Source organism: Helobdella robusta (genome assembly GCF_000326865.2).
Source record: "Helobdella robusta unplaced genomic scaffold HELROscaffold_28, whole genome shotgun sequence".
NCBI classification, from domain to species: domain Eukaryota; kingdom Metazoa; phylum Annelida; class Clitellata; order Rhynchobdellida; family Glossiphoniidae; genus Helobdella; species Helobdella robusta.
The window spans coordinates 1,108,510-1,235,954 of NW_008704435.1; the positions used below are offsets into that span (position 1 = coordinate 1,108,510).

The following is a 127,445-nucleotide window of genomic DNA, read 5'->3' on the forward strand; positions in this document are numbered from 1 at the left end:
CTGTTCATCTGCAATAAAACCAGTTCCCCACAGTGTTGAATATCCTGTTCCAACTCCTCCTACAGACACTGTTCTTTATAGCGAAGAAGAACAAAGTGGTGATGAAAAGGTTGATGTTGAATACAAACCAGATTACGACAAAGATAAACCTCACATGATCACGCAGGGAGAACTTAGTGATCTGGTAAGGGACCTTGGGTTAACTAAAAATAAAGCAGAACTCCTGGGGTCTAGATTACAGCAATGGAATTTACTGGACAGAGGAACTAAAATATCCCATTTTCGTGACCGGCACACCGAATTTGCAAAATTTTACAACAAAGAGGACAATATATGTTACTGTGTAGACATTGCTGGATTAATGACAAAATTGGATGATGAGTATGATCCTGTAGATTGGCGTCTGTTTATTGATTCTAGTAAAGTCAGTCTAAAAGCAGTTCTGCTACATAACGGAAATGTTAAACCATCCATTCCTGTAGCCCATGCAGTGGTTATGAAAGAAACATATGAATCTATGAAGACACTTCTTAAAGTTATAAAGTACACTGATCACAACTGGGATATCAGTGGGGATCTCAAAGTTGTTGCTCTTCTTCTTGGGATGCAATTGGGGTACACGAAACACATGGGCTTTTTGTGTCTGTGGAACAGTCGTGATGATGCAAATCACTATCTCGTCAAAGACTGGCCTGCGAGAATTGATCCGGTACCTGGACAATTTAACATTCTTCACGAATCGTTGGTGAATCCTGACAAAATCTTCCTTCCTCCTCTTCATATCAAATTAGGAATATTTAAAAACTTTGTCAAGGCGCTACCTACTGATTCGAAAGGATTTATTTATCTTAAAGATAAATTCAAAACCACTCTCACAAACGCAAAGATAGCTGCAGGAGTTTTTACTGGACCACAGATACGTGAAGTTATTCGTGACCCAAATTTCAAATTACAACTAGAGCCTGTGGAGTTGCTGGCTTGGAAAGCGTTTGTGGCACTGGTTCAGAATTTTTTAGGAAACCACAGATCAGAAGACTATGTGAACTTGGTAGAAAACTTCATAATGGTATACCAAAACATGGGTTGTAGAATGTCCCTAAAAATCCATTTCCTCCATTCCCACCTTAGCTTCTTTCCTGCCAATTTAGGAGCTGTCAGTGATGAACAGGGAGAAAGATTTCATCAAGAAATCTCTGTTATGGAACACCGGTATCAGGGTCGTTTTGATAGTAACACGATGGGGGATTTCTGTTGGTTTCTACAGCGTGAAAGTGAAAGTCAATATAAACGCAAAAGATCATTATCGACAAATTATTCTTATTAATTTAACTTTGAGACATTACCTATGTAATAATTTTGATTTAAATAAATAAAAAAACAATCAGATTATGAATATGTTTTGGTTTTGAGTATTCTTGAGCACAGCTGAAAATGGACTAATTTAGCACCTAAAATTCACAATCTTTTAGCTGTAACTTTATAACCTGACGTCCTATGACAAAAAGAATAGCAGATTTGTAATCAGCATACCCAAATTACCCTAGAACAACTAACAAAGTCTGAGTAGCAAAAAACTTGTTGCATAGTGTTATTAATGAACCGACTCACGAACTAGGTGGCATATTAGACCTGATTGCCTTTCCTTGTAATATTCTAGTCTCTGAAACTCAAGTTTTTCTAAGTGGAATTTATTCCGATCATGGCCTAGTTAAAGTTTGTCTGCCTTTCAAGTTTAAAAAACTTGTACGAATTAAGAAGATGGTTCGGTCGTGGAAGCGAGTGAGGAATGATGAATTCATTAGGCTTATTCACGATTCCCCTATAAGCACACCCTGTGATGGCATGGACGTTGATGAGATGTTTGAACTGTTCAATAGCACAGTCTGTAATATTGTCAATAAGGTTGCACCATTGCATATGGTTGAGAGTCAATGTGATTTGAATGTCCCATGGTTTGATGAAGAATGCAGGCACCTAAAGAGGAAGTGTCGAAAATTGGAAAGATGTTACAGGAGAACTTTATTAAATAGTAGCAGGTAAGAATGGGTCAATGCTATCAAGATGAAAAACCGTGTTTTTACTGAGAAAAAAAAATATGTTTTGGCAAACTCGTTTGGACAAAAATAAAAGTAATCCAAAGCGATTGTGAAATGACGTTAACAAAATGCTTTGCAAAAACCTTCACAACAGTTGCGATGATTACAACAGGAAATTTACAAGTGATGATTTTTCTCAATTCTTTAGAGATAAAATTAACAGGGTTCGACAGGCTACATCAGGTAGTGTTGATCCATTATTTCCAAGCAGGCAAACCAAGGGTGGTGAAACATTTTCGTCATTCGCATTATGTACTGAAGATGATGTTGTGAAGGTAATACGTGAATCTCCCACAAAAACGTGTATCTTAGACAGTCTCCCAACACATTTTCTTAAAAAGCATATACTTCTCTTTTCCAGATTTTTAACAAAACTTATTAATTTATGTCAAAGTACAGGAAAATTCCCTAAAATGGCCAAACATGGCATAGTCGTACCTATTCTTAAAAAAACAGATCTGGATGTGAGCGATTTAAATAATTATAGACCAATAACCAATCTTTCGTTTATTTCAAAGGTCATCGAACGAATCGTTGCTCGGGGGCTGTTGAAGTATCTGGCGCGTAACAACTTGTTGTCTGCTCATCAATCAGGCTACAGACAGTTCCACTCAACGGAAACTGCTCTGCTGCAGAAATCGTCGATGTTATACAAGGCTGTGGACGCACAGGATATTTCATTGCTAGCGTTCCTAGATATGAGTGCGGCTTTTGACTGCGTCGACTATGAGATACTGTTGAAACGAATCCACTTCAGTTTTGGGGTCACGGGTGTTGCTCATTCATGGTTCAACTCTTATCTCACGTCAAGAACACAGCAGGTTTTATTTAACGATGAGTTGTCAATAACAGATGTCGTCACATCTGGTGTACCACAAGGGTCGGTTTTGGGACCGATACTGTTTTTTTTATATACGTCCGACGTACTAGAAATAATAAATAAATCTGGGGTGTTTTGTCATGCCTACGCAGATGACATACAGATGATTGTCAGCTGTCCTGCTGATAAATTTCAAGATGCTGTTACTAGATTAGTGCATTGTTTGACTGAGGTGAGTGTGTGGATGTTATCAAATCGACTGAAACTCAATCAGGGTAAAACTAAACTGATGAAAGTAGGCACATGGCAGCAGCTGTCGCGAGTCAAGATTGATTTTGTTACTCTAGATGGACATAATATCGAGTGTAGCAGTAATGCCACAAATCTGGGAATAATCGTTGACTCAAAATTGACGTATATAAATTTGATCATGTATCTCCGATTCTTGCTCAGCTTCGTTGGTTGACTGTCAACAAGCGAATAATTTTTAAAGTTGCACAATAGTGTTCAAGAGTGTGAATAATTCCGCACCAGAGTATTTGAAGAACAAATGTCAGTCTTCATGTTGATCATGCCAGACTCCAAATTAGTTTCAAGTTTGTACAATCTTGAAGTTGGTTGATTTTGATCATTCATTTAATCGTAATGATAATGTGTTGATATTGGACTACCTTTCAGGTAGCGAAAAACGCTCATCTTCTCTCACACACTCTCACCAAGGTGGTTACAATTTTTAATTTATTATCATCATTTTCTTATTATCACTCCTTCCTAACTTTTGATGATCAATAATAAATTTAAAAAGTAGTTAATAATTTATAACAATTTGAATGTTGATGACATTGAAGGCGCAGGACAAGTGCAAAGCTTGTTAAAGAGCTTACTGCCAGTAAAGGATGATTCCTTCTGATTATCTTCATCGTTTAATTTCATACTTTAAATTTTCAAATTTTGAATGTCTCATAAAGTTACATTATTTAATTGGTGCTTTGAAGGTATAAAAACATGTTCAAAATAAACACGTGTTTAATTACCGTTTATATTTTTACAGAAATGAAGCCGAGATAGGAACTAGTGGTTAGAAATTGCGTGAAGCGCTTGCAAATTAAAACACTTACTAGCAGAAGGCGTAAACAATCAAAACGGTTGTAAGTGTCATGTAACACACTTACTAGCGGGATATTAAAGTGGATACAAATCAAATGCAGCAAATTACGAGAAAAATGACGTATCGTTTCACGCCTATCCATTAAAAATTCGGATTTGTGCGCTAGATTGCTACATGCTATTTCTTGTGAATCAATCAATCAGCTTGTAAAGCGCTATTTCCGCAATGCTCAACAGCGCTCCTCAATGAATTTTGCAAACAGATGGGTCTTAAGATCCGCTCTGAACTTTGTAAGTGTGGGAGAAGTAGTCAGAGAAATAGATAGAGAGTTCCAGAGAAAAGGGCCAGAAAAAACGAAAGCAGATTTAGCAAAAAAGTGTTTATCACGAGTTAAGAAGAAGCGAGAACAAAAAGACGATCGTAAACCACGGCGTTTAGGTTCAATTAATATATCTGATAAGTACTTAAAAAATAATTTAGATTGAGACTATGAATGTGCGAATTTAAAAAATTATTTTATAGTAGAATTATTGAGAACAACAGAAGAAAAACGATTTGAGATAAGAAGAAAACCAAGATAGACAAGAATCGGTAATATTAAAAGAAAGATCTAGCAGTCTTAAGAGAATAGTATGATTATTAGTTTCAAATGCAGACGAATAGTCAAGAGCAAGAAGAAGAGTAAGATTACTATTATCCCTAGAGAGAAGGATATCATTATGTATTTTGAGTAAAGAAGTTTCAGTACTGTGATCAGGTCTGAAACCAGATTGAGATGCAGGTAGCAAGGAGTTAGAGTTTAAATAAGATGACAATTGATTAAAAACTAATTGTCATATTATTTTAGAGATGAAAAAAATATTAGTAATAGGTCTATAATTAGATAAAGAGGTAGGATCTAAGGATGAGAGCCTATCAGTAAAAGATTCAAAAGAAATAAGCTTATCATGAAAAGAAGTGTGAAATTGTGACAATGGCGATGATAATGATTGCATGATTGAAATATGCCGCCTGTAAATTTTTTTGAAATTGTGACGATTGCGATGATAAAGATTGCGTCTTTGAGGCGTGCCGCCTGTATATATCTATATATTTTAATAGACATTCTATGTATGTATATCTTATTATTTGATATGCTATATATGCGACGCTGTTATGTGCTGTTTTAAATATAGGAGTATAGCAATATATGGGACGCATGCTACGCGCTGTTCTGAGTATATGAAAAGAGTATAGAAGGGAGTATAGAATTTTCTATGATCTAGAAAGCGTTATGTAGATAGGGCGGTAAAAACATATAAAAGGCAGCGAGTTGAGATATAGGGTGGTCGTTTGTTATTTTTATTTTAGGTTTTGTTTCTAGCTTAGTTTCACCTGTCTGATAGTTACATTATTAATAGATTGTTTATTTTGGATTTATCGCTTGCTAATAAAGACAGAGGTTTGATTTGTACTATTTTGTTTGTTTTGTTTTTTTTATTGAATAAAAGAAGTGTACACTTGAAATTTGGCTCGGCTTAATTATTTTACCTAAAATAATGTATGTTGAAGAAGACTTGCTGATAGTTGACGAGGTCGGCGTCTCTAGTCAACAAGCAGGGCGCGAACAAACTTCCGCCCAGCCCGTGTTTTCAGACCCTGAGAGGGTCTATTGTAGAGTGGCGGATCCCGGCCAGGAAAGACTCCGCCGAAGTGAAGGCTCGGGTGGATATTTGTATGCGGACGCGGTTCGGGACCGCGTGGTTGCGGAATTCGAATGTCGCCTGTCGAAAATCTACAGAAGTAATGTAGATATTAAAATCATAGACAAAATCATCAACTTCAGAAAATAAGGTAGTATCAAAAATAGTTTCAGTAAGAGATTGAAGAAGGTCTATACCAACATCTTTTAGAAATAGACATAGATGAATTAGAAGGAAGGAAATCTAAAAAAAATACAGATTCAATAAGGAGGTGATCAGAGTAAGGAACAAAGTAAAGATTATGTTCCAAACAAACATTCTAAAATTTGTTCACTCCTGTTTAATCAATCAGATTTCGTAACATGTTTTAGTGATTGGTATAAAAGAAAATTGAACGGAACTGAGATTGCCAAAACTGTTATGGGGAGGTAAAAGGAAAGTTAAAAGACGATGCAGTACCATCCAAATTTTAGAATGCGTCTGCATATTTGTTCACTCCAACGCAACAACTTCGATCGATAACAAAATCTTCATCAGCTACTCGTCGCGTGTTAGTTATTGTAAGGGCAGAAAAAGCAGCTAAAGAGTTTCAAAAAACTGATTTTCTAAATAATTGTGGATTGAATGATCTAAGGCAACGTTTATCACGTTTATCTGAAAAATGCATTTTTTTCTCAGAATTTGAATAAAAATTTATGAACAACTTTTTGATTATATGCAATAGACCATCATACTCAACAATCTATCTTTCTTTTATTTGATTCGGTTCTGTTGCGGTTGCGCTAATGCATGACAACACCAAAGCAGGAAGAGCAGTGAGCGGGAGTGAAAAGAAGAAAAGAATAGTATTCGTTTGGATAGGCTTGACACGTGTTTTGTCTCTACAGGGAACTCATCAGCAGCCGAATATCTATCAGAATAGTATCTCAGTTTTTTCCTTTATATAGCTCCCACGAATCATTTCGTTAGTTTGTGGTGTTTTATTTATTATTAAAGATTGTTAGTTTTAGTCGTTAGGATTTGCAATCCAACAATATTTTCCCACCAGATCTTCGCGTGTGTGTTGGCAAACGTGATGGGTGTGATTGAATTGTTAAGATCAATCCTGTTTTGTTGTGTCGAAGAATGATTCGCATTGGAGTGGGAACTCTCGTTGTTTGTTTCCTCGATCACGTCGGGATCACAAATATTTTGCGGTTGCGCTAATTTATGAGAACAACAAACCAGGAAAAACAATGAGCGGGAGTGAAAAGAAGAACAGAATAGTATTTGTTTGGATAGGCTGGACACGAGTTTCGTCCCTAACGGGGACTCATCGGCAACCCGAATACCTATCAGAATAGTATCGCAGTTTTTCCTTTATATAGCTCCTACGAATCACTTCGTTAGTTTGTGGTGTGACAAACAAGGGTTCAAGTTTTGAGATAATCCCTACAACATGCACCTGGAAAAAACTTGGTTCTCGTCTACTTTGATGATAGCATCAACGACAGCTTCATTGCTTATGAGAATGAAAATTGTATCGCTGCATCACTTGACAGGAAAGATGTCAGAAAATATTACAGCATGCAGCTAAAATCTTTTTCGCTTGGCCATTCAACACTTTGTAAAATCAATATAAAGATAGCTCTGGTTGTATAACCTACGGTGAAGAAAATTGGAAATATTGGAACATGATCATTAACAAGATTAATGACGTGATCTACAGGACCTGAAAAACAACGGGCAAAAATGAAGGTCGACCATTTGGATAGGTTGTCCCTTATTTATTGGAATAAAGAAGTAACGCCTATGCTAAGGAATAATAGGCTAAGGTGGAGGTAATGTTAAATCCGCCGGAATGGTGGAATTGCGCTATATAATTAGCCATTGTTATCCTTGCTGTATTTGTCAGAATCTCTTGTATAAAAGGGGCAAGAGTAGCAAAGTCAATGGCGAGGTTTGACGCGAAGTTATGATTGTGATTTATGTAGTTACCTGGATTAGTTTAGTGTCTCTATTACTGTTGGCATTCGAATAAACGTTCAACGAAGTTTGCGTTAGAAGTTGTGTTCATCTATCGAAAATCTTGAACCTACGGAATAACGATTTTTTTGACGATCGTTGGAAGCTGCAACACTAGTATTGGAAATATAGAGATCTTTGAAATTTTAACATTGGTGTAGGTAGTAAGGAGTGTCAAAGTCTACAACTATACAATTCTAAAAAACATTTTGATTTGTCCAAATTTGCAAATAAGAAAAATATATAAAACCAGCGAACTGATTAGGGATAGCAAGTTTCAAAAAGGACGAGAATCCAAGAATTTACTCAGATATATTTTTGAAAATTTTGAAAGAAATTTGAAAATTCTTTTGAGACAAGAGAGCAGGTAAAACTTGCTTCATTCCGACTAACACAGAGAATCATTTAATGAGTGTATCGTATTACAAGTTGATGGACTTTTAGATGGACATGACATGAATGAACCGTCGGGCGGAAACAATGACTAAGTTCCCTCAATCTCTACAGGAGCTGTGAACGCGGACAACCGAATAAAAACAAAGACTCAGCCGATATTTTTTAATCTTAACTTCATTTTCAGTCAGAATGCAAAGTTAAAAAACACTATACCTCAAATAAAAAAAATCAGCGTATTCAGAACGTTTCAATTAAATTTAAAATAATTTTTCAATCGACATTTTTTAAAATATTTGCTTCCTATTTTTATTTACTTCTAAACATCGTTGAAATAATATAGCCCATTCGACACATAAATTCACAGGCTGGAGAAATTAAAGAAACTAAATAATTAAAACAAAATAAAAATGCTTTTGACAATTTATATAATCCAACAATATTTTGTAAAAGATATTTTGATGAGAACAGTTTTAACGATGGTTGGCAGTGAGTGAGAACTCATCATCTCCTAATGAACCGTCTATCGTCATCATATCGATCGTCAGCGAAATCGTCCCTCGACCTCCTACCGCCCACGCAAGCTGGCCTACCTCTGTAGCCTCTCGGTCTTTCGTAATCTCTGTAATCATCACAGTAATCATAATCCCCACCAACATCATCATAATCATCATATCTTGACCTCATCCTTCTATCGTCGTCATCACGGTCGTCGTGTAGAGGCATGTAAACTATTCTAGATCTACTGAAATGCTCAGGATGGTGATGCTGGTGCTGTTCATAAACACGTGGGTGGTTTCGATAGTGACTAAACCGATATCCATCATCATCCATAAAGTCATCACGATGGTAATCTACGTAATCAGATCTTCTGCAGTCACGCTCTAAGACATCATATGATGATGTTCTCATGCTATCGAACCTTCGATGCGATGAAGATGATGACGATGGTGCTGGTGGTGATATTTTTCTCATCATTATCCTCTGCACCGGAGCCTCATCTGTTGTGTTTGCAGGAGAAGGCAATCTGCTAACCTTCCTCGTGTACTTTGCATCACGGTCGCCATGATCATGTCTCGATGAACTTTTCCGCTTCTTCACATCATTATCTTTCTTTCTGTGTGAACTCTCTCTGAGTTCAACATCTCTGGATTTAGAATGTGATTGTTTTTTATCAGCACTTTGTTTTTGCTTGTGTTGCATTTGTTCAAGCTCTTCCTGTGCTTTCAGCATGGCTTTGATGGCTCGAGCCCTCATCTCCAACTCCAGAATTTCCAGCTGAGTTTTGTCAATTTCAATTTTGTTGGTGTTGTTGGCGTTTGTTGTTGCTGATGATGAAGTTGAAATTGGAGGTGGTGAGGTAGTATCATGTTCTTTTGTTGTTGTAGTATTTGATGAAGATTGTTTTGAGTTAACAGGTGTGGAAGATGTTTTACAGAGAGATGAAGAGGAGGATGACGATTTGGTGACAACTTGTTTTGTAGCCACCGTATCTGATGTCCAAGTACCAGTTTTTGCATCTGAACTTTTGTCATTACACAATCCATTTGAAGTCTTAATATTAGAACTATTGGTTTGAATAATCTGACGATCATCCACCTTTTGCTCGACTGTTGATAGCTTCGCATCTTGGTTATCATTTTTGTCGGAAAAGTTTTTTTCTTTGTTCTGATGACTATCATCACTAACCTTGTCGTCAACATCGTCATTGAAGTCATCGTTGATGTTGTCTACGAACAATTCAGCAACGGTACTGTTATATTCAAAGTTTTGGGGCTTGAGAGCATTGCTTCTGGCATCTGTTTTCGCATCTTCCTGCACGACCTCCTCGTCATAGTCCAACTCATCTTCATCCATCACGTTCAGATCGTGTGATGTTTTCAATGTGATACTCTTGCGGCTGCTGCTGCTGTTGTTAGTGGTGGTGTCGCTGGTGTCAATAATGGTGTTATTGCCATTGGCGTTGTTCATTTTTGATGAATTAGGCACCGATGTTGATGGAGTTGAAGAGGCGTTGAACGCCATTGCAGTGGATGTTGATTTTATAAGCTGCTCTTTATCATTGATTGTATCACCAACTTTTTCAAGTGCATGTTGATTTTGTTGCTGAGACTGAACAGGCTGTTTGCCCCCATCACTTGAGGAACCTTTCATTTGTTGCTGAAGATTCTGAAGACTGCAAGGTGACATTCGTTTTTGATGCTGATGTAGTTGAGACAGTTCCTGAGACGTCCTCATGTCTGTAAGGCAGCATCAAAACGTTCATGTCAGTCTTAACATATACACAAGACATACTTATTAACCACCACATATAACCCTATTGATAAACCAATTTAAATTGATTAATAAGAAACATGCTTGCACTGACCAGCAGCTGGTTTCGTGGATGACTGATTGTTGTCATCTGCATTGCCAACAGATTCATCTTCATCTTCTGTTGATGATATTTCGGTCGGGTCCATGCCTATGTTCGTTGGTTCAATATGTTAAATAACAAAACAAAATGGCTGTTATACATCTTACAGTTCACTAGAACACTGAGGATCTTTATTCACAAAAACCTAACACGAGGAACGTTAAATATTCATACAAACAGTTATAAAATGTTAAAGTTAGGGGAAAAATTGAAAATTATTAAAACGATATTTCCATAGTTAACATGTTGTTTGGAGCAAATGAAATGGAACTGACCACGGAGTATGCTCAAGATCCTCTTGCATGACATCACATCCAACTGTTCATAACATAACGTCTTCAGTTCAGACAGTGGTGTCGACTGTTTCATATCAAATTATTTTCTCCATTCAACATTAATCAGGTGAACAAAACAAAGAGCATAGATCAATAACGTAACGCAGTAAAAATGTAGCAATAGATAAAATATATATGAACAAATATGACTTTTATGTACAGCAAAATGACATGATACTGAAATAAAAATAATAACAAACATAATGGAAAAAATGAAACATTAATAATACAAAATAAAACATATAGACATACAAATATCATTGTTCAAAGTCTCAACATAACTACATGAATTGTTTTGATTTCTGAGATTTTATGGATTGCTATCAAACAAATGTGAATTATTGAACAATGAAAGTTTCAGAAGTGAAGTAGATGGACTTTACACTGCTGAGGAAATCTCGTGGGGTAAGAAAATTTTGCTTACCGAAAGAGAAAATACGAACAAAGAAGAGCTGAAATTTTCTATTCATGAAAAAACCTAGTTAGATAAACTATGATTTAATCAATGAATTTCGATGAGGGGGAAAAAGGAAAATAATGTCGCTTTTTACTAGGTTAAACTTCTAGGAGTTATTTTTAAGAAATCATTTTTGGCTACCACTGAATGTTATATATCATTTTTAAATTTAATTATTCATATATGTCAGGGTTTTTCAACCGGTGGGGCCGGCCTCCCTTGGGGGGCCAAATGATGCTTTAAGACAGGCCAACTAAGATCTTTTATTTGCACGTATTTTATAAATTATTTCATAAGAAAATGTTTGGTAAAATGAAAGCTCTAAATTTAAATAATCGTCTAATTTGGTGCAAAAAATTGAAGGCAAAGAAAACAACGTCCTACCTCGGGAAACCGGGTCTCTGGACGCAAAACGAAGATTGATTGATTGATTGATTAGCTTTGCAAATATTGCCAAGTCTAACTTATTATCAAATATCAACAACACTGATGACAAAGACAACGGATTTCACTTTGTTCAATCTCGTAAAAAAATAAAATGCGCGAATAAAAAATGTGTTTCAAATGTAAACAAGACAATAGGTAAACTAAATGAATCAGCCTTCGGTAACTCAAAGTTAAAGGGGGTCGAAAAGCACACTGTAGTTGCCTTGGTAAAATAAACCCGAGCGCATTTTTCTTTGTTTACGTATTGTAATATAGCACGTAGAATTTTTCAAAAATATAAATGTTCTAGAAGAGGCCATAAATAGTCAAAATCATCAGTTTATCACTCTCAGCAAAAGTTTTGAAGAATTTTCTATAACTTCACTGAAGCAGTTAGAAGAGAATAAAAAATCAACAAGATTAAATGAGGAAAAGAGTGAATAAACAATGAGGCTGTTTCCTGACGTAGTTAAAGGAAAAGTACTGATTTTAAGGTGGCACAAATTTACTTTGCTGACACAACAAATAAACTCGAAACATTCAATGACAAGGAGAAAAGAAAAAATAATATCATTATCTATAATATGCCAGAGAGTGATAGCCACAAAATTGCAGTCAACAACATGTTAAAGGAAATTACTGGCTCAGATATGGATTCAGAAGTGATTGAGGTGTTCAGGATGGGTAGGAAGTCTGATGAGAACAAGTCAAGACCCATCTTGGTACAGTTTGTAAGTACTAACACTAAAAATCTGGTGCTTGCAAACTGTTATAAATTGAGTAAATCTGTTAATTTCAAAAAGGTCATAATTAATCATAATTTATCCAGGGAAGACAGAGTTAACAACAAAAAAATGTTGTAAGATAAAAAAAGGAGATTGGTGCCAACGATAATGTTGCTAATTGGTCTTTCAGATTAAAGAGTAAACCAGGAGATTTTAACGTTGTTGCTTTTAAAAAACAAAATTTAGTGTCAGAATAAATTCAAGCCTTGAAAGTAAAATTAATTTAAGTGTTTTTTGGTCTAATGTTGATTCTTTGTCAAACAAATTTGATGAATTAAAGCTTTATTTGGGAAGTCAGGTTGATTCACCTGATTTAATTGCATTGAATGAAGTCAATCCTAAGAATCTCAGTTCATTTAGAGTTTTGTCAGAAGTCAATCTAGATGGTTATTCAGTACTCACTTCTGATTTTGCTGAGGTTAATAGAAGAAGTTTATTATTATTCTACAAAAGTACACGAGGTTGTCACAAATTCAACTTTTAAAAAGTTTATGTTAGTCAAGCTTTGTTTTTCCAACAAGATTTTGAATATTTTGTTTATTTACAAACGAAACAAATCCCATCAATGTTAACTTTGACGCTCCACCCATCGAAGATCCGATTCCAGACATCACCGTAGAGGAGCTTACAGAAGCTCTGAAAGCTATGAAGGATGGAAAGGCAGCAGGGCCTTCTGGACTCACAAATGACATTATCAAAGCATCTGGTACTGCAGGTATCCAAACGTTACTACAACTTTGCCGTGAAATCTGGAGAAATTGCTCAATGCCGACTAAATGGAACTATAGCATGACAGTCCCGCTATACAAAGGCAAAGATGATCCATTGAACTGTTCATCATATCGGGGTATACGTCTGTTAGAACACTCCCTGAAAATTGTCGAAAAAGTCATTGAGAGAAGATTAACGTCGTGCATCACGATTGGAAATCATCAATTTGGTTTTCTAGCGGGGAAATCAACAATTGATGCAATTCACATCCTTCCGCAACTGCAAGAGAAGTACCTCGCAAAGCATCAACAACTATCACACATTTTTGTAGACCTTGAAAAAGCATTTGATCGAGTTCCCCGTGAAGCAATCAGGTGGAGTCTACGTCGACAACTCATTCCAGAATATCTTGTTCGACTTGTGATGGAAATGTATACGAATACTAAGACTCTTGTCAGCACAACGGTTGGAAACACAGATGCATTTGACATCGGCGTTGGAGTTCACCAAGGCTCGATTCTCAGTCCACTGTTATTTATAACTGTGATGGAAGAAATCACAAAACCGATACGCACTGGTGACATTTGGAATCTAGTATATGCTGATGATATCGTTTTAACTGCCACGTCTGAGCAGAATGCAGCACAGACGTTTGAAGATTGGAACACCAGACTCGCCGATCATGGATTCAAAGTCAATATCAGCAAAACCAAAGCAATGAACACTGGTGAACCCATCCAATCCACAGCTACTGGACGATGGCCCTGTTTAGTTTGTAAAGCTGGTGTAGGTAACAATTCAATCAAGTGTCAGCAGTGTAACCAGTGGTGTCACAAACGTTGATCAAAAATAATTGGTACTTTATCTAAAGTGTCCAATTTTGTTTGTCCTGCTTGCATCAATCCACAACAACAAATTCAAAATAGCACTGTTTTTGAAGCCATTAAAATAGAGAAAGTCACATCGTTTCAATATCTAGGGGATGTTCTGGATTGTACTGGAACAGCTGAAGCTGCCGTTCGAGCACGCATACGTGCAGCCTGGAATAAATGGCATCTCCTGCCTCTATATTGATGCGGCGTGACATCCCACTACCACTACGATCAAGACTTTATAAATCTGTGATACGTCCGGTGTTGTTATATGGTGCAGAAACATGGCCAATGACAACCAAACTGGAACAACTTCAACGAACCGACATGAAAATGCTCCGATGGATGCAACGAATTAGTCAAATCTACCAAAATCCTGCGTCGTGCTGGTTTAGATGATATAAAGGACGAATGCCGGCAACACCGTCTGCGGTGGTTTGGTCATGTCAAACGAAGTGGAAACAGTGCCATAACTTCTCTTGCAGATGTTGAAGTACCTGGCACACGTCCCAAAGGCCGTCCAAAGAAGTCCTGGTCGCAAACAATCGAGCAAGACATGAAAGCTCTAAATTTAAATGAAATGGATACAACTGATCGTCTAATTTGGCGCAAAAAGTTGATGGCAAAGAAAACAACGTTCTACCTCGGGAAACCGGGTCTCTGGACGCAAAACGAAGATTGATTGATTGATTGATTTACAAAAGCCCCTAATCTAATGATGAAAATAACAGCAAGCTGTTATCACTGAAAGCTGAAGGACTGGCAATGACTGGAGATTTTATGATGTTGGAGGGTTTCCTGAGATAAATTGGGATTCATTCAGCTGTAAAGGTAATAACGACAAAATTGAGAACAAATTTCTAAATATCTTGAAAGATAAGTTTTTATTACAATACATCAACAATCCTACAAGATTTAGAGGTGGTCAGTCAGCTAACATCTTATATCTGGTGATCTCAAATCAGGAATTTGTTAAAAATGTAATGATTTATCCACCTCTGGGAATCACTTGAACAACTACAATTTCGTCTATAAAAACAGAGCCAATAAACAAGGAGTTGGGATGTTCATCAAAACTGATCTCGATTTCACTGTTTGTAATGACTCTGTGTACGAAGATGAAGTGATTGACATGCTCTATATTAATATTAAAACTAAGCGTGTCATCTAATGAAATTGTAGCTCTCCATCGCCCAACAAGTTCAAACATTGATCCATCCAGTTTAAAATTTACTAGGCCAAAGAAGTATGGGACAAAATTACTCTCCCAGAAATTAAATCTATCAAGTTACTACATTTATTCAAAATTAAACTTGAAAATTTTTTAAGAGATAAATTAAAAAATATGAACAATATCTGATGTTTTGCTTCTTGCTTTTCTTTTTTTTTATTTGTTTTGGATAATGGACTAGAATAATGAACTTTTTAAAAATGTATTGCAATAATAGTAATTTTTTGTGGCTTCCATGTAATTTCATTTCAAGCATTCAATTTTTAAATTTTTGTCTGAAATGATTTGGCGAAATAAAAAAATACGAAATACATACATGTACACATACCCAAAAGCCATATACACACATATAATATTTTATAGTTGAACAGGCAACTGCATATTATAACAAAAAAATAACTGTATTTTTAATAAGCAACGTTAGTTATATCATGCAGAAAACCACTCTTTATAATATTTAATAATGTTTTGAACAGTCGATACCAGGAACGTTTTAAAAATTAATTAAAAATTAGTTCCAAATCTTGTTTGATCAACTGAAAATGTTTTCAGCAAAGAAACACAAGATTTCTGTTATATAAAATGTACCATCTCAAATCACCCGGAGATAAATGGCACTAAACTAATCAATCACTCTTCTCGATTGCATCTTTATTTGGCCGACAACAGATGAAGTTAATTTTTTACGCAGGTTCTGTTGGATTTTGAAACATCACCAGAATTTATCACTGATTCAATGAGTGTGAGAATATTTTTGTTAACATCGTACAAAACGAGGGTTGCAAATTTTGGTGCCGGCAAAACTACTCATCAGCAGAGTTCTTGCATACACTTTTGTAAAATCACTATGATTCCATGCAAGACATATGCAGATGTTTAACATGAGCATTCTTTACAATACCAGAAAAAAAAAGCCTGACTGGTTTCTTGAAGTCAATCACACAATGAGGTTAAATTTACCACCCAACAAAAATTGATAACAACAAATAAATTGATATCTAATTTAATCTATTAGAATTTGTAACATAACAATTTAACACTAGCCAATAAAAATTAATTAACTAAAATGGAACTCATAAAAATAGATTTTAAAAAGCATCTAATCAATGCCAAAACAACAAAAAAATTTAACAAAAAAAATAATTTAATAGCAAATGATAATAACAGTAGCAACCTTCAAAATCTCTGGCAACATTGTTCTGAGTTTGATGCTGCTGATGCTTTTAAACATGTTGTCCACCATCTGCTTCTTGTCATCCATGTAGCCAGCAATGGGCAGCAATTCTTTGTTCAGGTCGAGGTCAGATTCACACTCACTCTCACAGCTTGCCCGCTTCCTACCTTTAGAAGTTTTACTCTGCATTTAAAATTAAAAAATAAAGGATATTAATAATGATGAAATATTGATTCACAATATAATCGCTTCTAATTTAATGAGAAAGAATATATCATTCAAAGAATCCACCAAAATATGCGAGCAAGTTTTTGAAGCTAGATGAAATAAGTCAAGTCATTCACAATTTCTTTACATTTTCAGTCAAGAAATGCAAAAAACTTATCAAAAAAAGTGAGAAATGAAACTTTCAGCTAAGCCACATACCTTAATGAAGTTAGATAGAAACTCATCACAAGAGTAAAGGCTCAATTGTAAAGAGTGAAGAATAATAATAGAATAAAATTATTTAAAAGCTATGTAAAAATGAAGGTTATTTGATACTGTTAACCTATTTAATTTATATTAGCTAATTGATGCCCATAAGTTTACCAACTGTTTATATAATATTTCATTAGGCAATTGTTAATAAAATATTGTGTATATTGTGATTGTACGTATGATTTTTCATTTCTATTTTTGTGGTGTGTGCTTGTAGGTATATAATTTATAGTTGTAAGTGTGAATGTGTGTGTCGAAGAGCTAAAATTGACATTACTTTCTATTAAATTCATTACATTATTTTCACTCAACAACCAATTTAAAACTATTAAAGAACCATTTAAAGCAGTATTTATTCGAGCAGGCCTTTGGGAGGCCATTCTGATGCCTCTTCATTCAGTTGCCCATGACTCTATGCATAGAGTGCTTTCAGGAATAACATGATCGATGTTTGTTGGACTTTTATTTCAATCATTCTCAATTTCCATTCAATAAAATAGGTGATTTTGATTTGCTTTATGTCTATTTTCAATTTTGAAGCATTTTTTAAAAGTTTTACTAACTTTCATGTAATGTAATTTTAATGAAAAATTTTAAATCTTAAAAAATAACTTTTGTTAATTGACAGTGAGTATGTATTATGTACTATCAACATTAATATTGGCTGTTATGTTAATAAACAATTAATAAAATATTATTTATTTTAAATTTAGCTAGTGAATACTAATAAATTACGTGTGCATGATATGCCAATTCGGAACGCATCTTCTTATTTAGAATGCATCACACAGTGTTGATTTATTAATTTTATATTATTACAATTAAATACATAATATTAATAAATATTATGATGTAATAAATAAAAAATTTATGTCAAAAACTAATAAATAACTAAAACAATTAATTTTTTATCATTATTTAATTTAATCTATAAATCAGTAATGTTATATTATATAACAACCGATTTTTTCTTGGCATCTCTTTTTTGCCTCCCGCCGGAAGATGAACTGGGCGACGATAATGATGAGGAACCACTACTACTACAATCATTATCAGAAGCACTGGAGGAACTCTCCCCCCCACTACCACTGCCACTATCGCTGCTACTGTTACTGCTGCTTGAACTTGGTGGCGTGGAGTTGAACTTCTTTCGTTTCTTCTTCACGACTTTTTCGTTCGGTTTCGTCATTTTGCGAGAATAGTCACCGCATTGAGTTGAATCGGCAGCCATGGTCACACTCGACATAATGTGTTTGTTCAGAAAATTCTCTAACAAAACATCACTAAACTAAAAAACGTTGGTAATCAAGAACACTACACCGTAACTCAGCCCACTTTTTGTTTTGACAATGATATGCCTGCTGTTATATATCATTCGTATATGAATTAATAAACTGATTTATTTATAAATATCAATAACAAACAGATAAAAGTAAAATTAAGCAAAAATTGTGCAGTTAGGGTTTTAGTGACAATCAACAAAAGTGGGAGGAGCTTAACGGCTAATTATTCACGACTTACCCTGCCGAACGTTTACTTGAAATATGTTTCAATGTAATCGTTGATTCTTAATTACGATCATCTACTAATTCTCAACCTTTATCGATAAAATTGTCAAAACCGTCGAACCACTTAAAACCAAAATATGCAATCATAGATAGTTAAATAAAATAATTATGTAGAATTCATAAATATTAGTTATCTTTGCAATTGTCTAATGTCATATATATTTATAACATAAATATAAAAAAATTTTTTTAGCCTTTATTATTTCAGCTTTGATATACGCAGAACCACTAACAATTTTACAGATATATTATTATATATCTTTTATTATGTTCTTCATATCTTCATCCATTGGTTTGAAGCAGCCATCTTCGCCACAAAGGCTGTTTATCCTTTTCAAACGACGTACACATGTATTTTATGTGCACGCGCAAGCACCGCATCATATACGTTGAGTATATGATAGCCATTGAGATGTTTGACTCAGCGAGCATTTGAACCACTGAGCCATCTCGCCGGCCAACATGCGACAACTTACGTCGTATATGTAAAGAATGTTATATTCTATATATAAGGTTCTATTCTATATATATATATATATATATATATATATTATATGTGTGTGTGTGTGTGGTGTGTGTGTGTGTGTGTCTAATGTTTAAATTTTTTAAGATTTATTTAATTTAAACGAATGAAACATAATTTAAAACTCTGTGCCAATCAACCAGATAAGCAGGAAGATTAAATTTAAAATAACAAAATAAGGCTTTTGCAAATAGCCCCTTGCCCTAAAGAAAATAATGCATCAATAAACATTTAGAACGTGAAAAATACAATATAAAAAAAAATCAAGTTCATTTCATAAATTAAGAAATAGAGATGGAATTCTGAACATGTATTAAATGTGTATTAAATTTTCATAAGCATAAAAAGTTTCTAATTTAATTTTTAAAGTCTCAAGAACTAATGCCTCAACAATATTATCTGGTAAAGCCATGGATATATTTATTTATATTCATGGGTAAAGACTTCCAGGCCTGAACACGATTCAAATAGAAGATCTGACGGTTTAAAACTGGGCAAATCGTTAGGTTAAATATGTTGTGAACTATCCGATAAACTAGGATCATATCACCTCTATTCTTACGATACTAAAGAGATGGTATGTCAAGGATTTGTTGTCTGAATTTTTACATTTTATTGTAATTTTCGATGCTCTCCTTCGATGCTCTCCTTCGATGCTTTTTACAATTTCATTTATTAGTTATTTTTATATTTTATTCTTTCAAGTAAAATAATGCTAATGACAATTAAAAAAAAGAACCACGTTTCTGATATTTTCTGTATGTGCCCATACTTTGTTGACTCCTTGTTTGTTCAAAGTGAGTACTTAACCCTCATTTTATTAGTTTTACAATCGTCTAATTATTAGACGATTGTAAAACTCTAATATAACACTTTTGCATATTTTCATTATCGATAATTCCTCTGTTTCTAAATTTATTTTGTTCTATCATGCATAAAATAAACTAAAATTTTGGTTTTAAACTCAAGAAACTTGAAAATGATTTACGATCAACCGTTAGAAAAATCGAAAAGTTAAATTGGACGTTATCTAACGCTGAACATGCTGTGATTTTCATCAATAATATATATATATATATATATATATATATATATATATATATATATATATATAACTGACGACCAGAGAAAAAATCATTTCTACTGTCACAATCACAAGTCATTCCTTAATTTTCTAGTAAAATACTGAATATTTGAATTTCAGCTGATGGTAACCTTGCGCTTCACGCCTCTTGACAATATTATCATACAAATGTTAGGCTTTCAATTCGTCAAAGCAAGTCGAAGATCTGTTGATTATACCCAGGCTATTTCTTTGCTTAATGCTTATTCATTATGCTTTGTTACAGCACCAAATCTAGTTTCAGCCACGTAGGAGGAGGTGCTAATAACAATTCCCTCTATTTTTCTAAATACCCCCTTGGGGCATTTTTGCCCTGGTTGAATACCTATACCTATGAATACCTAATACATATATATATAAATGAATAAAAAAAAATGTCGGATTTTTTTTAATTATGCAAACCAAATATGTAAAAAAGTTAACGACCAAAAATTAAAAAATAAATATATATATAATTTTCTCCGGACTTACAAAACTTTTTTTGATCAAGATGAAAAAGAATATAAATCAAATGACTTCATCAGAACTAATTGTACTGTGAGTTGAGCATTCTGCCAACTTTGTAAAACTAACTACAATCATAGTTATGGAGAGTTAAAAAAATCATGTTCTGGAAGATTGAAGGTCCTCATAGGCTTTTTATTGAAGTCCAGTAAAACAAAACGTTTGAATCCAATTGACGAGAATGAACAAATCCTATACGTAAAATACTTTCTTTGGATCCAATCATCATCAATCAAAATAAATTTCTAGGATCCAATTATCCATTCACTTATCTATTAATTGGTTTAAATCACTCTCTTGTACTATCATTCGTTCCTTTATTCATATATTAATATTATTAATTTAATAATTTTTTTGTTCATTAATTCGTTTATTAAAAAGATTCGATCATTGAAAATTCATAGACATTATTCTTTTCATGCTCAGATATTTGAACCAATTGGCTTTCCTCTTTTGCCTCTTTCTGATGTGTCAGATAATCCTGGTCAAATGTAAAGATGGACTCTATGGACGATTTCAGTTCGGAGAATGTCGGTCTGCTTCGTGATTCTGAATGCCAGCAACTGCACATGACGGCATACCTGAATGTTAGATGAGCACACGTGTTCTAATTAGCTCCGGAACTTAGCTCCTTGTTTGTATGTTTGTGCTATGTAAGTGAACATTTATATAAATATTATATATATATATATATATATATATATATATATATATATATATTTACATGTGTGTGAAGCGATGAAAATCATGCTTGAATCGCTTGGACCAACTGATTGATGTAGCTATCTTATCTACGTTTAAATTACTACGTTTACAGGATCGAGAAATTGTATCCTATTGAAATTGCAAATGCATCAAATATTAATAAGCAGGTACCCAAACGTCCTATTTTTTTAAATTTACTTAATAAATCTCTATGCGCTGGATATACATGGCATGTTTCCACGTGGTTGAAGAAGTAAAATAAGCACAATATTAACATAGACAGCTTATTTAGAAGTTTTGTGAGCAAGCAGTTCAGTAATTAAAATTTTTAAAAAACATCTAGCGACAATATTCGGCTCTGGTTCCGGCCAGATATCTTTTTTTAACTATCCAACCCTATCCGAATTTGGCCGGATATCGAAAAGTTTTACACGATACGGTGCACCCCTGGTTCTATTCAATTGTTACATTTTATAATACTATTAGAGCTCAGTTTCAAAATAGACTACACTGGTTTAGAATAAAATAAAATTGATAAAACCAACAAATAATCAGGAACAATCTCTGGTTTCTCAAGTCTTTCGCCTCTCTTTAGAAAATGTTTGAGTTCTCGATGCTGCAGATCAAAGTATGGACTGCCTCCTCGCGTGAAAACCTCCCACATCAGGACTCCATACGACCACTTCAACGGTCATTCAGTTGACGTTTTCATAAATGTCAAATAAACATTTAACGCAAACTACTTTTATTTAAGGTTTATTAAAATTTAATGGTATGATGACAGCGAAATTAATAATCAGAAAAAATCTTCTGCATGATGGTGAAGTTATAAAATATTGCTTGCACAAATATTTGCAGTTTTATTAATCATAAATTGTCATGTTTTTTAAAAAGAATCATTTACTTATTTGTATAAAATCTCAAAACAGACCACGTCAGTTTTTTCCGAGAATTGAAGCTTTCCGCTTAGGCATTCAATGGGCATCCATTTGTAGGGCAGAGGAATGGATCTGTTCTCCGCGATATAGTAGTTTGTCTCGTACAGGTCTCTGGCCAGTCCAAAATCAGCGACTTTCACTGTTAGGCTGCTGTCAACCCTGCAAACAAGTTTAACGTTTTCTCTATAAATAAAAAATAATGTTAAAATTTTGCAACGCTCAATGATGATATCAATAAATTAACTACACGTTAATGTTTAAAATTTTTATCATTACTGACATGCAGTTTCTTGCAGCTAAATCCCTGTGAACAAATTTTTTAAGAGCCAGATACTCCATTCCTGATGCGACTTGAAGACAAAAGTTCAAAAGTTCGCCTAGAACAAATTTCTGCAAACGAATTAATATCATTAACAATGAAAATATAATTATTCCAAACATTTAAAATTATAAAACCTATTTAAGTTACGAAAAAAGTGGCTAAGTTATTTTTTAATAGTAATCAGCAAATGCAAGCCAAACGAACAATTACATTTTTTTCATCAAGCACGTAAGATCTCAAATCCCCATTCTCCATAAAAGGCAGGATGACGTTAGGAATGTTGTCTTCAATGGTGATGGCAAGCAGTGTGAGGACATTTGGATGACTGAAATCCACCATCATCACTGCTTCTTCTAGGAAGTTTGTCTTCTTCATCATGTTAAATCGCGCTTCTGTCGTGTTTAACATTTTTGTTTGAAATGATTTTTGTGACATTTAACGAGCCAGTCTACAGAATGATGCTCCAACCAGAACGAAATTGGCGAATTAAACGTTAACCAAACTTATATAGAACGAAATAATTTTTGATAATTTTTCCAAAGTACTGATACGTTGAATATCTTAAAATAGCAAAAATTTTGATAACGTCTGGCACTTACCCCCGTGTATTGTCTTTATAGCCACTGGTTTCTCATTGTATTGTCCGAAATAAACTTTTCCAAAAAAGCCTACAAATTTGAATATTCATGTTAATCCATCTTCAATAAACACATAAAAATATTTATTCAAAATCTTTCGACATAATTTACAAAAATTTGCCTTTTCCAATTTCCTGCTGTTTGATGACATGTGCCGCGTCGACCAGACATCTCTGCACCTTCAATCGCAGCGGCTCATCTATGTCGTCCAGTAAGCTGCGCGCACGCACTTCGTGTACTTCCTTGGGTATTACTTTTTCTACAAACAATATTTTAAAAAACGATTTTAAAACATTCTTTAATTCGAAATGAAAATTAGTTTTTTGCACTGGCATGGTGTGGTGTGATGTCACATTTTGAAGTAAAATATCACCTTTAAAGCATAACTTCTTCCTCTTAGCACAACAAACAATTGAAACAACAAGCACGATAAGCAGAATTCCCCCGACGGAGCCAAGAACAGCAGCCAGAATAATCGGTGTCCAGTTGCGATCGTACTGGATGAATCCGACCACCAGCTTCAAAGAGCCCACCAGCACCTGAGCAGTTGAGCATGTTAGAATATGTTATACATTGAACCATCATACTTTGTTTAACCATCCTAGCATGATAAATATAATAATACAATCAAAAAATAAGCTGTACATTTAAGAATCAGGCGCTACGTGAAATCGGTGGAGCCATTATTCAAAAAGTAAAAAAAACATTACATACTTATCCAAATTGTTTTGGTGGCAAAATCAGTTTAGATTGAACAATTGGTATAAGTACAATTGTTTGGTGATTAAAAATACAATTTTTATGATATTACATTTTTCATAAAATAAAAATCTTCAATAGAGTGGTAACAAAATTTAATTACTTTAATTTCACAAGCTTCATTCAAATAACAACCGGCTGGCTTCGTAGAAGGAGGTCTAAATAATATGGAATTGCTTTTCAAGTCAACCACTTCGGCATTAACGTTTTGGACCATCACTTGGTAATCAGCGAGTTCTAAACCAAATTCATCTTTAGTGCAACCCGTTAGCCCGTTCCCCTTTCAAATGTATGAAAATCAACTCTCATGTTTGAAATTATTGCAAGACTTATGTTTGTTCTGATATTTAAAATAAAAGAAATTAAAACGTACGCTGATCATAACCGTCGGATTGTCAGTGTCTCTCGGTAGCTCCCGGATGTAAGGATACAAAATGCTGATGTTCGGATCCGGACAAAGAGTGAATTTTATGAATCCAGGCTCGTTGATTAGATATATATTTTCATCACATGAAAATTTTGAATAAATCGAAAAAGCAAAAATGTAGGTAGCATAGTCTCTACTTATTGAACGGTCATTCAAATTAACGGTGTAACAGGTCATTAGCTTTTCTTCTGAGTTCACAGTGCAAACCTGGAAATATTTTTAGCGAACGTTTGAATAAAATTTTAAAATTAAATGCAAATCAAGCTCTACGCTAATAATGAAAGCTTGAACAAAAAATTGAACGAAGTGTTTCGCACCCGTTTAGTAATGTCAGTTAGATTAACAGATGATTCAAATATGTAACTAGATCCAGAGAATGCTTGAGTCAGCAAAGTTGGATTAGGTGCAAAGTTGAGATTTTGTCCTTCAAATACCACTTTGATACCCCCACTGTAAAAAAATAAAGTTATTTTCTTATTAATATTTTTCTAATTAATTGCCAGAGGTATCGGCAACGCACACAACGCTACATTCATTGCGTGTAAGGTGGGCATATCTTTGCGTGCGTGTGCAGTCACTCCAACAACAAGACCAGGTGCATTAACTATTACACCATCTCGCATTTCAAAGTTTTTGAACATAATTTGAAATTTGTTGTTAGAAATCAATTATTGTGCAAACTGCTGAAGAAACCTCTTTGTTGAAATGATGTTAAAAAATAGCAATTAGAAGCAATTAAGAAAGCAGTTTTTACTTTTTCAATTACCTTATCATGATCGATTTACGTTTCATTACATTAACTACGGGGTTAGCTTTCAAGAGATAGGCTATGTTGTCCAAAGCCACGCAGAAACTCTCCCAGCAGACTTTCACAGGGAGGTTCAATCCAACGGATGATTCGTTGTAACTACCAGTGCAACATTTGCTGGAGGCATCGTCTATGTAAGTCCCATTAGGATATCTGAAATGTCAAACACCTCTTAAATTCAAAAAAATTTTCATCGTTGGTAAAATCTTTGTCATACTAAATGATTAAAATTTATTAGTTATCTAAAACTAAACTGGATAACATCGTACATATTTCTAAAGCGAGTACAAATCTGAGCCTTTGTGATACATTTGGGGGCTAAATCACATGATTCTTCTCCTATGTAAACTTTGCTGGCCGCTGAAAAGTTCCAACACGATCCTTGGAAGAGACTGACATGTTGCCATCCTCCGATGGGTCCGTAGGTGGGGTATATGTAGGGGGAGTTGGGAGATTTGCACGTGGACTGAAATAATGTTAAATCAATATTTTGATTGTAGGTTAGGGCTGAGTTGCTTGGTTGTTTAATTTGAACACAATGTGCAGAACTACAAAAAAACTTGGAAAATACTTTATTTGGTTAGTGATCAATTCAAATAACAATTTCAACAAAATAAATTCTGTTAATAAATTTATATAAATTGAAGTTGAAATAGTAACACAATCTCTGGAGCCAACATCGTCCCTGCACAAACACCTGTCCTGCTGATCACACGGGGAGTTTGCGTTGATAACGCCAGGAAGGAAACAATTGCAGACGTTGCCGACTGCTGTGAATCTGTTTTGTCAGTCGGTTGCCAAATAATCAAAATAATCGTATGCTCAAGTTCAATGTTTTATGACGATCATTTAAAATTCATTTGGTATTTCGGAGTAGTTAGAATTAAGAATATTGAAATACTTTGGTTGAATTTGAAAAAAAAATGAAATTTATTTTCAAAATCTATTTATTTCCTTAAACATACAACACATTTTTTAAAGTCTCCCAAGTCTTTTAACACATCTGTTCAATAACCTTCCTAATGCCGATATATCCTTGATGACGATTGAAGCAGTGGAGTTTATCGTAATGTTGAAGGTGATTGCCAGCTTGTTAAAAACCGTCCACCAGGTCACATTGTTGTTGCCCGCCACATAAAAATCTTCAAGGTCAACTATTACGTTGCTCCCATAACTTTTAAAATAATAATAAAACATAAATTTGGTAATAATGCATATAGACTTGAATGATTAGTTATTAGCTAAGTTAGGCAAGTTAAGATTCAAACTGCTTGTATAAAAACATACATTAACATAAACATCATATACTTAAATTTAACGACAGATAAAAAATATATAAAGTTATTGATTAATTCAAATTGACAAAAAACATTAAAAAAAAATATTTAAAGTATTTTTTAATAAAAACATGAAAAAGTCTCAGATGGCAGATGTTACAATTCGTTTAAAGTGCACATAAAGACGACAAACAAGCCAACTCGTATTTTTCAATTCCCACCTCAGGCACTGGTAGTACACATTGTTGACCAGTCTGAGGTAAGATTCCCTGCAATCAGTCCCCACCCGGTGCAGCCAGGTGCGTTCATCGTTTTGTAGGGATACCGTGTAACTCGAGCTTGCAACACTTTCTGTTTGTATGCTTATCTTTTGGATCTGCATTCACATTTATATCATTTTCTCTGTGCAAATGTATATTTTTTTGTTTACAAATATTTCTAACATTACTCAAAAATTAAATTAAATATTTTTAAATAAACACAAAACCATAAATAAGAATGAAGTAACATCAAACCATCGCGGAAGGAAGGAAGATGTTGATCGTCATCGAATGCGAAATTCTGCCGGCTGCCACTTCAAAATGTGTCTCAGGGTTGTTGTCAAACATGTTGGCTGTTGAATCGCTACTAATCTGTGGTGGTAACGATTGATAATCCACGCCGTCAACTGAAAATGAAACATTTTGAAAATTCAGCAGGAGATTAGTGACTGTTACGGTGTTGGTCGTAGTGTAGAGAAAAAGTGCTTGTAATAATAGCCGTAAGATAACTGCCTGCGATTCTGATTTAAGCATGGTAACAAAACGAATGAAAGTTTCAAAAATATTCTTAGTTGTTTAGAGTTAAATGTGGTGTTCTTATTTAATATGTCTAATTTATAGTGTGAGTTTGTATTCAAATGCGTTTTCACATTCTCAAAATTTAATAACAGCTTGACAATGTAACAATGCACTAGGGCGAATTATTTCCAAACTTCCTGACACGCACACACACATACACGCACACACACACACGCACACACACACGCACACACACACACACGCACACACACACACACACACGGAAGTACATGTGAAGTGTTGCCTATGAATATAAATATCTAAACAAAGTTGGAAACTTTACACAAAAATATATAACCCCATTTTTTTATTTATAATTTCATTTATTAATTGCATAACGTCTAATTCGAAATAAACTTATAAACAATTAGTTATTAAAACAGTGAAGATTGTCCATAAATGTATTTTACAGTGATACTCCCCCTAACGACCTCTTCATTTTCGACTCTCTCTCATTCCCGACCGGATTGTTTTTTAAGCCTCACTCCCTAAACTTGCTTCAAAACTCGACCAACGACCTTAAAAACACAAAAAAATTATTAATAATACGTAAAATTTTTTCAAATGTTTCTTGAAGTGTGGATTTAAGATGCCAACAATTGAAAGGCCATTGAAAGTGATCATTTTCTGGCTTTTCATTCTTGTTTCAGCTATTGTTTTTAAATTTAATTGGGTAACGTGTTTATTATTTTTTAAACCCCATTCAATTTCCTAAGCAAAAAATATTGAATATGTAAACAATAACTTTCAGATTATGTAACACAACTTGAAATGGAAAAAGAGAACCCTGCAAATGAAGTCAAGTTCCTCAACGGCATGACATTAGAAGAGTTTGCTGCAGTAGATGACAAAGACTCAACCTGTGCTAACTTTTCCAAACTATATATTGTTTGAATATAATACAATGCAGTGTACATTTACATAATACAAAATAATGTATACATTTTGTGTACTCTTTTTTCAAGACCTCTCTCTTTTAAGACCTGATTTCTATGACATTTTCAAAGTCGCTAATTGGGAGTACCACTGTAATTAAAAAAAGTGAAATATTCTTACTGTCGGGTGGTCGTTTCTGAAACATTTCTATCTTTTTTTAGTCTTGTTCCTAATGAGCACTCCTTGTTTGTACACAGTACTCTAATCTAGTTAAGGTCGTACCAAAATCTTGTAGAAGTTTAGCATTATTGATTTGTCTCTGTTCCTGTTGGCTACCGTTCTTTTTATAATACCAAACATATTACTTGCCTTTTTTGCCGCTTCTGTGCATTGTTAAGAGGGATATCCAATTACTGTGTACAATTACTCCAAGGTCCCTTCTTCTGATGCGATTTTCAGGTGTCTTCCTCCAAACCTTAATATTTTTTTTTTGTTTTTGGTTCCTATATGCCTGATAAGGCATTTGTTGACTCCGAACTTCACCTGCCAGTCAACCGCCGGTGATGAATTCTTATCAGGTCCTCTTAACAATCGAACTTTTCTAAAATAATACAAGATTTGATACTAGGACATTTGAAGACATTTGTGATAAATACATCATCAGATATATTACGTTTTGCTGGTGAATTCACGGCACATTATTGGGAACAAACATCCGACTAAAAAACAACAATTTTTCTTTTTGATGGTAATTAAATTTCAATTTTTCTTCTTCTGGTTTCTATGTTAATTTGAATTTGTCTTATTTTCATGATTTGATGAATAAAATAAAGATACGCCATCTGTGAGAAAGGTATATACACAGTACAGGTGTACATTGCAATTAGCATGCTGGTTAATACTATTCCGCACTTTTAAACACATTGCTTTCTTTCACCTGGATTACTGTTTAAAAAATAACTTGCAGAGCATGCATATTTAATTAATGTACCACGATTGCTCAGTTTCTATGTGCAGAATCATAATGTACTTTTCCACTAAATAAAGTTAAATAAGTTTGGTTAGGTAAAACAAATTGTTTTTTATGTTGTTCGTTACGCATTATATTAAATTAGGACTTTAAGTCCGGTTTTCCAACTTGTCTCTTCAGTTTTTACATTTATTTATTAATTAAATAAATAAATAAATTTTATTTATTATTACTAAATTTTGTTATTTTTTTTTAAGTTTTAAATTATTATTATTCGTAAATTTTAATAATAAATAATTAATTAAAATAAATTCAATTTTATTAAGTTTAATATTAATAACATAACCACTAAATTTTAAATAAATTATAATTATAGAATATAGATAGATGAAATAAAAATTAACTAAACACTAAAAAGTGAATTAATTAATAATACAATAAATGTTGAATGATGAAACCCAGACAAGTAACCACATGTTGTTCCATTTCCAAATCAAGTAAGATTAAGATTTTATAAAAGTACTTCAATTTATTTTTATTTTTTCATTCATTGTTAATATCGTTATTCAGTCAATCATTGTTAATAGTATTCAAACATTCTTTGTTTTAACAAAATTAAATTTTATTCATTTATGTTTTACTATTTCAAATTTATAAAAATCACGCTAATTATAAATATGTGTGTATGTGTATGTGTGTGTGTGTGTATGTGTGTGTGTGTGTGTGTGCTATTGTTTTTATTTGAATTTTGTTAGTGGTGTCATTATTTGGTTTGATGTTCTCTCAAAATTTTACTTTTTTGGCTGTAATACTATTAGCTCTATGTGTTTATTGTTAAGAATTCAAATAACTTACTAACATTGTAAAAATGGATGTTATTCAGTATAAGATAAATAAATTTAAATTTGTAACTTTTCAGAAAAGACGTACATATTGATGCTGTTGATATTAGTTGTGTTTTGTTTCTTGTCTACAAACTACTTGTTGAACAAGAGGCACAAACAACCTTTCATTGTGCTGATGATCAACACTGAAGTGAAAGAAGTTAATATTGATGACCCACAAACTGCTGAAGAAATTGAACAAATGAGACAAAAATTAAATTTTTACCAAAGCACTAGAGCTCCTAAAAAACTTCTAAAATTAATAAATTCTAAAGAGAATGCACGTCAGATAAAAAGCAAACCATCTGCCACACTTGTCGATGGCTTGAAGAAACACAGCAGTCCAGTTGGAGACATCATACTTTCAGTAACAGATGCAGACTACGTCAGTTTCGCATTAAATTTTTATTACCTCTCAATTGTCAGAAACAAAATTCAAAACTTTTTGTTCGTTTGTTTGGACAAGCAATCATATGAAACATTAACAAAATTGGACATTCCTGCTTCGATGCATTCATTGTCTTTCATCTTGAAAAATGATTTTATGTCCAGCGACTTTGGTAAACTTGGTTACATTTACAAAACGAACCTAAAAACTGCTGTGATGGTTCAGGCTTTGAGTTTAGGCTACTCTGTTTTAATGTGTGACGTTGACGTTATTATGTTCAAAAACCCTTTTACATTTTTCACGTGTAGCAATTGCAGCATCCACATTCAGAAAGACAGACAAATGTACAACAGTGGTTTTGTTTACGCCAAACCAACCAAAACAAGTAAATATATTTATGAAAAATCATGGAATTTGTTCGTCAAATATCAAAAATCACACGATCAATCCTACCTTAACATGGCAATTCATCAGTTAGCAGAAAAGGAAAATGTTTTTGACGCTCTGAAAGTTCTTTCCAGGAGAGAATTCCCATGTGGTTTGTATTATTTTGAAGAAGTTCACAGGCCGTTCAAGAACGAACCTCCATGCGTGGAATGTGCCATCATGCACAACAACTATTTAGGCAGTGTCGCCGCCAAACTTTACAGATTAAAGGAAAACCATTTCTGGATTATTGATTCAAAAGGATATTACTCCGATCCTAATGCCAAGTACATCACATACGATAATCCAGTACATTTTGAAAAAATTCGAACAATGGACATTGAAATTTCTAGTCTTAAAAGTGCTCTTGCGATCGCGTCTGTTTTGAATAGAATATTGATTTTGCCGCCATTTCATTGTTGCAATTGCCATCCGGACAACAAATGCAGTCATCCGAAATATAGATGCTCACTCTTGTCCATGCTACGAATTTCTAAATTCGATCAATACTTCAAATTAAAATATCGAGAACATTCATTTTTGGATCATCCTCTGGTTCCAGACGCCGTGAAATCATCCGTCAGTCCTGAATTGCTCATCAACCATTCTACCTACAGGAAAAAATTTGGAATTTCCTCAGAACACTTTTTAAACCCGAAGAATGCAGAAAAGGGAGCTTCACTTGAAGAAGTCGAAACTTGGTTGACGAATTACTCCAACTACTCTGTAATAAAATTGCATTCACTTTACGGCGCGTCATCCTTCCAACATCACACGGACAACAGATATACCAGGCTAGAAAATATTTTTGCAGATGCTTTTGAATGCACAGAATATGAACAATGGGAGAAAAATTTTTTAGCCTTCAAGTGAAGTGAAGATTTAATTTTGTGTCTTATTACCGATCAGCGCTTCTTCAAGTATCTAAACAATTTAGTTGTTTATCTTTAATCCAAGACCCAAGCTCAACTTCAAATTAAAAGTTCAATTGAAAAGTACAACTTTTTTTATTATAATTGATATTGCATGCCGTTTATTCTAACGTTCAAACAAACAAACAAACAGCGTTTCATTGTACGCACGAACAAGATTATGAATCTTATTGACTAAAATACTTTTGATAAACATTGTTTTTTTTGTTTTAAACCCATTTCTATGAAATTTCAGTATAGGGATCAAATTATTAATTGTTAATATCGACCGGGAAGCATTTGCGTCATTATTCATATTTGCCTACAACCATATACTTAGCTAGTACCATATACAGTTTTTAATTCTAACGTAGAGTATTCGAACCAGGCCAACGTGGGAGAACAGCAGAAGACATGGCACTTTTAGTGACAGCTTACTCGCCGTCACCGACTACTACTCCTTGTATAAAATGTGAAAAGTATGTGGTGTCGGTGTGCTGAGCTTTTGCTTCCAAGTAAATTTTTTTTACTGAAAATACGATAAGGTAATTCCTGTTTTAAGTTCTATATGAACGACCTCCAAGCCGAAGTGAACTCACTTGGAGATTGTTATAATGGCTACGATCTTTCTTTTATATATATTTTAATCTTATGCAACAATTGAAGCATGGATGAAAAATTAAAGAAATTTAATGCAGTGTTTGTCTGTTGGGTCGTATGGTCTACTCGTGATCTGTCTAGAATGTACATAACGCAAAACCATCCAGGTCAATGTTCAAGTTTATATAGCCTAATATAGATAAATTTCTATACTAAATTATACAATGGCAATTTTTGTACTTTTTTTTATTTTTTATTAATCACTGAACTGTATATTTTAAAAAAACATGTCGTGACTAACTTGTTTCTACGCCCGCACAGGCACGACACACACACAAACACACACACAAACACACACACACTTGATACGCGCACGAACACACGCACAAACATTTACAAAATAATTGTACATTGTTAAAAATTGTAAATATTTAAGATAAAAAATAATATAAATAGAAAAAACAGCAAGGTACCACTGAAATGGTACCTTTTCAATGGTACCATTGAAAACCTTTACTTAAGAGACTGTTGTGACATAAGTATAGTTTAAGTTTGAGCTACTCGTAAAAACTTTCAAGCTTTTGCCTATGTTTTTTTATTTTAATTCGAAACTTGTACACAATCTGGCAAAGGGTACGTGTAATTTATTGCAAAAAGTGTTCAGTTTTTTAATTTGCTCTTGATGTCATTTCATTTTCATGCCCTCTATTCGTCCTTAGGACCCATCAACGTTGCCATCAATCAATCAATCAATCAATCAATCAATCTTCGTTTTGCGTCCAGAGACCCGGTTTCCCGAGGTAGGACGTTGTTTTCTTTGCCATGCTCAATTCATCTGCTCTAAATTCTTCTTGCATCTAAAATATTTAAAATATAAAACTGTATTACTCATACAATACATTTTTTTAAATTTTAACAACATTGATGAAGATTTTCACTAATTTAATTTTAAATTATTTTTATAATTTTTTAAGGTGCAACAAGAGTTACTAGTATGTAAAATGAATTTATATGGAATTGAGAAACAAAGTGTGTTTTAAATTTTAATTCTTATTGTGACCAACCATGGAAAACAAAACGACCGATTTTCGTAAACGAATGCTGGAAATAGAAAGCAGATGCGTGGACAAAGATGGAAAGCTAAGCTCAAACAAGATAGTGAACCTGAAAGAGGTTTTAGGTCATGGGTCAGTTGATTTGGATGAGGAGATTGATGAAACAATATCTAATACCAACTTCCTATCAGTAAGTGAAAAAATGCCAGAAGTTCCATCACTGATATTCACTGAAAATGATTTTGATATTGAAGAATGTGAAAGTGATTTGGAATCCAATGAGCCCCAGACTGAAGTTAACGTTACTAGAAAATCTTCCTTGAAAATAAAAAGAAAACTTGAAAATAAAGTAGATGAAGATGAGCAAAACAAGCATGTTGTATTTGCCGACACATGTGGTGTCACATTGGCCGATGTTAGAGAAATGCAGAATGCTGATGAACCACCAAAAATCCCTCGAACTGTTTTACGATATTTGCCAAATGCAAAAATAAAAAAACACAGATTATCTTGCGAAGCAGGAAGTTCTAACAATGCTAACAGATGTAAAATGACATTACTCTTCGAGCAACCAGGAATCAATTTCAGGTTCAAAGATATGATCTCAGACAACAATGTAAAATTGGAAAGTTGTGTGGATTGTGAAGATAAGTGGACAATTTCTGGCATCATAGCAATTTCTTTATTTACCAACATTAATAAAGTTTTTGTTCGAATGACATTTGACAGGTGGAAGTCATGGCAAGATTATGAGTGTGCAGCTATGGAGGAGTCTGAAGATATGGCCATAAACGTCCTTGGCTATCGTAGATTTGTTTTCTCTATAGTTCTCTCGCAAGATAACTTCACAACTTCTCAAACAAACCCTACCACAGATGAAATGGTGAAGTTTGAGTCTGATGATACTGAACCCTCTCAGGAGAGCAAGCATATTTTATTAGAGTTTGCTATTGCTTGTCTGTCTGATGTTGACACTTATTGGGATAACAATTTTGGAAAAAATTATTCAGTTTGTGTTGAATCATTTTCCTGATATTTTAGATGTTCTAAAGCAAATGAGGTCAATGTATATATGTTAAATATTATGAATAAATTATTATCTTTTTCTTCATTGTGTATATTTCTTCCTTTTAATTTTTTCATTGGAATTGTTGAAGAGCTTTGTAAAATTTTTAATGGTCTGAACATTCAATAATAAATTGCAATAGCTATGGTTTTTTTCTTCATTGACAGTTTGTTTTTTGATAAAGTTAGCATAATGTTGACGTGCAAATTAAAGCTGAATGTTGATATTTTTACTGTATTAAATAATTTTTTTACAAACCCTTCGTGGCCAGAATTTGTTAGTAATAATAATAGTAGTATCATTTATATAAAAGCGCCATGCAAGCGACTTAATTTAATAGACATGTTCATACATTAAGATCCTCTAATTTTTTTTAAAGATGGGATGAAAGCAGAAGATTTGGCATCTTTACTTAGAAATTCCGCCAACGTTACGTTACAACGCATGCACACGATAATATTCAAAAACTGATTTCCTAAATTTATGTGACTTGTCCCATCGTTGCTTGGTCATACAATTTTTAAGTTGATAACATACGTGGTGGCAAGATGGTGTAATGGTTAAGGCACCTGGTCTGATCGAGTCCGCCCATCTCGTGCAACGCGTGTAATGTATGACTTCACGCGTGCATACATCTGCTCTGTATTGTTTAATACCTTTGAAAATTAAGAGAAAGTTAACAAGTTGTTGGCGAATCTGTATTTCTGCAGCCGTCTTCCACAGATTACTTTCGATATCTGGATCCTCTATTTTTAAAATACTTCTCCAACACCTTATTCCCGTGCTACATACGATATTCCATAAAAATGTGAACAATGAAAATACCCATTTTCAATCAAGAGTAAGTTATATGTGCCCTTGCCTACCTTTTCTCATATCTTTTTATACCCAAAAGCTGCACAAATTATATTTTTCTAATCGCCCACAAATGTGACAAACTTAAATTCTTGTGTCAAATTGCAATTGACCCCACGGATAAACCCATTAACTCAATAAATAGTCCCACTAACTGAACAAACTGGCTGGTGTTCATAGCACTGCAAACAAAACTGTTATAAGCTCTGCATCAAGTTTGGTATTCTTATCAAGAGTAAAACACTTTTGGGGGGGAACGAAACAACGGTTAAGTACACTAACAAAGAAATCTGGTGAAAGAAATGCACAGAAGTTACCGGTGACTCCAATTGGCAATTCCAAACTTACGTATTTATATTCAATGTAACAATCCGCCTAACGGTGTCTGTGTATCTGGCTGTCCTCGAAAATACTGAAAAAATGATTCGCATGCTCGTTAGCGGTTGCACTGTGTACAATGTCGGAACTAAAAATATATAGTTGTATTTGTTTGGTTGTCAGGTTTTTGCCTCTTAACTCAGATGAAATAATCGCGGCTTACGTTCTTGCTCGGTTATATTTGTGTAAAAAATTACGATGAACATTCAGTAATTATAATTTATTTCTCATTAGATAAATAGAACAAATTAAGAATATTAAAAGAATTAATTTCAAGCTAGTAAAATTTTGAAATTAAAACTTTTGGGTTCAAAAAGCTCTCATAGTTACCAATTGCAATATATATAGCAATATATATATATAATATATATGTATATATTATGTGTATTTATATAAATTCATACATATATGTATTTATATAACATAATGTTTCCATATCTACAATATATACATTATGGAAAAACATCATGACATATACACAGAGATGAATATAAATGTATGTTACCTTAAATGAGTTTCACACTTTTAGGACAAAGCTTTACCAAACACTCACCCGCCGTTAAAACTTAAAAAATGTGTAAAACGTATAACGTGTAATTCACTTTGACATAATAGAAAAATTAAAATGGATGAATGATCAAACTATCGACAGAAAGATTTTTAAACTATTTTCCTAAATTAATCATGATGAAGACATTTTTCACATAGGGAGAACACTTTGGTCGCGAGAAAGAAACATCCATTTCATGTCTTTGATTAATTATTTATTTCATGTTTATTCGATATGTGAACAGACACGCACGTAAACCTGAACAAATAAACTAAGGCATATGTAATTAGCACATCACATGCATTCAAACTCCGAGTAGATATAAAAAAAGGAGAAACAATTGTAAGATAAAATCAATGAAAAATTTAAATAGCCAGCTAGTCTAAAGTAAATCGAATTTACATTTATGAAGTGTGGATGACGGTGAAGAAACTAATATGGAGATTTTATAAACTATGGAAAATTTCAATTACTGAAGAAAATAATAGAAAAACAATTCGGTGGTGAATTTAATTTGGAAGCTTTGTACAAGTCACGTGCGATTGTATTTACAACAACAGCGATGCTTAAATTTGATCAGTGAAGTATGTAGCAGACTTTAAAGGTTGCAGTTTCCTCTTCTTACCGAAACTGTTGACACCAACTTCAGATAAATCTATCGGAGGGTTTGAACCGCCAGTGGAGTCAAGTGGCTTGTTGTTCTCATTTTTGCTGCTACCTGTCTTTTTTCTTCTTTCGCCGACCTTTTTCTTCGGAGGCAGCGCGGTGGGAGCGACGCCATTGTCACTGGTGATGAATGTTCGATTGAATAGTGACGACGAAGATGACGATGAATCAACGGCTTGAGGAGCTTTGCTGGCTTGCTGTTGAAAGTTAAAATGAAATCAACACCTGATTCAATGATGCTACAAATTAAATTACTGTAAATGGTATTTAATAGTTTGGTGAATGTTGATTACTGGGTCATTACCAGTCAGCCAGCAATCACGTAATATCAAGCATTGGAAAGAACGGGAATGTTTACTGACCCTGCTTCTTTGTCTTGCAGGGGCAGGCGTGAGGCCGGACCGATAGGAAGGGTCCTTCGTGACGTCATCCTCGTCCTCAAACTCATCAGATGTCACCTCATTATCTTCCTCCTCGCTGGAGTTGCTTCTTCTTTTTGTCGGCCTCTTTCGAATCTTTATGAAGGAAAATAAAAAAAAAATTTAGAAATTCCTAGAGGGCTCTGTGCCTGGTCGCCTCCAGAACGTTTAGGACCCACATTGTAAATGCAAGTTATTAGTTAATAGTTCGAACAAGCAATAAGGTTGAAATTAAATTTAAAAAATTGCAAACAGCAAATATGAGCAGAATAAAAACAGGCAACAACCCAATACAAAGTATTTAAAACGAGACGAATGAATGCTAAAAAATAAAATTATTGATAGACCACTTAAAAAAACTAACTCTGTCAGTGAGCGTTGGAGGATTGAAGAACTCAGTCTTAATGTCAGCTTCAATGTTGGTGGGCAGCAATGTTCCTTCCCCTCTCATCATCGTCAAGTTGTACTGCTTCTTCGTCATTTCCTGGCCAGTCAGTAGAATTTAAAACGTTTGTAGTTGTTTTTCAAGGGCAACCATCGAGTATAGTTGTCATTTCATCATCATTACATCGTCATCATCACTCCATCATTTGACATTTTGTCATCAGCATTTGGAATTTCTCAAAACTCATTTCAAAAAAGAAAAACAAAATTTTTGTTATCAATTAATGTAACACATTAGCTAAAAGATAGGAGGCATCAAATGAAATTATCTCCAAAAATTCTATACTCCTTGCAACATTTGTATAACAAGACACCATAGGTGATCCAGATATGATGGATTGACTTATTACCCACAACCACAACAGCATCAACCACAAGAGCGGCCGCATTTACCACTACAACGACCACAGCAAAAAAATTTAAAGCAACAACTTACTCTTCGGAGATTGTTGATTACTTCGGTTTTGTTGTTGAGCTCTTCCTCCATAGCCCGAAATTTTTCTATCTCCTTCTCCTGTAGGACATTAATATAGACAACTCGACATGATCCAGAGTATGAAAAACACCACAGAGCACATCATTTATTAGACAACATTCAGATAATCAAATCATCAGCACACGACCAACTTGAAATTCGATCCTCTTCTTGAGTTCCTCAATTCGTTCAGATTCCTTCACCTCACTCCTGGATCCAAAATTTTTATTGTTTTTCATCTGAGAGAGTAGGTACAAGACCTGTTTTGGTGATTAGAGATGGCAAGAAAGTTTATTGTAAAGAAACAAATACGAAAAAAATTCAACAAGCAATATAAAATATGTTTTGAGTTTTCCTATGACGCCTCAAACAAAAGCAGACGAAATTAAAAACCAGCCACCAAGAGAGCCAGGCAGACTAACCTTGCTTTCATTTTCCTTCCTGAGGTCGCACATGTCTTGCTCGTACTTCAGCTTAAACCTGAATGTGCCTTCCTGCATCTTTTCATTCATTTGGGTCAACTCTTTGCACATCGCTTTCAGATCCTCCATCTCACCATTTTTCTTGTTGCCCTCAACTTTTAAACTGACTGCCTGCGAAGCAAAACGACCGATTTAGTGAGATTCAAACTGAATGATTAATTTAAATATACCCTATATTGAAAGTCAACCCTAGATAAGCATTTATTGCTAGGCTGATTCTTTCACTTTTTTGTGAATAAAATGGATTAAAAAAAGTCAAATCCAATTTATCAAATTAAATTCATAAAAAAAACAACAGTTACAGAAAACTAAATAACACTACAGCAGAAACAAAGACAACAAACAATAGCAACAAAACGACAAGCAACAAACAACAACGGCAACAGCAACAACAAACAACAACTAGAGACCATGTTGAGTAGGAACTTGATGGCAATTTTTGACTCCACTATTGTATGAATATTGTCCCAGCGAGATTTGCACTTTTCATCTGTGAGTAAATAATAATCAAGAAGATAATTTGTTAAGTAGAAAATTTGCACGCATTAGGAACTCAATTGGTTAAGATGGAGCTAAAATAACTATCTATAAACTGCTCCCATCTGCACGCACTCTCACAGTACAGTGTACGGACAGTCCAGCCATGCAATAAATCCCTCATCTACAACAAACCACCTACCTTGATCAGCATCAATGAGCTTCTGCTGTAGGTCGGCTATTTGTACAGTGCACAGTTCAATCTGCTGTTCGAGCTCCTTCAACTGCAACGCTAGCGAGGACTTCTCCTCATCTGACATGCATTCTGACACCTGCTCAGTCAACCAGTTGAGAACAATTCATGCTTAAATGATTTTGAAAAACTCTTTCCATAGCATTAGAAAAATATAAAATAACCGATGAGTTAATAAACCAAATACATTGAGGGAACATGACCTAAATATATTACTAAGAGAATAAATGACTCAGCATGTAAAAGCTAAACATTAGCTGAGAAACCAAACAAGCCAGAAAAACAAACAAGCAAACGATCGATCGACCAATTGATCAACTCTAGCCAGACAAAACAAGACCTGGTTTTCGTGAATGTTCAGCTTGTTCCTGATACATGTTGCCTGTTCGTTCATCTCCTTCCTCGAGGACATCTGCTGATTCAGATGGATCCTCGCCTCCTCCACCGACACCATCAAGTCCATCTCATCTCCAATCAGCTTCTGAAATGTTTGAAACAACAGCTTCTTTTTTAAATGAATTGGAATAAATGTACGGCATGAAACAGGCAAAAAATTAACAATCAACAAAATAATATCCTCATAATCAAAGAATTTGTTGAAATCATTTGAAGAAGCAAATTGTAAACTTTTCGCTTTTAAATAACGAATGTGAACATAAACCGAGAACATAATTAAGTAACAGCTGTCAATTGAATGATTATCCAACATTCTTTCTACCTAACCAGCCCACCAACTGACCAATCAATCCACCGGCAGACCATCAAACCAACCTTAATTCTAGCACCAGCGCCAGAGAGATCAGCAGCTTCTTGTTTTTTGTTGCGGTCATCCATGACCATCTTCTGTCTCATGAGGACCTCCTTCAGTCTGTTGTTGGCTGCAGCTGCTTCCTCGGCCTTCCTCTTCAGCACGACCTGCTGGTTCACATGCTGACGTTCCAGCTTGGCCATCTCCGCTTGACGTTTGCGATCCTGTTCACCACGTAAATGATGAGAACGTAGTGTGGATGAATGCGGATGGATGAATGCGGATGAATGAATGCGGATGGATGAATGAGGATGATAGCATTTCAAGCAACATTTATCACAGCACACACAATAAAACATCTTTTTCAATTGAACAACAAAATCAATCAAGAAACTTGCTCAATTTTGTTTAAAAATTAACTTTTGTTAATTTTTATGATCACTGCTAACATTGAAAGACAAGAGCGACACTATAATGCATCATCCATCACAGGATGGAATGAATGGGTTCGAAATTGTTAGCATTCTAGCAAGAAGTGCAAGAAACAGTGTTCATGTCCACTGCATTTGAGTAACTGATGGTGCACATTACAAAATCAAAAAAAAACATCATGTAATGTGCTTGCACCATTCAACTTGGGTTGGTTGGTGTCAGATGAAAAATATCTGACCCCAACACTGCACATTATATTATACATCCTTTACACTTAACAACTGAACCCATGCAAGTGATAACTGTAAGAAGTAGGCACCGACACGAGGAATAAAGAGCTCACCTGGGACTTAAGTTGTAAGACCTCCTTTGTCATCTCGGCTTTCATCTTCCTGAACTGCTCGGCATCATCTTTCAGCTGATTCATCAGCTTCACGCGTTGCTGCTTCATGGACTGTTTAAAGAGCAATCAATCAACCAACCAACCAATCAATCAATCAATCAATCAACGTTTAGCGTCCAGAGACCCAGTTACCCCGAGGTAGGACGTTTAATGTAGGAATGTTTAATTTAGGTAGGATGTTTAAAGAGCAATCATTTCATAAATTCAATAATCTCTCGTCTGGCGAATTACATCTCGACAAAAATGCAAGATGAATTTAATTAAACTAAGTAAATAAGCTAATTGAGGAGCGGCAATGACATAAAGCAGCGATGTTCCGAGAAAACAGTTTACGCATTTGATCTAGAGAACTACCATCTCACGTGGCATTCATCTAGGAAACAATGCATGCGCATATTAGTGGAAAAACTAATGTTACATTTTTAAAACAAAATATTAAGATGAATAACGGTTGCTCAAGAGTTAATCACAGATTCACTTTCCTACGCTACATTACTGGACAGATGAGAAAGATGTAAGTCATCTTACAAAAGAACAGCAGACTTATTGAATAAGTCAGTTACTAGAATGTGATCAAATTTGTGAAAAATAAGAAAGCCAAAATGTTGCAAAATTGTTTACGTAATCCCGTCTAACATAAAAAAACTAACAATTATCTCTTGGTTCAGTTTTTCGACTTGTTTTTCATTTTGTTCTTTCATCTTGAGCATCCGCATCTGCTCAGACATCTTCCTCTTCAGCTCCTGGATCTGGCTCTCCAACTCTTGCACTCTCTTCCTTCTCTGTTCGGCTAACCTAAAAGTTGAAGTAAAATGAAGAGGGAGTTCATAAATTGCTTGATGGTTGTTTGCTGTTGGGTGGCGATGTATGACATTCAAGACAGGACATAATTTGCATAATTTGTATGCTGCTGATCTGGTATACGTCGTTGTAAAATGCCATTAAAATTTGTTCTGTGATGCTATTTGACAAGATCACGCTTACATACAGTTGTTACAAAACTTTTTTACATTCAGAGATTAAACATTTCTCCAATACAACCCTCCCATCAAACCACAACTGATGGCCACATTTTATAGAACAAGGCCTCAAAATTTAGTGCACCACATCATTTCTACTGGAAGTAATTTCGTTTAGTAAAGAGATCTCTGAGGCATGCCTGATCTGGGTGATTGCTTTCATATAATAAAAAAATTATTCATCTAAACATCTTAATTCTATGACTGACGAAAACAGAAACGCTTTGGAGAACAGGGGACGCCATACCTATTGAGTACTCTGGTAACCTCACTCGCTTGCTGAAAAGTGACTAGTGCAACGCATTGAGCTAAGGAAATAAGTTGTCGGCTAGCATCAATTATTTGAATATAGCTAACTTTTTTGGATAAAGCAAGATGAATGTGATAAGAAATTGAAGTGAAACGAACTTGCTGTTGGCCGCATTGGATTTCAATGAATGCATCATGACAACGGCTTCTTCTTTCTCCTTCTGCAACTTTTCAACTTCAGTCTCCATCTCCTTCATTTGTTGCTGGACAGAAAATATTTTCATCATCACATTATCATCAACACTGCTATGCAATTGAACATGTACGTGCGGCACATACTAACAAACATGAAAGCAACAAATCATGCAAAACTTTTCAACCGACAAGCAGCTGACCAACAGATAAATCCAAGCGAACCTCGTACTGTTCCTTCATTTCTTGCATCTGCTTCTCGTTGGACTGCATTTGCGTGGCAAGCTCCTGCTTGCGATGCAGCATGTTGTTGAGGTTCTGCAGCTCCCTGTTCAGCTGTGCCTGCCTGAGAACGTGCCTGCTCTTCAACTCGTCTGCCTGCTGACCGTCAGCTTCACCCGGGGAGGCCAGGTCGTCCAGCTTCGTGTTGTCCTCGTCGTCGTTCATGTTGTTCCGCTCGTCAACATCTCCTGTCTGCCACCACAGTTCATCTCATCATTAATGGACGCAAATGTAACAAAACGAAAAGAACGACGATAATTTCTAACCAAAAATATACTTAAGCAGAAACTTTAGCAAATTGCTCAATCACGAGATCGTTCAACTGAACAATTAATAAAAGAAAGCAGCATGAAAATGAACAAATCCACCAAAATGTCTCCATAAAAAGAGAACCTCAGAAAAAAGTTAACAAATTAACAACTAATGAACTGAACGTATGAAAGAACCTCGATCTGGCACAACTTGTCCTTGAACTTGATCATGATGCTGAGTTGCTGGTCGATGACTTCTGGAGAGAGAGCCGAGGTTTGCATACTCGTGTCTTCCTTCAGCTGGCACTCCTTCAAGCATTCCATCTCCTTCCTGTTAAACCAAACAACAATTCAAAAACAAACAACTAAACAAGAAAATGAACACCAGAACAGCAAATGAAGCAGCACCATGCTAAAACTGTTCGATGTTTCTGTTTAATCATTACTAAGGTGACCTCAAAATGACCTCCTAAGAGAAATATCTGTCATCATTTTTATAAGTATAACATCTTCATTTAGACAACAGATGCAACAAAAATAACACGCACATGTAACAACAGGACAGCCAGTGTCAGCAAATCACAATGCAGGCCTACTGTCGTCCCAAAATGAAAGAAACACTTCATTCATCATCCAGTAAATCACAACACATTCAGACATCAGTAATCCATCCATAACAATTTCTACAACTACACACAATAGCAACTAGAGACTCCATTCATTCATATCAGGTAGCAGTTTTACACAATGAATGCCCTCTTCTCATACCTACAATAAATCAGTCTGAACAAACGCTACGAAAATCTGTTAGACGAACACTCGCACAACTTCAGTCTGACCATAGCTACCTCATCAATGGATACATATAAATCAAAATTAAACATCAACATCAACAACATCTCCCTTTTTGCCATCTTCACCAGATGATCTGCCCACACCTCTTCTACTGCTGCACCAACAACCCTACTCATCTCAGTACAATAAGACCTTAGTGAAAATCTTGCAGAGGTTGCAAGTTGGCTACAACTTGGTGCAACAACAACAACAACCTTTTGACGACATACAAATAACAACAACAACAACATCCAAACAACAACATCCAAACAATAACAACAACTAAACAGTAACACTTGAGCATCACAACGCAACAACAATCTTGGTGCATACAGCAAGACGACGCATCACTGACAAACCACATTTACATACAGGGCCTGTTCTTTGAGGTCATCCAGCTGCTCCTTCATTTTGTCGCGAGCCACCTCAGTGCGCACCACCTTGTCCATCATCTCTGTGTTCTGAGTTATCACGATCTGCAACTCGTTCACCAGGTGTCGGTTCTCGTCCTGTAGTGAACGATGAACAAACTGATTGAAGTGATTGCTGATTGAAGGAGGTTGGCTCTTGTATGAAAGTCACCGCGAAAGTTAACATTGTCGAAAAATTGTGCATCATTTTCACTAGGCACAAAATAAACAAAAAGATTAGTCAGACCCAACCAATTAGCATCATCTGCAAGACAACATCATTATCATTAACACAAAGCATATCATAAAAATTTTTTACTTTTCACTACCTATATTTATTTCATTGTAATAAAGGTTAAAGGTTATTCTCTCTCTCTCTTTTGCGCTTGCTTAAGAGGTTTCAACAATAATAACCATCATTATCGTCACCACGAAAAATCATCATCCCAATCCCCACCACAACCTTCACCATAACTACCAGCAGCATCACAACACCCACCACCATCGCACGTGATCACACTGTTCACCACCACCACCACCTCAAGTTTTCGATTCTTCTCAATGATAGTCCTGTACTGCTCGGTCTCCATCTCGACACCACCGATGGATATCCGCTTGTTGGCTGCCACACCATTCGACTGCAACTCTTGAACCTGGTTGTTCCATTACATATTCAGTGAGTACATCTATTGAGTGATCTTCGCTCGTGTATGTATGTATGTATGTATATTTGTATAAGCATGTGTATACGTATTCATTATGTGAGCATACGCATGTATATGCATATTTATGTAAACATGTGTATGCTTATGTTTATTTATAGAAACATATGTATGTATATATGTATATTTATGTTGATAATAGACCATAATTTTTACAATATTCTATAAATTCTACCAAATGTTTGGCGTTAATATGTTTGTAGTAAACGAACTACAAACATATTAACGCCAAACATTCGGTAGAATTTATAGAATATTGTAAAAATGTATATTTATATAAATATGTGTATGTATATACGTAGATTTATGTAGTCAAGTGTATGCAATGTATGTACATACAAACACCCATTGATACACTTGAAAGTAGCATCATCAACTTCATCATCAGCAATCCACCATCACTGTTACACTAGAAGTAAATAAACGTTGGGATTTGAATTTTTTCACATGTTAACTAATGATAAGTGAGTGAATTATAAAAAAGCAGCGCATCTAAACTTCAGGCAAGACGTGGAGCAATCAATTCAATGGACAGAAGATGGGAAGATTAACTGGGCAGTGAATTTCTATCATCAATTCGTATTGAATTAACAGGTCAAACACAACTAACCAACACAACAACCAGCCAGTCATACAATATCAAATCAAATCAAATTTTATTCAATCAATCCAAATTAATAATAATTAGGCAATGATTAGAAGACCAAAGCTAAAAGAAAACAAAATTCTTTTGTCGCAGGCCACCGTTCACAAATTGTTCATTCTAACACGATTTTTAAGTAAATTTATAATTCATGACAAAATTAACATAATGCACAATTTACATGATTCTAATTAAATAAAAATTGTACTTTTTTTCAATAAAGATTTCTTTATTTTGTTTTTAAACAAATGCAAGGAATTTTTAGTCTTTATATCAACAGGAAGTTTCTCCCAGATTCCGGGACCGGTATGTTTTAAACTTTCACCAAGCAGTGTTATTCCTGCAGGTGGTGTATAGAGCAGAGGAGAATGTCGAGTGAACTTTGACTGCACAGCATTTCCGAATTCGAAGAAGTCATTAAAAGATGTTGGTAATTGATAATGTAAGAACTTGAACACAAAGATAGAAACATGATAATTATACAAATTTTTTATGTTTACAATTTTCAGTTCAGGATAATAACAGCTGACATGACTATATGGATGTAGATTTAACAGAATTTTGATGAAACGATTTTGGCATCTGGTAATTTGCTTCAAGTGAACTTCAGGGCTGCTTCCCCAGATGATGTTGCAGTATATTAGATGTGGATAGATTAATAAATAATACAAATCTATAATTATTGGTTTATTCAATCTTACTTTAATTTTATTAATTACGCCTATGGTTTTATTAATTTTTTTCGATAACGAGTCTATATGCATATCCCACGAGAGGTTGCCCTTGATTATCACTCTGAGAAATTTTGTGCTGGATGTATGTGGGATGCTATGGTTATTCATTTTTATATCTAAATTAGGTATTGTGTTAGTCAATATTTTTGGACCGAACAGAATGTAGTTGCATTTAGAAAAATTTACAATTAGTTTATTATTGATGAACCAATTTGAAACATCATCTAAACTTTTATTAATTATCTCTACATCGTTTGATGGATTGCTAGTTGGGAAGAAAATGTTAGTATCATCTGCATACAGAAGATGATGAGTGTCAGTAGCCAGATGAAAATCATTCATAAAAATTATAAATAGAAGTGGGCCTAAGATTGATCCTTGCGGGACTCCTGAAGTTATATTTAATTTATTTGAAGATTTAATTTTTATTGACACATACTGATTTCTGTTTTGCAGATAGCTTATGAACCATGTATGTGCTATTCCTCTTATTCCATAGGAGTATAATTTCTTTATTAATATCTCATGATTAATAACATCAAATGCCTTGGACAGGTCTATGAAAACACCTATGGTTAGGATACCAGCCAACAATCCGACCGACTAACCAAACACCAGCCCACCAATAAACTAACAAGTGCTCGTAGACGCATGATTTCAGCAGCCTGCGGATCTTGATTAATGATTGGCTTGTTCTTTATTTTCCTCGCTCGGTCGGCGTACCTGCAATTCAAAACAAGCATTGCATCAATCCATCGACAGTACACAATTCCACCCATTACTTTCATTAACAGACAATCAGTGTCAGTAGCATGCAACATCCATGTGTGAATAAAGAAAAAAAAAACAACATTTTAGACTACAAATGTATAACACAATCGGAAGTAACACCGCAGCCTGTCCTTTAAACATGCTACAAAACATACACAGCAGTCAGCCAGAAAGAAAAGCACTAGGTACCACATCCCAACATACTGCATCACAGCATGTTCTCAGTACATACAAACAACACAAAATTTACTCAAATTTTAAAAGTTATAAGAATGTACCATGACAGTAATAAAATTTACAGAGAGACCCATTGAGCTCGACCACTCAAACAGAAATGTTCCAGGTTTTGGTTTTTAATAAAATTTTAGACAATATAAAAATTTCACTAATGTAAAAATTTCATAAATCCCTTGTTGACAGTTTTCGCTAATTCCATCTGATATATTTTTAATTTGATTTTTCTGTTTTTGTTTGGCAAGGGGATGTTACTTGTTATTAAACTGACAGACGTAACTATGCTAGCAAAACGGGCGTTAGTTGTTAGTGGGATGGTTTTGAGGTTTTTCACCAAGTACCACAAATTACTTAAAGAAAGTTAATAATTAAAATTGAAACATTAATGTTCAAGATGATATTGATAGCACACAACATAGCATAACAGCATACAGCACAGCACATTTATAAGGTTATAACATCATTACATACAACACATCAAGTCACAACACAACATAACACTACCAGTATAGCAACACATTGCAACATGTGCTGATACTACCTACTACCAGCACACGAACAAAACAACGCACCTCAGGGTACTGATAGTTTCTTCAATATTGGAGTCTGCGGGGCTGACGCACGCCACCATCAACGTATGACTGTTTCCACCCAAAGAATCTATTTGCAATTGAAATCCTCATCATCACCATCATCGATAGAATCAAAATCATCATCATCAACATCATCACAATTAAAATAATTGCCACTAGTTAGTTTTAAACAAATGCGTTCAAATATAATGATATAACATAGATGTCTACAAGACACACACTGAAACACAACAATAGTCAAACACTGCACACACACACACAGCATAAGAAGGACAGTGCAATGGTGTCTCAGGTCCTGCCGTTGCAAGAACTGGGTTCAAATGCATAAAGATCCCAACCAATCACATGCAATTGTATAATAAGTGGATTCAGACTGATCCACAAGTGTGCTGTTGACACCTCCGAAAATTAAATAGCACCATGCATAGAGATTGACAGAAGGACCCACCTTGGAGGAGCCTGGTCAACTTGCTGTCTCTGTATGGGATGTGGCCCTTCCTGACCGATGACTCCTCTCCCAGTGCGCTGATCACATTCCCAAGTGCCAGCAGCCCCTTGTTGATGTTTATGCCTGGAGGACAGTGGACCGAATAGTTTTCATAAATATGACGCATCAAATTTTCTTTTGAAGTGCAATAACAGGTATGAAGAAGATGTTTGTGAATCAATGAATAACAAAATTAAACCTTTTTTTAATTTATTAAGTGATTATGAATGAAAATGTCATCTCGGGTCATTACGTCATAGTATGCAGAATAGCAATCGGGCAAATGGTTAAATATGATGCAGTGGTCTGATGGTGAGTGACTTTATAAAAATTAAAAAAAAAAGAAAGATAAATTTGCAACACAGAAATAATTTCCAAACTCATTTCATTTTGGACTTAACTCAAACCTGACACCAACAACCAAAAAAGAAGAAATCTTGGAATGAATGACAACTATTATTATGGAATAATTAAAAAGAATCCATGCCTTCTTTGAGGCGCTCCCCTTCTGCATGCGTCTTCTTGATCCTCTCCGAACCCGCCAGGTCCACTAGATGAAACTTTGCTTTACAGTAGTCGTGGCTGTTCAAATTTACTTAAATTCATTTCTACATTCCAAATATCTTTTTTCTTTATTATTATTATCAAGCAAGATTAAGAAGTAAAATGTTGATAAATTCAACTAATGTAGTTAACTGAGCAGTAAGAATGTAGCGAACATTCTTAAAACAGTTTATATGGATGAATAATGTGAAAAGATGACCAACCTATCTAGTTTGCTCTTCCTATCCAAATGGATCGTGAAGATGGCGTGTGATCGACTTGATTGGTTGTTCATTGCAGTGGCCCCTATGGTCCTGCCCTGTGAGCCCTCCTCCAGAGCCCTCATCGTCTCCTCATATGTGTGTACTTCAATCTCGCTCATGCCCGTCAACTGCATGTGTACATTCACTTTTCTTTCAGTAACAACACTTTGTTAAAGTTCAGTAATTTTGTAATTTTTGTAATTCAGTTTAAATTTTTTTTAAATTATGAAACTTACAAGACCTTATTTGTTTCAAAACTATTTCTAATCAATCAAATTAACTTTTATTTTAAAAGTTTTGCAAGACATTTAACAGTGGAAGATGAATAAATAACTGACAAGAACAAATAATAATAATAATCATATCACGAGAGCGAAAAAGTAACCTTTATGCCCCCAGACACATCATCCCTGATGACCACCTGGTCCTTCTCCCTCTTCTGCACTGGTACAAACAGATCCAATAAATCTTCCTTGTAAAGCTGTTTCAAAATTTGTAATCCAGCCAAATTATTTTTTTTTAAATTTAACTTTTTTTTCAGACGATGCACTCTTTAAAACATCATCATTTACTAATAGAACATCATCTCACGTAAGGAATAATTGAGAGGTTGATAGTAATAAAAAAAGTGAACTGACCTCAAGATAAGACACTTTGATAATGAACTCAAACTTATCCTGCATCTTGCTAATGCCTTCAAAGAGATCCCGGATAACCCTTGGAATGATCCCAACCGCATCCTCATTTGTCTCCATGCACACTCCATAGCCACCACCCATTGAGAAGGTCTTTCCACTGCCTGTCTGTCCATAGGCCAGGACAGTGGCATTGTAACCTGTTTGTTAGCAGACCTCCTCGTGATACGTCTCCATTGCACATTTCAATTGTAAGTTTCTTATCCAAATAAATGAAATGAATTTAACCTAATTTCAAATGTAAAGCATTACAAGCATTAAAGTGTAAGATGATTAAAAAAGAAACCACGAAGGCAGACCCTTGAATAATCCCTTCACAAGTGGAGAGACAGCAACAGAGTAGACGGTTTGTTGGCTCGTGGATGGGTTGAAGACGTAGTCGAATGTGAATGCTTTGTCCTTACCAACAATCAATTGAGGTTCGGCGGGAACGAACTGCAGACACCCCTGGCACCCTTCATTCTCCTCCTTTTGAATGAGGGGCCTGCATCTCACAGCCACCTTCACTGGAATGATTCGAGAACTGTCTCCCATTTAATTATTTCAGAACTGTAAAAATAAATACAGTTAGAAATTACAAAGTTCAAAGGATTTAGCGAATGAATATTTATGTTGAATTCATTGGATGTTCTATACTTTATAGATAGCCAGAGTGTAAATGAGCAAGATATGGAGAGGACGAGCAACTACACAAGCAGCAGAGTCAAAAGCTTTAGTTAATTAAGGGATAGTGTAGAATCAAGAAGACCATAAGTAGAGTGAGTTACAATAATAATAATTAATCCTAGTAAAAACTAATGTCAACCACTAATCTAATGAATGATGTAACTAGAGAAGAATATGATCAAGGCAAGGTTAGTTTTTATTCTATATAGATGAGAGAAAAAACTTTCAGCCACACTATTATTAATCTGAAACAAGATAGGTATGCCATGCCAGAATCAAAGATCAAGTCTAGGCCTAGACTAACCTAGACAAACAACAACAACACACGTTTAGACGACATTTTCCCCGAGATCGGGGTTGCCGTTTGGCTACCTATGATGAAACCGAAATACCCCTCGACGCCATTCCATCATAAGTAATTTATTTGGCTAATTTTTACGCAGGATGCCCTTCCTTACGCAACCACAGTTATAAGCGGTGGGCCTAGCCTTTGATGATCCAACATCACTCACAAGGCAGTGAGGGTCAGTTTAATGTCATAACCAGGACATCTAGACTAACCTAGACAAAACTAAGAAAAAATCAAAAGTTTTAGAATCACTGAAGACTCTAGGACTGAATAATTTAAAAAAATCTAAAAGCTTTTATATTTATATAAATATCAATATAAGAATGTGTATATATGCATTGTATATAAATTCAAAATTAAATTAAATAAATTAATTTTTAATGAGTTAACATAACAAGACATAGAGGCAGAGAGAATTACTTATTCAATCTAGTTGCAAATAATGGAACTCATTACCATATGAACTTGTTGAGGCACAACCAATGAACAAATTTAAAGCAGGCATTGATTGTTGAATGAACAACAATCAATCAACAAATCAGCATGCTCTCTGGATAACCTCCAGAACAGCATTACTGCTACTACTACTAATAATAAATTAAATTGAAATAAAATTAATTAAAAAAATCAATTACCAACTCAATACCAATAACTTTCGAAAGTTGCAATTTTCGTTAAGGTTAGTTAAGCACAAACAGAAATCAAGTTTTGTGGCAATCAAAGTTTAATGAATTATGCAAATCTGCTGGATTACATTTGTGATTTCCAAATAAACAAGTTTCTCAGTCAGCAAAACAACAACAATCAACACCGCCATTTTTATATAAAATCTGCCAAATCTATGATATGCCGGTAGCTTAAAATTGAAAAAATATATATGATCCAATAAGTTTTTTAAAATTTTAAACTAACCTGCTCTATTTAAAATCAGAAATATTAATAAACAACAAAATTGTTTTAAGTTTGTCACGAACTAAAAAATAAATAATACAAATTTAGCGCCTACAAGTGCCATGTAACAGAGATGTACCTATTTGCTGAATTTAACTAAAGCAAAATCTGATGTCCCAGAAAACACGCATACAAGCATGGATATAGTAGATATGGCATAAGAATTATTTCCTGGCTAATAATTGTTTTAGTTCTATGGAATAAAAAGAATATAATTTGGAGCGTAAACATTTCTTGGTCGTAGTTGACATTTCATTGTTTTACTTTTCTATATTTAATTGTCTACACGAAGTTTTTGTTTTTTATAACATAACATTTAAATAATTTTTTTTATTTACTTAATTATTTTATATATATATATATTAAATTTATTCATGCCCATGTGCTCAATATCCCAATGTCATCGATCTTATAAAGATATCGGCGTAACTTTACATGGTATGTAGGTATGTATAATAATAATAAAATTTTAACTTAAAATAGTTGAGCTTTTTTAATAATAAAACCGAACAGACTACCAAAAAATGACAGTCAAACAATACAGTGGCAAGGGAATATAAAAAATCATTTACACATGTTTGTAGTAAAAAAAATAGTTTCATCTGCAGTAGGCATGTTTTACAAGAATGCTTTTACAAAGTAGGTTCTAAAATGCTGCTTAAAAAACTTTAGTTCCTACAGTATTTACAAAGATTTTGTTCTTTTTGTAACTAATAAAAAATATCTAATTTAAAAAGTTTGAAAAAATTAAGCTATATATATCCATGCATACATGATGTAAATATATATGTTATATATATATAAATAAATATTTCATTCAAGATATTTCTCATTTTGCGTTAATTAGCCTTTTAGACAAGACAAAGTTGTTGCAAATCATATTTATTTTATTTATTTACAACCAGTGTCAGATTTGTTATGTACAAAGTCACATTAAAGCCAACAGCGCCGTTTCGGCGTGGGCGCCATCTTCAGAGTTTTAAATTATGTGTTATTATAGAATGAATTGAAAATTAAAATGAGACAGATTAAAGTATAATAAAATAAAATCAAATTTTATAATGAGTCAAATTTTATAACAGTACTTTGAGCAATTTACAGTCATTCGTGAGGTTTAGTGATCATGAAAATGTTGGACGGACAGTTAGGTTCATTGATAGCTGAAGGTCACAGGACCAAAATTTCTTCTCCCAGTCCACCAGTCCACAATGGGTATCTTGGCGGCCCTAATTGATTAATCTTTGCTGAGAAAAAAATCTCTGCTGGGTCTGTCTTTTTGCTCTATTTATATGAATGTTTTTGCATATCTCTGAACTTTTTAGGTCATTTTGCTATAGGTTTAGGATAGATCTTAAGTTGGCAAAGTTTGTTAAAATACTTTGCTGTTGAAATTAAAAAGCACTATAACGTATTTTCTGTCATTCATGCTTAATCTCAAAATCACTAAATTTGTTTATCATTGATTATTAATAAGTGGTTAAAATGATGTCGCTTTTTACTAGGTTCAACTTCTTGGAGTTATTTTTAGGAAATTATTTTTGGCTACCACTGAATGTTTTATAACATTTTATTTATCTACGTAAACGCATTGAAATAAGTAGCGCGGTGCTTTAAGCGGGAATTTTGCATGACTTTCCTTCATAAGTTCAAACTGCCTCAGAGGCAACTCAAAATGTTATCCAAGCTTAGGGACATGCAGGTACTTCTAAAAGAACCGCACAAAGGTGTTTTAACAAGTTCCATTCTGGTGATTTTGGCCTAGAAGATGAAGAGGGTCAAAGGAGACTATATAAGGTTGATAACGACGAATTGAGGGCAAGTATTGATGCAGATCCATACAAAACCACACAGGAACTTGCAAAGGAACTTTACGTTAACACCACAATTTGTGACCACCTGAAGCAAATCGGCAAGATTAAAAAGCTGGATCAGCAAAATATAAGCAAAATATCTTCGTCTCGAAGTGTCGTTTTCTTTCCTTTTGCGAAACAAAAACGATTCGTTTCTGGAACGAATTGTGACTAGAAGTGATTCTTTTAAGACAACCGGCGACGTTTAGCTCAGTGGATGGGTCACGATGAACATTCAGACTTTGAAGCTACAAGAATAAACAGATTTGCTGATTGTAATGGTTTTATTTTTGATTAATAAAGTAAAATCGTGTCGAGTTCTTGAACTTCAAAGTGAACGTTACAAATGCGACATTATTTTCCCCTTTTCCCATCAACCTAAATATATCCAAGGTTGTTATGTGATCCGACAATTGAAATCTGATATCTTTAAACCTTACATAGGCGTTTCACTCAATAACTGATTATTGCTTGTTTTTCACCGACTGCCATACGCTTTATTTTAAAAACGCGGTGACTTGCTTTGCAAGTTGAACATTTAATAATAACTTAAAAAGTTCAAAAAACATGAAATTTCTTATATATAAAATAAAAGAATAATTCAAAAATAATCTAAAAAGTATGATTGTTACATTTATATTGAAATTTTTAAGTGAAAGAATTTTCAAAATATATTATTCTCAAGGTAAAATTTTTTGAGTAAACGAAAGTAACTGGCAAAGATTTTATTTTGACAAATAGTAATCCTTCTTAAGTTTCTTCCATAAGTGAAGATCGTTCAAGAGGAATTGAATTGATGGCAGGTGGAAGCTACCTACATTTTCTTCCTGTGAGTAGCGAAAACTTCATTTATTTCTAACAATTATAATTTATCAAACTAAATTCAAAAATGTTTTTCTAAATCATCTTCCACTAATTGTCATAAATCCAGATATAAGTTGTAAGGAAAATAAACGTGGGGGCAAACATTATTTTTTGTTAGGTGTATGCGAGGAATTATCAAAAAAACATTCAACTTTTGTTTAACTATTTGAAACATTATATATATATATATATATATATATATATATATATATATATATATATATATATATATATATATATATATATATATATCAAATATATATATATATATATATATATATATATATGTGTGTGTGTGTGTGTGTGTGTGTGTGTGTGTGTGTGATGTGTGTGTGTGTAATAATTTGCTTCGATTTAAAAATTCAAATAACCAAGTAATGAATAATTAATAAACTGTAATATGATTGACCAAGAGCTTGTAGTGCTGAATGCAGGTGATCATTTTCTGGCGCAGGTCCATCATATGCCGGAAGTTCAAATGCACCTCATCAGAGCCTACCTTGCTCACAGTCTTCTCCATACTCATTTTCAAACAATAGACATTTGCGTTGGAACGTAGTTTGTGAGAAATATTTGTGTTAAAAATCTGTTTAGCTATACAATATTTTCGTTCTCTAGTAAACAATGGCATACAAACAATTATCATTACGTAGGTGTTTTTGAAAACCAAACTTATAATAATTATCTTTATAGTTGGCGATGACTTTTACTTAGGGCTTTCAGTTTTCTCTTAGCTATCGAAACGTTACTTTATAGAGAAAGATGTTCTCGAATTTGTATGAGTTTGAAAGTTATACTGCGTATTTTTTTGACAAATCTTGTCGTGTTCAATTTCGAAAATTATCATTTGATTTGAAAATTAATTTCATTTTTATGAATTGTTACATTTAATACTAAACTATTATAAAGTTGAAAATAATTTTTATTTATATTTAACTGCGTAAATTATTTACGCGGCTGGATACTATACGATGATACAAATATTTTTATAGAGGTCCGACCAGCTCAATATCAAGACCCCACTGATGAGCTTATGCGAAATATGCGAAATATTGAAAAATGTAGCCAAATTGTGTTGTGGCGTATATTAACATAATTTTCTTATTCAAAGTTTATTTTTTATTTCAGTGATTAGTATTTTTTATATTTGAAAAAGATTTCATTTAATAACACAGTACTTTGTGCAATTTAAAGTCATTAGATAGAACCATACTACAAACCATACTACAAACTGTTAAAGATCGGGTTTTGTGGACGTCGATGGTCGCCAATGTCCTGAAAGGATAAGGCACGAGAAAGAAAGAAGATGAGTGGAAATTGAAATTTTTGTTTGTCATTCTCGATTCCCTTCAGAATTCCCATTTATGACAGAAAATTAACATTTTCCATTTTAAAATTCAATCCTGCGTTTTCACTTCCGTTCCCATCCATTCCCCTTTTTCCCATTTAGCAAATTTTTGAACATTAAAAACAAAATTTTTTTCAAAAGAGCGAATATTTAAGAGCGTGGATTGGCACCCAACTAAATAATAATCCAATAGCTCTTAAAAGTATTAAAACGACATAATAAATTACTGCCATAACAATTAAAACAATTTTATACATGTTTATGAATATACATACATACTATGTACTATATGATTTTTATTGCACCGGGTGTAGACTCAGATCCTGTCTCTCGGGAATTAATTGGTGATTTTGACATTGAATTTTGCACATCAACACGTAACCTGGAAGTTTTTTTATAGAAACGTGTTTTTTAACGTTCAGACTAGGGCAGTTTTGAAAGAATGCTCTGGATGGGCAAATGTGTAAGCTTAGGCCCATCAAACGATCTTTCAATTCAATTCAATTCACTGAATTTATTTGATCCAAACAAAACAGACAAAATTTGTGATCGAGAGACCCGGAAAAAGAGAAAAAATTCTTGTAGTGGACCACCTTGGACAAGATTATCATCATCATAAGGATAACGTAAAATAAAAATGAATAAATTAATTTATCATATTCTTTAAACAAGTATCTTTAAACAAGCATACCCTTCAATATCTTGTTCATTCCTTTATCCACTCAAAAATAGACTATTGCGATAGTCTATATTACGGCCTGTCTGGCGTAAATATGTCTAAACTGCAGTCGGTTCAAAATTGGGCTGCAAAGTTGGTTTTAGATGGCTTTAAATACGACCAGGTTAAGCCAATTCTTTTTGTTCTTCACTGGTAAACGGTTTATCAAAGAGTTATTTTCAAGCTATTTTTAACGGCTTTCAAATGTATTAAGGGAGTTGCACCTAAATATTTAACTGTCAATGCCACTGCTGAGTCAAACATTGCGTTCTGACACTTCAAGTTTACTGTTTGTACCTGACACAAACTTGGCTCTTGGTCGAAGGAATTTTTCCGTAATGGGTCCTGCTGTCTGGAATGGTTTGCCTAGGGGCCTTTGTGATCCTGCGTTGTCTGTTATTCAATTTTGTGAAAGGTGGAAACACCATTCTTTTGTCCAAGCTTACCCGTGCTAATGTCTTTTTCTTTCCATTCATTGCATTGCCTTAGTAAAGTACTATGCAATATGACACAATAATCGTTAGCGCCTCTAAGATCTCTTTAAAGTAGTGGTTCTCACACAAACTATAATCTTCTAAGCCACTTTAAACCCCGTTAATAATAATAATAATTACAAACACATCAATAATAACAATAATAATAATGATAATGACCACAAGTGTGAAAATGTGAATGAGTATCGACCATATGTTTGCTTAATGAAATTTCTTTATAGCTCTATTGCTTGCACGTGGTTATCTTCTTTGTTGACGCACACGTGTGCACGCAAGTGATCAAAAGGGTACTTATACACACACAGACACATATATAAAAAGTTTCATGATATATATATATATATATTTATATATATATATATATATCTGTATATATACATATATTTATGGAGTTATAAAAATACACACGCATAACAATAAATAAGACTAATAACAAATGATCGTGTATCAGCCCGGTCTTTATCAAGTAAGCTAAATATATAAATTTGACAATATTTCAGCAATTTGACCTGATAGAGCAAAAAGGTTTTCAACTTTGAAATCAGCATCTGCTTAAGATACAATCAATGATATTTAAGATATCTACAACTTGTTTTTTAGTGTTATAGATCGAAATTGTAGAAAAATAATATAACGCATTCAACATAATACAAATACGTGCGTGTGTTATGCATGTGATTGATTCTTCAATAATTTCTGGTAGTCGCACATGTACAGTTCCATGAACAAGTCTAATGATGGAGAACTGTCCAATCTCAGTTTGTTCTGGCCCTTTTTTTGAAACTCTCTATCTCCTTCTCTGACTACTCCTCCATCACTTACAAAGTTCAGAGCGGATCTCAAGACCCACCTGTTTGCAAAATTCATTAAGGAGCGCTGTTGAACATCGCGAAAATAACGCTTTATAAACTAATTAATTGATTGATTGAATGTTAGTTGATTGATTATTGACTAATCACACTAAATGATTTCACATGTCTTCATTCACGTTCATCAATTGGGTACAATATCTCACCATTGAAAAAATACTGATCAACAGTTCAGACTGCAGGTTGAGAGGAATGGTTCGTTGCAGTAAACAAATGTCAATTAACTTACAAATCAAATATGATATTCATAATTACAGTAGTTGATAAAGCATCCAAGACCCTGGCGGTAAATGCTCTTCTACATGCAAATGGTTGAGTGAGGTGGAAGTCAGTCAGTCAGTCAGTCAGTCAGTCAGTCAGTCAGTCAGTCAGTCAGTCAGTCAGTCAGTCAGTCAGTCAGTCAGTCAGTCAGTCAGTCAGTCAGTCAGTCAGTCAGTCAGTCAGTCAGTCAGTCAGTCAGTCAGTCAGTCAGTCAGTCAGTCAGTCAGTCAGTCAGTCAGTCAGTCAGTCAGTCAGTCAGTCAGTCAGTCAGTCAGTCAGTCAGTCAGTCAGTCAGTCAGTCAGTCAGTCAGTCAGTCAGTCAGTCAGTCAGTCAGTCAGTCAGTCAGTCAGTCAGTCAGTCAGTCAGTCAGTCAGTCAGTCAGTCAGTCAGTCAGTCAGTCAGTCAGTCAGTCAGTCAGTCAGTCAGTCAGTCAGTCAGTCAGTCAGTCAGTCAGTCAGTCAGTCAGTCAGTCAGTCAGTCAGTCAGTCAGTCAGTCAGTCAGTCAGTCAGTCAGTCAGTCAGTCAGTCAGTATTACAATTTTTTCAGAATAAATAAATAAATCCCAACAAATCCAAATAATTAACTACAAATTTTTCAAAAGTTCGCTCCGTAGCTTCATCCTTTCTGTGAAATCAAATTCTTTGACGAGTTCAGAACTGCGTACGCTGGTGATAGTAACAGAATCGGCAGATTTCTTAGAACAAGAATGGTTCTCGATTTGCAACTTTTCAAAAATGTACGTCAAAATTATTAGTTTGCTTTTAATAATATCAATATTATTTAGAAAGTTTTAGATTATTGAAGAATATAAAACACAGAAGATACAATTTACGTCAGCACAATACGATGTGGTCTTTCAAAGTTTTCGACACGTCCTCATTTCCAGCTGAGTCCTGCAAATAATAGGTAATTCGTCTGAAATAAATTAAAAAATATGGTGGAATGAAATTTGAAATAAAAACAAATGATTGATTAACAACAATTCTCAATGAATAACATTTTTTTTACATTATTATTATTCTTTAAATTAAACTAGTTTGTCTGCCGATAACTTGACGCGTGCAGCATGCAAGCGATCGTAAATCTAGAAAAATAATAAGATGAACGAGACGTTTGTTTGATTGAGACAATGAGCACCATCGCATGCCATACACTGCATCTCGTGTTCTCCTATCTAATGAATGGGAAATGTTTCATATGATGTAAAATGAAAAGTGTTTAATGTGAAATGTTTCATATAGCATCCATGAACAACTACATGTGTGTGTACGTGTGTGTGTGTGTGTGCGTGTGTGTGTGTGTGTGCGTGTGCGTGTGTGTGTGTTTTATTTTCTAATATTAAACGTTGCAGTATTATTACATATGAATAGTTGGTATGCATTTTTGTACGTTGGTAAATAACTATGTGAAATCTTTTTTTGTGCAAAATAATTAATCAGAATTTTCTCAAAATAATAAAATAATTTTTTTTAAATTAAATGACTTGATGTAACAACACAAATAATTGCGTATGTGTACATTAAATTATAACTGCTAATATTATTACCCTTTGCAATTACCGTTCTAACACGTGCAGCTAGTTTTAAATGACAATAAACTGTTGACAAATTTTTATCGGCAAGAGAGATAAATTATTTTATTACATCTAGTCATCACATTGTCATGGTTTGATAGTTGAGTTTATAAGTTGATGACAAAATATTTTTCTATGTTGAATCTTCAGTTATTTATTAAAAATATAATTATTATATAAAGGTTTTTATTTTATTTTTGCAAATAATCTGATTGATAATAATATTAATTAATTAATTAAGTGTTAATTGATAAATAAATTAATATTTTCAAAAAATGGAAATATATGGAGTGCTCTTCGTTGTTTTCCTCTCTGCTGCGGTTGAAATTTCTTTCATGGATATTCAGAAAAGTTGGTTTTCGGTTACTGTTAATTCATATTCAATGGTTTTTTTTATTTCATCTGACATTTTTGTTTTAAACAAATCCACATAAGTCTCAGGTTGAAACAAAAAATTATAAAAACATTTTGGTTTCACCATTATAATACAGTAAAAGTAGTTAAGTTTATATACACAGTGGCGAATTTATGGAATGCCGGGAATCCATGGCCCGCCGTTTTGAGCAGTATCGTAATTCGCTCTTTCTTGTGCCTTATCCTTTCAGGACATTGGCGACCATCGACCTCCACAAAACCCGATCTTTAACACTTTTTAAGTGTTGAAATGTAGTGATATTCAACAAGTGAGACAAAGACTTCACAAATGTTGTTCGTTGTTGACCGCAATCTCTTTTCTCTGTAATCTTTCCAGTAATTGTTAGATTTTCCATTCCTTTCTACCGTTTGATGTGACCAAAAAACTTTAACTGCCCTTGTCGGATTATTTGTAGTAGTTTCTTTTTTTTTAACCGACTGTTTTAATACATCATCATTAGAGACATGAGAGGTCTAACTAATTTCATAATTTTTCTCAAAAACCACATCTCAGCAGCAATAATCCTTTTTTCATTTTTCATATCACATTTACAACCTGAGGTAATCAGACTTCCAAAATAATTAAAGCAATTGATTGGTTTCATCTGTTTGCCATTAATGATTAGGGGACAGATCGGGGTGGTTTTGCTTTTATTGATAACCATACACCCTGTTTTGTTGATGTTAATTTGCAAGCCTTTCCTTACACTTTCAAAAATCAGTTTTAAAACATATAAAACATAACATAAAAATAAAGATTTTTTTAATGTCATCTAATTATTTTTTTTGCCTGTCAGCACATTTTTTTTATTGTTTTGTCCAGTTTTTGTAACTATCAGGATAGCAGCCTTACACTTTCCTTTGTTTATTCATCAGAGATACGATACCATCTGTCATCAATTCCTGGCCTCTTTTTTGCTCTTTCACAGATATAACTTCCCTTGCTGATTCTGTGAGGGCAACTATAAATATTTTTTATTTAGATTTATTTACGTCTTCCGTCAATAATTGAAAACGATTCCGTATTTCAACGTTATACTTGACCTTGATCTTATCATTTTGACAGACTGACAAAATTCAAACGTTTTGGATCCACATCATTTTTGATTTTTTTTAACTTTATCCTGATTTTACACACAACTGGGTTATTATCACTGCCACAATCAGCTCCAAGATAACTCTTGCATTGTAAAACAGCATTTCAAAATCGTCCATTTATAGTAATGTAATCAATCATATTTATTATTTTGTCTCCGAAACTCTTCCAAGTTTATTTTTGCCTTGAGTGATAAGTGATTGTCAAAACAGGTGATGATAATAATTTGATCATTTGTGACACACTATTCAATCAACTTTTCTCTTTAATTTCTTTCACCTATCCCATGAGGACCAACCACGTCATGTATTTTTTTTTGAGCCAACTTTTGCGTTCAGGTCACCCATCATGATAACAACTTTTTGAGATTTACATGTTTTTAAAGCATTATCAATATCACTGTAAAAAGCAAAATGCTTTCAGAAGTTGGTGCATAAACTTGAATAGCAGGTAGGTTGAAAAGTTTTACGTGTATTTTGACCATCAAAACTCTATCTGACACCAAACAGAAACTTTCTAAATGTTCTGACATTTCCTTGTTCTGACATTTCTTTGTTCAAAAGTACACCTACACCTCGTTCGTGTAAATCATCTCCAAAGTAGAGAAATTTGCTTTCTTCAAAAGTAATGACACCTGATTTCTTCCACCAAGTTTTGCTTAAAACCTCGAATGATGAGATTCATTCTTTCCATTTCTTGTTTTACTTTCTAAAATTTCCCCGTCTGGTACAACGTTCTAACGTTCCATGTTGCCACTGTGAAAGGTGTATTCAACTTTCACTATCATGACGTTTTTTGATTTGGTTTGTGTTTGCCGATAGTTTTCTTGGCAAAAGTTATTGGCAGAAGGTTGATATTTATATCTCCAAATAAATATGGGTAAGAAGGTTGATGTTTAAATTGCTGTTAGAGATGTGGTGAAGGATAAATAACTTTGTGTTCTAATAATAAAGTTTCGGATTTTTTAAAATATAAAAGTGCTTCTTAATTTGTAAACGAAATGAATAAAATTGATTTTGCAACATCATTCAACATTAAAATGTTCGGGTGTGGCGTATTATGCGCTTGTAAGTTGCTTGTGCTTGTGTATGTGCTGCGTGTGTGTGCGTGTTGTAACTGTGTGTTTGTAACTCAGGTGTGTGTTGCGTATGCACACGTGCGAATATGTATAAATATTTAAATTAATAACATAGGAAAATCAGTTTAGTTGTTGTTAAAAAAACGAAGCAATAAATTTTAATTGAATGATATATAATTGCTGACCATGTTATCTGCAGACGTGTCATGTGTCATGTTTATTTGGAAGGTGTTAATTTATCTCAAAGCGTTTATAATTTGTTTGAGCTGCAAGAAGCATTTACGGATATTATGTTCAATTATAAATTTGTCTATTAATGGGAACAATTTTTAATTCAGCAATAAAATCAATAAAAATGGCAGTACAAATAAGATAAAATAATGAAATAAAATAAAATGTCTTATATTGTAATCAAGTAATCCGCTCATACTCATTGTCGATGCAAGTGTATGTGTGTTGGGAGTATATTCGAATACCATTAAATGTTGTTTCTTTCACAGTATATTGTGTAAGACGAGCTAAGGACAATGTTTATTAATTTAAAATTAAAATTAGATGACCATGAAAATTTAAATAATGACTAATTAAAATTATTATAAAACCCAACAGGCGACATTTCAAATGAGTTCATTATTACAGAATAGTTAGAATATTCATTGTTTAAGCATGTTTGCAATTTAATATATTTTTGGTGTTTATATTGTTTAGAAGAAAGTAAATTAGTTTCATGGCATATCGTCAATTACAATATTTCAATCTTGTTGCCTCTCAAAATGGCAATGTCAGGACATAGCGTGTTGAATAGATGTGACGTTTGTCGTATGCCTTCCATCTCCAAGTCTGCGAACAAGCAGCAGTCGTTAGGAGCCTGTAGCTTTAACTCATCCATGATCAACGCTAGTATTTTATCATGTCTGGCTGTGTATCTCTTCAAAGCCGAACCTGATCCACAATTTGATACGACGTGCTTATTTGTTTGACGAACATAACAGAGTGGGCACAACGGCGAAGTAGTTTTTCCCCACTTAAACAGATTTGAATTTGTTGGAAGTTGTTGAATAATGTATTTCTTTATTTTTTTGCAAATCTATAGAGTACCTCGGACATGTTGTCAACAGTTTTTGACCAACTTGTTATTTGTGCAGGAGCAATGAGTTCGCCAATTGACTTGAGCACCGTACCTTGATAATGAAGTTCCTTGATGTGGTTGAGACATGATTGTACTCGGTTTTAATTCAGGAGCTTGAGAGACTGCTTCAATGAGCCTGTTTCAGTCAAGGAGCTGTCTGGTTTGACAAAATTTGAAGAGGTTTCGTGCCATAAGCAATGGATTTCTTCATTGGTGCTGTTTTTTAAATAGCTGCGAACCTTCATTTTTGTTTTTTCTGCAGCGTCTCTCAGTAACATAAAGTTGTTACCTCCGAGTTTCGTAGGCAACGATAGCAATCCACTGATCGGCCTGGCAAGCCAATCCCTGACTTTACTTACTATTAGGTTGTCTGAATTGGACGATATCCAGGTTGGCGAGAAGTTGTAGCAGCGAAGCTCAAACATAATTTGTGTTGGGATGAAGTAGCGTAATATTTTGAGTTTTTGTTGCGGTTTGATGTCAAGATCAGAGGTGGTCTCCAACAATTTGGTCAACTTTGAGATAACTTCTTTTTTGGCCTTCATAGTCATACAATCTACCCAAGTAGAAAAAATTGCCTCCAATTTCAATGTTGGGAATGACTTTATCATTAATCGTCAGTCTTGGAGTGAACTGCTCATAAATCCCGTCTTTTTTCTCATGCCAAATGAGTTACATTTGTCTATTCTCATTTTCATGTTTGACCGATGCACCATGCATAGTTCAAATTGATTAGTTTCTGGGCTTCTTCTGAACTGTGGGCAATAATCGCTGAACCGTCAGCAAACTGAAGCCAGGATTTAGATTTTAGCCCGGAAGTTGGGCCCCAATTTGATATCATTATGATAATGATAACGATAATGATAATAATAAATAATAATAACGACAACAACAACAATAATAATAATAATAATAATAAAAGTAACGATTAAGTTTATTCATTTACCACATCTTCCTAATTTTAGACGTAACGCCTACGGTTAAGAACGGCAACTTCATCTACTATAAGTACACGCAGCGGCATTTTGTAGGCTCGAATCACTTTGACCGAGTTAATGAGCTGGATTGTTTAAATCTCTGCTCCCGTAGTCCAGAATGTCAAGCCGTGGATTTCAATTGCAACCTGAGTATATGTTTCAGACACAAAAGCATTCCAGTCGATACAAACTTAATTAAAGAGAATGAGAAGGTGGATCACTGCGTTATTCAATACGTCAAATGCAACAACTGCTCCTATGATATTTCAAGTTCGTGTATTTCAATTTTTAAATGGAAACTTTTCAAAAATTTTTGTCACATTTATGAATAGATGAATAGCATAGTTATTGCTGAATATTCATTAAATTAAATTAACATAAAATTAAAAAAAACAATAATTGTTTTTTTTTTAACTCTAGATCAAAACATCGCATTAACAACAACGACAGCAGCAACAACATCAACAACATCCAAATTTGAAAGCACCATAGAAAACACGTTGAACGTGACGTTGGACGACTCGATAAATTATTTGAACGACCTGGAAAGGCTGCTGGTTGATGCATCGCAGGAGAGGATGGATGACGTGGCCTCCAAGTCCAAAGTTGGTTCATATTCATTCATTCGTCTGTAGGTTTCATTCAAAATTAAACGTTTTAGTTATTGTCATTGTTAAGCTGATGGTGATGGACAACTGAAAATATTGACTCGAGATGGTGTATGGTTGAAGCGTTGGTCCTCGGCTGGAGTGCCAGTATTTGGTAAGAATGGATTTCATCTGTCACAGAAAATATGTGCGACACATGTTCCTTGAAATTGTTCATAAGAACGATGAAAAGTTTTACTCTTGCAGTGTACGAATTTTTTTAAGTCATCGTCGTCTGTGCTTAATGATAGCGATCTCGTTGATTGTTATTTCTATGAGAATGGTTGATCCTTTAATGGGGTACATGGTGCTAAAACAACAAGACGTTGTAATTTAACAACAATCATCTGCCCACCTACCTGAAATGTTGTTGTAACTTTTTATTAATCAAGGCCTGATTACGCAAATAATGATCGCAATATAGTAAAACACCAACAACACACAAATTAAAAAAAATTAAATGCAGTCAATTTAAAATGTGCATTTTGCAATTTACAGTGCCCAAGTTACATGAGGCATAAATATAACTAACTAAATAACTAAATATAACTAGCAAACTTTTTACAAATCCACAATCAAAATGGAACTTATGCTGACTTAACTGCGGTGCCGATTCTAGGTTTAACATATTTTGGCACATTCATACACGAGTTTGAGTTTTGTTTCTTTCCGTAAATTCAAAGTAAATTCAAGGTTAATTAGAGTAACGCGCACACACACACATACATACATACACACTTACACACTTGCACACGTAAACACACTAACACACAAACACATACATACACATTACTGATGTTTTCATATGAATGAATGTTCAATTTATTAACATTTTATTTCTCTTTTATACAGACAAATGTGTGTTTTTTTTCAATATGCCAATTTATAAAAATAAAGTTTAAAAATGGAGAAATAATTTTTTTAAATGGGCCATGAGTCAAAAAACTCAAAAATTATTTCACTGAAATAGTTCGTTGTGGCTAGATAGTTCAAAAAATTTCTCTTTTGAAAATTTTCAAGATTTTTCACATTTATGAGGGTGGCTAATGTTCTGACAAATAAAACATTAAGTTCATATCAATGTTTGAAACGATTGAACGTTCTGAAGTATATGATCCGAAATTTCTAAAATATATGAACAGACATTTCAAAACTATTAAAAAGTGAAAAATAAACGTTTAATGAGTCAAATTGTTAAATAATCATTCGAAACTTCATTGAAGGAACTGTTGATGACACTAGACAACTTGCTCTCCCCATTCGATTGCCAGCCAAACTGCAGCAGCAGTAGCAGCAGCAGTGGCAGCCAAACATTTGTCAACCAAACTTCAAGCAATCTCTTTTTATCAACCGTCGAACGAGCTGTTGCTCTGCTGGGCCGCTCTACAATCAATGATACGATCATCGATGCTATAAACATGTGTTAGTGTCTGTGTGTTGTTGTCTGTGTGTTGTTGTGTGTATGTTGTTATTTGTGTGTTGTCGTTTGTACGTTGTTAAAAGGTTAAAGATCATTTCCTCTGGCGAACATAGTATCAAAGAGAGACACAACAACGTATATGAATACGCGTAAAAACTAAACATCATACACGATAGGCGGGGATCATATTGCATTCGAACCCAGTTACTCACGGCGACAGCAGCACCAGATGCCTTTAACCACTGAACCATCACCACATTGTTTGTATGTTGTTGTTATCATGGATGCTTGTGTGTTATTGTTTGCCTGTTTGCATATATCGATATGTCTTCATCAGTTACAATAGTGGTTTTTGTTGTTAGCACTAAAATAACAATAGCATTAACATCAAAAACACCAACAAATAACGATATTCATAGACGCAGCAGTAATAGTAGTAGTAGTAGTAAAAGTAGTAGTAGTAGTAGAAGTAGTAGCAGCAGTAGTTGTAGTACACACGTTAACACACACAGATACACACACACTGTAATACTATTAGCATTCATCATCATCGATCATCATCATCGTCATCTTCATCATCACTTTAGCACCATCGTCATCATCATAGTCATCATCACTTTAGCACTATCGTCATCATCATCATCATCTTCTTAATCACTTTAGCACCATCGTCATCATCATCATCATCGTCATCATCATCGTCATCATTATCATCCTTCAGATATCAAAATAAGCCACTTTTCGAAAGCTCCCCATCTTTTCATCCAACCAACAAACTCATCATCAATCTATCTGGATGGAGAAAATCTGGAAGGTTTGTGTGCCTGTGTCTGTGTGTTTGTGTGTTTATGTATATGTACCCAAATCATTGTTCGGGCGAATTCTGTTGTAATCGTATTGGATTAATTGTCCTGAAATTATCGTTTCAAAACTAACACAAAATGAAAATTTGTGAAACTTCAAACAAATCGACACCTATTACAGGAAGTTCCTCGTTCCTGGCTGTTGTATTTTATAAGAAATTGAGGCTCAAGTTGAACGACTTGATCTCAAAAACATCAAAAATCGACAAAACGCAGCGAAACCTCTCAAAGAACAAATACAACAATCCCAAGTGCGCTCAACCAACGAATGACTTGCATGAAGATGAGCAGTTCGACTTCAACAGCAACATCATGTCAGCCGTCCTAGCCAATAAGAACAATGTCCCAACAACCAGCGACAACCAAACTTCAAAGAACACATCAGCCAACAAAACGTCAAAACTCTTGAAACCGATTATTATGACTTTTCGGCTGACTCAGGTTTGTCAGCGAATTTTCAACTCATCATTCGTTACATTGAGTTTAATCTTATTTGTTCAATGATTTGTTTTTTTGTTTGTTTTCAATCAATCGTTATTAATCATTTTAACAAATCAAGAGAAAGACAGACAGATAGACAGACAAATAAACACACACACACATACACACACAGGAGATTGAAGATGGGCAGAGTGTAAGTTGTGCTTCCAATGATATGCATCCATCCAGGTAGTCCAACCATCCATCCATCCATCCATCCATCCATCCATCCATCCATCCATCCATCCATCCATCCATCCATCCATCCATCCATCCATCCATCCATCCATCCATCCATCCATCCATCCATCCATCCATCCATCCATCCGTCGGTCCGTTCGTCCGTCCTTCCGTCCGTCTGTCCATCCATCCATCCATCCATCCATCCACCTGTCCGTCCGTCTGTCCATCCATCCATCCATCCATCCATCCATCTATCATCATCATCTTCATGTTTTATATTTTGTATTAATAATATTTCGTTATTTATTTGTTCCTATTTTTCGTTTTTGAGGTAACCTGTCATCAGTTTGTGGTTCATCTGTTGTTTCCAGTACATACTTCGGACTATTTGTCTACATTTGTCTATTATAGGCACTAAAGTGTATTACCTGAAGTTGTACTTTTTAAGCCTCCGTGTGCTGGTATACACGTGGTCGAAGAAGTAAATTAAACCCAATATTAACACAGGAAGTTTAGTTTTAAGTTTTGTTAACAGATTTCAAATTGAAATTATTTAAAAGACATCTAGCGCCGTTATCCTCTTCAACTATCCTAAACTGTGCGCTAATGAAAAAACTGAATCACATGAACTTAACTTTCAGGTAGGCTACGGTTTTTGACTTTGGCTTTTAAAATTTATTTCTAAGATTTATTTCAAGGTAATCACTTGTGGAGACATGGCTTCGATGGATTGTTATACTGAGGTTGCTTCAAATTTTTTCCGTCAAGAAGTTTATACAAAAATGGTTGCATAATAGTTTGAAAAGTTTAACTATTTTTTTTAAAGTTTAGTTGACTGTTATCAAAAGTAAGTTTGTAACTATTAATTAGGCTATTCTTTTTTTGACAGAACAATTATAATTGAACTGCAGTATTAAATTAGCTGCTAATCACCGATACAGGCAAATGTCAACGTAAGAAACTGAGAAACAATTCATTCAAAATTTCATCAAAACTTCTTAGAACGCAATAATAAGCATTGGTTCCTATCCATTTTTAAAAAGATCCGATATAAATCACTATAAATCACTATAAATCACTAAATACCATTTAATGAATGGTAATGGAGTGAAAAAGTCTCTAAAAACTTATTATTATTATTTAAGTCTCTAAAAACTTCTAAAAAAACTTCTAAAACCGAAACTCCATAAAAATGAAATTAAAAAAGAATTAAAAGAGAGTAGGTGTGAGAGGTGGTACATCCCTGCAAGCAATTTTTATTCATTATAATAAACTGGGCGGGTTTTTGTGCTCGTGTTTGTTTTCTGATGATGATAATGATGATGGTGATTAGAATAATAATGATGACAAAATGATAATTAATAATTATAATGATGATGATAATAATATTGATGGTGACGAAAATGATAATGGTATTGATGTTAATAATTGTGATGATGATTATGAATGATGTTAACGTTTGAAATGGTTCTGGTTACTGGCTCCAGAAATTTTTCTGTTGGTCCGTATATATATGTGGAATAGTTTGCCTTCCTGCTCCTGGGCATTCAGTTCTATCTCAGAAGAGAGTTGAAATCGTTTTCTTTAGCCTTTGTTTGTTTTTGTTTACATTTTGTCATCTCTTTTAAGATTTGATGATTGAGCAATATACAAATCTTCCAACAATGATACTCAGAATGATGTTAACGTTTGAAGGGATTCTGCACATAACATTGGCGACATTGAATTTAGTCGTAAAAATTTGGTCGGCGAGTTAGCTTTGTTCATAAAAGTTTCACGTCCCGCCTCCTTCATTTATTTTCCTCATTTTTAACATTGCCATTTCGCATGTTGTAACAGATTCCGCGCTCATCAGAAGTTGGTTTTTAATTGGTTATAAAGACTTTATTACGCGATGGCACGGCGGTTCGAATACTGTCTGCCCGAGACCCAAAGACCATCACGCGTGCATGATTCGGTGCTTGCTCGTGCATTCACATTGTGTATGTGTGGCACGAAGGTTTAATTATAACTTCAGAATGACATGTACAAGCAGTTCTGCGTTTGAGAGAGTTGCATAATAAAGAATAAAAAGTAAGTTGAACTATTGATCCAACGATAGATTGAAAGATGGATGTGATTAATCATCAATTAGATTTTAAAAAGCCTTGATGTTGTTCACAAATGACAAATTGTAATGATGATGATGATTATGATGATGATGATAATTGTTTCCAGTGAGTGGTCAAACGAAGGATGTCACGTGATGTCCCACAACAAGACCCACGTGACCTGCTCCTGTGAACATCTCACCAGCTTTGCCGTGCTCATGTCTTACTCCGCTCACGAAGTTGGTTGGGCTGCTGCTGATGATGATGAAGATGGTGGTGGTGGTAGTGATGATGATTAGAATGATAATGATGGCAAAATGATGATGACGACGATAATATTAATGTTGATGAGAATGATGATGGTGGTGATATCATAACCACTATCATTATCATTTCAATTCTAAAGACATGTTTGTTGGACCCAACACAGGCGCACATATTTAAAGATTTCATATTGTAGATTGTTTTATAGCTTACTTGACAGATGCAGTATATAATGTCTTCTGTATAAACAATTGTATCACCCATTTGAAAGAAAACAAACTAAGACAAATTGCAATTGAAAAATTTCAGACCGGTGTGACGACGACCCAGTTATCGAAAAGACTCACGATGCACGTACAGACTGGCCCTATAAAAAATCACATGACAGAGAAATACAAAACTAAAATTACTAGACAAATCTTGGATCACAATGTTAAAATCTTACATTACAATAACAACCATTATAACTTACGACTAGCCGAATTAATACTCATAGAGCAAAAACATCCGATAACAAATAATCAACAACGAGCAATAAGAACTAGAAAATTTAGAAACAGAAGAATCATCGATGATGATAACCCGTAAAATTGTCATGTTCTCACAAATTATTAACATTGTAGAGACAAAAAACTAACATTGTTGAGACAAAAAACTAACATTGTAGAGACACAGTATAAACATATATTTGAACATTTGGCCCCCGAAGATGGTATAGGAATACCGGGAAAAACTTTTATGTTCTATCCTGCTTAAATGTTCTATATAGATAGAAATTTCAGACACTCCTAACAGATTATTAGCACCTGTTACAATATAAATAAAATAATTATGACGTCATTACACACATAAGATAGAAGATAGTAATAATAATAATGATGAGTTATGGTGATGATATCAAAAGTATTTTTCCAGACTGTCTTAAGATTGCGAGGGTTGTTCCTGCTTATAAGTCTGGGTCACACAATAACGTTAATAATTATAGACCAATTAGTATATTAAGTTGTATCTCAAAGGTGTTGGAAAAGGTTGTCGAGATAAGACTCGAGTCATTTATGAGTGCCAATAATGTTTTAATAAATGATCAATTTGGTTTTCGAAAGAATTGTTCCACTGAAGATGCACTCATAAGGCGTTTTAATGAAATTGTTTTTAAATATGATGCTGGTCATGTTATTTCGACTGTGTTTTTAGATTTCTCAAAAGCGTTTGATTCCGTTCCACATCATATACTGTTGCTTAAATTGGAACATTACGGAATCAGAGGACATGCTCTGAAGTGGTTCAGTAGTTACCTCGCAAATAGATTTCAATACGTTTCAATAAACCACTGTAATAGATACTTGTCGGGTGGTAAGTGGTGTGCCACAGGGGAGTATTCTAGGTCCAAAATTATTTATCCTGTTTATCAATGATATCGTCAATACAACCGAAATCTCTAATTTCATTGTTTATGCAGACGACACTACAATGGTCACTACTTCTAGGGATATAAATAATTTGAATGTTTGTACAAATAATTGTTTAGATAAATTGCACACATGGTCTATTTATAATAAAATTAATATAAATATTACAAAAACCAAGTATATGATTTTTAAAAGATTGAACTGTAACGATGAAGAATTTGTTTTAAAGATAGGTGACAGTATAATTGACAGAGTTGAAGATTTTAAATTACTGGGAATTATAATAGATCGGAAATTAATTTTTAAAAAACATATTGATTTCATCCTGCAAATAATAAATAGAAATTTGGGAATAATGAACAGACTAAAATATATTCTACCAAAAAAAATTTTAATTTTAATGTATCACGCTTTTATACTATGGAAATCTAATATAGGGTAACACTTTCAAGACGTATTTAGAAATTTTATTTAATGCCCAAAAAAAAGCACTAAAAATTATAAATTTTAAAAACGATATAGATAAAAAAGACCTTTTCAATAAACTTAAGATTCTATCGATATTTGAAATAAATTATCTTAAATGCTGTTGTTTTATTTTTTGATTTCTTAATAGTGCTATAAGACCATCAGACAATTACCTACATGATTCATTTAAATATAAAATCAAGGCAAGACCACCGAGTTCAAATTTTGAAAAAAAATTGAAAGAATCTATTGTTAAAACCAAACTACTCAATAGAAATATATGTTTTTATGGGGTATATAAATGGAACAGGCTACCAAATTTTATAAGAACTTGTACTGTTTAACGACTATTTAAAGATAAATTAAAAAATTTTCTTTTATGTTTATCTTAATTAATTTTATTTATATTGTTTGTATTGTTTTGTAACAATATTGTTTTGTTTTTTCTTGTTTATACGCATTTCTTTGATATTATATTTTGGTTTTATATTTTGGTTTTATATTTAAGGTAATTCTAATTTATTTAATTCGTTTTATTTGAATTTCTTTCTTTTCGTGATAAAATTTGTTCTTTCTCGTTGCAACAAGTTTAATTTTTATGCATATGTTTTTTAATTCTAAAATTTTGAAACAATACTAATTAGTTTTTAAAAATTGATACTGACGTTTGACAACATTAATGTGTTTTATTATTTTTTGTGGGGTTCCTTGTTATTTGGAATTTTGGTTTCTTTTGGAATCTTTTTTCATGTGTTTTCATGAAATAAACTTGTTTAAAAAAAAGTGATCATCATCATCAATATTATTGTTATTATTATTGTTATGATCATCATCATCATCATCATCATCATCATCATCATCATCATCATCATTATCATTATCACCATCATCATCTTTATTACTATTGTTAACATTATTATAGACATTGTTGTTGTAAAATTAACCGCGAAGGAGTTTTTAATTATTTAGTAATGGCAATGATTAATCTATAATAACATGTTGGCGTAATTGTTCTAGCTAATTGCTGTACGTAAATTTTACCTTCGTTAAAGAAGTAATTACTGATGGCAATTAATTAAAATAATAATCTGCCTCAAATATACACAGTAGCCCGTTCAGTGTTGTGATATATTTAATTAATTAATAATTGAATGGGTGAATGAATAAATGAATCAACAATTAATTAATGATTAATGCTTCGAAGGTCGCGATGTTAATAATTAATTACATAATTGAACGATTTGGTTATGAAATGAATGATGATGATCACTGATACAATGATGTTGAAACAAGCAGGGGATAAATTACAAGACGAAGGAGTTGGACTTCATAACCTACTTCGGCTGCTGTTTGAGTCTCGTCTCAATGTTGCTTGCATTCGTCACGTTCACCTGCTTCAAGTAACAACTGTCTTGTTTTGTGTCTTCATGTTGTTTTCAATTGAGTTCGATGTTGTGAGAAGAAGAAATCTTACGTGTTTTCCTATTTGTCCTAATGTTCACCAACTTAAATTAGAGATGCACCGAAGTTCGGCCCCGGCCAAAATCCGGCTTTTTTTCGACTTGGAAAACTTAAATCCGGTGCAACCCTAATTTCAACTAACAACTCCTTCTAATTAGAAAATATTTCTGTTGAGGTTTGAAATTTGACAAGGCTGAAAAAGTTGATAAAAAATAACTTATCGGCCAGCATTAATAACAGAACAAAAAAACTATTAAGAACATAATTAGATGAGCACACTGACCGTAAGAACTAACATTTCAACGCACTATGACCAACAGGAACTTGCGATGCGATCGAAACAGCATCCACAAAAACTTAGTCGCCAACCTTTTCGTAGCTGAGTTGATCTTCTGTCTCGGAATCAATCAACAGTGCATGCCTGTGAGTTGCTCCTTTATGTGGCTTTATGTGGTCGTTGCTGTATATATTGTAATTGTACATAGTTGTGTAGCAGACAAAGAAACATACAGACAGACAGACAGCCACACAGATATACACACACACACAAAACACATACAAACTGACAAACAAGCCAACCATACACCAGACACTCTGCAGCGTGATATCCATCTTGCTTCACTACTTCTTCCTGACCTCATTCTGCTGGATGTGCATGGAAGGCGTCCACCTCTACATCCTCGTCGTCGTCGTCTTCAATGGTGCTACATCTCACCTCAAGTACTACTGTGCTCTCTCGTACGGTTCGTTGGTGGTCCGCTGAGTTGGCTGGCTGGTTGATTTTGTGGCTGGTTGTTTGATTTGATAGCTGGTTGATTGATTTTGTGTTTGGTTGATTGGTTAGATTGTTGGTTGATTGATTCAATTGCTGGTTGATAACTAGTTGATTGGCTAATTGATTAGTTGATTACCATATTGGTTAGCTGATTGGTTAAATAACTAAATAGCTGGATTTGGTTTTATAGTTGGTTGGTGGATAGTTGGTTTTTTTAAAAAATGACTGGTTGATTAATCAGTTAGCTGGCTGACCGGTTACCTGGTTAGCTGGTTGATTGATTAGATTGTTGAATGATTAATTGAATGGTTTGATAATGCATTAGCAAATTATTAAAATAATGAATGAATAATAATAATAATAACTGCATTTTAATAATAAAATGCAGTTATAACAAAATAATAATTTTGTTGAAAATTGAAAAAATTAACAGTCAATATAGTTTTAATGAGTTTTTAAAAAAAAACTGAATATAATTCAAACATGTGTTAGGTAGTCATAAAGATTGATTGAGTAATTATTATATATATATTTTATACAAACAAGCGTTGAAAGCATTCTGAATAATAACATTTAACAAATTATTATTATTATTAGGATTATTATGATTATGATTATGATTATTATTATTATTATTATTATGTTATTCACTCTATTGACATTCCTCAGAGGATAGTACTGTGATTAAAGGCTTTGTTGAACAAATAACTTTTTAACTCTCTTCTGAAATCTTTTTATGGAACACTTTGCTTCAATCTTCTTGGAAGATCATTCCATACCTTGGGCAGAGCAACCTGCACACATCTGTCACCCAGTTTTGTCCTGATCCTAGGAATTATCATCATTTCTGACGAAACCGAACGCAATGCATGTTCCATATCAACTTCAGTTCTTTTGCGAAAAACCTCCTTCAGATATTCTGGACCACCACCATTTACGCAACCATAAGCCACCACAGTCATCTCATCCGTTTCCTGATCGGTAGCCAGTGGGGACTTTCCAACCACTTTCTAATGTGATCACGTCTGCTTAGACCAATGACCAATCTGGCGGCAGCATTCTGGATTTGTTGAACTTTATTTACTACCCCTACACCAGCACCATACAGCAACGAATTGCAATAGTCTAATCTAGACAGTACAAAAATCACCCTTAGGCTAGTAAAATTATCAACTGGAAGACATTTCTTGACTATTTTCAAAATTAAAATTAACACGCTCATCTCGACTTTTGCAGCGTTCCTTGTCTTAAATCTTTTTCCAGGCATTGGTGTTTCCTGAAGATGTGATCAATGTAGCTTAATTTTCTTTTTTTTATTTCAGGCAATAATTTTCGCTGTACTCCAGTCGTTTTCAGAAACCATACCTTCGTTATTATGTCTTTCCATAACACCCCCAGTATTTTTCTTGAAACTTTCATTTCAAATGCTTCCTTCTTTTTTCACTTTTCTTTTTCAATGTCCAACCTTCCGAACCGTAGTGTGCAGCATGCGAATTTTAATATCTACTGCTATGGAGTGGCTCATCCATATCCTATGTAGACTGGCTGTAACCCCTTGTGCTTTGCTAAGTCGTGCTCTGATGTCTTTGGTGCATTCAGCATCGCCCATAATGATAGTATTTAACTCTATGGATTGGCTCTTCCGTACCTTTTGATAGATTTGACAGTCATAGCAAGACAATTAGGCGAATTATTTCATCATCGCCATCATCGCTATCCTTGTTTTATATCTTCATTGACGTTGTTAATTTATTTTTGTCGGTGTGAAAGTTTAATTTGGCATCATCATCATCATTATTTATGTTTTCCATTTAACGTCATATCATCATCATCATCAAAATATAGCTGTACCAGCCATCATCGTCATCATCAGCATGTCTGTCAACATCGAAGGATATGGAACTGAAGATCAGTATGTTTTTTGTTGATATTGTTGTTTTTGTTGTTAATGTTCTAGTTGATGTGTTCTTTTATGATAGCTACTAACGGTGCTCTCACCATTCTCGTCATCACTTACATCACCTATCAGAATCATCTTCATCCTTTTTACTCCAATAACCATCGTTCTCAGTTTTCCTCTCACTTTCACCATCATCTTCATCTTTGCATCCACTTCTTTTTCATTTTCATCATCACCTTCTCTATCTTTCATACCACCACCACCACCACAGTTGCTGGCTGTCCACGGAGCATGGCTTCTCCTGGGTCTTCCTGGCACCTGTCATCTCCATCTTAACGGTTGGTGCTTTTCATTCAATTTGTATAATCAATCAGATAATAAGATGTGATTAATTAACTGAATCAATCAATCTTCGTTTTGCGTCCAGAGTCCCGGTTTCCCGAGGTAGGACGTTGTTTTTTTTGCCATCAACTTTTTGCGCCAAATTAGACGATCAATTGTATCCATTTCATTTAAATTTAGAGCTTTAATGTCTTGCTCGATTGTTTGCGACCAGGACTTTTTTGGACGGCCTTTGGAACGTGTGCCAGGTACTTCAACATCTGTAAGAGAAGTTATGGCACTGTTTCCACTTCGTTTGACATGACCAAACCACCGCAGATGGTGTTGCCGGCATTCGTACTTTATATTATCTAAACCAGCACGATGCAGGATTTTGGTAGATTTGATGTGGTCCTTCAGACTAATTCGTTGCATCCATCGGAGCATTTTCATGTCGGTTCGTTGAAGTTGTTGTTCCAGTTTGGTTGTTATTGGCAATGTTTCTGCACCATATAACAACACCGGACGTATCACAAATTTATAAAGTCTTCATTGTAGTGGTAGTGGGATGCTACGCCGCATCAATAGAGAGGCAAGGAGATGCCATTTATTCCAGGCTGCACGTATGCGTGCTCAAACGGCAGCTTCAGCTGTTCCAGTACAATCCAGAACATCTCCTAGATATTGAAACGATGTGACTTTCTCTACCCTAATGGCTTCAAAAACATTGCTATTTCGAATTTGTTGTTGTGGATTGATGCAAGCAGGACAAACAAAATTTGACACTTTAGATAAAGTACTAATTATTTTTGAACAACGTTTGTGACACTACTGGTTACACTGGTGACACTTGATTAAATTGTTACCTACACCAGCTTTACAAACTGAACAGGGCCATCGTCCAGTAGCTGTGGATTGGGTGGGTTCACCAGTGTTCATTGCTTTGGTTTTGCTGATGTTAACTTTGAATCCATGATCGGCGAGTCTGGTGTTCCAATCTTCAAACATCTGTGCTGCATTCTGCTCAGACGTGGCAGTTAAAACGATATCATCAACATATATTAGATTACAAATGTCACCAGTGCGTATCGGTTTTGTGATTTCTTCCATCACAGTTATAAATAACAGTGGACTGAGAATCGAGCCTTGGTGAACTCCAACGCCGATGTCAAATGCATCTTTGTTTCCAACTGTTGTGCTGACAAGAATCTTAGTATTCGTATACATTTCCATCACAAGTCGAACAAGATATTCTTGAATGAGTTGTCGACGTAGACTCTGATTACTTCACGGTCAAATGCTTTTTCAAGGTCTATAAAAATGTGTGATAGTTGTTATGCTTTGCGAGGTACTTCTCTTGCAGTTGCCGAAGGATGTGAATTGCATCAATTGTTGATTTCCCCGCTAGGATACCAAATTGATAATTTCCGATTGTGATGCACGACGTTAATCTTCCCTCAATGATTTTCTAGGCAATTTTCAGGGAGTGTTCTAACAGACGTATACCCCGATATGATGATCAGTTCAATAGATCACCTTTGCCTTAGTATAGCGGAACTGTCATGCTATAGTTCCATTCAGTCGGCATTGAGCAATTTTTCCAGATTTTAAATTAACTAACTGAATAATTAACTGAATAAATGTAATAAAATTCTTAAAATTATTTTATGCAACCCACGCACACTGGTTGTCATCAGGTCAACTCGGTGGTCCTATTCGTGACGATAGGGACCATGTGCAGGCTGAAACTCAACACTCCAAAGGCCTCAACCGACAATAACGTGCTCACAAATTTTGCGTCAGTGTTTTTCTTTGTCTTACTTTTGCTTACAAACATTTGTGTGTATTCATTCAATTTAAGATTGTTTGTTTTTTATGCTTGTTATGTGAACATTTAACAAAGATCAATTCATTCATTCATTCATTCATTCATTCATTCATTCATTCATTCATTCATTCATTCATTCATTCATTCATTCATTCATTCATTCATTCATTCATTCATTCATTCATTCATTCATTCATTCATTCATTCATTCATTCATTCATTCATTCATTCATTCATTCATTCATTCATTCACTCATTCACTCTTTCACTCATTCACTCTTTCACTCACTCACTCACTCACTCACTCACTCACTCACTCACTCACTCACTCACTCACTCACTCACTCACTCACTCACTCACTCACTCACTCACTCACTCACTCACTCACTCACTCACTCTTTCATTCATTCATTCATTCATTCGTTCATTTGACCGTTTGTCCGTCTGTTTATTGTTCGAACGCTTTTGAAGAAAAGAACTTGAGAACTAAGAAATTTTTTTGACACAAATGAAATAAGTTAATAAATTAATTTTGTTCCACTTCCTTCACCATAATTAGTTCTTGGATAAAGTCGGCTCTGGTGCTCATGGTGATTCTGGGTTCAACCTGGCTGTTGGGCGTCTTCAACATCAATCAATCCTCAATCACTATGGTCTACCTCTTCACCATCCTCAACACTTTGCAGGGCTTCCTCATCTTCCTCTTCCACTGCCTCCTAAACAAGAAGGTTGGTTTTTTAATGTTAACATATATAATGAACAGCATCATAAAATCGCTCAACTCGAACAACAGCTTGTAGAGCTGCTAAACAATAAAAAATCAACAAGCGAAAATGAAGTTGTGAAAGAGCAGTTTAAAGAACAGAAATCACGTCTAGACAAAATTGAAGAGAAACTGCAAAAAATAAAAAAACAGATGAAAAAAATATCAAGAAAACGATTGAAGCCAACAAAAAAACATGGACCACAGTTGTCAGAAAGAATGTGGACAAAGAGTTGAAAGTTGTGCAAGAAAAAGTCAAAAGTGTCGAAGAGAAAGTGGAACTAAATGCAGAAGAAGGAAAACGAAAAGAACGCAAAAGAAATAACATCGTCATCCATAAATTGGCAGAAAACAACGCGTCAGAAGCAAAAGAGAAAAATACGGCTGACAGAAAATCTGTTATGTTTCTTTTTAATGAAGTGTTAAAGGTTCCGTGCGAGAATACGGATATAAAAAGTGTGTTTAGACTTGGAAAAATCAAAGAAGGAGAAAATGGAAGACCTCTTTTGATAGAATTTCTTGACGGAACACTGAAAACTAGAGTTTTAAAAAATTTGACAAAACTCCGAAATGCGGATGAAAAATTTAGAAGGATATCGGTGACGCACGATATGACAAAAACAGAAAGAGACCAATGCCGAGAGCTAGTGAAGGAGTCAAAAATTAGACAAAGCAAAGAAACATCGGGGGAATTTATTTTCAAGGTGAAAGGTCTACCAAGAGACATGAGAATTGTAAAGCTGAAGAAATATTAAATACAACAGGTAACAACGCAGAGAAAGCAACAATAAAAAAGAAAAAAAACAAACCTGAAATATTAAAATGTTTCTGTGTAAATACAAGAAGTATTGCAAATATTGATAAAAGAACAGAACTGGAGTTATATATAGAGAATGAACAACCCGATATCATAGGTATAACTGAATCATGGGCGAAAGAATCGATTCAAGATAGTGAGATAGAACTGAACGGATACGTAATGTTTAGAAAAGACAGGACAGGGCGGCGGAGTGTTATTGTACATAAACGAAAAACTGACCGCACTGGAAAGAAAAGACATAAAAAACGACAAATTTAAAGAAATTGTTTGGTGTGATATAAAGAACGAAACTGAAACAGTGCGTGTAGGAGTATGCTACAGAGTACCAGATTCAACAAAAGAGAATGACAGCGGATTACGTAAACTGATCAGAAATGCCACAAAAGTGCCTTGCGTAATAATGGGAGACTTTAACCACCATATTGACTGGAATCATAGAGAAGGCAAAAAGCTGGCGGACGAACTGTTTCTGGACTGCACAGACGAAAACTTCCTTACTCAGCATGTGATGGAGCTAACAAGGGGAGAAAATATATTAGATTTAATAATATCAACAGAAGAGAACATAATAGAAGAAGTTAGAGTAGGAGAAGAATTTGGAACGATCGATCTTAGGATACTTAGATTCAACATTGTGTTAGAGCAGAAAAAAGAAGACGAGGCTTATTCAAAGCGCTACAATTATTTCAAAGCAAACTACGACAAGGTCAGAAATAAAATCATAGAGATAAACTTGGCAGAGCGATTGAAAGATTTGGGAGTGCAAAATAAATTGAAAACCTTTGAGTCCTGTATGAATAAAGTTGTTGAAGAAACTATACCGACTATCCGGAAAAGCAACAAAAAGCTACCGTGGATAAATAAAAGCATGGAAGAAGATGCAGGAGTAAGACAGAGATATCTCAAAAATGCTAAAGATATCTCAAAAAGTGAGTTAGAAGCAGCAAGGGATAAATACATCAGAAAGAGAAATCTAGCAAAGGCAACAAACAGGAAAGCAATAAGAGAATATGAAGAAAAACTAAGTGAGAACATAAGTAAAGACAGTAAAAGCTTTTTCAGTTACATGAGAAGTAAACAAAAAAGGAAAGTTAAAGTGGGGCCTCTGAAGACTGATCATGGCAACATTGTAACGGAAGAAAAAGAAATGGCTGAGATGCTCAATAACTATTTTGGATCGGTGCTGACAAAAAAAAAATACAAATAACATAAAGGAGCCAAAAAAATTGTTTGGGGGAAACCAAGAAAGGATGCTTACAAGTGTTTACATAACAGAAGAGATGGTTGTCGAAATACTAGGCAGTCTCCAAGAGAAAAAAACTCCAGGAAAAGATGAGCTGCACCCAAAATTTTTAAAGGAAATAAGACATGAAGTAGGAGCCACACTGTGCAAAATATTTAATGACTCTTTAAGATCAGGAGATATACCAAGGAATTGGAGGGACGCTATCGTCACGCCATTGTTCAAAAAAGGACGTAGAAGCTAAACTAGTAACTACAGACCAGTTAGTTTAACTTGCATTATATGTAAAGTATTAGAAAAAATTATCAAGAAAAATATAGTCGAGCATTTAAATTCTAACTGCATAATCAATGACAGCCAACATGGTTTTATGAAAGGACGATCCTGTCTATCTAACCTATTGGAATTTTTTAAAGATGTTTATGCTAACCTAGACCAGGATAACTCGGTAGACGTAATATATTTAGATTTTGCAAAAGCATTCGATAAAGTGCCACATAAAAGGTTATCCAAAAAGTTACAGGCATGTGGGGTAGAAGGAAATCTACTACAATGGATAAAAAATTGGCTAAAAGATAGGAGACAACAGATGCGGATAAAAGGAATAAACTCGAAGTGGATAAACGTAACAAGTGGCGTGCCTCAGGGATCGGTATTGGGACCGCTATTATTTGTGATATACATTAACGACATCGACGAAGACATAGTCTCTAAGATTTCAAAGTTTGCAGATGATACCAAATTATGTGTGAAAGTCAACAACGATGAAGATGCAGAAAAAAAAAACCTAGCAAGACTGTACTAATGGTCCAAGGACTGGCAAATGCTTTTCAACGTTGACAAATGTGCAGTCATGCACTTAGGAAGGAAGAACGCTAGATATGAATATAAAATTGGTGAAAGAGAACTACGATCGACAGAGGAAGAAAAGGATCTAGGAATCATTGTTCATCAAAGCACAAAACCGTCAAGACAATGTACAGCTGCAGCGGCCAGAGCCAATACGATCTTGGGATTTATAAGAAGAACAATGGTCAGCAGAGAGAAGCATATCAAACTGAAACTGTACAAAACCCTAGTCAGACCTCATCTGGAGTACTGTGTTCAAGCATGGAGCCCATATATGCAAAAAGATAAGGAAGTTTTAGAAAAAGTACAACGTAGAGCCACAAGAATGATTAGAGGAATCGGAAAAATGGAATATGGTGAGAGATTGAAAAAATGCGACTTGACATCATTGGAAAAAAGAAGATGTAGAGGAGATCTAATCCAAACATATAAATTGATCACGAACAGGGAAACAACACCATACTCGAGATTTTTCAGGCTAGTAAACAGTGATAAACTACGAGGACACAGATTAAGATTTTCAAAAACTCGGATGGAAAAATAAAGAGCAGATTTTTCAGCAGTAGAGTGGTCAACGCCTGGAACGAGCTAAGCGATGATGCAGTCTGCGAATTCACTCAACAGCTTCAAAGCCAAACTCGGACAGATAGGATATTAGGAGATCTAATTAGTAGTGGTTCTTACACAGACCATAATCTTCTGAACCACTTTAAACCCCGTTAATAATAATAATAATAATAATAACATACACTACACCTTTGAAGGGTCATTCAAGCAAATTTTCTTTTATATTTCTTTTCTTCAATTTATTTGATTCCTTCCTTTGCATTTCATTAAAATTGATAACATTTCTTCCTTAAAATAAGAACCAAAAACATTACTGCCCATATTTTGACACGAAATTTAAATCATTTGAGTTTCCACTTAATATATCGGTCCAGGCATTTGTTATTTGAATCAAAATATTTTATTCCTACTACGATTTATTAATTTAAAAATGTAAATCACTCAGGTGCAATCGGAATATCGGCAGTGTTGGTACAATTTTTGTTCGAATGAACATTGGAGCAAAGTTGTTCGCTGCAAGTTCAGTTCACGTAGCAGCAATGTTAAATTCAGCAAAACAAACAAATCCTCTCTTGTTCCTCCAGGCTTCCGTTGAACCCACCTGGTTTCATGTTGATACTTTTGAGTATTATAAATGTCTTGCGTCTCTCGTTTAGAAATGTTGCATTGGTTCTTTATAAACGTTCAGTCATTCGGTCAAATATATAAATTGGTTGAATACAGAACACCTCTCTATAGACGAGATCAAAAGACGAGTTTTGGATTAAAGCTATCTCAAAAATGAACAATGTTGGTGCCCGTCATTTTTTTTCTTCGTCTTAAACGTCTGAGACATATGCTACCACATCTAAGATCTCTAACTAACTGTGACGTTTTTAAAAACAGCTTGAAACGTTTTTTATTTCTATGTCATAATTTAGTCATAAACATTATTTCTATTTAATATCCCCTGATATTTATCTATATTATTTATTGTTTGTAACTTGCTGTTGGTTTTCTGTTTTAATCTTGTTCCTATTTTCTTGTTTTTCAATTAACTAACGGTTAATGTTGGATTATGCTTTTAAATGTTATTCAAAACCCAAGACGTTTTAAGAAACGGCTTAAAATGTATTTTATTTTATAATTGTAAAATATCTTTTGTGTTTCATAATTTAGTTACAAGAACTTTTATTAAATATTCACCTAGTGTTTTTAAAAATAATTTGTTATTAGTAACGTGATTGTTTTCTCGATATCTTGCATCTATTTTTCTTTAAATTTCGTTTAACACACTGTTATTTAGCTTTTTGTATTATGGATAACTGCTTTTAAATGTTTCTAAAATTTATTGGCATTTTAAAAAAAAAACAGTTGAAGACTTATTTTATTTGCATGCCATAATTCAGCCATGAATATCATTTATATTTATTTATCTTTGTTTATTTATTTTTACTCATATTTTTCATAAAATATTTAAAAAAATGACTTGTTATTTGTTATTAGTAACTTGTTGTTTTCAATACCTTGTTTCTATTTTTTATAATAACATTCTATTTCATTTAGATATGCGCATATGTTTTTTGCATCCATTATCTCTATATGTTTATGTTTATATAACGTTTAAGACTATATTGAAATAAATCAAAACCCTTGGCCTTGGATCATTTCAATTTGTGAATAAAAAAAATATTAATTGAATGGATTTTAAAAATTTTGTTGCTGAAAAGCCGCCCCGAAAAGTTTTTCTTTGTAAAACTCGTTTCCAACTAGATGCTCATTGTAAATATTGTTAACTTTTGTTAAGAGCAATTTTACCAGAGTTTAATACGTCTTGGCGTTTTGTGGTTGATGCTACGATGCTCTGCTGCGGTTGATGATATAACTGTTCCTTATAAATATTCAACCTTGTGATTATTAATTAATTAGTGATGATTATTACAGTTTGATTTGATTGTTAATGATTATTTACCTTCAAAAATAAACGTTCAATGTATTTGTTATCGGTCCTTAGCAAGTTGCTTGAAAAAAATTTGCATATGTTAAAATTGTGTTGGCTCATTTAATATTTTATTTTTAAACCATCGATCTAGGCATCCATTTATTACGCTCATTCGGGGACGATAGTTTCATGTTACATGAGTTAATAACGCATACATTCTTTTTGAATAAACAATTAAGTTTTTAAAATTTAATTCATTATAAATAATAGTAGTAATAATAAATTAATTTAATATAAAATTAAATTATGCCAAAATGATTATTTTCCCAAAAGATCCTTGAAGATATTGAACACGAACGAACATCAACGTACGTACAAGTACATACGTTCATATAAACATAGGATTGATTAATAATAATAATGGGAACACTTCTATATAATACTAATAATAATACTAATAATAATAATAATAATAATAATGTCATTTATGAGCGCCCTATGCATAGCGTCAGAGGGCCAGGATAAAGGAGTGTCTGCACGGCCTGTTTCAATCGCTTTTTAAACGATTTAAATAATTCCTATTTTGTTCGGAAATAAAGAAAGTTTTTAAATTTGTTCGATAGCAGAGTAAGAAACGTCGTGTTTCCTCCGCAGATAAGATAATAATCAGCAATGATGGAAATACTCGAAATACTAAAAAAGGTGATTGAACACCAACACCTTCCAATGAATAGCATGATAAGATGAACGAGACGTTTGTTTGATTTAGACGATGAGCACCATCGCATGCCATACACTGCATCTCGTGTTCTCCTATCTAATGAATGGGAAATGTTTCATATGATGTAAAATGAAAAGTGTTTAATGTGAAATGTTTCATATAACCTCCATGTACAACTGCGTGTGTGTATGTATGTATGTGTATATATGTATGTATGTGTGTGTGTGTGTGTGTGTGTGTGTGTGTGTGTGTGTGCATGTATGTGTGTGTGTTTTATAGTTAGGCAATGTTAAATGTTGTACTATTTTTGTATTTATTTGAATGGTATGTATGTGTGTACGCTGGTAAGATAATTTAATTTAATCAGTTAATAGATTATTAAAAGTTCCTGCAAATATAAATAACCTCTTTTTATATAGAAAACAAATTACATTAACTTATAATTAAAATCAAAATAAATATAAAATTAAATGGGTTTATGTAACAATGTGTGTGCAATTTATAACTGCTTATATCATTATTTTTTTGACGCGTGCGACGAGTTAATTATTTAATTAATATTCTTGATCATTACATTTTCATAATTTGATAATTAAGTTTAATCACTTTTAAATACTTATTTATGTGGAATCTTCTGTTATTTATTACAAATATTATTTGTATATTTTCATTTATATTTAATTAAATTTTTATTACAATATTTCTGGAAACAAGCTAATTGAAATTAATTAATCAATCAATCAATTGATTATTAATTAGTTAATTAATTGATAATTACACAAAATGGAAATGAATGGAGTGCTCTTTGTTGTTTTCCTTTTTCTAGCGGTTGAAATTTCTCTTATGAACTTTCAGAAAGGTTAGTTCATTTTGTTAGTGTTGGTTCATACTCAATGGTTTTTTTTTTATATTTCATCTGATATTCATGTTTAAACAAATCAAGCCTATGTCTCGCGTTGAAACAAAAATTACTGTCTAAGTAGTTAGCTTCTGCAAATGTGCATATCTCAAAATAAATATTTGTAAGAAAGTTGATGCCTCAATTGTTGTTAGAAATATGATAAGTGTTAACTTTTGTGTTCCAATATTTAGGCTTTAGATTTTTAAGATAAACAAGGTAAACGAAATGAATAAAACAGATTTTGTAAAATTAAATTATTACGCTTGTTCGTTCGTTTGTTTCTTTGTTTGTTTAATGTTTGATCATTTCAATTACATATTGTTTGTGGAGTAAATAAGTGCTTGTGCATGTGTTGCGTATGCGTGTATGTGTTGTGTAAATTGCGTCTGCGTGGTGTGTGTGTGTACATTTATGTATAAATTAATATCTTGAGTATCAATTCAGTCATCTTTATTATTTTTATGAGTTGTAGTTATTTTAAGTTGTAAAAAATGAAGCTATTAATTATAGTTGAATGGTTGATAATTGCTGACCATGTTAACTGCAAACATGTTTTGTCATGTTCATTTGGAGTGAGTTCATTTTCATTCAAAGCTTTTTAATTTGTTTGAGATGCCATAAGCAATTATGGATGTTGTGTTCAGTCATAAATTTGTCGAGTTATAATGATAATGATAGTAATAATAATGATATTATTATTAATAATAATGTTATAAAAATATAAAACTACTTATATTGAATTTTAATATTTAAAAAAATTTCATTATTATATATTAATGTTAAAAGTATTCAATGCTCATCATTCATATAAGATTGCAGGGATGATAAAAGTGGTACAAAAAATTGTTCGTGTTCAGTTCCTGCCATAATATTTTGCCTACGACAATTTAGTAACGCAATTCGTTAAGCTATCTTTAAAACGGTCTCACCAAGATTATGATAAATTAGTTCCATACAGTTAAAAAGATTTTGAAAACCAATAACACTAACTCCAAAGTTTTAATTACGATAATTATATATAACTTAACATATACGTATTCATGTACATTGTTTTAGTGTTAAAATTTTGTGTTACGGGCATAGGGACATTTTGTCTTCGCCTATGTTTTTTTCTTCATAATATTAATTACGATAGTAAAATTTTTATAATCTATCGACAATTCATTTGAAAGATTGTATTTTATTTTTCTTCTTCATAGAGTTTAGTTTTGGTAAAGTTTGTCTGGTGGCAAACCGTCAGCTAGATAGTACCATTGCCAACTATGGCGATGTGAGAACGTGCAAGTTGAACAAATGCGATACTGGGCGGATTGATTCCTTATCTAGATTCGCAAATATTTTAAATCTGGCTTAGCACATGATTTTAGTTGACAAACGATTAGGCCGAGAATTTCGTTATGCCGCTCAAAGTATCTTCCCAATGCCACTGTTGACCAGCAATTCGGCAGTACATGCTTGTTCGTTTGCTTTGTATTACATAAGAGGTATAAATCGTTTGTCGATTTTCCACATTTTTGATATATCAACAAATTTTGGTTTGTTAAAAATTGTTGTATTAAGTATTTTCTTTTGAATCTCTATAGGATCTCAGGTACTTTTCTTGTTGAATCGCGTAATTTCAGAAACATTGATGTGGTCTTTTATCGATCTTAGCAGGATATTTTGATGTTGTATCAAAGATATATGACTAAAATCAATTTCATGTTGGCGTAGTTCACAGATTTTGAGTGCCTATTGTTAATTATCATTCTTGATATTGCTGAAATTTTTATAAAACATTTGGATGATTCTTCTCTTAGATATTTTATTTTGTCATTTTGATTAAAATTTAAACAACCACGCACCTTCATTCTTAGCAGTTTTGCATGATTTGTTAGTGATCGAACGCTGAGGCTTCCGTTTTTATAGGACAAAGAGAGAACTTCGACAACACAACTGCTGATAGTGAGTCAGCCTCTTATTGTTACTGTTGTTGTTTTTTTTGATCCACGTGTAGGAGATGTCGCATGATCTGTTTTTCTTCTGCATTTTTACACTTAAAATCATTTTTCTTCTCCAGATATATAAATTGTTTGATAATATTTATTTGAGAGATTGGCACATCATCTAGTAACAATATGGGCAGAAATTGTTCAAAAGTACCTCCTAGTTTTTACATTCCAAAAAGGCAAAAATTTTCGTGCCTTATTTTCATGCTTGTCACTCGCAACAGGCACTGTTCAAGTCAATTAATCACCTTCTGTGCTATCTGTAACCATGCTTTTTAGTTCAGGTTTTCTCTCGGTCTCCAGAAATAAACGGGTTTTGTAGGTCCAAAAAGGTGACAATCTTTGGATAGAATGCTAAGAAAATTTTTAAGAGAATTGGTTGTAACGTAATTGGCCGGATGTTTGCAGGGTCATTAGCATCATTTTTCTTGTAGATTAATTTGGTTTATTTAATGCATGTGATTTCAAATGAAGGTTGAACATCGTTTGGTGCTTATAATACCTTTTTACACGTTACCCAAAGTTTATGTCTTAGTAGGTAACGTGGATGCCGGATGTCGCAACAACGGTCGGTTGTTGCGGCCTAATATCTTCAGTTGTTTTAAATTAAATTGATCTTAGTTGGTTTTTTAGAAGAGTTTGGACGTCTTGTACACCATAGGCTAAAGCAAAATAGTTGTAGATTAATGACTGGAAGTGTTTAGTAAAGTCATCCATATTCTTCACGTTGGGTGGCGATGATCTTCGTAGATGGAGATACGCGTTGGCTTCCTCCCACTGAGTTTTGGTTTTTGAAAGTTTTAATTCTTGAAGAGGTATTGTTCGTTGTTGCTGCTGATGACGGCGTTGGAGTTTGATTTTGCGCAGGAAATGAAGGCGAGTTGAAGTTGGTATCATCTCGTTGTCTTGGTGCCTCATATGGGTTGTTCAAGCTTTTACATGATTTGCATGATCGTCGATGGATCTTGAGGTTTTTTCGTTCTTTGCAACTTTTGTCACAGTAACTAAAAATTAAATTATATTTAACAATTTTGTTTAAATTGTCGTTATTGAAGTTGTATTGTTTTGAGTTGACTTGGCATAACACCAAGAGTGGCAGCCATGTTTGTCAAATAATAATATAAATAATAAAAATAATAATAATAATAATAATGATGCTGATGAGGATGTTCATCTATTTGAAGTGATGGCGATGTCGTGCCGCGGTGCTTCAGCAAGCATCTCCAACGCAATTTGTGAAGGAGGGCAGAAACGTATAAAAGATTTTTGATGAGCAATAATGCTTAACCCTGCGATGACGGCGATTTTTTTCATCCACTGAAGACGAATGGGGTAGATTTCTACCCCAAGGTTAAATCTGATGATAACAACAAATAATGATGACACAAAATAAATTTTATCATGCAAATAAAACACCTTTGGTGAATAACAACAATTTTAATGAACAAAACAATATAATAATTTGTTTTTATTGTTACAAAAAATTTATTTAATTTTTTAACACAAAATGTGAATGTAATTTGTTCAATTTGTAGAACAATTCCTACATATCATAAAAACATGATCTCTACATGTTGGTTTGTTGCACTTTGAACATTTTAGTGCTGTTTTCTTATCCTTTATTCTAGGACAAGCATGACATCTGCCGGATTTGCTGAGTATAGCAGGAATCTTTGTCTCTACCAAGTCATCCTTGTGGCCAAAGTTAATCATACTCTGTGAAAAAAATTAAATAATTTTAATATTGCAAATATATCAGACTTGTCTCAAAAATTTACTTCTCCAAGTTCCAGCAGAAATAATCTTCTTTTATGTGATTTGTTAACATTCCAGTCAGGATTCAACAAAATCCATACTATATAGGCATTTAAAGCACTTATGTCTAACATATTACTGAAAACTGCCATTGGCCATCTTCTAGTCATTCTTTTAGTTGTGTACAGCCTTAACATTTGATCTGATGTGTCAACTCCACCTTTGGTTGAATTATAATCTAAAATCATAATTGGCTTTTTTGTACTGGATGTGTTGTCTAGGTCACATTGTGTATGCATACTGCCCATCAAAGTTACAACTTTTCCTTTTTTTGGACAATATGACACTAGAGTTGCATCATTATGGAAAGCAAACATAGAAGATAAAACATCTCTGCTTTTTGGGGTAATGAATTCAACTGGAAGTTCTTTTTTACTTTTTCTTACTGTCCCTAATAAAGTAAGCTTTTCTTTTTTCAACATCTGGATAAGAGACAAACTTGTGAAAAAGTTATCACACGTAATATTTCTTCCTGAACCTTTTAAGTTTTCTGACAAATCTAACACAACTCTTTGAGCTTGATTCTTTTCTTTTTCATCATTTGATTTTCTACCTATATAAATTTGTAAACGAGTTACATAGTAAGTTTGACTATCACTCATCATCCAAAACTTTAGTCCATATTTTCCAGGTTTACTTGGAATATATTGCTTGAAAGAACAACGTCCTCTGAAAGTTAGGAGTTGTTCATCAATAGTGACATTTTCATAAGGAATATATGCATCCTCTAATGTCTTTTCCCACATTTCAAACAATTCTCTTATGGGACTCAATTTGTCTTCACTTTTCTTTTGCCTTCGTTTTGATGCATCATCAAACCTCAAAGCACTATTTATTTGTTTGAATCTATCCCTTGGCATGGCTTCATTGAATAATGTGCGTCCCCGCTTTTTGTTCCAAAGTTCATTGACAGCTTCATTTTTTGCTTTGTGTACTCCAGAAAGAATAAGCAATCCAATATAGCAAAAAAATTCTTTTTTATCTAACTCCTTCCAATTACTCATCTGTTTCTCTTCTCCTTCCTTATTCGTCCATTTCAAAATGTTTTCAACTATATTATCTCTAAAAAATAGATGAAATGAAGAAATAGGACTGTCTACATTTTTTCTAGCAAATCTTGTTGGACCGGGTTTCCCGTGAATTACATTCATCATACCACGCCTTCCACATTTGTTGTAAACTGGTTCATTTTGCCAGACTATGTTTCCACATTTAGATACAAATGTTTTGCTTTTTTCATTATCATTGCTTTCATCGGAAGAGCCTAGATCTGAATTAGAGCTGTCATTTTGTACATCTGAAAGTATTATTATATATTCATATTATTGTTATTTGATACATTTGAAAAATTGTATTTTTTATCAATCTTATCTTACTTGAACTCTGAAGTGTATATTTTATTTCATCATCATCGTCGGCGCTGTCTTCAACGAGAAAAGGTTCATTTCCTTTTTCGTCAGTAAATTCTACATCCAAATAATCAGTAATCTCTTCATGCTCACTAATACTCTCTTCGTCACTAGAATTATCAATTATCAATTGTTTGGCTTGCTCTAAAGTAAATCTTTCAGAATACGCCATTTTAGCTGATTGTTTGAAAAAAAAGTGTTGAACTGCTTATTGCCAAAGATTTGAAAAGTTTGACATTAATTTTTTATAGTTGATGATAATACAATCGAATAAAAATAGTAACATAAAATTTAATTGTTCTCCATTACATTCATAAAGTTTTAAATATTTAAAAAAGTGTATTTAATTTGGGGTAAAAATCAACCCCAATCGTCCTAGGTGCTATATGCATTCAAAACTGCCCTCTAGCGTTATTTTTTTTATCAAATTTTAGTTTTAAAATAAGAGAAGAGATGATTTTAGGAAAAGTCATAAAAAGAGAGCCCAAGCTTTTGCTTAGTTTTCTTTTTTCATGCTTAGAAAGTAGCTCTGGGGTAGAAATCTACCCCAGCCGTCATCGCAGGGTTAACGCACCGTCCTCGTAGTCCAAGGTGCCAGGCCGTTCATTGCACTAAGAATGATAACTGATTTTAATTTAGAACTTTATGTAATTTTATATTTTTACTTGTTTGGATATACTGATTGGCTGGGGTCAACTGAAAAAAACAAACCTGGTTATGTTGGACTCTCATTTTAATTTAAATGTTTGTTCTTTTTAAAAATGAATGAATAAATAAAAATAAAATAGCTAAAATCTACAACATCTTTTCATATTTAGAGACACTGATTGAGTTTGAGAACTGCAACTTCAGCAAGTACCTCCAACGGCAATTTTTGAAGGGCAAAAAGGTGCCAAAGATTGATAAAGAACAAAATTGCTTAACTTACTGTTCTCTTAGTCCAAGATGCCAAGCCGTTGATTACGATTGCACCAAGAATGCATGTTTTGCCCACCTTATGGTACCCGTCGATAACAAGTCCATCATCCAGCCAGCAAGGGAGGTGCAATGCGTTGTTCAATACGTCAAACGCAACTGCTCATATGCTGCTCCAAGTTCGTGCGTTTTCATTTTTAGATGAAAACTTTCAGAAAAATTTCATTCATAGATGAGTAGTATGGTTATTGCTGAAATTTTATTAAAACTTTTCAATTTAACAGGAATCAATGATTGAAACATAAAATAATTTTTTTCTGTTTTTAACGGTAAATAAAAACATCGCATTTACAACTACTACCTCAACAGCATTTACAACAGCAACCTCAACAACAACCACAACAACCACAGCTACAACAACGTCAACAGCAACGACAACTACCACAGCTACTACAATAACAACAACGATTTTCACAACAACATCAACACCGCCTGTTTCAACTACACTATTAAAAGCAATGACAGCAACCTCTACGAGAACAACATCAACACTTTTAACAACAACGACAACGACAACATCAACAACAACATCAACAACATCCAAATTTGAGAGCACCATAGAAAACACGTTGAACGTGACGTTGGACGACTCGATAAATTACTTGAACGACCTGGAAAGGCTGCTGGTTGGTGCATCGCAGGAGAGGATGGATGACGTGGCCTCCAAGTCCAAAGTTGGTTAATTTTTTCGTCTGTAGGTTTCATTCAAAATTAAATGATGCAAGATTATTACGCTGTACGGGGAGATGAATTATGATCGCAAAATACTTAAAAACCAACAACACATCAACACTACCGACAATACCACTAACAACACATCAGCACCATCAACACGCATAAAATTTAAAAACTTAAATTCAGTCAATTTAAAATGTTTATTTTGCAATCCACAATGCCCAAGTTACATGACACATAAATATATAACCAGCATTTTACAAATTCACAATCAAAATGGAACTTATGCTGACATAACTACAATGCCGATTGTAGGTTTAACATGTTTTAACACATTCATTCATACCCGAGCGTGAGTTTGGTTTCTTTCCACTGAACATCTGCTTAGTAGATTCAAGTAACGCATACACACACAAACTCTAACTCATAACACACACTAACACATCTGCACCCACAAATATATAAACATACATAATTGACTGCATCTTCGTTCACGAAGAACTTAATCATTGATGTGACTTCATTTGGGCAAAAAGTCCAATTCTAGACAAACATTGACAATCACAGATTTCAAAAACCTACAACCCTGTGCCGCTTCCATCTTGTGTCACCTGTTTCTGTCGTTTTCTTTTGTCAACCAGAGCTGCGATTCGTGCCTGTTCAAAGACCTGTTTTGGAATTTTTGCATCCGGAGTGCAGACAACGTGCCCTGGGCAGCAAAACGTGGCCTGGAGCAGCAATGCTTCAATACCCATTGTAACGCAATTCTTCATTGCCATGACATTTGACACTCTATCTATCCATTTGATGTGAACAATAGCTTGAAGACATTTCATGTGGAATTGATCGAGCTTTCGTATGTGGCGTCGATAAGCCGTTCATGTTTCACAACCATATAGCAGAGTAGTCAGTACAACTGCTTTGTAATCTGCAATTTTGGTAACCAGAAATACCCCATGCTCTTTCCAGAGACGTTTACCTAATCTCCCAAATGCAGCACCAGCCGTTACGAGCTTGGCTGTGATATCACTATTGATGGCAGTTGTATTTGAAATGTAACTGCTAAGATAACAAAATTTAACTAACACCATTCAACTGCAAGCCCTCTGCTGATACTGTGGCTAGTGAATCTGTTGAGATTGGAAAGCTTTGATGTAAGGCCTCTGTTTTCTATAAACTTACTGTGAGTCTAAATCTTTTAGTTGCCGCATGAAAACGATTGAAAAAAGATTGAACTTCATTCTGTGAAAGGGCAAACAAAAAACTAAATTGTCGGCCAAAAAACGATCAAAAACAATGACTAACTTCCTCTTTAATTTTGCTTGTAAACGTCTGATTTTGAAAACATCTCTATTCAGGTGATAGCATATTGGTATGCCTTTGCAACAGTTTGAGAAGCGACCCTCAGCATCAGGGAAAAGTAAATTTTGAACAACAACAAAGCCGTAACGCATCCTTGCTTGGTATCATTACAAACTTTAAATTCCGGAGAATGTTCTCCATTTTCAATCTCGCTTGCTTTCATACTTTTGTGGAAAGAGCAAACAATGGAGACAAAAACCGATGGACAACCAATCTTAACCAGACAGTTCCAGACATTTGAACGATTCACAGAGTCGAATGTCTTTGTTAGATCGACAAAGACAAAATGGAGACCATGCTGCTGCTCTCGACGTTTCTCCTGTAACTTTCTAGCAGTAAAGATCATATCGCTTGAACCACGCCCAGCCCGAAAACCACGTTGACCCTCCGGAAAAACACCAATATCATTGACGTGTTTGGTCAGATGATTGACAATTACTCGAGCCAGTATTTTGCTGGAAATTGAGAGTAAGGAAATCTTCCTATGGTCATCACAAAACGAACGATTGCCTTATCTTTTAAACAAATGTACGATGAAAGCATATTTAAAATCCTGATGAATTAAATTTCAAATGTGTGTGTTTTCTTTTTCAATATGCCAATTTATAAAAATAAAATTCAAAAATAGAAGAGTTGTTTTTTAAAATGGGCCATGAGTCAAAAAGCTCAAAAATTATTTCACTGAAATAGTTAGTTCGTTGTGGCTAGATGTTTCAAAAAATTTCTCTTTTTAAAAATTATCAAGTTTTTTCACATTTATGACAATGGCTAATGTTCTGACAAATAAAACATTGAGTTTATATCAATGTTTGAAACGATTGAACGTTCTGAAGTATATGATCCGAAATTTCTAAAATATATGAACAGACATTTCTGTAACATTCCAATTTCTATAAATTGATAAATAAAGAATATAAATAATCTTAAATAATCTATAAATAATCATTCGAAACTTCATTGAAGGAATTGTTGATGACACTGGACAACTTGCTTTCTCCATTCGATTGCCAGCCAAACTGTAGCAGCAGTAGCAGCCAAACATTTGTCAACCAAACTTCAAGCAATCTCTTCTTGTCAACCGTCGAACGAGCTGTTGCTCTGCTGGGCCGCTCTACAATCAATGATACGATCATCGATGCTATTAACATGTGTTAGTTAGTGTTCGTATGCTGTAGTTTGCATGGACGTTCGTATGTTGTTCCTGTTTAAATAGATGTTTATGTATTGTTTTTTGCGTGTTTATGAAGCCTATATCATTATGTGTTGCTGGGCTTCTGTGCTGTGCTTGACATGAAGGTTTAGTTGGTTGTATAGTCGTATTAATAAGTTATTTTGTTTAAGCAGTTAAGTTAAATGAATAAATTGATTAATTGATCCCAAATCATGCATTGAAAGTGCTGCATCTAAAACACATGGTCCTTATAAATTTTCAATTAATTTTTTTTCCATGTTCATTTTGAGAACTTTTTTGGTTAGATTATAGAACAAATATATTTTGCCAAATGTTACAATTGCAACAGTGCTGGTTTGTTGTTAGCTACAGCAACAACCACAACAACAACAATAATTGAAAAAAAACAACAACTACTATAATATGAAAAATAACAACAACAGGGAATTAGTAGAAATTGTAAAAGTAATTGTAGCAGTAGTTAGAAAATTAGTAGTAGTAGTAATAGTAGTAGTAGTAGTAGTAGGAGTAGTAGTAGTTGTAGTAGTAAGAGTACCTATAGTAGTAATAGTAGTAGGGGTAGTAGTAGTAGTAGTAGTAGTAGTAGTAGTAGTAGTAGTAGAACTACTAGTAGTAATAGTAGTTGTAGTAGTAGCAATAGTAGTAGTTGTTTTTGTAGTAGTGGTGGTGGAGGTAGCAGTAGTAGTAATGGCAGCCCTGGCTGGTGTATTAATTAAAGTTTTAGTTTCGGTGCTGTTAGCAGCAGCTGCAGTAACGTTTGAACTGCTAGCGATGATAACCGAAACATTTGACAAATACAGTAGTGGACTAAAAGCTGGCTAAAATCTTTAAAAATTTTTCTTGATCTAATGATTTATTTCTTTAATAATTATTGCTTTTTACTGCGTTGGTGCAAAACTGCTTTCTTATCTGCGAATAAAACTTTTGTATTGTGGGGTAGTGTAACATCCCGATCAAACATTTGTCTGTACGCAATTGTTCGCTCGCCCAGTTTTGCCCAGATGACATTTGAACCTGGTTAGTGCACGGCGACAACAAGCAACAACTTGAGACATGGCTTATCTTCTACCGTTTTAAATAAGTCGTCATCCATTTGCAAAAGCGCATATGTCTAAGATGAAAAAAAAAATTTTCTGTTACTTCTTCAAATATTTTAATTAAACTATCTAAATATTTCACTGATTTTTATTAAATATCATATTTCTATATTTAATTTTCTGAACTCTGAAAATATTCATTTACAATTTTAAAATGTTTAACAGGTTCCTCCCTTAAATTTGTCATTTAGGATTTGAATGTACGTTTTTGTTATATAAATAATAATGGAAGAAAACCAACATAACTTTTGTACTCTTTTTTTGGTTCTGGTTATTTTTATAGATGATGTGGATTGTGTGATCTGCTTTAGTGACAAATTTAATTATTGTACATAGAAGACTGTACACACACACACACACACACACACACACACACACACACACACACACACACACACACACAGTGGCGGATTTGGGGGGGTACTATGACCAAAAATTGGCATGGTGATTAGCAAACAAATAAGGAAGGTTGACGATGTATAAATCCGACACTACACACACACACACACACACAAAACACGCACACATTACACATACCACACAAACACACACAAGCACAGACACACACAGCACACACACACAGCACACACACAAACACACACACACATACCACACACACATACCATAAACATTGATTAACTTTACGTCGCACTTTCTAATTAAACAGCCCTGTAAGTGTAGTATGGCGCAAACGTTGTCAATAATTTGCTAGATTTTTTAATTCTTTTTCAAATTGAAGGTTTATGGCAAAGTCAATTAATGTTTATAATAGAATTTTATTTTTATTCCAAATTTTATTCGAACAAAAAAATTCAGGTGATCAATAAAAGTGAATTACTTGTGGAGATCACCCTTAACTAACAAGATCAGTGTTTGTAATAAACAATAAACTGTCATATATATAGATATATACACACATCAATAATACCAACAAGTTACCACCTAATAACAGTAGTAATAATACAATAATATCAATACCAAAACTATCAATTTATGACAACACTGTTATCATCACGTTACTATCATCATCGTCGTCGTCGTCACAATCATTTTCGTTGTCATCACGATCATCATCATCAACGTTATCATCATGATCACTCAGATATCGAAGTAAACCACAAATCGAAAGCTCCCCATCTTCTCATCCAACCAACAAATTCAACATCAATCTATCTGGATGGAGAAAATCTGAAAGGTTTGTGGGTGTTTGTGTATGTGTCGGTTTGTCTGTGTGTCTTTATCGGTATCTGTATTCAAGGATTTCTGAAAATCTTGAAGGTTTGTTTGTATGTAACTGTGTGTGTGTGTGTGTCTGTTTGTTTTTGTATCTTTATCTGTGTCTGTATCCAAGGATTTATGGGGTGCTCCTATCGTATAACTTTAGAACTCTAGCTTCCTTCATTCGAGGATGTCAAAACAAATGATATTTCAAAAGTTTCTTGAAAACATGTCGGCTCATGTTGTTAAATTTTTTCAAATCCACAGGTAGTGAGTTTCAGATTTTTCCATTTTTGCAGATGAAACAGAAATTCTTTTTTCCCAAAGCGAGACAAACAGAATTTAGATATCACAAAATCGCCATTATTAGAAGATCTCAGTCGACTCCGATTTGCAATTCTTGAGACTAATTGTTACTCTTTTTTTAAATGAATTGAAGCGTCTCCAGCAAGACAATCTCTGATTAAAAAAGTTAATTTGAAAACAATTCTTTTTGTCAAGCGGTGCTAGTGTAGTTCATCCCTAATGTATGCCGATATTAAATCGAGTTTCGATTAACCAACAACAAGTCTTGCTACGTGCGGTGTTCAAATCAGACTGCAAATAATAAAAAAGGAATAAATTGACACTAAACATAATCGCATTGTGGTAACAATTTTTCCAAAAATAAAACAACAAACGAGTGTTTTTGTTGACCAAACGTCAAATAACGTCTGATTGATCTAATTTTGTGAAGATGATAGAAACATCGCTGGCAGATTTGACTAGTATGTTTTTTAAATGAAAGATGAAGATACAGTACAACATCAAGAGTCGTTACATGGTTTTTGTAGTCAGTTAAACGACTGAGGCCATGCGACGTTTCCGTCTACATATATTTGGTATTTTGACGTTGAGTTTGAGCTTGTTTGATGACATCCAGCGACCTACTGAGTCAGCTGCATTTGGTACAGCAGAAGAAACTTGAAGTTATGAGTCAGGCAGTCCAAATCTGTAAAGTTGAATATCATCAGCTTATAGATGAGAACTAGACCGGCTTCTTCGATGACATTGACAAAATTTGCGCTGTACATGATATATGGCAGAGGACCAAATACTGAACCCTGTCGTACACACGGCAGATCAATTCTGAAAAAGCCCTGCTCAGACCACTCTCATTCACAGCACTCACAACTTGAGACCTGCTTTGGATACGAAGGTAAGGTGCAAAGTGAAACTACAGTTGGTCGCTATGTTGTTTGCTAGACCTGCCTGGCCTTTTCAACAACGGTTTGACTACTGCAATTTTTTGAGACCTGGGTAACGTTGATGTTTATAAACATTTAGTGACCAGATTTTGTATAACTGGTAGAATCGTATCAACAAATTCCATCATGAGTAATGTTGGAATAGGGTCGAGGCAGCGTGTTTTACTTGAAGAAGACAAAATGATGGTCTCGAAATCTGTCTTGGACATACTCTCAAACTAGTGGAAAAGGCTATTGATCGACGAATTTTAGTGCATTAACAGCCTCATCAGCTGATGGTCGGATTTTGATTTTAGATATGTAAAATTCTCTTGAGCTGTAATTAGTGGAACGGCCGTGTGTATGTGTGTCTTTTTGTATGCCTTATTATGTATTCTTTTGGCTTAGAATGCAAGTATTAGTATTTGTTCAGTAGTATTAGTTGAATTATAACATAATATCGATTGTTGTGATGCTTACCTCAATTGCTTGTTATTGCCTTGCGTTTCAATCAGGTCACGGTAAAACAGGGTCAGTTGACTTTGACGATTACACCACCACGCTACCAAATAAATAAAAATGTTCATATTTTTTTGATTTTAAAATTAGTTTGTGCAGTTAAAACCTTTAAAGAGCAATTTTTATTTTAAATTGTTTTTTGAACAATTTTCAACTCCATTCATTTTTACTATCCGACTTAATTGGTTCTTTATTAACATCGCAAGTTTATTAATGTATTATTTTTATTTTCATTAATTAAAGTGTAGAATGGAAATTTGTTTATTTATTTTTAGCACTTTAACAGTTTAACTTTGCATTTTCTCACAACTTGTTGGTTGAAAATTTTTTTTATTCTGTAGATTTATTGAAGCACTCATTCATTTATTCATTTATTTTTCATTTAAATCTTTTCCAACTCGATATGCTCTCATGTTGAGATTAATAAAAAAATTTAGAAGAAGACATCACATTTGAAAATCATCTATCAATTATTTTTAAATGGAAATTATTTTTATTACTTTAAAGTAGTGAAATCTCTGATGTGTTTTAACGAAGTTAACTTAATTCCCATAAAAATTTAATTTTTCAAAACTAACACAAAGTGAAAATTTGTGAAATTTCAAACAAATCATCTTTTCTGTTACAGGAAGTTCCTCGTTCCTGGCTGTTGTATTTTATAAGAAATTGAGGCTCAAGTTGGACGACTTGATCTCAAAAACATCAAAAATCGACAAAACGCAGCGAAACCTCTCAAAGAACAAATACAACAATCCCAAGTGTGCCCAACCAACGAATGACTTGCATGAAGATGAGCAGTTCGACTTCAACAGCAACATCATGTCAGCCGTCCTAGCCAATAAGAACAATGTCGCAACAACCAGCGACAACCAAACTTCAAAGAACACATCAGCCAACAAAACGTCAAAACTCTTGAAACCGATTATTATGACTTTTCGGCTGACTCAGGTTTGTCAGCGAATTTTCAATTCAAAATGTTTAGTCGATGATTTGTTTTTTTTTTCGTTCCAATATCAATCGATAATTTTCATTTTTTAAACAATAATTTTCAAAATGATTAAAAGACCATGAAAATAAATATTCAATGAAAAAAATTTATGAAACATGATTATTGAAAGCATCAATTTGTTGCATTATGGTTTTAATTAAATCAAAATTACAACATCACATGGAATGCTCAAAATTGACATTACAACATAAAAGTGAACTCCTCAAACTCACTCAAACAACTTAACAAAAACATCTTACTTTGTTGCAAAAACATTGTTTTTGATGCACAAATCTATGCATTTGAATCTTTTGAAAAAAATATATTTTTGGAAGGAAATATGGGACATAATCATTTTAACAAACCAAGAGACAGACAGACAGACAGACAAATAGACAGACAAATAAACACACACACGCAGGAAGTTGAAGATGGTCAGAGTGTAAGTTGTGCTTCTAACGATATGCATCCATCCAGGTAGTCCATCCAACCATCCATCCATCCATCCATCCATCCATCCATCCATCCATCCATCCATCCATCCATCCATCCATCCATCCATCCATCCATCCATCCATCCATCCATCCATCCATCCATCCATCCATCCATCCATCCATCCATCCATCCATCCATCCATCCATCCATCCATCCATCCATCCATCCATCCATCCATCCATCCATCCATCCATCCATCCATCCATCCATCCATCCATCCATCCATCCATCCATCCATCCATCCATCCATCCATCCATCCATCCATCCATCCATCCATCCATCCATCCATCATCTTCATGATCTATTTTTGCATAAAATAAAATTTAGTTATTCATCTATTTACATTATTTATTTTTTGTCGCAACTTCATATTTCCAACTTATTTTTAACCTTTTAAAAACCAATGAACATTGGACGATATTCCCCAAAAGATATATTCAATTGCTAGTTTTTTTAATTCATAATGCATTTCTTTGCGTTGAAATTTACACATCCATCAACATCAAGCTACATTCATGTATATTGGTTAAGAGAGTGAACATATGCAAATATATCACTGTTGTATTTGAAAATGTTCAAGCGGTTACACTTTATGTCTGATGATATTTGTTGTACGCTGAAGTTGGCTGTCATTATTCTAAAAAGGAAGACACACACTACACAGCACATAGGTGCGGGAACATATCAGCATATGAATTCGTCAAATCCTAAGAGGCTATACATTCAAAATTTTCTAAAAACTTCTTAAACGCAATAATACTCATTCGTTCCTATCCATTTTAAAAAGATCCAATATACGTGATGAACAGCATGTCGTACTCTACATACACGCGCTCATGTGAGCTGGAAACATTTAAATCCATATTTTTCACTCCATTAACATTTAATAAATTATTATCATTCAAGTTTCTAAATGCTTTTTGAAAAACTTCTATAAATGAAATTCCTTAAAAATAAAGTTAAAAGAGATGCTACATGATGGAGAGACTGGAAAGAGCATCATAAAAAATGGAGTGGTGTGTGGGAGAGATGATGTACACCCTTGCAAACAAGTTTAATTTATTATTAATAAACTGGGACTTTGTCGAAACCTATTTATAGCTAACAGCCGACACATCAAGTATCTACTAATATAAACGACTCGTCATTTTAACAATATACATTATATAATTTTTCACCTCTGAATTAAACTGTTGTTGAATAAAAAAAAGAATTAATTAAGCTTTAGTTGAATAAATTTTAAATTTTACTGAATTGTAAGAATTATTTAGCAACAAATATCTGACTATTTTTTCAAATTCCCTCTCAATGTTTCAACATAGTTCCAACTTTTTTGTGTTGAAATCATCTTGCGAACTTGTATGCAATTATAAATTGAGTTAAGTGCCTGCCTTCATTCTTCAAATCAGTAAACTTTACATTGAAATTTAAAATCATGGCATAATATAGAATGAAAAATAAACGCATTGAAGAATCTTGAAAGTGGTGTATCAGGTTACAAGATATCTTAAAGATTATATACGAACAACTGTTCGTCTCATGCTGTAAACGTTCAGTCCTTGCGGCGCTGATGTTCCATGCTAATTTTATGTAATAATCATACAAGGTAATGTAATAAGCATATTAATGCGTAAATTAATGTGCGTTCTTCAAAAACGAAACTACAAGATAGAGAATCCGAAAAAATATATCCACGGGATGATGATGATTATAATGGTGGTGATGATGATGAAGATAATGGTGGTGATGATGATTATGATGGTGACGATGATTGTATTCAGTGAGTGGTCAAACGAAGGATGTCACGTGATGTCCCACAACAAGACCCACGTGACCTGCTCCTGTGAACATCTCACCAGCTTTGCCGTGCTCATGTCTTACTCCGCTCACGAAGTTGGTTGGGCTGCTGCTGATGATGATGAAGATGGTGGTGGTGGTAGTGATGATAATTAGAATTATAATAATGGCAGAATGATGATGATGGTGATATAGATTAGAATGATAATGATGGCAAATGATGATGATGATAATATTAATGTTGATGAGAATGATGATGGTGGTGATATTAATAATTATGATAATGGTTATGATCAGACTCAGAAAGAAGGGGGAGGGTCAGGAGGGTAATTCGGCATGGGTTTCCAAACTTAAGGAGCTTCTAAAATAATATTCTTATTAAAAATGTAAAAAATTGTTTGAATTGAAGAAGTTCTTCAACATAAATAGCCTAAAAAAAGTGTTTAATCATTACAATTCTTAAAAGTGACTAATTATGAATTTGATGCTTTCGATCGAGCTCGGTTGAGATCCACAAAGCATGGTGACCGTATTTGTCCACATTAAAGAACAGCTCATTTTTGACCAAAAATGTTTTCAGTTGCGTCCGCCAAAATCTGGAACTTATTGCCAAATACACTTGTTTTATTACTACAAGCCTCTATTAGTTTCGGATTAGACTACAGTCTTTTTCATGTTATGTCTAGTCTAAAAGTTATGTCTAAACTTTAGACCATACAGAACAAGTCCGCTAAAATAATAGTTCAAAAATTTGATCACGGTTGCTCGTGAGACAGGGAATCAAGTTCAAGTTGGAAGTTTTAAATGCTTAAATGGTCTCGCTCCTAAATGCAATAGTAGATAGTTATTTCAAAGTACCAAGATTTTTGTTTTATGAATAAGTATTTAATGTCTGCCGATTTAGATGCGATGAATGTTCGAATCCGTAATCTAAGATAAAAACGGCTTAAGTATTTTTAAATAGCAAAGATGATGATTAGTAATCTATCACAACATGCTTTAAATTGTTCCAGCTAATTATTTCACAGGCTACCAATTAACTGTAACGTAATTTTCTGTTTGTTGAAGAAATAATTCAAGATAACAATTACTTGAAATAGTCTGCCACAAACGCATGTACCCATTTTGTTGTTGTGATATATTTAATTGGGTTTGCGATGTTAAGTGGTTTAAGACTTGCGTTGCAGTAACTGGGTTGAAATGCGAGGAGCTCTCCGCCTGTTGAGTTAATTGCAAAGTTCTTCATATTTTTGCACTACAATCCTGTAGGTTACAACGAACTTGAAGAAATTGTTTAATGGTAACTATTTAATAATATGGTTATGAAATGAATGATGATGATCACTGATACAATGATGTTGAAACAAGCAGGGGATAAATTACAAGACGAAGGAGTTGGACTTCATAACCTACTTCGGCTGCTGTTTGAGTCTCGTCTCAATGTTGCTTGCATTCGTCACGTTCACCTGCTTCAAGTAACAACTGTCTTGTTTTGTGTCTTCATGTTGTTTTCAATTGAGTTCGATGTTGTGAGAAGAAGAAATCTTACGTGTTTTCCTATTCTTATTTCCAACTTAAATTTTGTTTCAACTAACAACTCCTTCTAATTAGAAAATATTTCTGTTGAGGTTTGAAATTTGACAAGGCTGAAAAAGTTGATAAAAATAACTTATCGACCAGCGTTAATAACAGAACAAAAAACTATTAAAAAAAAACTTTTAAGAACATAATAAGATGAGCACACTGACCGGAAGAACTAACATTTCAACGCACTATAACCAACAGGAACTTGCGATGCGATCGAAACAGCATCCACAAAAACTTAGTCGCCAACCTTTTCGTAGCTGAGTTGATCTTCTGTCTCGGAATCAATCAACAGTGCATGCCTGTGAGTTGCTCCTTTATGTGGTTTTATAACCTGTTCGTACATATGTGTTTTAATGCGTGATTATTTTTTTGTACGTGATGTCGATATATGTGGTCGTTGCTGTATATATTGTAATTGTACATAGTTGTGTAGCAGACAAAGAAACATACAGACAGACAGACAGACAGCCACACAAATACACAACACACACACAGACTGACAAACAAGCCAACCACACACCAGACACTCTGCAGCGTGATATCCATCTTGCTTCACTACTTCTTCCTGACCTCATTCTGCTGGATGTGCATGGAAGGCGTCCACCTCTACATTCTCCTTGTCGTCGTCTTCAATGGTGCAACATCTCACCTCAAGTACTACTGTGCTCTCTCGTACGGTTCGTTGGTGGTCCGCTGAGTTGGCTGGCTGGTTGATTTTGTGGGTGGTTGTTTGATTTTGTGGTTGGTTGATATGTTTATCAGTTTGTTGATTATTCGATTGTTTTACTGATTGGTTGAATAATTAAATAGATAGTTTTTTTTATAATTGGTTTATTAGATACTTAGTTTTTATAATCTTCTTCTTTTAAAACGGCATGGTATCTCCCACTTTGGAGCTATTGTGCTCCAAGTGTCTTGCTCTTTTTAGGTTTTGTCATAATATGGCAAGTGTTTTAGGTATTATTAAGTTGCATACTTTTGCTTAAACATTGGGGCATGTTTGATGAAGATGGGTTTTGGTTTGCATCTATTTGTTTTGCCAATGTATAAGTAGGTAGTTATTTATGAATGGTACAAGGTCGGTGTGAGATATGGGGATCTTGACTATTTGTTCATCATGGTCTTCTAATGCCAGTTAATCTTTTACGACTTCATTGCTTTTTATTTCGATACGGCTGGCATTTTTTCTTAGCTATGGGGTGAATTTTTTTTCTGATAATTTTTATTAGTTTGTTTAATAAAAATTTGGTTAGATGTTTGGTTAATTAATTAATTGGTTGGTTGATTGGATGGTTGGTTAGTTGGCCGGTTGTATAATTGATTAGAATGTTGAATGATTGAATGAATGGTTCAATGGTGCATTATCAAGTTATAAATATATACAATAATATAATGGCTTATAATTGGCTCAAACTAAGAAATCATATAATGATGGTTAATAATGATGATATTAGCTGCAAACATTTATTAAGAGTTTAATTAATTTTTAGAAAAACGACCTAATATAATTTTTGCATGTGTGTGCAATGAAGATTGATAGATCAATTGAGAGACAGATGACATGTTGATTGAATTATTAAAACTAACAAAAAATTGTTCTACTTAAAAACTAATTGAAATAAAATTTTATTGAATAAATAACAAAAAATTCATCAGGCGATCAATGACAAATTGATGCGAAAGAGTATTGGAACAAGGTTACCAGTTAATAAAACTCGTTTGGATATTGAAATTAAAACAAATGTATTTTAAAAGTTTAAAAGCAACGACTTTGCGTTCATTTACCTAGAAAATTTCATCGAAAATGTGACAAACAGTATATAATATTGTGTTATATTTGGGATTCGTTGCACGCCTGTTTCAGTTATAAGGTTCAACTGTTAGGGTTGTACTGCTGTGGGTGATATGCGGTAGTTTGGTGGGGTTTCTCGATGGATAGCAGAAATGAGAGGGGAGTCGTTTTGCTTATATGAAGAAGGACACTGTATACCTGCTGATTCTGAGTGACTTGCACTGGTTGAAGGAAAACACTTTTTAAAACCTGTGCATCAGTTCTCAAGTGCACCAGTTTTAAAATTCTCAAACAATGGAATACCGCAAATTATGGTGTACGTTGATGAAACTCACGACTAAATGATGTAAGCACATTCTTATTTGTCTAGTGACAAATTGCAGGATTGCCTCACGAGATTTTAAGTTTGTGTCTCAGTATTATGAAATGATTCTACATCTAATCTTTCTCTGTCTGTTTCTTTGGTGAAGTTAGAAAAATATTTCAAGACGTGTCTGTTTTAATTTAAGCCAGACATAACTCAGCTTGTAAGAATCATCTTTTTAAAAGTAGGTGCTCACGCATACTTATGTTCATTTGGCTGGCCACCTCACAGACACACACACACGCACACAGACACACACACGCAAACAGCACGTAACGTGGTACGACGCTGCTACCCAAACGTCTCAAACCTCACACCTCCAATCTCACACCTGAACTAATTTATAAATCAAAATTTTGAGTACAACACTTGAAACCTTTGAACAAATCATTAAAATATATATGACCTTTTTTATTTTTTTTTCAGAAATTGAGCTTGAAAGTAACTTGTGTGTTGAATTTTGTCAATAAAGATTGAAATATTATACTTTGCATACTTTGATTTATTATTAACACTTTTTAAAATCCGGTACAAATTGTCGAGGCACACGCTGCTCTGAAAAAGCTTATCTACAAAAACATTCTGCAAGTGTGAACTCTGCACGATAAGATAAGCATGTCTGCATTGAAATATTTTCATAATTGTTATAAATGACGATAGATAAGCAGGCAGATGCCACAGGAATTTGAAACAACATCAATAGGACTAGGACCCTGCAACAACAATACAACAACAACACAACAACAAAAACAACAACTAACTAACTAACAATAACCTCCACATTGTCACGGTTCTGACGATGGTTACAATAATTTCAATAATGACAACAATTTTAATAATTTCCATTGCCTATCATAAATTCACACAACAAACGAAAAAAAATTTTTGGGGATACGAAAATTGTGAACCGTTGCGATAGGATAACATGATGAATGACTGATGCAATTAAGTAATTATGTTCGAGAGTATAAAACTGAGACTGTTTGTTTGTGTGGTTCTGCCGGATGGTTGTTTGTGTGGGTGGTTCTTCCAGATAGATCTGATTAAATTTCTAAATAAATGAATAAAAGTGATGGTAGTTATGACGATAATGAGGAAAAGTGATAGCAGTGAGTACGACACAACTACGATAACAAACCTGCAATAAATGATAATATGACATAAATAGAGAGCATTTGAAACTGTTTTATTATTATTATTATTCCAGTTTTCACAGCTTTTTTTTTAAAAGCTGGTCATTGACGAATCCGGGGTACAACTAGATCCCAAAGAGGATCCAAGGATTTTCTTATTATGCTCGCTGTTCCTAATAATGTTATTTTTTTTAACTTTGTTCAGAGCTGGTTTTTCCGGAAATTTTTTTAATGTTTTTTCAAGATTTTTAGAGGCTACTCCTGGAGCAACTTTTGCTTTCAAGTTCCACATTCTTTGTATCTCGATTTGAAGGTTTTTGTACTTGGATATATTTTGGTCTTTTTCTGCAAAAATGTTATCATATTATTATTATTATTGTTATTAGCTCGTTATCCTAATTTTATTGTGTCAAAACATTGAATGCATAATGCGGATTTTTACTCATGTGCGTCGATCGAACATGGGAGAGGGGTGGTCGTACATTTCAAAAACATTTTATTATTAATTATTGTAGACATTTCTTTTTATCATTTGATTTTTCTTTTTTTTGAAGGGGAAAAAATAAAATATGTTTCTATTATTATTATTATTACTTTTAAGAAAACGAGAGTTGAAGGCATTCAGAATAACATTTGAGAAATTAAAATATCGCTTATCTCGACTTCTGCAGCTTTTACAACCAATTTGAAAGTCATAACAACACAATTAGACAAATTCTTTTATCGTCATAATCGCTAGTTTTAATTTTTTGGCGTGAAAGTTTCAATCTGACATCATCATCATCATCATTATCATCATCATCATCACAACACAGCTGTACCAGCCATCATTGTCATCATCAGCATGTCCGTCAACATCGAAGGATATGGGACTGAAGATCAGTATGTTGAGTTGTTGCAGATGCTGTTATTGATGTAGTTGTTGCTGATGTTTTGCTAATGTTGTTGTTGTTGATGTTGTTGTTGATGTTGGTGGTGTTGTTGTTGATGTTGCTGATGTTGTTGTTGTTGATGATGATGTTGTTGTTGTTGATGTTGTTTGTTGTTGTTGATGATCAAATTTTTGTCATTTAAACAATGTCTAATAATTTTTTAGTAACTCTCTTCAATATCGACATGAGGTTCTTCATAAGATGTCTTATAAAAATTACAAACACAATATCAGCACTCACAAGCATGAGAATATTATCGTGAATCAACACATCTTACACATTGCGCGTGATGAGTGGGGTCTTTTCGCATTTGAACCCAGTCACTTCAACGCCGTGCGCGCATCTTTATGTTACCCCATCATCTCGCCTCCAAACTATTAACGGTGCTCCGGCTGTCCCGTCATCACTCACACCGTTCTTATGACAATGCTCATCCTTCTCAGTGTTCACCTCATCTTCCTCCTCATCTTCCTCCTCCTCACCATCATTTTCACCATTCTCCATACCACCACCACCACAGCTGCTGGCTGTCCACGGAGCATGGCTTTTCCTGGGCTTTCCTGGCACCTGTCATCTTCATCCTAACGGTTGGTGCTTTCATTCGATTTGTATGCAGCAAGTGCCTTGATGAATGCTCTATCTGATAATGAAATGAACTTAATTATTTTGTTTCATTAGTAAATAAAAATAATAACAACATAAGTTTAGTTAAACGTTCTTAAAATATCAGATCAACTCGGTGGTCCTGTCCGTGACGATAGGGACCATGTGCAGGCTGAAACTCAACACTCCACAGGCCTCAACCGACAACAACGTGCTCACAAATTTTGTGTCAGTTTCATTCTTCGTCTTACTTTCGTCTACAAACATCTGTGTTTATTCATGCATTTTAGGGTTGTTGTGTGAATGTTCAACTTGGGCTAATTCAATCATTTCGTTTATTTTAGATAAATTTTCACGTTGAAATCCATTTAAGAATTCAAAAGCAGTTTGCATCTGAAATATTCAAAGAACTTCTTTCACTCAGCCAAATTAGTAATGGAAGCAAACATTAAGTACCAAGAAAACAAAACTCAAAGTGAGACGTGTTCGAGCAAGCATCTTTATTCTAAGTTCTCCATCACAAGCTTTTGTTTTAAAAAATTTTTAATTGGAATTATTCCTTCATTAAATTTAAAAATGTTCAGACATTTGCTGTCTCCAAAACTATTTTCCCACATAGGATCTGAATGATGTGTTGAATTATTGCAACCTGACATTAAAAAATTGCAGAGTTTTTCAATCTCATAGTAATTCATATCACATTATCAGTGAATACGGAATGTTGAAAAGTAAAAAAAAATTGAAAATAAATATTTGATCAAAACATTGCGTGATTATCTGGTTCAAATGGGAAGAAGAACTCGTCGGTTATGTACACTGTTTGTTTCATCTGCTCGTTTATCAAATTAATTCTCAATGTTACTTCTAAATTATTCAACGCGAGGAATGCAAATGAGTTATGTAAATTTCAGAATATTTTTTCTGTTTAATTTTTACCCTGGTGTGATGGTCTAATGGTTAAGGTCGCCTGGGGCTGTTTCTCAGTAACCGGGTTTGAATATGATAAAAAGATCCCCGCCTATCACATGCTTCGTGTATCATGCGTCGTTTAGCACGTATTCATATACGATGTTTGTGCGATTTGCTGAATCCTCTGAACTTTGGAAGAGTGTAATTGACCTTTAACCTATTTTAACCCTCTGTTAAGGTTTTATTCGAATTGGTGCATGGATGAACAATTTGTGACGTTTATTATAACTTATTGTTAGCAAAATTTCTGAACTTTCCATCATTTGTTTTTCAACATATTGTACACATACCTAAAAATCAATTTTTTTTCAAATTTCAAAAACACAGCTGCCCAAAATTCTATTTCTACAATAAAACATATATAAAATACATTTTTTGTAGGAATTGTATTATTCATCTGCTTTTGTAGATATATTCAAATATTCAAATAATGTTAAAGTAATAAGGGATTTTGAATTTATTGTTTCGTTCGGATAGACATGAAAACACTTTTAGTGTCTTTGAAAATAAAATCTTGAGAACTAAGATATTTTTTAGACACATTTGAAATAAGTTGTTAAATTAATTTTGTACCATTTCCTTCACCATAATTAGCTCTTGGATCAAGTCGGCCCTGGTGCTCATGGTGATCCTGGGGTCAACCTGGTTGTTGGGCGTCTTCAACATCAACCAATCCTCAATCACCATGGTCTACATCTTCACCATCCTCAACACCTTGCAGGGCTTCCTCATCTTCCTCTTCCACTGCCTACTCAACAAGAAGGTTGGTTGGTTGTGCTGTCGGTGGCAGGTTGTTTCTTCACACCACACCTTTGAAGGGTCATTCAAGCAAATTTTCTTTTTTATTTCTTTTCTTCAACTTATTTGATTCCTTCGTCTTGTTGAATTTCATTAAAATTGATAACATATTTCTCCCTTAAAATGAGAACCAAAAACATTACTGCCCATATTTTGACACGAAATTTAAATCATTTGAGTTTCCACTTAATATATCGGTCCAGGCATTTGTTATTTGAATCAAAATATTTTATTCCTACTACGATTTATTAATTTAAAAATGTAAATCACTCAGGTGCAATCGGAATATCGGCAGTGTTGGTACAATATTTGTTCGAGTGAACATTGGAGCAAAGTTGTTCGCTGCAAGTTCAGTTCACGTAGCAGCAAAGTTAAGTTCAGCAAAACAAACAAATCCTCTCTTGCTCCTCCAGGCTTCCGTTGAGTCCACCTGGTTTCATGTTGATACTTTTGAATGTCTTGAGTCTGCCATTTAGGAATGTTGCATTGGTTCTATATAAACGTACAGTCATCATTCGATCATAAATGTCTGACCGTGATTTTATTCCATAACTAAACATGTTATTTCTGCCTAATCATTCACATTATATTTTATTATTTTTGTTTTGTTGTGCCGTCTGTTCCAATTTAATTTCTATTTACATTATAAACTCTTGCTTACCAAAACTTTCAGTTCATTGTTTTGTCGGTAATTTGCATGTTTATAACGGAATCACCCATCATTATTATATTCCTATTGGTTAACTGAAACGTGTATCTCAAGTTTTATATGTGCCTGGTTTTGTGTGGGTCAAATATTTTCATGACGATATCATGTGCATGTGAATTGTCATCATTTTACAATTTGAAATCTTAACCAAATTAAATTTTATTCCTAGAAAAATTTGTTGAAATAAAAAAATGAACAAATTGAATAAAAATAACAAATTGAGTTTGAAATATAATAAATGCTTCGTTATTGAATTGAATGAAAATTAACTTCCATCAACACCTCACCTGGACTATATGATTCATCTATGATATATCAGACTTTATAATGGTAAACTTCTTGATGTTACTGATATCCTAACAATTTTCGCACACAACGGCTTCAATCCCTCATCAACAAACTGACCTGTCTGCAACATCCGCCATCATTCCAGCCTAACACATGACTGATTTTTAGCACGTTTAACTCATGCCTATCAAGAAAATAGAATCAAACACTGATCATGTTATTCGCCTTATATGACCACCCACCATGACACAAACTCATAACTTGAAATAACGCAAATACAAATATGTCCTCACCATTGCAAAATAAAGTATCCATCTCTAGACATCGTCAGTCCATCACCAAGCCAATCCCGAGTTACTCAATGCTAATCTAATCTCCTCATTGAAACATTTAACGTTATTTTATTCATCGATCTGGTTTTTCCTTTATTTTTTCATTTCTCAACAATAATTTCTTTAAACCAAAAACATGGCCAACGCATTAAAATCAGCATAGCAATTTAAAAATAATCATTCGAAATAATTATTTCATATTAGCTGATTAAAATTTGATAATCATTAGTTCCATACTTAAAAAGGCATTTGTAATACAGCGTATACTCTTGAAAAAACACATTTGTAAAACAAGATATACTTTAGAAACTTTTGTAAATCAAATAAAAATGGATTTTTGATGTTGTACAAATCATTAGGCTAGTCTAAATTGGATTAATTAGGCTTCTGCTTGGCCTTCTTGGACGATTCGAGGTTCTGGCATTGGAGCGAGTTCAGAAGAGAGTCACTAAAATGATAAAAGACTATCAACATTTGGGATGCGTTCTTTTATCATTGATAGAAGGCATTGATAGGCTGAAGTTTCGGAAAGCACCATCGGGATCAGGAGATGAAGAAGCCGTTAGGCTTGAAAACAAAAACAGCAACATGCTGAACAACATGAACGCTTCTCACGGCTCACCCCAGATTGGTTTCCCACGGCAGCTGCAGGTCAAGAGGTCACATCAGTCGAGTTGAAGAATATCAGAAAAAACTTTTTTCAAATAGAATTGTAAAGATGTGGGACAATTTACCAGTCAAAGTGATCGAAGCCGAAGGTGTGACTCATTTTAAGACAAGATTGGACGTTTTTATTAAAGATTTTGACTCTGTGTATGATCCAACGATTGCTGCTTTATTTAATAGTTATCGCTGATCTTTTTTGAATGTATATTTATTGTTTTGCGTGTCAATTTTATAGATGTTTTATTTAATATTTTTACATATGTGATATGATATTTGGATATGAACATATTGGCTCATGAGTCCATGAATTTCGTGTTATATTACGTTACGTTACGTTATGTTATATATTTATTTTTTACTTTTTTTATATTCTTTTTTATTTTTTTTATTTATATGATTATTTTAAGGAGCGAGTGAAGTAAGTTGCTGGAGTTTATTTTGAAATCTTGTTAATTAGAACTGAACAAAAATGTTTGTAAATAAAATTCTATTATTATCAACTAGTTGTTTTTCATGATTTCATAATTAATTCAAATTTACCAACACTGCAAAATAGCACAAAATTTGTAATCGTATAAAACATGTAAATTTAGGTAGCTTTTATCCATTATAACAATCCAGTTTTAACGTTGTTAGACTAAATTTTTTATTATTTGTTCAGTTGTATTTATAAAACATTGAAAATCAAATGAAACTAATTTATATAAATGAGCACTGAAAATATATATATGATTATTACAATCATTTAATAGTTAGACACATACATGTACACACAAACACACGCACATAGAAATATATACATGCACACATATACATATATATATGTGTGTATGTTAATGTGTTAAAGTATATATAGTATTTACAAAGTCAATTAAAAATCTATGTAGACTATATATAGTACAGTACAATATTTACTCACAAATTTATACAACTGCTAAAATATAAATGAAAATAAATAGATTGAGATAATTAAATGGTATTATATATTAAGTATGCACACACAGGCACACACACACACACAGACAAAACCTATCCGTTATTTGAAAACATCGATATACTGGTTTAAAATTGACCACACTAGCCAACTTGTCGCCGACGTTTCGCTAGATCATGGAGCAACTTAACAAGGTCGTAACGTTCCTCGTATTAAATTACAAGAATTTATTTTCATACACAAGAAGAAATCTTTTGAAATAAAAAATTTTTCTGGCCTTATCATCAGTCAAATATAATAGTCTGTACAAAATTCGTTTTTCATAGGCAGTTTTTGAACAATAATCAACGTGGAATTGTTTTTAACGTAACGTAACATAAGTTAACAAGGTTTAAGGTGGTTCAGCAGACTAGGGTCTGTCTGAGAGTCCCTGCCAACTAAGTTTCTTATTATCCCAGCTCTTCGAGTTTGATCTTGAAACTGTTGGTCGATTGCACGGAAACCTAAGCTCATCATAAGTTTTTTCCACTCTGCTGCTGAAAAATCTTTGCTTGATTGGGCTTTCTGTCTTTCTGAAGACTTTGTATCTATGACCTCGTAATCCTCTTCTGCTTTATTTTTATTCTTCAGTTTCTTCTTTTCAGGTAACCAACTTTACCTCCTTTGCATCTTTTTTTTTCTAGAGTGGTTAATCTACATTCTCTCAATCTATTTCTGTATAGAAGTTTTCCAAGTCCTTTGATCTTCTTTGATGCTTTCCGCTGTACCTTTTTAAAAAATGTTTTTGTACTTCTGCAGATGTGGACTCCAAGGCTAAGCGCAAAATTCCAGATGATGGCGAACTAAGGTTTTATTCAAATTTGTAATGATATATATATATATATATATATATATATATATATATATATATATATGTAATATATTGGTATGCAACTTAGTCATAAAGATGAATGAAGAACTTTGTTGTTTGATCGGTAAACATTCAAACTCCAACGCATGAGACATGCATGTTTATGATCATACATACCTTCCAACATGCATTCGTGAAATTATAAAAATAATGTGATCGATAAACCACATGAAATAACTACAGAGATAGCGCACAGAACTAAGTAGCCTACTTAGCTACGTTCATTTCATATCAGCTGGGGACTTTCGTAGAGGGCACACTTGACGTCTGACTGACCGCTGCCTGTCATTTTGTCGTCGCAAGATGGAAACAAGTGGCCGGCCACACACGAGTCATCGTACAAAATGATGTTGTTGTTGCTGCTGAAGTTGGGCATGGTGGTGGTCATTGTCTGGCTGTAACTCGGTGTGGTGTAATTCTTCTCGTACGACGTGATAGGGGAGGAATTTTGATGATAGTGGTGGTGGTGGTAATGATGAGGCGAGATGTGGTCTTGTTGGAGGAGGGGCAGTGAGTGGTTGGTGTTGTTGTTCAGTAGGTTGCTACGCGCTGAATATGCATCAAGTAAATTGTTGTTGTTGTTGCTGTTGTTGTTGCAACGCAGTAGGTATTCTGTTGTTTCGTTCGATTTTAGTGCTAACAATTGACTGGAGAGTTGAAAGTGTTGTTGTTGTTGCTGGAGATGATGGTGAAGCTGTTGTTGTTGTTGTTGTTGCTTCTGCTGGAGGTATGCTCCATTATTCTTTTTCCTTATATCAACATTTAATAAAAACTTTTAAACAAATGACAAAATGTTGTTCGCATAAAAAGTCTTTTATTCATGGTTATGTTATGCCATGTCCAACTTGCTAATCCTTTATATGGTAACATTGCCGTGAAATGATGGACAACTACAGCATACAGGTACCCTCGAATACCTACACACATACGTACACACATACATACACACACACACACATACACGCAGCACACGTACACACACACACGTACAGTGTACACACGCACGCACACACACACACGTACACCAACACACACACACACACACGATCTTTCTTTCTCTCTCTCTCTCTCTCTCTCTCTCTCTCTCTCTCTCTCTCTCTCGCACACTTACACGCATATGCACGCACACAATACACACATACATCTCAAACGCACAATCGCGCAAACACATACATACACATCTCTCACACACACACACATACATACACACAAACAAACACATACACACAAACACACACATACATACACACAAACAAACACACACACATATACACAAACAAACACACACATACATACACATAAACACACACACACACATACACACAAATACACACGCTCATACAAACACACACGCACACACCGTTAACAACTAGCAACCTTTTCATGAAGACACTTGCAATCAGCAGAAGGGTGCCACCGAGAAAGACCCCCAACGCCACACCGACTGCCACCACCAACAATATGCCTGGAATAATAATGTTAATGAACATCTGGCTTTATTTTATTATATTTATAACGCTAAATAAGTTAAAAAATTTTCAGTAGATTATTTTTAATGTTTTATTGTATAACAATGTTTTAAAAAGTTACAATGTTATGTCACAGAAAGCCTACCGAATGGAAAGTTGTAGTTTGTCCCCAGTAGCTCATCACTGCTCGCCAGTTGGTCTGGTTGGAGTATCATTTTACGTGGTTAGTTGCATGTGGGCGATTGACAAGTGGTGAAGTTGAATTATCAAAGAACAAACAACCATTCCATATTCAATTCTTTAAGGTCTACTATTTTCTATCTCTTATTTTTCCACTATCTCTCTCCCACTTTTTATATCTCACTTTTGTTTCTCGCATTCTCTCTCTAGCTCCTTCTTTTTTTCAAATCTTTCTGTTTTTTCTTTTTCTGTCTCTCTTTCTCTCTCTTTCTCCCTCTCTCTCTCTCTCTCTTTTTCTTTCTTTTTCTTTCTTTTTCTCTCTGAATGAAATGAATGAATAAAAATGTTCGAAAGAATGAAAAAACAAAATCTGAATGAATGAAACTGAATGATGGAGTGAAAAACAGAATATAAAAAATGAATGAATGAACGAATGAATAAAATTTTCATAAATTTAATCAACAAAATTAAATTAGTTAGTTAGCTGGAATTTAATAAGCCTAATAGTAAAAAGAATTTTGGCTATGATTGTGATGTTATTGAATTTGACATGATCATCATCATCTTCATCATCATCATCCTCCTCATCATCATCATCTTCCTCATCATCATCATCCTCCTCATCATCCTCCTCCACCTCATCATCATCATCCTCCTCCTCCTCCTCCTCCTCCTCCTCATCATCATCATCCTCCTCCTCATCATCATCCTTCTCCTCCTCCTCCTCATCATCATCGTTATCATCATAATCATCGTCCTCATCATCATCATCATCATCATCATTATCGTCATCGTCATCACCATCATCGTCATCATCAACAATGATAACTTTCTTTTTTTCATGGTTTTAGCGGTAACACAGACAGCTATTATTATTATTATTATTTTATTATTATTCTATTATTATTATTGTTGTAAATTTTCGCTGCGTGGTGAAAACCTTCCTTGCTCGAACACCAACAGAGGCCGCCGCCAGCCTAGGCAGTCTCGCTTCTGGAAGGGACTCGCCTCAACACGAATGTGCATCTTCGAGTCGGAAAACACGGGCCGGGCGGAAGAGCTTTCGCACCCTGCTTGCCAGTCAGTTAATCCGACACTACTAACCGCTGACAAGACTTTTTCTGGCATGTTTTAAATACTTTAGACAATGAACCAAAAATAGGTACTTAGCATGTTCTTTAAATTAAATGACAGTCCGAAATGTACGAAACGAAATTAAATGTTTTAAGCGAAAAAAATAAAAATAAAATTCTCGACAGAAACCGAATAGTAGCAATAGAAACAAAACGGAACACAAGGAACGCTCAGGACATTCTATCACCTCTTTTCCTCCAGCCTCAACAACTCCTGCGTTCGTCTTGCTGACAGAAGTCTGACTAACGCATTTCTACAAACGTGTCTTGCTTATATTGATACCAACCCACTTACCAAAATAAACAAATTTACCCAAAATATATAGTGCCACTCTAAATGTAAATTCACCACCAGCCACAAAGTTTCTAAAGATGGTTCTCGTAACTACCACACAGCAAAAATTTGAACACCTAACCAAGTACAATTATGTCAAAGGAAATAAGTTTTTGATTCAATCAAATCAAAATTCTCTTCATAATCAACACAATTGACATTTTAAATATGCGCGAAGTTATATACGTTTAAAATGAGAAATTTTGAGTTAAACTTGAAAACTTCAATATTTAATAACAATAACCTCTATATATATTTATCTAATTAATTAACTAATTTGAAATCTTCAAACATATTAAACACCAAATATTGAAAGAAAATCAAAAGAGATAATCAGTGGCGAATCTGGACAATTTTGACGGGGGGCAAACAAAATTTTGACGGAGGGGCAACATTTGTGAAAGTGTGGTCAAAGTTAGGCCAACGACTGTTTTTTGTTTTGCTTTTCAAGTCATAGACAGGTACTGGGGCTGAAATTTACAAGAGGTTATAAACAAATTTTTCATGCCAGGCACACCATGCAAACAGTATGCAGTTGTCGCGCACACGCACAAATGCCCGCACACTCTTACACTTGCACTTAGATCTCCACACAACAAACAAAGTGATATAGAAAATACACAATAAAATTAATACGCAAATACACAAAAACACACGCAAGCATTTATATTCGAAACAATGAAACAAATAATATTCAGACAGAAATCTGGGCAGTGAGGCAGCCAGACGAGACCTCTTGAGAAGACAGCACACATCAAATGATTCATTTATCTCATTTCATCGCAGACGAGTCACATTTGAATGCTTCAAATTTACCATCACTGAAGAGCGCGAGTAAAAAAAGGCAGACGCATATTTTTATATCGCTAATCAAAAAGACGCAAATCAATAAAAAATGAAAATTAATAAAAGTATTTAAAGGCAAAAAACATTTTTATAATTAAAACAAAATAATCGTAGGCCACTCACGTGCATTACGACGCCGAATTACACACATACACACACACACACAAAGACACACACATTCACACACAAAGAGACACACATCACACACAAAGACACACACACATCAAACACACATACACACAAACACAGACACAACGTAAGATTAAAAACACTCACTATCGTTAGTGGTGGTACAGTTGCCGATATCACCTTGCCATTGATACGTCGGTGATGATGGTAATGAAGATGATGAAGAAGAAGAGGAAATTGGTGGTGAAGAAGAAGAAGATGATGCAGATGATGAGCAGGTAAGTACCCACGTGCTACCGGTGGCTTCACACGTGATGGTGACCGAGTTACCATTCCTCGTCTGTGTCGTTCCAGGTAGGCTGGGAGGGGCCGAACAGCCAACCACTGTTTGTTAATTTGTGTGCAAGTTTTGTACACACATGCATGAATATTCACATATTCTTGTGCAAACATTTCTCATACATTTGCTACATTTTTCTCAAAATATATAATTTAATTACAACTCACATCCTTCAAATTATATATCAGCAGTAACTAAGGAATTTTTGAACAAATTAAAAGAGTTTGAATTAGCGGGCACACCAGAAAAAAAGAAGCTTGGTATAGCCTTCCTGAAAAATATAAAAACTTAAGTTTGCACGAGGTTCTTCTATCTACCGAGCGAACCATAATCAATACCATTACCGGAAAAATCTGCAAAGCTCATTAGTGACAGTAATTAGAACGTTTCTAAAAACCTGCAAGTTTTTTTTAGATATTGCAAAAGGCGAAAAAAAACTTAAAATTATTGGGGAATATTTGAAGAAGATGATTTTACAAGTTTCTACTAACGTGTTGATAAAAAATTAATATTATTTATAGGTAATAAATTATTAGAAGCATATCTTATTTGATTTTAAAAATGACACAACATGAACAAGACGATATTTCACGTGTATTGGTTCAGTGCCTCTCAAATTATCTCGCCCCAGTGGTTCGTCACCAAACAACTTCATTTGACGAACGACTTCAGCACTTTTAAATTCATGCATTGATATTTTCTCAAAATATTTATTTTATTATTATTTCAATAACTGTTCTAATTTGTTTTTCAACAATTAAAATTCTTACAATTTTTTATAACCAATTAAAATTCATATCAAGTGAAAAATTTCTCATTTAAACTGAAGCCTACAATTGAGTTATCAATCCAAAACTGACTTTTAACAAATCAGATTTTTAATGAAACTCTACAAACAATATTTAAAAATTAAATTGACCTGGAAAATGAACATTGAATAAAATTTGAATGGCACAAAAATTCTGAAAAACGTCACGAGAACGAACAAATTAATTAATTTGATCAAAACAAATACACTGAATGTAAGAGATATATTAATCTTATATATAGTTTTACTAGAATTGTTTGTTTCGCGTCAATATTAGATGCTAGTATTTGGAAGTTCGGATTATCATTATGTTAGTACTTAAGTGAAGGAGTCCTTCATTCGTCATAATCATTAATTGGTCATTAATTTAGTCATTAATTGGTCATTAATTGGTCATTAATTGGTCATTATTTGGTCAACATCAGCATGCGGTGATCATTGCGATCCCTTGTGCTATCAATCTTCTATTGTTACAACACGTCATCATCAACTTCTTCGTCCTTGCAATGATAGACCAGGACGGCTTCTCATTTATGCAAAATATCATATACACACTTACACACACCACGCAAACACACACATATCTATGCAAAATATCAAACACACACACAAACAACCCACACACACACACACACACACACACACAAACACACACACACACACACACATACATATATATATATATATACATTAGGAAAAAAATTGTCTTGTATATAAATAATGGACATAATAAATAATTTTTGTTTTGATACATACACTCCAAATAAGACGTTTCCTTCGCATATGTTATGCTACTTGAAAGATTTACAAAAGGACAAAATTTACTGCAAGAATTTTTTGAATAAAATTTGTCTATTCACACATTTAACAAATTGATTAGTGATGCATTGCTACGTTAACTACAGACAGATGCATATATTTCAAAATATGGCAGCCAGATGGCCTGATGGCTAAAGTTTCCTCGTTCAGCGGTTCATTTTTTGGTTTCAACGCAAAATGTGATCACCACCAATCATACTAAATTTGGAACACGTATTTTCGCACGCATTCAAGTAGGCAGTGTGCTTGTAAGTGCTGGATGGGCTGCTGATACATCCGAACGTTACAAGGGATGAGTGTGAAATATTCTAACATTTTTAAACCAGGCACTTGTTTTGCTTTGCGGGCTTTGAAACGATTAATCTAACAGAAATTGTGCGAGATAGGCAAGAAATTCGTTAAACTTAAAACAATTAAGTAGTCATTTTTTGTGTGTAACACTACGTGCTTTACAAATATAGTTAAATAATGAAGCAACCTAAATGATGATGCTATTGGTAATGATGAGAATTGTGTTGATGATAGTGATTCGACGATGATAATATTGTTGGGAGTATCGCTGCTGGTGAGGATAATGACTCGCACAAGAGATAGAAGACAGGTTGAAAATTAATTATTCATGGGGATATAATTGTGGTTGTTGTAATGATGACAATTAAGATGGTGGTGGTAGTAATGATAGAAAGCTGATTACATCTGTAGTGGTAATAATAAAGTTAGTGATAATGACAAGGACACGATAATAATAATTGAGGCTTGTAAAACAATTTAAACATTAATGAAAGAATTTTGAAAATAATGAAATTAAGTAACAAGTTAAAAACCAAAAACATTTTTTTCAAACCACGTTCATGCCTAATTATTTGTTTACTCGCTAGTTGCTAATTATTTTAAAAAACACCTCAAACTGTCGGATGTCAGTTATACAGAATCCTTATAAATTTAATTATTTAATTATAATAAATTTATTTATTTATTTTTTATAGGTTCAATGAAATTTGCTAATTAAATTATCTGGAATGAGCAAGTGTACAAAATTTAACCACAAAAGAGCAGTGGGAGATTGTCGAAAACTCCATTAGAGATTTCTAAAAGTAGACAAATGCGTTAAAGAAAACATACCAATTTGCCGATAGACTTTTTGCCGAAAGGACACTTCTTTCGGCAAAATGTCTCTTGGTAAAAAAAGTCGTTCGGCGAACTTTTTTTCGGCAAATTGGGGTGACACGTTCGTAAAGTTAAAATAAGCATGGCAATAAAAATGTTATTGATGGTGATGAAAAAGAAGCAAGTGCTAATGATTGTGATGATGATGACGATGATGATTTTTCAATCGAGAACAGAAATATTGAAAAAAATGATGACGCTTGTGAAGAGTTGATGTTTCGTTCTTCTGTTGATGGTTGCCCATTATTTATTGAAGTTGGCGACGAGTGGTGAACAAGGAAATGTCAATAATTCAATTATGAATGAGTGTCAATAAAAAATTACATATCAGATATTGCATTGCACAGTTTTAGATGTTGTTGTTGCTGTGTGTGTGTTGTTGGTGTGCGGATTTGGTTGTTGTGTGTGTGGAGTGGATGTTGTTGTTGGTATGTTGTTGTTGGTATGTGGATGTTGTTGTTCGTTTATGTTGGATGTTGTTGTTCACCGTGAATTATGTTGTTGATTGTAAATGTTGTTGTTGGAGTGTAGTGTGGATGTTGTTGTCGGTTATGGATATCGTTCTGGCATGTGAATGTTGCTGATGGTGTATGTTGGATTGGGGTTTGCTAATCGTTTTCATGAGAGGTTGTTTGAAATAGAAGTGATAAATGGATTTTTTAAATTTTTTATAATTTTATTTTGTTATGAAGTTTCATAAACAGGTGCCCTTTGTTTAAGCGTTCATTTGTAAATATATTATAAAAATAATATTCACCAAACTTGAACAATTAACAAATTGAGAACATTAAAAAATTAACATTAAAATTCTCAATTCAAAAACGAAAAAAATTCCACATCGTTATCAGTGTTTCACACTACAACAGAACACATCCAATGGGATGAACAAAAAAAAATCTTACCCTGAAAGTGAACCAGGAAGTGTGAGACATCGGGCTGTGTGGTTGATTTCGTCCCGAGTTGAACAACTGCCTGGTGCCTTGTGGTCTCCGTTATAGGGGTCAATCTTTCTTGGTCGGTGCAGATGCTTATGTTGTGCTTCATATTGTTGATGTTGTTATTGTTGTTTTTGTTGTTGTTGTTGTTGTCATGGAAACCATCAATTATAACACCGGCTTGATAGCACTGAGACTGGCGATGGTATGGAAATCTATGCAACTTGCCAGATTGGTCTGCCATGGTTGTAGTTGTTGGTGTTGTTGGTGTTGCAATGTTTTTGGGTTTAGAAGTTATTGATGAAATATTTCAATATTTTAATGAATATGACTTTGTTAATGTAATTAATTTTTTGAACTTTTCCATCCAATGTACACAAATAATGTTTGTTCATTAATGATAAACTTTTCTGTGCATGAATTAATGACATCAACATTTGATTACTTGATGTTTGAAAAAATTTTGATCAAAGCATGTCTTGAAAATTTTCTAGTGGGAAATTAGCAAGTGTGAAAAATTTCTGAAGCAATACAACACAGGCGCACATTCAAAAGCATTATAAAGATTATGTTCGTAAATTATTTGATAGACAAAACAAAACAAAACAAAAAATTCAACAAAATTAAAAAAAAATTTTTATTAAATTTTTTCATTGCCTACCTGACAAACAGCAGTTTTATAACTTTCATTTTCTAATTTATAACCTCCCTGTCGCAAACTATTATTTATTCAGATCTTAAACTTTTAGGAATATCAAATAAATAAAAGAAAGCGATGTATTTTTATGCCTCTGGAAAATCTTTTCATCACTTGTTCTGTTAAAAATATTACTTCCATATTTTCGCAAACTTTAAAAATATTTATTTGGGCCCGAAGTTGATTTAGAATTGGTGTTTTAAAATTTGTAGAGGAAATAAAACGAAAATTAAAAAAAAAAATAATAAATTATCCATGCGGTCAAAATGTAATTTTGTTGAATATTCAATTGAATTATTGTTTGATTTATCGTAGAGCATGAGAATAAAATTATGGGAGACTCTTAGCATGGATTATAAATATGTAAATCACATCTCCCTTTCAATATTTCATTCCCTGCCTTGACAACCGGGATTGAGAGCAATTATTTAAAAAAATGAGAAAGGAGAATATGATGATGACGATTATGATGACGACGATGATGTTGTAGAGGAGGATGGTGGTGATGATGATGAAGATGGTGATGATTATGATATGTGGGAGAAGACGAGGATGATAAAAGATAATGATGATGATGATGATGGCATGGGAGAAGAAAATGATGATGATGTTGTATAGGAAGAAGAAGAAGATGATGATGATGATGTTGTATAAGAAGAAGAAAAAAAAGATGATGATGATGAAGATGATGATGATGATGATGGTGCGGAAGAAGAAGATGATAATGTAGAAAAAGATGACCATGTATGAGAAAATGGTGGTGATGAGTTGGAAAACGGAACGTATGATGACGGCTTCTTAGAAGATGATACCGACATGCTCGCAATGATGAAGCTGATACAAACAAAGATGATGTACGGAGTGTGGAGTTGTATGATTATGCATGGTTATCATGCCTGTTAAAATGATGAAAAGATTGGTATCACTAGTGAAACCAAGAAGGATGTGAAGATGTTGATGATTTCAAATAAGTTTATTTGAACGGTGTGCCTACATGGAAAATAGATGTCAATATGTATTGTAGTTCAGAAATAATTTGATAGATTCAAGGAATGAAATCTGTATGCATGAAAAAATAAAACTGATCTACATAATTTTAAAGTTAAGTTTTTTTTTATAATAAAATATTGACTGAATGAAATATGGACCGAAAGAAATATGAAAATTTCCATATAAATTTTAAGATAATTATTATATTTATATTATATCGGATAATTCAATTTAAAATCTTTGTTTATGACGTAACAAACTTGATTAAAAAGTTCATTTGGATATAAAGCAATAACTTTTGAAACTCCAGCAAGTTTGATGCAGATAAAATTAACTCAAGATTAAGAATTAAGAAAAAGTTATGAATGGTTTAAAATTTTTTTCCAAGTTATACATGTAAAGATTCTGTGAGCTGTTTGACAGGTAAACTGACATTATCAAACTATTTTTGACAATTTCATCTCATTTTTAACAAATCAAAAAATTTTTAAAAGTCGGATGTGAAAAATTACTTTTGACTATATTTATAATGTGTTGGTTTTAAACCAAATTGTTTATAAAACAAATGATGATGATACTCTGGATGAAAGTCCTTCTAATTTCAACTATAATGGACAGATATTTAAATGTAATTCCGATTCAATCAGCTGAACATCGAAGGATTAATCGTTCACTTTTCATTATTTCAGTACTTTGTAAGCATTGGAAACTCGTTTAGTACAATGAAATGAATTTCAGTACAGAAATTCTAGATGCTTAAACGATAACTTTTTAGAAATTTGTTTGTTCTGCAGCCTACTTGTATCAAAAAACAATCTGCCTTTATTTTCATTGCTGTGATTTTATTTGAACATTTAGTTGGTCCGTGTCTGTACGTTTTAAATGAAGTTTCACCTTATTTCAAAATTTTTAAGACGTTGGTTGAAACAACAAATTATAATAACAATTAATTAGTCAACCGATCGAATGAAGAATTAAAGGTTCATGAGCTAACTTACTGTAAAACTCGTATCGTCCTGCGTGAAAATTGACGAGTGTGAAGTTGATGTTCTGGCCCTGGTTGACCTCTAACCTCCAGGAACATGCCACCTGTGACGTCATCAGGCCCAGGAAACCAGCTGGGGTGCGTGTGGTGGCCAGGTCGATGATGTTGGAGGATGATGAAGATGAGGAGGAGGAGGAGGAAGAAGATGAGGATGAGAAGGAAGAGTCACATGTTTCCTGTGGCTGGTACATCACTGGGAAATAATAATAATAATAACAATAATAATAATAATAAAAATAATAATAATAATAATAATAATTGGAACAGATCTTTTATTTTTCATCAAATGCATAAAATCAACAATGCATTAGTTAATTAATAGAGAAATTGTCATAACTGTAATAAGTCAAATAATAATAATAATATAATAATAAATAATTATTTAAATAATTATAATAATAACAACCGCAACAAAAACGTATATGACTTGTTAGTCTCTGCATATCTTCACGATATTAATAAGAGAGAAGATTGAAAGTAATGTTTGACACCAATAAAAATGGCAATAAAATATTTCTCTTGTAGGAGCGAAATATTATTTAAAATTTCAAATTACATTTCAGAGTTTTATGGATAGCAGCGATGAATGCATGCATGCAAAAACATTCTTACATGCGTTGTTGCTATATAGGTACGGTATACAAATTTGTATAATTGTATAATATAATTGCTGAAAATGTCGAAATACTCCAATCGACATCCTTACATCACAGTTCTAAATGTTAATTGAATGCACGCCATCTACTGTGTTTAAATGCTGATATTTAAGAAACAATTATGTCAGTCGCTGCTGTAGATGTTGTTGTAGATGTTGTTGTTGTTGTTGATGTTGTTGATTATGTTGTTGTTGATGATGTTGTTGTTGAAGATGTTATTGTTGTTGTTGATGTTATTGTTGATGATGCTTTTGTTGTTCTTGTTGTTGATGATGTTTTTGTAATTGATGTTGTTGTTGATGATGTTTTTGTAGTTGATGTTGTTGTTGTTGTTTTTGTTGTTGTTGATGATGTTGTTGATGTTGTTGTTGTTTATGCTGTCGACAACGTCAATAGGCTTATAACTGTTTGTGCAGTTTTAGTTGTTGTTTGCGTGGTGGTTGTGGCTGTTGGTGGTGTGGATGTTGATGGTGTTAGAGTTGTTAGT

General features: G+C 33.9%; 16 protein-coding genes across 16 annotated transcripts in view; 8 read left to right on the forward strand and 8 right to left on the reverse strand.

Annotated features, from left to right (window-relative positions):
• The window catches only part of HELRODRAFT_173956 (hypothetical protein), a gene marked incomplete at both ends in the record, with an annotated part of 3,130 nt that extends 1,806 nt beyond the window's left edge, over nucleotides 1–1,324 (forward strand). The window contains one exon of the mRNA XM_009020521.1: nucleotides 66–1,324. Within this exon, the coding sequence (XP_009018769.1) occupies nucleotides 66–1,324 (1,259 nt within the window). The remainder of the gene's footprint in view (nucleotides 1–65) is intronic.
• A 4,238-nt stretch (nucleotides 1,325–5,562) lies between these two features.
• HELRODRAFT_173957 (hypothetical protein) lies at nucleotides 5,563–6,289 on the forward strand (the record flags this gene model as incomplete). Its single annotated transcript, XM_009020522.1, has 3 exons — nucleotides 5,563–5,806; nucleotides 6,059–6,134; nucleotides 6,244–6,289. The coding sequence occupies 3 exons, from the start codon at nucleotides 5,563–5,565 to the stop codon at nucleotides 6,287–6,289; spliced, it is 366 nt and encodes a 121-aa protein (XP_009018770.1).
• A 1,972-nt stretch (nucleotides 6,290–8,261) lies between these two features.
• HELRODRAFT_192106 (hypothetical protein) lies at nucleotides 8,262–10,888 on the reverse strand (the record flags this gene model as incomplete). Its single annotated transcript, XM_009020523.1, has 3 exons — nucleotides 8,262–10,343; nucleotides 10,472–10,567; nucleotides 10,795–10,888. The coding sequence occupies 3 exons, from the start codon at nucleotides 10,886–10,888 to the stop codon at nucleotides 8,608–8,610; spliced, it is 1,926 nt and encodes a 641-aa protein (XP_009018771.1). The 3' UTR covers nucleotides 8,262–8,607.
• A 1,433-nt stretch (nucleotides 10,889–12,321) lies between these two features.
• Nucleotides 12,322–15,118, forward strand: HELRODRAFT_173959 (hypothetical protein; the record flags this gene model as incomplete). The annotated part of the gene is made up of 2 exons (XM_009020524.1): nucleotides 12,322–12,464; nucleotides 14,863–15,118. The coding sequence occupies 2 exons, from the start codon at nucleotides 12,322–12,324 to the stop codon at nucleotides 15,116–15,118; spliced, it is 399 nt and encodes a 132-aa protein (XP_009018772.1).
• A 1,362-nt stretch (nucleotides 15,119–16,480) lies between these two features.
• Nucleotides 16,481–18,593, reverse strand: HELRODRAFT_192107 (hypothetical protein; the record flags this gene model as incomplete). Its single annotated transcript, XM_009020525.1, has 3 exons — nucleotides 18,512–18,593; nucleotides 17,952–18,351; nucleotides 16,481–16,693 (listed from the first exon to the last, which is right to left on the reverse strand). The coding sequence occupies exons 2-3, from the start codon at nucleotides 18,234–18,236 to the stop codon at nucleotides 16,481–16,483; spliced, it is 498 nt and encodes a 165-aa protein (XP_009018773.1). The 5' UTR covers nucleotides 18,237–18,351; nucleotides 18,512–18,593.
• Nucleotides 18,594–20,582: 1,989 nt separating this feature from the next.
• Nucleotides 20,583–23,081, reverse strand: HELRODRAFT_192108 (hypothetical protein; the record flags this gene model as incomplete). The annotated part of the gene is made up of 5 exons (XM_009020526.1): nucleotides 20,583–21,289; nucleotides 21,959–22,095; nucleotides 22,345–22,510; nucleotides 22,632–22,741; nucleotides 22,884–23,081. 5 exons carry the CDS (start codon nucleotides 23,079–23,081, stop codon nucleotides 21,082–21,084), a joined length of 819 nt encoding a protein of 272 aa, XP_009018774.1. The 3' UTR covers nucleotides 20,583–21,081.
• Nucleotides 23,082–23,418: 337 nt separating this feature from the next.
• On the reverse strand, nucleotides 23,419–27,376 carry HELRODRAFT_192109 (hypothetical protein; the record flags this gene model as incomplete). Its single annotated transcript, XM_009020527.1, has 11 exons — nucleotides 23,419–23,570; nucleotides 23,685–23,850; nucleotides 24,174–24,350; nucleotides 24,444–24,704; nucleotides 24,815–24,947; nucleotides 25,264–25,458; nucleotides 25,575–25,771; nucleotides 25,966–26,086; nucleotides 26,321–26,479; nucleotides 26,804–26,958; nucleotides 27,098–27,376. 11 exons carry the CDS (start codon nucleotides 27,374–27,376, stop codon nucleotides 23,419–23,421), a joined length of 1,995 nt encoding a protein of 664 aa, XP_009018775.1.
• An 816-nt stretch (nucleotides 27,377–28,192) lies between these two features.
• Nucleotides 28,193–31,838, forward strand: HELRODRAFT_173963 (hypothetical protein; the record flags this gene model as incomplete). Its single annotated transcript, XM_009020528.1, has 3 exons — nucleotides 28,193–28,251; nucleotides 28,757–28,875; nucleotides 30,187–31,838. The coding sequence occupies 3 exons, from the start codon at nucleotides 28,193–28,195 to the stop codon at nucleotides 31,836–31,838; spliced, it is 1,830 nt and encodes a 609-aa protein (XP_009018776.1).
• A 1,703-nt stretch (nucleotides 31,839–33,541) lies between these two features.
• On the forward strand, nucleotides 33,542–34,564 carry HELRODRAFT_173964 (hypothetical protein; the record flags this gene model as incomplete). Its single annotated transcript, XM_009020529.1, has 1 exon — nucleotides 33,542–34,564. One exon carries the CDS (start codon nucleotides 33,542–33,544, stop codon nucleotides 34,562–34,564), a length of 1,023 nt encoding a protein of 340 aa, XP_009018777.1.
• A 2,382-nt stretch (nucleotides 34,565–36,946) lies between these two features.
• On the reverse strand, nucleotides 36,947–50,635 carry HELRODRAFT_192110 (hypothetical protein; the record flags this gene model as incomplete). The annotated part of the gene is made up of 23 exons (XM_009020530.1): nucleotides 36,947–37,243; nucleotides 37,409–37,561; nucleotides 37,830–37,949; nucleotides 38,346–38,423; nucleotides 38,537–38,644; nucleotides 38,807–38,977; nucleotides 39,277–39,356; nucleotides 39,546–39,675; nucleotides 39,937–40,077; nucleotides 40,368–40,568; nucleotides 41,120–41,230; nucleotides 41,830–41,974; nucleotides 42,607–42,710; nucleotides 42,865–43,113; nucleotides 43,368–43,503; nucleotides 44,379–44,515; nucleotides 44,956–45,069; nucleotides 46,483–46,591; nucleotides 48,562–48,684; nucleotides 49,368–49,534; nucleotides 49,792–49,887; nucleotides 50,045–50,241; nucleotides 50,401–50,635. The coding sequence occupies 23 exons, from the start codon at nucleotides 50,633–50,635 to the stop codon at nucleotides 36,947–36,949; spliced, it is 3,402 nt and encodes a 1,133-aa protein (XP_009018778.1).
• A 19,931-nt stretch (nucleotides 50,636–70,566) lies between these two features.
• HELRODRAFT_144303 (hypothetical protein) lies at nucleotides 70,567–74,752 on the forward strand (the record flags this gene model as incomplete). Its single annotated transcript, XM_009020531.1, has 4 exons — nucleotides 70,567–70,662; nucleotides 73,858–73,964; nucleotides 74,346–74,448; nucleotides 74,615–74,752. Coding segments are annotated over 4 exons (444 nt in total), but the record flags the coding sequence as incomplete, so codon positions are not given.
• Nucleotides 74,753–76,972: 2,220 nt separating this feature from the next.
• On the forward strand, nucleotides 76,973–79,650 carry HELRODRAFT_80788 (hypothetical protein; the record flags this gene model as incomplete). The annotated part of the gene is made up of 3 exons (XM_009020532.1): nucleotides 76,973–77,084; nucleotides 78,553–78,601; nucleotides 79,410–79,650. Coding segments are annotated over 3 exons (402 nt in total), but the record flags the coding sequence as incomplete, so codon positions are not given.
• A 10,497-nt stretch (nucleotides 79,651–90,147) lies between these two features.
• Nucleotides 90,148–92,019, reverse strand: HELRODRAFT_173967 (hypothetical protein; the record flags this gene model as incomplete). Its single annotated transcript, XM_009020533.1, has 4 exons — nucleotides 90,148–90,339; nucleotides 90,825–90,991; nucleotides 91,595–91,735; nucleotides 91,815–92,019. 4 exons carry the CDS (start codon nucleotides 92,017–92,019, stop codon nucleotides 90,148–90,150), a joined length of 705 nt encoding a protein of 234 aa, XP_009018781.1.
• An 11,344-nt stretch (nucleotides 92,020–103,363) lies between these two features.
• On the forward strand, nucleotides 103,364–111,641 carry HELRODRAFT_80944 (hypothetical protein; the record flags this gene model as incomplete). The annotated part of the gene is made up of 8 exons (XM_009020534.1): nucleotides 103,364–103,489; nucleotides 104,780–104,868; nucleotides 105,179–105,271; nucleotides 105,476–105,657; nucleotides 109,085–109,151; nucleotides 109,722–109,788; nucleotides 109,932–110,030; nucleotides 111,381–111,641. The coding sequence occupies 8 exons, from the start codon at nucleotides 103,364–103,366 to the stop codon at nucleotides 111,639–111,641; spliced, it is 984 nt and encodes a 327-aa protein (XP_009018782.1).
• Nucleotides 111,642–115,532: 3,891 nt separating this feature from the next.
• On the reverse strand, nucleotides 115,533–119,693 carry HELRODRAFT_192111 (hypothetical protein). Its single transcript, XM_009020535.1, has 4 exons — nucleotides 119,649–119,693; nucleotides 117,025–117,078; nucleotides 116,788–116,875; nucleotides 115,533–116,159 (listed from the first exon to the last, which is right to left on the reverse strand). The coding sequence occupies exons 3-4, from the start codon at nucleotides 116,793–116,795 to the stop codon at nucleotides 115,637–115,639; spliced, it is 531 nt and encodes a 176-aa protein (XP_009018783.1). The 5' UTR covers nucleotides 116,796–116,875; nucleotides 117,025–117,078; nucleotides 119,649–119,693; the 3' UTR covers nucleotides 115,533–115,636.
• A 3,269-nt stretch (nucleotides 119,694–122,962) lies between these two features.
• Nucleotides 122,963–123,814, reverse strand: HELRODRAFT_173973 (hypothetical protein; the record flags this gene model as incomplete). The annotated part of the gene is made up of 2 exons (XM_009020536.1): nucleotides 122,963–123,000; nucleotides 123,538–123,814. The coding sequence occupies 2 exons, from the start codon at nucleotides 123,812–123,814 to the stop codon at nucleotides 122,963–122,965; spliced, it is 315 nt and encodes a 104-aa protein (XP_009018784.1).
• Nucleotides 123,815–127,445: the final 3,631 nt, after the last annotated feature.